Raw genomic sequence first — 140,926 nt, 5'->3', positions numbered from 1 at the left:
CTATTGTACCAGAAGGCATATCTTGGCAAGCAACTGAGCATGTGATGGTTAATCTTGATTGCTAATTTGTCAGGATCTAGAATCAACCAAGATATAAGCATCTGGGTAGATCTGTGCAAGTATTTTTAGAAAGCATTAACTTAAATGAGAAGACCTCCCCCATCCTTTAACAGGTGACCAAGATACCAAGAGATCCCAAGAAAAAGCAGTGTTGTCCCATTGTTCTATTGTTATGAAGAGACACCAAAACACAGCAACTCTTATAAAGGAAAACATTTAACTGGGGCTTACATACAGTTTCAGAAGTTTGGTCCATTATCATCATGGTGAGGAGCATGGCGGTATGCAGGCAGACATGGTGCTGGAGAAAGAGTCAGGAGTTCTACATCTGGATCCACAGGCAGCAGGAAGAGAGAGACACTGGAAGTAGCTTGGGCTTTTGAAACCCCAAAGTCCACCCCTCAGTGACACTTCCTCCAATAAGGCCAACCTACTCCAACAAGGCCACACCTCCTAATCCTTCTCAAATAGTGTCATTCACTTCCTGATGACCAAGCATTCAAATATATGAGCCTATGGGGCCATTTTTATTCAAACTACCATACCCTGCTTTGTTTCCTGCTGGTGAATGTGTCTAGTATTAATAATTGCTGCTGCTATGGCCATCTTCTTCAGCTGACATCAGAGTGTCTAATGTTTTAGCTCAGATGTGTCTCCCAGCACACATCCCAGATAACTACAGGCAGACCTCTCTTTGTAATTTCAAAACACATTAAGCATTAATCACCCTGCTGGAGAGATGCACCTGTGGATGGATGTCAAGTGGTTGATAAGACCACCAGAGTTCTTAGGCAGTACAGTGGTAAAGTTCATAGCTGGCTCTAGAGTAGAGGCTGATCCACTGTCAACCCCAGGCTCAAGGCTATCCAACTCTAGAGTCACTCTCCACTGATGAAGTCTGTTCCCAGGCAATAAGGATGAGGCTCCCTTTCTTATGTTCACTGCCTTGGCTGAGCTTCCTGCTGTCTACACATCTTAGCTTGCCAGAATCTGGCTCTCCCACTTCCCATAACTGTCTTTCCAGAGCTTTCTCTTACCCAGAGGCTGTAGCAGGTTGAATTCAGGCAACTTAGCTTGTAACTGTTTTCTGTTCTGAGGTCCTTATGGTAACTTGGTTTTATACAATGGGTTCACTCTCCAGACAGCACCAAGCCACAGCCCTCTGAGTCAGAGAACATAACAAAGTGGGATTCCTCTGAACTGTTGACCCATTCCCTGGAGGATTCACTCTCTCCAAAACCTGCAACTGAATCTGAGGCATGTGGGAGCCGGTGGTTTGTCCTTGTGCAGTACTGCTAGCTTCTTTTCACCAGACACTTCTTGGTTTACTTTTAGATGAGGTGTCTGCAGCCTCTTCCTTGTCAGGGATCTGTGTGTCTGTTATGTTCAGATCGGCTTACTTCTTTTCACCATGTTTCTGTTTTTGTTTCTCTGGACTTCTCAGTAGTCCTATCCCTCCTTTCTGAGTCTTACTATGCTTGGGATTGAATTTACTGCTTCTTCTTGCTCATACTTTCAATAAGTATGTTCAATCTAGAACACACTGACCTTATTTTCCATTTTGACTTCATTATCTAATTAGTGCTGGGGATTGAACTTAGAATCTGTCACATGTGAGGTCAGTGCCCTATCATTCAATTGCATTCCTATTCTTCAATTTTTTGTTATTGTTATATATTACAGGAACAGCATCTAATCCACCATCATACTTAGAAGTCCCTAATGTTGATGTTTTAATAGCTTTTTAACAAATTAAAAACATAAAAATAATGTAATGAATTTTATTTATTAATAATTGACTTTAAAATTATCAATATATACTCAAGCTCTTCTCATCTATATGCCCTCAACTCACCTCCTCATTAGTTATGTTGAAGCAAGTCTTGGAAATTAGATAATTTAGTTAACTAATTATATTGGAGGATTGACTCTTGAACCTGTGATATGCCAGTCAAGTGCTTTACCATTGAATTACATCCCCAGTCTTTGGTATTATTATCATTGTTTTTTAGATATAGAATGTCAATATGTAGCTCAGACTGACCCTCGCAATAATGCTGTCTCTGACTCTTGAGTGTATGCCACTATGTTCAGTTAAAATTTTTCTTTTTAAATGAACCCATAACAGCATTATCATCACATGCAAACCAGATTACAATTCATTAATACTATCATACAAATGGTTATTTTGACCTGCTTGCTTGTCAAAACTTTTAACAACTTGTTGAAGTCCAAATAATATCCATAGTTTGCCATTGGACCAGAGCTCAATGTTTACCCTCCATCAGATTTCAAATGATATGATACTTCTCTGTTGTCTTTCAGATGTAACCAGATAGCTTATTTTAAGTATGATTTTAAAAATATGATTTTAAAATACACTTTAAAGACTTCAATCCACTGAAGGTGTGCTGCCATTGGAGCTCAGGTTCCCTATATCAACCAAGTGTAGCTCATGTATGTTGGCTTCTGAGCACATTTCACACAGCCCTGAGATGGTCTTGTCTTTAATTGCTTTATTTATTCTTTAGTAGCAGGTGTTACAGTATGTCTTTGACACTCTTTGCCAGAATTGATTATTTTTCCAGAGAGCTTTAAGAAGAAAATATTTAAGGATAAAATATGGACACTGGAGGAACACACTGATTCTGGACTGGCTGTTTATTCTATGTCTTTTCAGTGGTTACAGTTAGGGAATGCTGTGTTATGGTTTGGATCTTAAATGTCCCCCAAAGGCTTCACTTTAAAGTCTCATGTAGCTGGAGTTTTTCTGGTCCTGCCTGGTTCACAGTCAGGACAAATCTCTCTCACCTGCCAGTCCCACAGCTGCTTAGACCCAACCAAGTAAACACACAGAGACTTATATTACTTACAAACTGTATGGCCGTGGCAGGCTTCTTGTTATCTCCTTCTTCTATCTTAAATTAACCTATTTCTATTAATCTATACTTTGCCATGTGGTTTGTGGCTTACTGGTACCTTACATCTCCCTTGTCATGGCAATGGCTGGCAGCGTCTCTCTGCCTCAGCCTTCCACTTCCCAGAATTCTCCTCTCTGCTTGTCCTCCCTATACTTCCTGCCTGGCTACTGGCCAATCAGTGTTTTATTTACTAACCAATCAGAGCAACACATTTAACATACAGAACATTCCACAGCAGGCTTATTCTCTAAATTATGATGCTCTTTGAAGGAAGTTAAATTTGTAGGAAACCCAGTGGAAGAAAGCTGTCATTGAAGGCATACCTCCTCTGCATTTGCTTCCAGTCACTCTGAGATGAAAAATCTCCTCCATCGCATGCTTCCCATCATGGAACTTCCTTACCACAGGCCTCTCAAACAATTGGTGAAGCAACCACTATCTGAGCTATGAGCTCAGACTAAAATTTCCTCTCATTAAATTGTTTATCTCCGGTATTTTGTTGCAGCATTGGAAAGCTGAAAGAAACAGGAAAGTGGGATCATTGTGACCCCACCTGATAATGTGGTTCAGAGTGGCAGGATTTGAAAAAAAATATGGAGATGTAGATTAGAAAAGCCCTAGCGTGTGGTAAATGGAGAAAGCTGGGAATTCTGGTAGTGACTTAGGAGACCAGACTGCTGCCAGGAACAGGGCCAGTAATCAATGTTCTTGAAGATTCAGAAATGAGAATTCAGCTGACAACTGGATTAGAGGCCATCCATTTATGTTACGTTCTGGCTAATGATTATGAGTCTTTTGTGGGAAGATGAGTTTAAAGGTGGTGGGTAGGATTATGTGGCTGAGGAACTCTCAATGAAGCAGAGTTTTCAGGCAGTGGCATCTTTAACCAGATTTACAGAGAGAATCAGGATTGAAAAGTAAAACAAAAAACTAGCAATTTGTGCTTGAAAGGAATACATTTAAAGTTTAGCTATGACCAGGAAGCTATGACTGCTGAAGAGATTGGAGCCATTAAAAAATAATTGAAGTACCTCTGTACTGGGACAAAAGTAAAGATGCCTTGAGAACATATAGTAGTTGGTGAGGCCTCTCACATACTGAAGGCTCAAGGGTGCAAGAGTCTAAGCTGTTTTAGACTTTGTTTTTGAAAGTCCACAGTGTGCCCTGACCTCAAAAAACCACCTAGAGACTGTTTCCCTAGGATCTAGATCATTCTGTGTTCTGACTAAGCACTCAGGGGCTACTGCGGACATGGTTCCTGTAGCTGACTCCTGTTCCCACTGGTGGTATACCCTGACATTTTCTATATGAATGAACCTCTCTCTCTCCATCCATCCATCCATCCATCCATCCATCCATCCATCCATCCATCCATCCGTCTATCTATCTATCTATCTATCTATCTATCTATCTATCTATCTATCTATCTATCTATCATCTTTCTTTCTATCTATCTATCTATCATCTATCTATCTATCTATCTATCTATCTATCTATCATCTTTCTATCTATCTATCTATCTATCTATCTATCTATCTATCTATCTATATCTATCATCTTTCTATCTTTTTCAGTACCAGGGTTGAATCTATGGACTTGCTCTTACTAGGCAAGTACTCTATAGCACTCTATGACTAAGTCACATTCCCAGTCTTTTCTTCATTTTTTGTTTTAAGACAAGTTAGCTAGGCTGGTCTTAGAGTCAGTCTGAAGTTCAGAAGGACCTTGCACTTTTCTCACTTCAGCCTCCAGCAGCTATAATCACAGGCTTGTGTCGTCAGATCTGTCATTGTCACTATTTATAGACATGCTGACTGACTGCATGAGTTGTGGTGTGATGGAGGCATCAAACAAGATCTCAAGTGAAAACATGGGAGGCCACATAAGCATGGGGTGCTACATAACATCAACAATGTGAGGCTCTTGTAGGCATCCCCCAGAAGGCGATACATGAAGCTAGAAGAGAGAAACATTGGCTAAGACAAGCAGAAGAAGCCAAGAGGAATAGTGAACTAGTGGTAACAGAGTAATCAACTGAGGAATAATAAAGCAGAATTAAGCAGTGATACAAGCATGCTACACCTGAGTTTTGTTGAAAAGGCAGTGCAAAATACAGCTGGAGTAAATCATCCCAAAGCCAAGAGGCACAACCGAGGGCTTACCACCCCGTTTCTGACAGGAAATTCAACACGCATTGACCAAGTAAAATGCTGACTTGATTCAAACTATCAGAGCAACTCTGGGGGAAAATGACAGGCTAGGTGCGGAACGGGAGTTTCTGAGATAAGAAGTCCAAGAATGTATAGTAATTAATGTCCCTCAGGATGATTCCAATGTTGAACTGTGATTGAAAGCCACTAGCACATAATGAGAATATAAGAAGAATCTATCTCAGTGCATATAAACAGAGTCTCGGGTCTCCTGTGTTCCAGCATGCTGGTCAACATTCCCGAACTCCCTTGTGTGCCACTGTTGGCTATGTTGTAACAAAACAAAACAAAACAGTGGTTCTGAATCATGATCTTGGGTCATCTGTGCCAAATGAAACCTCTCTTTGTTTGAGTCTCTGAAGACTGCATTCATCAATCAGAGTTGAGCTAACTGACATCCTGGCTGTGTAGATTGCCTTCTGTTTGAGAATGCTTCTGGGTTCTTGATGTTTGGCAGTCTCTCCAGCACATCCTAAATTAAATAAAAGAGTTACTTCTCCTAGTAGTGCATTGGAATGAGTCCAGCTAAGAATCGTTCCAGCAACAAACAACTTAATTTATGTTGGTATAAAAAGCCCTGGCCTCCAAGTGTCTGTAATTAGGAAGACTCCAGTGGAGACTGAGGTGTGCTAGATGCATGTTCCTCTTTCCCTCTATGCCCACGGCACACCCACCCACCTGTTCTTTTCATAGACTGTCACAGCCAGAATATTCAGTAAGAAATTATTTGGTCTATCACCTGGGCTTTTGGACTTCTTGAGTGAATAACTACCAGAAACTGTGATAATCTTAATGGATGAAGATGCTCTCAATGGTCCCTGCAAAGTTGGTGAAACTTAAGCAGAGTTCTTTATTCAGAATGCTCACAAGCTTCCACATTTTAAACTGTAAAGTGGACTCTGTGATGGGGGAGGGTGCTGCTGTCTGCCTTCTCTTGCCTTTGCTTGGCCCCTTTTCTGAATGAGTCAGGGTTAGTTTTGACTACAAATGACAAAAAACCCCTATGTACTAATGATTAAAACAACCTAGACATTGATTTCTCAGAAAGATAGTCCAGAAGAAGTGAGCAGCCAGTGGTTGCCATGATGAAGCCACTGTTATCCTGTGGCCTTGCCATGGTGAAAATGTGAGCATTCTCACATGGTCCCTGTAGACACCAAAGTCTGTAACCTGGCCATCAAGAAGACCAGGGGGAAGAAAGGCAGTTTCCCCCTTAACTAACCATTAGTCAGAAGTAAGCCATACTTGATTGTCATGAACGTTTTCATTGTAAGAAGCCATAGGATTAGCTAAAATCTGGGATCTCATAAAAGGGTTATTGGAGACTAACTAACGCACTTGGGGAATCGTGTTGTTTCGTTTTCTTTTCTTTTCCTTTTTTTTTTTTGGTTTTTCAAGACAAGGTTTCTGTGTGTAGCTTTGCGCCTTTCCTGGAACTCACTTGGTAGACCAGGCTGGCCTTGAATTCACAGAGACCCACTTGGCTCTGCCTCCCAAGTGCTGGGATTAAAGGTGTGCTCCACCACCGCCCAGCCTCATGTTGTTTCTTTTTTTACTTTCTTTTTATTTATTCTTTGTGTTTGTCACATCATGACTCTCCATACCATTCATTTCCCCATCCCTTCATATCTGCCCTCTACCCTTGCAACACTCTCTGCCCAATAAAATAGAGCAAAATAAAAATTAAGAGGAAAAAAAGAAGAAAAAAACAAAAAGGAAAAATCAATCTCCTCATGGAAGCTGTAGTGTGACATGGTGAGCCTTTTATCCACATATCTTTACTTGCAAATGTCCCCTGCAAAGAGTCATTGGTCTGGTTTGAGGCCTGTGGTTTCTGCTATATTACTGATACTGGGCCCTCACTGGGACTCCTCTTGGATATCCTGTTGTTGCCCTGTGTCATAGAGATCCTGGAGCTTTGGGTCTTCAGAACTGGTCCCTTCATGTGCTCCAGCAGATAACAGATGGGGCGGTCCAACTCATAAGCCTGGTTCTGTGCCTGGGTAATTGCAGGGTTGGTCAGCTTGCCTGCTCTCCCTTGTCCTTACCAACAGGGTGAGCTCTCTTGCATTGCCTTGGGCTAGTTCACCCTTTGCATCCATGAACAATGGGCCAGGCCAATTCTCCCACACCTACACCTTCAGAGCCAGCTCTATTGTGCTACCTAGGCATCATCTACTGGGGATCCCTATTTTGAACTCACTTCCTTATAAGTTACCATTGTTACATGTTAGGGTTTTTGTGTTGCTGTTGTTTGTTGTTGTTAGGGTTAGCCTTTAAGAGACATCCTATATGAATTCTATATTATCTGCATGTGCACACACACTTCCTTCTTCTAGATGTTATTTATTGCTTTCTTTTTTTTCCTGCATGAAATATATTCAGAGATCATTCCAGAACTGTCAGTATAGGTTTATCATATCTTTCAACAAAATTTCCCACTAGATATTCATAACTAAAGTCCTACTAGTTAAATTTAATTATGCTTTGATGTTTTGTGTTATAAATAAGCCACAATAGCTACCATTCCAAATCTGCACAATGTGTAAACAAACATGTAGGATATTTTTCTAGAAGAGATTTCTAAACCTAAACTTTGGTAATGATTATCAAATTGCTTCCAAAGTGTTCCACATCATACCTCTTCTACCTTCTATGATGGAGTCTGTTCTCTAACATTCTCATCTTCCAGTGTGCTATAAATAACCACATATTTTGCTTTTCTTGTAGGTGAAACAAATTCCTTCCACCCCACTTTACATACAGTCAACTCACTCTCTGTGAAGAAGCTCCTTGTGTTTCTTCTCTGTGAACTGTTAGTGTTCTTTATCTTTCCAATGAGATGTACATTTGCTCCCTAATTTGATATCTTTATATGTAGAAAATTATTTCTGTTTGTCATATATGCTATAAGCATTTTTCCATGTTTGTCACTTAAGTTATTATGGGATATTTTTCCATGCTCAGATATAGAATTTGTAAGTCTAAAATAGCTCAGTGATCTCTTTAACATCTTCTGAGTCTGTTTCTTTTGCTTAGAAAGGGTTTGCCAGGTTGGGGATTCAGTCAATGTTAGAGCGCTTGCTTAGCAAGTGCAAGGCCCTGGGTTCGGTCCTCAGCTCCAGAAAAAAACAAAACAAACAAACAAACAAAAACTAACCAGTACAGAAAGAGTTTGCTTACTCTGATATTAAATAAGAAAATACCTGTATTTTCTTTTAGTTGATTTGTGTGCTCATTTTTAAAAATTTGTTTACCCTTATTTTATGTACATTAGTGTTTTGCCTGCATGAATGATTGTGTAAGGGTGTAAGATCTTGAAGTTACAGACAGTTGTTAGCTGCTGTATGGGTGCTGAGAATTGAACCTGGATCCTCTGGAGCAGCAATCGGTGCTCTTAACCACGGAGCCACCTCTCTAGCCCCCTGTGTGCTCAGTTTTTTGGTTCAATTCTTTTATCTGTTTGGAATTCATCTTGTTATTAGAACTGAAGAAGGATTCCAGTTTTACTTTTCTGTCATACGGCTAATCACTTTTACCACCATTGTTTATTGAGTGGTCCATCTTTTCTACTCTGAATTAAAATGCCACCTCTATCATATTCTAAATTCCCATATGTGTCTTTGTCTATTTCTAGACTCCTCATCCTGTGCCATTCATCTGTCTTTTCATGAAACTCTACCAGATTCTGTTAATCAGAGACATATTTGAATACATACCCATATACTGCATATACATCACTTATCCTTATTATTAATCATATTTTCATTTAATTAACTAGAATTATTGACTTAGAAAATTTCTAAGAATTCTCTCAGCTATTCTGGCTGGCTCATCTTTCAAAACAAGCAAACAAACTAACGACTCAGAATCTATTTGTTTAGGGAAAAACATGGTTCTGGTGCCATAAATGAGGAACTTCATAGAAATACTATCTTTACTGGGTGATGGTGGCACACACCTTTAGTCCTAGCACTTGGGAGGCAGAGGCAGGTGGATCTCTGTAAGTTCAAGGCCAGCCTGGTCTACACAGTGAGTTCCTGAACAACCAGGGATACACAGAGAAACCCTGTCTTGAAAAAAAAACAAACAAAATAAAACGAAAGCTGTCTTTATGATATTAAATATTTAATTTCAAGTAGTAGAAAGTTTTTTTCACATAAATTCTATCTAATTTATTACTGGGTGACCACTTTACTGTTGAAGTTCAGTGTTGTTACACAGTACAGGGAAAAGGAGTTTTCATCTATTTTGTTAATTTTTCTTATTGTTTTTTATAAGTTGTCCAGTGCATATTCCAGAGTTCTCCAGTTATATAATCAAATCTGCTTCAAATATTAATAGTTCAGACTTGCCCTAATTTTTATCCCTCTTATTTTATTTAGTGTATAGTTACACTGATAGATATCCCAAATACGGTAAGAAGAAAAATATTCCTCTTTTGAATACACCCAGTCTTGAAGCTAAATCTCTACAAGAGATAACAGCAAAGCACTTACTTGCAGTGAGCACACAGGCTGGACACAGTCAGGCTGGGCATGGTCAGTGTTCACTGTCAACTTGACCGAGTCTAGAATCAGCTGGAGGCAGGACTCTTGACCAGGCCTATAGAGGACTCTCTTGATTACTTTAACTGAGGTGGTTAGGTTAGACCTGCCCACTGTGGGTGGCGTCATTCCCTGGGTGGCACCCTGATTGTGTAAATGGAGAGAGGTAACTGAGCATTAGTGCAATTCATCACTCTGTGTTTCTGGACTGTGAGTGCAGTGTGAGCAGCTACTTCAAGATCCCGAGTCCTTCATTTCGTGATGGACTGCATTCTTGAACTGTTAGTCGGAATAAACACTTCTTCCCTTAAGTTGTTGTCTTAGTTTGGGTTTTATTACTGTGAAGAGACACATGACCATGGCAACTCTTATAAAGGGAAACATTTAATTGGGGCTGGATTACAGTTTAAGAGGTTTATTCCATTATCATCGTGGTTGGAAGAATGATGGCATGCAAGCAGATGTGGTACTGGAGAAGTAGCTGAGCGTTCTACATCTGGAACAGCAGGCAGCAGGAAGTGACTGTCACAGTAGGCCTGGCTTGAGCATTTGAGACCTTAATTCCGGCCCCATAGTAACCACTTCCTCCAACAAAGTCACACCTATTCCAACAAGGGCACACATCCTAATAGTGCCACTCCCTATGAGCCTGTGGGGTCATTTTTATTCAAACCACCACAGTTGTGTTAGAGTAGTTTATCACAACAGAAGGAGAAACTAAAACAAGTACCCCTGGGCATCTGCTTACTGTCTCCCTTCTCACCCATCACACTAACTCCCAGGTGAATGTGAATAGGGGTTTATGATTAGGGTTTGGAAACCCCTCACTGTTCTTTCCTAACATTTCATTTTACTGGTGAGGTATCAGACTAAGAGGGGATAAATAAAATAAATAAAATGGTTTGCCCAAAGTAAGCACACAAACATCAGAAGCACCATGTTTTAGGTAAGAACACTGAACTACAAGAAATAAATAAACTCAGTCTATATTTCTTCTTACTTCTTAATTAACTAAATGCTAAGAATATAATACCATGCATAAATTTACAGACTAGAAGTACTAGGGCAGAGGCCAGTAAACCAGGTTATTGTCTAAAGCTTAGCCAATACCCTATTTTTATATGACCTGTGAACTACAAGAATATCTCCTTTATTTTTAAATGTTTGAAAACCATTGAAAGAATACTATTCATGACTCAAGGAAATCAATAGAAATTCAAATTTCAATATCCATTGAGTTTTGTTGGGTTATGTCCATGCTCATTCATGTATTCCCTGTGTCTGAGTTTGTGCTAACAGCAGTTTGAGTATAGAAACAGAGTCCATAAGCACAGAGTCTAAACTACTGGCGTCCATGGTCTAGGACAGTGGTTCTTGGAGTTGTAAAACATTAGGATGGCCTAGGAATCTTTATTTTGAATTAACACTTCTTATCCATTCTTTTGTCCATTGAGTCAGGAAATCTGGAAAATGGACAAGAGCCATATGAGGCATTGAAGATCTCAACAACTGTAGATGAGCAGTAGGATGAGGGAAAAGTGCACTCAGAGCTATCTGGTGTCTGGCAGGTGGGAGGGCAGGAAGTCATCATCTTTCGTGTGACACTGCAGGAGGAGCAAGCAGAATTACTGAAGACAGTCAGAGACAGCCCAGCATGGTCAGAGAACCGAGGGGGTACCATTCCCAGGAAACCACTTAAGACAGTACTGAAGAATGCCGACTCTGCTTCTTCTCTGTCACTCACTGTCTGAAGGACCCAAAGGAAGTGACTCAATGTCCTGGTGACTCCGTTTCTTTCTTTATTTACAACGGGGTCTAATAACTATCTCTTTGCCTGAAAAATGGGTTGTTATGAGGTCAATGAAAATTAAACCTTGATATGAATTAGATGTCTCAGGGATCTAAACCCAAGACAACAGCATCATTTCATATCAAGAATTTAAGGTCCTTAAATTAAACCTTGAAAGCTATACAACTTGTTTGAAAGGCAGAGTACCAGGAATTGTCAGTGTGTTGCTGTGGTTTGGAGCAGCTGTTTGTGTACAGGAACAGAACAAAGTGGTGACGTTGACTTATGTACGGAGTATGAAAACCGAATGTCTCTCCTCCAATCCTAATTCCCTGAGGTAACTGCTATCATGGGTAGGCATTGTCCCACCTGGGCACTCTTACAAGGAAAGCCTGATACAAGACTTTGGCTGCTTTATGTGCAGATAGGCAACAAGGAACGTCATAGGGAGCAGACAGAGGCAGACAGGAAAAAATGAGGTGCCTGTATATGGTCATGTAGTCAAGATTCGGAGGTTCCCTTCCACCAAGACCCAGAAGAAAGATGCAGTTTGGTATTCCTCAGAACATTAAGCTTTGAGTTATTGTATGAGCCAGCATTTTCACTGCTAAATATGTGTCCTCAATAACTGAATGTTCTTAGGAACACACATGTGAGCAGACACTTGTATATCAGTGCTCACGGTGGTTCATTCACAACACCCAAAAGCTAGAAACAGCATTAATGTCCATCAACTGATGATCTGTCCATCAACTGATGATCGTATGAAGAAAAGGTGGTTTATCCTACAATGGAATTTACGGAAGACTTAAAAATAACAAAATGCTGACATGAGCTGCAACATGAATGAACTTCAAGAGGCTGTGCTTGGCAAATTCAGAATGTCAGCAGCTCTCTACTGCTATAAAAATGCATGAGACGTCAACTCAAAAGGAGACTGCTTTGGGGCCCGCAGGAGGGCAGCGCAGTACGGTGGGAGTCCGTTACAGATGAAGATGCTCAGCATATGAAAGCCAGGAAGCAAAAAAGACAGATGACCAGATGAGTGTCTCAAGTCCCCTTCAAGATGATGTTCTCAGTGACATAACTCCTCCCAACTAGGCCTCACTGCCTCAGGATGCTACTGATTTCCAGTTGCTGCATGCTAAGGACTAAGCCATCAACACAAGGGATCGGGGGGGGGGGGGCATTCCAGACACAAATTATGTCATTCCACCTTAAGCCAGAGTAAATAGGGCAAAGAATGAACAATTGCACTTTTCTAACGTTGTTTTGTTCTAGACAGGGACTTGCAAAGTAGCTTAGGCTAGCTTATAAGTCACCGTTCTTCCCACCTCAACCTCCCAGATGCTGGGATACACTACCACACCTGGCTTTATTATACAGAATAATTGCCTTTACAAGGACAGAAAGTATAATAAAGGTTGGCAGGGACCAAGGATAAGGAGAATGCAGAACTACTGGCTTGTGGGTACCAATTTTAACACAAATTTTATATTGGGGATGATATGAAAGTTCTGGAAATAGATACTGGTGATGATTATAGAAGATCACGGATATATTTAATGCTATTGAATTTTACGTTGAAAATGGTTAAAATGGTAAGCTTGTTTACTGAACATTTTATAATAGTTAATAAAAGGAATAGCTCCTGAACCTGTCTGTTTAAAAGCTGCTGGAGTATGCTAGCAAATTTACCCATTAGTCCCTATGTCTACCAGCAGCTAGGTGCTGTTTCTAACAGTAATCCCTACCTTGTCCTACCTGGCTCTTGTGTGCAAGGCTAAGTAGGCTCCTTGGGAAGACCATGATGTGAAGTGTGAAGAAACCATGGGCAGCTCTTCTGGTGCTGTGTCAGCAGCATGAGCCAGAGCTTGTGTGGAACCATCTACCACACCTCTACCTGAAATCAGAGATAGGTTGAGTGGATGAGACTTGGGATCCCAAATATTTCTTGTATTCACTTTAGACACTTACAGATACACAACAAGGCTGTCTAGAGATACATGCATTTCTGTACACTAATAATTTAACTTATGCAAATATGAAATCATGTTGTTTGGCAACTAGCTTGTAGTTCTCATGACGTAGTTTGAATCTTGTGACACCTTAATCTCTTTAAGGTCTGTAGGATAGTTAAGTGTTTGGAGGTGCCAGAAAGACTTTTTTTTTTATCCACTGAAGTTATACTTCTGTATTCATGATAACAAAATGACACTTGTCAAAGTCACCAATGATTTTCATGTCTCCACATCTAATGATGTATGTATGGGGGGAGGGTGTGAGTGTGTGTGTGTGTGTGTGTGTGTGTGTGTGTGTGTGTGTTACACTCACATGTATGTGGTATGTATGTGTTTGTGGTGTGTGTGTTTAGTGCATGTACATGAGTATATGGATACATACTCCCATGCACATGCCAGAAAAAGATATTGGATGGCTTCTCCTGTGGTTCTTTGTCTTGAGACAGGGACTATCCCTAAACTGGAGGCTCACTGTTTCATCTAGGATGGCTCACTAGTTAACCCCTGGGACCTACCTGTCTTTCTATGTGGATGCTGAAAATTTGAACTCAGGTCCTCAGGTTTGCATAGCAAGTGCTATTACTCACAGAGCCAGATCCCCATCCCCTAGTGAATTCCTTCTCAGGAGTATCTAATGAAGATGTCTCCCGCCATCATCTTCCTGGATGTGTGTTCTTTCTTGTTTCTATGAGTGGTGTGTTCTTTGTTTCAAATCACATAACTTTAAAAGGATGAACAAAGTAAAATCGTGATTATAAGACAGAATAGGACTCTTTTTTAAAAATGTTTTTCAAGCTGCCTGCCCTTGAATTTTCTGTAAGCAGGGGGAAAAAAAAGCTAAAAAAAAAATGTTTAACTTGATGTTTGAAGAAGATATCTACTAATTATAGTTTGCAGGCATGTGCAACAAAATAACACACATGTGGATTACAGCACTCTGCATTCTTTGCTCACACTGAGTGAAATAGGCTATTATTAGTTGAGAATTATGTGGGCAGGACACAAATGAAGGACTGTAACGATGAAGTGAAAAGACATCATTTTCTTCTTTTCATGTCAGTACATCTTAATGCCTCTTAACAGCCAATCTCACTTAATTGAAATCATTTCAGGAGACTTAGGAGTACTTGCGCTGAGCTTTTATTAACCTGTATAATTTGAGCTGACGATTGGGACCAAGACTAGGAAGTATAATGTTTTTGTTGGTAGGAATACAAAAAGCACATAGAAGAATGGAATCTGGGCATCTTGGCTTCTGGCTGCCATAACAAAATACTGTAGAGCAAGTGGCTTGACTGGATTTTTCACATCTCATCTAGAGGAGGGGACATATAAGGTCAAGGTGTCAGCAGACTCAGTGTCTATAACTGTAATTAATGAGGCAATCCCACATAATTTATCTGGTAATCAAGTGAGGTTTATTTCTGGGGTAACTTACAGCAATAGGGGTTGGTTACAGGATCCAGGAGAGCTGAGGTACCATCCAGCAGAGAACTCTGGCTTGGTCTCCCATCCAGCTTCCAGGATCATGAGGTATCCAGAAGGGGCCAGCATGTATGCACCTCGAGTCTTAAGAGGTTCCCCCTCAGCCAAGCCCCAGGGGCAGGTCATAGGCAGGTGTGACAGTTACCTGCTATCACTCTAGGGGCAGTGTTTCAAGGTCAAAGCTAGAACAGCTACCCACTACAAGTGTCTGCTGTGGCTTCTCTTCTTGTCTTACAGACAGTGGCTTCGCACAGTATCTTCACATGGGAAACAAAGGGCACTCTGTTGACTCTGCTTGTAATGGTCTTAATCCCATTGTAGGGACGCTAGCTACCCTCATGACTTCATCTAAAACATGAATCACCACACCTACTCTATGTATGCTAGGGATCCAAGCCAGAACCTCATGCATGCTCAACCAGCACTAACTGAGCCCAGTCTTTGTCATGGATGTCTCATATTAACATAAAGACAATATAAATTACACACAAAATACTAAGTAAGATGTAAAACCAATAAAACTTAAATTAATAGCATTAACATGACAGGAGATGATATTTTTCTCACAATAAATTGCTCAGATTATCTGGAAAAACACCAAAAGGTATCCATTAGAAATTGGTATAGATAATCAGGGTCCATAGCAATTAAGGGTTAATGTAAATGTAATGTTCACAATGTTCTTAATAACTTTGAGTCAGTGAAATTGTTCAGATGCCAATTTTAACAAAGCATTATAAATGAATTATCTTACTTGAAGATGAGGTCACCATCCTACCTTTCCCCCATTGAATTCCACATTAATTATTAGCTAGTTATATTACTACCAGAAAGTAAAACTGAAAATTTACCAGGTTAGTTGTATCTTAACTACCATCCAAAATTATTTCTTATCTGTTCTGAACAGTTGCTGATGTAGCCTGAAATCAGGTTCTCATGGGCTGTTGCTCTGCTCTATGGTGCTTCAATTTCCACTTGCTTTTCTTTTTGAAAAGTCATGTTCACTATTCAAAGACAGTGTTAGCTGCTGTAACAGCCGACCCCTACATTTTCAATGGCAGAACCCACCAAAGCTCATGTATGGTGATATTTTATTTGTGCTGAAATGTGATTTTATTTGTATGTTAATAAATAAAAGTGCCTGGGTGTCAAAGCTAATAGCAAGCCATTTAGCAGAAGTCAGGCAGTGGTAGCACAAGCCCTTAATCCCGATCACAAGACAGGCAGATCTCTGTGTTCAAGGATACAGCCAGCATGGAGACACATGCCTTTAATCTCAATACCAACCATAGAGACCTGGAGGTCTGTATAGACAGGCAGTGACGAGGAGGTCATGTGGTTGGGTTTACAACCAATGAGAAGGCAGAATAGAAAGTCAATTAAAAAGATAGACACACAGGAAATAGGCCTCTTTCTGAGGGGAAGGATGGCAGCAACAGCGAGGGGTAAGAGGACGGTCTTGGACTCAGCTCTTGGCTGCTGCTCTGACCTTTTGGGCTTTTAACTCTGCATTTGGCTCTGTTTCTTATTTAATAAAATTGTTCAGAATTACATCTACACTCATGTCTCGCTTCTGCCACATTCTGGTTAGAAGCATTTTGTTTGTCTGCTAAGGGTCTGCTGTGCCTCTATGCTGTGACACTAACAGCCTTTACTCTTCGGGGCCCATCTGCTCAGCCAGCAAAACAAAACAGATGAAGGGTTGTGGTGGGGTAGAATTTGGGATGCAGTTGCTACCAGTGGTTGGAGTATGGGCTGGGTGTTTCCAAGGTTTTGGCCTCTTGTTGGGCAGTCTATATAGACAACAAAGTATCAAAGAAACTTTACTTCAAAGGGAAACAGCAGTTCAGGTTAAAAAGTACTTGTCAAGAGGCCAATGGGCCACATGAGTAAAAGGAAGAGCCCTGATTATTGCTTCGGATTTCAAGAGGAGGAGTTTGGTTACTAGGGACATAGTTTAGGTGGTTTTCTATTTTGATTGATAGGCTTTGATTACGTAAAAATCCTTGCTTACTGCACATGTCCCTTCCCATAATGCATTTGATTTTAATTATATGCATACCCAATTATGCATAAGTATGATAATACATAGAGGATTCTACCTGAAAGTTCACATTGAGGACGTGGTTCCCCTTATTACAAATGCACCCCAAAAGAGTCTAGAAAAGATTGGCCCATTGCCCATTATGGATTGTGATACAGGATACATCTGAATAGAAATGAGATATTGCCAGAGGCCTGCTAAGGGGAGTAATTTACTTCCATTGTTCAAAGCAGGTATAAATGCATCTCTATGCAGGAATGTGTGTGTGTGGGGGTCCTGGGTTGCTAACAGGTTGCTAGGTGCATAGCCAAGTAAATGGAATCCCAGGTTTCTAAGCAATTTCCTAAGCTTGCCTGTTTCATAGTAGATGTATGATTCAGTTCTAGAAATGGTGTGATTTCAATATGGCTTACTAAGTTTGTGTGTTGGGAATTTAATTCCCAAAGCAACAATGTTGTGAGGTAGGATCCTGAAATGTTCTGAGGTTCTGAGGGCTCTGCAGCTATGCTGTCATAAACAGAATAAGGTTATTATCTAGGAAATAGATCTACTGACCATGTAGCTAATGCATCTGTTATAATGGCAGGCCAGTTTCTTCTTCAGTTTTTCTTTCTAGTCTCTCTCTCTCTCTCTTTCTCTCTGTGTGTGCATGTGCATGTGCGTGTGCGTGTGCGTGTGCGTGTGCGTGTGCGTGTGTGTGTGTGTGTTTCTATCTCTGTCTCCATCTCGGTCTCTCTCTCCCTGTTTCCTTCTTTAAAAAGTGCTCTCGTGATGCAGGTCCCATGTTCCAGAACTGTAAGACATCCTCCTAGTCTTTCTAAACCACTCAGTCACAGATATTCTGCTATAACCGCACGGGCTAAAAGGACACACATAGCTACTACTTGTATTCTGTCATGCAGGAATCAGTCATCTGCCATACCCAAATGCATAGGAGCTTAATACCTACAGTCTAGGTATGCACTAAAAGGGAAAGGAAACAATAGATAAACCCCAAATAATCTTCATTTTATAGCATATATTTATATATATATATATATATATAAAATGTATATATAAATCATATAGTTAATATATAAGGATTTATATATTAAGTAATTTATATATAACCAGAATTTCTTACACAAACCAGATCATAAACACAAATACTCAAGTATGTCCTCTTGTCATGTGACACATTGAAATTTAGATGGTCATTACTTCACAAATGCTTTATATTAGTGATACCACTAAATGAAAACTTTTTCTTTGAAAACGGCAGGAATTTGAAGAAAACTTCCCTTTCTTGAGCCTTAGTTTTAGTAAGCATTTTTCTAACCAAATCTCCACCATACTCAAGTTGAAATGTTCCTCCATATCTCCATAGCCCCATGGCCTTGGATGTTGTTTTCAAAAATTAACTGCCTCGACTGTGTGCCTTTCTTTTAAAAAACTGAGATAAGTTGCTGATTATGTAGCCAATGGTGCTGTCTTCTACGATGTTGATTTTATTTTCAACTCCATTTGTCTTATATAGAACCAGAAATATGTCTATATCATCATTAGTTTATGATTAAGTGATTGTTTATGAAGTGGATTATAAACCAGAGTCTAGAAATTTTGTACTCCAGAAAGGCAGGCAAGTAGACAGGCAGGTGGTTAGGGATTTTAAAAAAGATTAAACTAAGTCAGCCTTAAAATATTTTTCTTTTCTTTTTTGTTATTTTGTCTTTTTTTTCCCCTCAGTGTTGAGGACTGAACCCAGGGTCTTGTGCTTGCTAGGCAAGCGCTCTACCACTGAGCTAAATCCTCAACCCCTCTTTTCTGTTATTTAATTAATGTTAAGATGATCTTTATAAAATAATGACTTGATCATCAGAAGTCATATTGTTAACTACCAAAAATTCCTATAATACACATTACATGGTATATAAGCATATATATATTATTTAAATGAAAATTTCCCATTTGGACTGACAATACTCCCTCCAAGAGTCATAGATAATCTAACAAAACCCCTCAACAGTAGGCATGAAAATCTCTCTTTTGAGTTGCTGGTCAGGGTTGTCCAAGAGAGTCCCAAAACATTATAGACTATTGCTACTGCACTTGGTTGCCCCCTTGCAGAGGTGGGAGGGTAAGTCGCTATTGCTGAAGACACCATACACTTTAGCAACAGGGTCCAGAGATCTGAAACTGACCTCAAAGGCTCCCCTCTGAGGACTAGCTTTCACCAAGGCGCCATGCAAGATTCCAAAGGAGGGAAACCACTAGCAGTCATACTTAGCTATGACGCCTATGAACCACAACATCAACCAATATGCCACAATAATCCTGCAGTAAGGGCACACTTACCTGGGAGGAAACCAATAGCTCTGTAATTGGACTTCAGATCTGTTCACCAAGAAGGAAATCTTGTCTGGTACTGAAAACCTAGCCAACTCTGAAGGGCTGGTGAATCATGGATCTTGGAGGAGAACCATTACTGATTTATCTCCAACACGACCCAGGGATCATTGTGGAAAAAAAAAAAGACAGAAAGATTGCAACAATCAGAGGAACAGAGAGTTTGTTATGAGATTGTGTCTCCTAGAAATGTCAGAAGCTACACTAATGAAGTCTCTCCCAAGTAGCTGCCTACGCATGACTTGAAAGAGGACAATAGATATGAAAAAGAGGGAAAGACCATTAGGCCTGAACCCTACACAAAGAGCTGCAGGGGACTAAAGAAGGCAGAGCGCAGGTGAAGTAGTCCTCCCTGGGGAAGAGCACACCAGTGGTGCTGGGAGACACCATGGAAACAGTGCCTTACAGACACAACAGGACTGATGGACACCTATGAACTCACAGAGACTGTGGCAGCATGCGCAAGGCCTCCGCAGGTCTAAGCTAGATGGGGTCCCAGTGCTGAGAAGCCGGAGTGGATAAGAGCTCCCATGCCTAACCCAGAATCTGTCTTCAATACAAATCACACTAATGGGCAGGCACCATGCCAAGCAGTAGATGGCCAACACAAAATGAACTCAATCATTCTTTTGGAGATGTTTTATGTTTTGTCTCATAATACTTTGGGATTTTTTATTTTTATTTTTATTTTTTATTTTTATTTATTTATTTATTTTTACCTTATGGGCCTTTTGCTGGGCATTGCATTTTTCAATCATGTGTTTTTAAGGTTTGTATACTTGTGTTTCTTGTGCTTTTTCCTTTTTTTTTTCCCACCCTATTTGTTTGTTTGGTTTTATTCTGGTATGATTGTTTTTGGTTTTGCCAGTTTGATTTCTAAAGAGTGAGAGAAAGAAAGTGCGGAGTTGGATGTGGGGTGTGGAAGGGTCTAAGAGGACATGAAGAGGGGAACCATGATCAGAATATATCATATGGGATAATAGCACACACAATTAAAAATAAAAGAGTCCATGAATTTGAAAGAGAACAAGAAGGGCATATGTGAGGGTCAGAGGGAGGAAACAGAAGGGGGAAGTGATAAAATCATATCATAATCTCAAAACATGAAAAACAAAAAAGCCGATCTGAACTGGGGAAAAAAAGATGAGGAATGCAGCATAGTTGCTCCAGTCCCTACAGAACCCAGAGAAGAAACTGAGCTTGAAGAAGTGAGATGCTGCTGGGAAGGGAGACTCAAGCTTCAACAGGGTCACCCTGTTCTCAGCGAGGAAGTCACCCCCGGAGATTATAGGAGAAGATAAGGGCTCTGTTTGTGTTTGTCTTCTGTAAAATTGAGAAATGTTTTCCAAACACGGTCAAAACAATGACCCACGGTGAACAACGCCTCAGGGAACTACAAGGGAAGCTCCAGGAAGAAAAGGCAGAGGCCTTTACCTCAGGTGAATTTTGTTCCCTGGATTGGTCTCGGTGATTTCATGACTCCTTGCAACAAACATCTACATTCAATTTATAAGACATGTCTATTCCTGTTGGATGTCAGAACATAGCTCTAGAACCCATCTGGTCAGTGTGCCCTGAATCTGGATATGGCCTCTGCCTTGCTTTCAAGCTTTCCCAGATATAATCTGTAGTACATGCCAGTCAATTGTGTTTAAATTGGTCTGTCCCGAGAAAGTTCTGGGAAAGGGCTGCTCTCTTAGTATTTACTATGTATTTACTGGCATTTATTTACATGTTTTTCTGAACTCAAATAGCCTTCCTTGGATCATTGCTTTCCTTGTGTGTGATAGTACACCGAAACTGAAGGAAGGTTGTTTACAGCATTAGACTGTAGTCCACCCCATTCTTTCAGGTCTTCAGACAGATCGCCCAGGTCAGTGAAAGCTGACACACTGAACCTCTCTTTCAATTCACTGACTGAAAATGTATCCCATCCTTGAATGTGGTGATTGTTGGCTAAGTGGTGGCGCTTGTAGTTGGCTGCTACCCCTGGCTGCCATGCCAACAGAAGAGAGTGCTGGATATGTCCGTCACAGAAGAGTCACGAGCCAAGGTTACCTTTCTAGAGCTTTATTGGGAGAGAAAGGGGGAGAGAGAGAGAGAGAGAGAGAGAGAGAGAGAGAGAGAGAGAGAGAGATATTGAGAGAAAGACCATGTGGAGAGGGAGAACACGGAAGGAGAGAGTGTGGAAAGAGAGGACACAGAGAGAGCACGCCCACTTTTTAGGCTGGGAGGCTGTCGCAGGCTGGTGATGTAATTAAGGACATAGTCCTCACAGTGATGTTGCCTGCAATTCTCCCTTCTGAGAGGAGGAGGCAGGAGGACCGCTGCAAGTTTGAATCCAGTCTGGTGTGCCAAATGTCAAAAACTCCAGGCCAATCTGAGCTACAGTCTGAGACCATGCTTCACTGTCAAAGAGACAAGCAAACAAGCAAACAAGAATACCATGGGCTAAGAAACAATGTAACCATTGTGGCACAGACAACGGGCCATCCACTAGGGTGTACCACTGAGTGGCACTGAGGGTTACTTCCCTTGGTGGGTAGATAGCTGGGTCTGTGGACACACAAAAAGCAGGGGGAAAGACCATTGTGGGGCATGGGTCCACACCTGTAATCCCACCCTTGGGAGGCTGAGGTAGAAGGATTATACATTAAAGGACAATTTAGGCTACCTGGGAAGGCCTACTCCACAACACAATGAGATCAAGGGAAGTGTTCGCTAGTGTCAATAATTGAGACCAGAATCTTTGGAGTCTTTTCACTAAACAAAACAATGCTTGAGCAAGTGAATTCCTATCCTGAGAGGACAGGAAGTCAGCTTGGTTCTTTCTTTAGAACCACTAAGTACTTGATAACCTAGGAAAACATCTGTACACACACTGTAAAGACTCCCCCCTCATTCTTCCTCGGGCTGTTATCAAGACAACTGAGCATCATAAAGTCACCCCACAAACAGAGCTTCCATCACAATACTGACAACTCCAACCCAACTCTCAGGAGCTGAAGAAGTTTCTCATATATGGAAGAAAAATGAAACTTTAGGACATTCATAGACAAGTCAAACAATGCACAGATTTTTAAGTAACATTTTCTCCCTAAATATGTTAAAGCAGTATAAGTACGTGGGGGAAAAAATGAACGATGTGTGAGTTCTATTAGTCACAAGAACACAAATGACCATGGAAACACTGTGCTCATCAACTGGGTTTGTTTTTGTTTTTTGTTTTTTGTTTGTTTGTTGTTGTTTTTAGTACTAACAGTTGTGGATCTTGTAGAAACAGGTGCTCTGGTTTGCTGATGGGAGCATACTTCCTGTGTCTTTTCTTATTGTCACTTTTATCATTGTGTGACCAAGGGTCATTGGATCTCCCTCTCCTCTTCACACTTCAGGATCACACGATTCACAGACTGCATTTGCTACAGCTGAGTGTACCTTGGGCCCAGACCACTAGTCTTTCACCAGACATGTATTTAATACTTACAGAAGGTTCATTTAATTTTTATTAACAGATATTTTAAGAAGTAAGCATAGTCTTTAATGTCTCATTAGGTTTCCAGGAATCTACATGAAAGATATGAGTTTATATACCCAGGATTTTATATAAAGATGTTTATCTTGTGGTGGAGTTACAGACTCAACAGGAAAAAATGTTGGATGAAATAAAAAATAGATAGCAATAAGGGAGTGTGTTTCTAAATTTTGGCACATTCAGAGTAACAGCTGAAGAGATGGCTCAGCATTTAAGAGCATTGGCTACTCTTCCAGAGAACCCAGGTTTAGTTCCAGCACCCACATGGTGGTTCACAGCCATCTATAACTCCAGTTCCAGGAAATCCAGTGCCATCTGATGGCCTCCTCAGGCACCAGACATACATGTTTCACACACATACATGCATTCAAACACCCATACACATTAAAAATCGTTTTAAAAAGATAATTGAAAAAATTAGTAATATTGAAAGTTGTTTATAATATATACTGTCAAATCAAACTAGATTCTGTTTAAAAACATGGAAGGGTAAATGTGTAGGAAAGTACAGTGAGAATACACAGCAAAATGTGAACAGTCTTATGTCACTCGAATGGCAAGATAGCTCATTCATAGCTATCATTCACTTCACATGAATTACTGTTCTTTTATTTCCTTTGGGAGAAAATATTGTGGAGATGTCACAGCAAGGCTGGCCTTGAATTCCCTTTGAAGCCGAGGATGACCTTCAACGTCTAAACTTCCTGCCCCCACCCAGTGGGTGCTGAGATTACAGGAGTGCTGCACCAACTTGTTTTAATAACTGGTTTTTTCTAAATAATGAGAATGGAAAGAAATGTCCTCTTGTTTAAGTGAATGATTTGAAAAGAGGATGTCATCCAGTTGCTCCTCATCAAATGTCTCTTATTTTGGTAAATAACAATGGTGTGATAAAGATAATACACTTTCTCAACCAAACTAAGCATAAAGCATCAATTAGTCAATTTTTTTTTGTGTGTGTGAGAGATTGTAGGCCATTTTCACGGTGATATCTGCAGAAAAGATCCAAGGTTTAAAATATTATAAAGATTATAAAAAGAATCACCTTTCTGTATAAATTATGAAACTGGATCTTTCACATCTGGCCTGGTTGGCTGTTCTATTTTAAAGTGGAGCTTTCACCCAGTGAATATCAGCAAGAACAGCAACACCACGATAAGGTAGCTCTTCTCCTGCCCCCACCTCAGGGCTAGTTAAATGTTCTTGTAAGCATACTTATCAATAGGATGTAGGAGTCATATCACTAATTAGAAGAAATAGAAATCCTTTTATCAAAGATATGTAGCTTGTTTTTAACTCTAAGCAAAATGACATTTATCATGTAACTGGATGCTATTCAAAGCTGATTAGAAGCAGTGGGGTCTTATGTTGTCTTCCTTGGCCAATCCATGATGCTGTGGGTGACTCACCATGGTATGTTTACCACCACCCACTTGACACATGGGATCTATCATCTTCAGCATGTTTTGTAAGGTCCACCATGTCCAACAGAAACTTCCAGAGAACTCTGTGTACTTGGGAGAAGTTACTCATCTGTTTTTCTCTTACCAAGCCTTGCTCCCATCTTCTGACCCTGAGCACTTGACCTCAACATTGCATCATTCAGAAACTGGAAGATACCACAGAAGCTACAGCCTGACCTGTATCTGCACTAGTCAACTTCTTTCTTCTCTGTGATTAGTTCCTTTTTTTTCTTTCACTTTTCTTTATTAAGAAATTTTCTACTTATTCCACATGCTATCCACAGACACCCCCTCTTCCTACCTCTAGCCCCCCTTCCCAAGCCACCCCACATCCCCACATCCCCGAAATCAAGGTCTCCCATAGGGAGTCAGCAGAGCCCAGCACACTGAGCCTAGGTAGGTTCAAGTCCCTTCCCACTGTACCAAGGCTGTGCAAGGTGTCACACCACAGGCACCAGGTTCCAGAAGCCTGCCCATAGACCAGGGACAGATCCCGATCCCCCTGCCTGGGTGCCCCCCAAACAGTTCGAGTCAAACAACTCTCTTCCACATCCAGACTAATGGAAGCCCATGAACCGTGGACTGGTGGCTGTGGAGCCCCCATGGGACTGGACTAGGCCCTCTGGATACGGAAGATGGTTGTTTGGCATCATTAGTTTCTTTACTTGGCTCTGGCTCTCATCTTGACCTGTGTCTTCAGGAACTATTCTTCATCACTTACTTACCTTTATCTCAGCTTCTTGCTTCAACAGTGGGGATTTCCATATCTTCTTGAATAACATCAATGAAATGGCAGTCTCCAATTACTAAGCATTATGTCCATATTGAACATGGGACTGGTGGCTTTTAAATACGTGATATTATTTTTCCTAATCCCCTTTTTGGGATGTCTTCTGTTCTTTACATAGGAGGAAACTAAATTTCAGAATGGTTAAGCACCATCCAGGATTATGCCATGTGTAAGCAGAATAGCACACATTCAAAACAAACTGTGGTTGGGAGATTATATCTTAATCAGGGGTAATCTCTGAAAAATTCCTCTTTGAACTTGAGCAATATCCATTTACCTCATCATGGATAGACTTCCTGGAGACTTGTGCATACTTGCTAGCTCCTCCTCCCTTCGAAGGCCTCAACCCACAGTGTCTTGGCATGTGCCCCACAGCACCAAAACTGCTCTGGGCAACATCACCAATTACCTTCCTGTTTCTTGACATTTTAGTTTTGAGCCTAGCCTTTTAAGACTAGGCCAGTTCTCCTGTCATGTTTCTAAGGCCAAAGAATCTTGTGTCCTCCATCTTACCTTGACTTGTAGCATCCTTGACATTGCTGACAATCCTGGCTTTGAAGCAGTCTTTCCATGGGTTCATAAGAGACCCACCTTGTTTTCCTGCTACTGATCTCTGGGATTGCAGATTTCCTGTGTCCAGCCCTCTGTTCTGGAACTGCTGTGACAGCACATCTGATATGTCTGTTACCTGGAGCAATTTGGGACTGAGATTGGGAACATGTGGCAAACCCGTGACAGCCAAGAAAATCACATATACACACATACCAGAGAGAGAGAGAGAGAGAGAGAGAGAGAGAGAGAGAGAGAGAGAGAGAGAGCACAAGAGCCACTTCCTTCAACTAGGCCCCATCTCCTACAGTGTTTACTGCCTTCCAGTAGTCAATTCAAGTATATATATACATCTGTGAATAATATACTAATGAGATCAGAGCCCCCCATATCTGAACATTGTTACATTGGGATCAAGCTTTCAACATAAGAGTGTTTGAGGGGGCACTCTAGGTCCAAACTATAACCATCTTTTATGGGTTAGTCAAATTAGGTCAGGGCTGTCATTTCTTCACTGTGAACACTGTCCCGGAGAGCTCATTTCCTCCCAGGGCTTCATTTTCACTGCTGATAAAGCCCACATCTGTCTCTGGGGCCTGACTCTATCCTGACCTTTAGATTTGAATGTTTGCTGCTTGTGGGACTTTGGACTTTACATGGCTCTTAGGTATGGAGAACCTTATTTCTCTGAGCATGCCTCTTTCTGGGCCCTCATTTTTCTCAAGTATAAAATGGAGAACATATTCACTAGTATCTGAGAGGGGCATCCTAAGTGTTAAATAAAAAGATATTTGGAAGCTGCTTATGACAGTGCCTGTCCTATGGAAATCTCTTAACCTACTGGGAGAGACTTTATGAATGGACACTAAAACATGTCATGGAACACATTTTGTGGGTCAGCTCCATGCTTTGCCTTCCTCTTGTGTTTACTCAGGGATCTCCTATTTTATTGTCTTTAAAAAAAGTACACGTATCCATATATCCATAAATGCTTAGGGACACACACACACACCCTGACAGAAGCAAATTCGCTTGTACAGTAGGTCCCTTGATCCATAAACAATACATCCCAAACCCTACAGTGGTGGTTGATTCAATAGCTTGGACTGATTCTTAAACAAGCTGTTCTGTCCTACATACCTATACCTGCTAATGTGATTAAATCACTAGCAACCCAATGGAATCAGCTTAATGAGCAAAGGAATTTATTTGGGGGTTAACTCACAATCACAGGAGATTTATCGTTGGGTCCACGAAAGCTGGGCTATGTCCCATGCTTAATGGCTTGATCCAAGATCTCAGCATCCAAACCACCAGGTAGCCAAGAGAGCTGCATACATGAATGCCAGGTCTTAAGGTCTCCAAACAGCCATGCCCTAGGGGCATGTACCTCAAGGTCTTAGACAGGTGTAACTGTTACTAGGGGTGATGCTTCAGGGCATGGCTCAAACAGCCACCCACTACCTGCTATTTAAGCTTATCAGTTAGTTTGGCACCAAAAATATTAGCAAGACTAAATAATCATCAAATAGACAAATTGCAACAATACATCTTAGTGAAAGTTATGTGAATGTACTCCCCATCTCAAGGTATCTTACTGTATTTTCACTTCTAAGGAATTATCTCCAGCTTCTTATTGGCTTATTGGAACTGCCAGAATTGTTGCTCTTTTGCTTTGGGGACTTTATGAAGTAAAATAACGGTGTTTGAACCCAAGCAGCATAACTTGATGAGAGAGAGAGAGAGAAAGAGAGAGAGAGGAGAGGGGGGCTCTTAAATGACTAAAGGCTATGTAGTAAATACAGTTGTGAACACACAGGACCTGAGTGACTTATATCCCTGGATAAAATGGGTTTCATACTATTGAGAAAGACACATCAGTAAAATTTTATTATTTATTTATGGATTTTCCATTTTATATATTTTCAAAGTAGAGTTGACCATGGGTAACAGAAACCATGGAAATCCAGACTGCCAATAAGGGAACATGACTGCCCAGCCTTGTAGTCCTTTTTAAAATTTAGTTTTTATTTCGTCCTTGATGTCAATGCCTTCATCATTCTGTTAAGCATCTCTTTGATGCTGGAGGTTGAACCCGATGTCATGCATGGTGAACACACACTCTAGCAGTGACCTATACCTCCAACCACGTGGGTTTAAGATGACTTAGCCTTTCTGCCATCTCCCATTCTCATAGGGACCACCTTCCTACAAGCTTTATTCACCTGCACAAAAGGAGGCCTCTTTCTACCTCTCTTCCTCTCAAACAGCAGGGAGAGGCATGCAGCTTCATATTTGGGGAGATATCTATGATCTGCTAAAATCCCTGTACAACTCTTTAACTCTAGAATTTATTTTCTGATTCCGATCATGTGTGAATCTGTGACATCATTTTTTACTTCAAGATGTCTCCTCAGATGTTATCAAAACACTACTTAGAGACTTTTTAGGAGCTCTCCGCTCTTCTTTTTTCCCTTCCCTCAAGCCAGCTAGCTTTTTTATTTCTTCCAGAGCTGTTTTCTCCTTTTGTTTTTCTGTGTGTCATAGTTAAGTAGACCTCACACCCTTTCTAAATAAGAACAAGGAGAAAGCAACAAGCAATTGTCTTGTGCTCAAATGACTCTGATTAGGCTGAATAGCGCCCGGGACAGTGCAATGCCCACGAGGCTAGATCGAAAAATCTCAAGTCATGCTAATGTTAGATGCATAGAACATCTGTGATACAGCATGCCACAGTTACCGAGGGAAGGAAGCAAGGGCAAGATTTACCAGGACGTGCTCAAATGCCAACATTCAGCCATGGGGTTGGGCGTGAGAATGTTCCTGCAGGCTGTGGTGGGAGAATTCACCAATGCCCTCTAATTCTTTTCTTTTTGTCAGTTATTTGCAGAGTCAAGAGCTACTGACAGCAATATTAAGGAAGAGTAAAATGTCAAATGGCAGAATAGGTTGGGTTTTTTTTTTTGTGTGTGTGTGTGTGTGTGAGACATCACATTTTATAAAATATAAGACTCTGTGAATTGTAAATGTACCATTATTTTCCTGCTTCTATAAAATGCTGCTGATCAGGTTTTACTTGAAATGGCAGTGATGATAAAATGTGAATGTATGTGGAATTCAGTGTCTGCTGTGTTTGTCTTGATTGTGGAGAGACTGCTCACAGCATGTAGGAAAAGGCCTTTAGCTTTGGAAAATGTGTTGAAGCGTCTTAGTGGAAAATCCTGTACGGAGCTGCTGTGAACAAGGCACTGCCTGATGGCTGGAATTTGACCCCTGATATCCACGGTGGAAGCACAGAACTGAGTAAGTTGCCTTCTGACCTCCACACGTAGCCTTGTCATGGGTGTGTGTATACAACAAAACACCAATAGTAATTTTTTTTAAAAAAATGAGGAGCTGTTTTGGGAGCATTCAAGGAAATAAGCATGTGGAAATTGCCTGGCACCAAGTGCAGGCTCAATACATGTTCCTTTCTTCATTTTTTTTTCTAACATGATGCTGCAAATTACCTCTGCCCCTAAGACAGGGCAGTAATACCTACCACACAGATGTCAGAAGGCTCCATGAGCCTCAGCGGTGATCATTTGAATGAATGCATCCATATATCCATGTTTATTTTCACATACATGTTTGTATTTTCTCTTTAAGAAAAACCTGCTTTTATACAAATACAAGCGTCACTGTTACGAGCGGTGATGTCAGAGCCTAGGCCCTGCCAGCCCTAACAAACAAGTGTCAGCCGACCATCCTCAGCAGGCTAACTAAAAAGACATATTCATGGGAAAAAGCAGAAAAAAGCATTGTATCCAATGTGGCTGCATTAAAAAGAGGAATTAGGGGGCCCTGTGAACCCCCACATCCATCTCCAACTGCTAACATGGAGTTAGGTTTAAATGAAAGCCAGGCACTGGGAAGAACTAAGCAGTAGTGCTCTGCTCTCGTCAACCCTCCATGATGCCTGACTAGCTATCAGCACTGGGTGATGTCTCTTTTGAGGAGACAAGTCCCCACTGGCTGGCACTAGGTCTCATTGCTTTCCTTCTCTTAGGATTAGATTCCTAGGGAAATTTCAGTTTTCGGACCCCTTGTATTAATAGTATGACAGGCAAATGGAGGGGTACCTGAGCCTCTTGTGCAATACGCCGTTCCTGCCAGGAGGGCTACACTGAGAACTGAGTTCATCTGTAGCACTGTTACTGAGGGAACCAGCTCTTCCATCAGATGGGCCTGTGCTGTTACATACTATTGTATTTTGGTGCCCTGGTACCTTATTTATTATAGACCCAAAACTAAAAAGAAGAAAACTGGGCCCAGTGATGCACATCTGTGATCCTGACTCAGGAGGCAGAGACAGGAGGGTGGTATGGGTATGTTCAAGACTAGTTTGGGCTACATAGTGAATTCAGGACAGTCTGTACATAGTAAGACTGTAGTCAGTTTTGTTTTTATTTTTATTTTTTTAAATTCTTGGGCTCTTTTGGGAGTCTGCCACCCAGCTCCCAAATAAATACACACATTCCTTGTTATGAATGCCCAGCCTTAGCTTGGTTTGTTTCTTGCCAGCTTTTCTTAAATTACCCATCTACCTTTTGCTTCTGGGCTTTTACCTTTCTCTATTTCTGTATATTTTTTTCTTTCCCTTTTATTCCATATCTGACTGTGTGGCTAGGTGGCTGGCCCCTTCTTTTTTCACTCCTTGATCTTTCCTCCCAGATTTTTCCTATTTATTCTCTCTGTCTGCTAGCCCTGCCTAGCCCTCTCCTGCCTAGCTCTTGGCCATTCAGCTCTTTATTAGACTAATCAGGTGTTTGAGGCAGGCAAAGTAGTACAGCTTCACAGAGTTAAACAAATGCAACATAAAAGAATGAAACACATCTTTACATCATTAAACAAATGTTCCACAGCATAAACAGATGTAGCACATCTTAAAATAATATTCTATAACAGAAGACTGTCAAAAAACATGAAGGGGTAGAAGAAGGAGGAAGAGAAGAGAGAGGAAGAGGAGAGAGTACAGAAAACTACTGGGCCAAAAGCAGTAAAGAAAAGAAATTCTGATTATCATAGAAATTACATAAATTACTACTTACTAACACGTTGCATCTTCTCAGTAAACAAGGATGCTGTCTATACTGTGACACTTGCTACATGGAATGAGTACTTGGAATAGGGTAGAAATTCTTTCCTTTTTCAAATAAGTATTTGAGTGACATTGAGTTGAAACGAGGTTTTTTTGTTTTTTCATTTAATTTAGCTAATGAGAAAATAGTTTTTTTTTTCCCCAGAAATGAACAAATCAGAAGGAATAAAAACAGAACCAAAAGGAAGTCTTCCTGAGGAAGATTGCCAATATACCTAAGGTTTCAGTTCTTCTCTCCCTTAGGCAAATTCTTGGAAACACTACATGTTCAGCACACTGCTGTTGTGAGGGAGAGATGAACTCTGAGACCTGGCACTATCGGCTCCACGGTCACCGTCAGCTGATTTCCCAGCACTGACTTGTTCTGAGAGACACAAGATGGGTTCCCTGGCTCATTTTTATGAACCTGCTTATCTTTTACATTTGGCCTCTGTTCTAGTCCTTATCTGTGGGAGATGATAAGCCATTTACTAGGGGACTTTGAATCCTCCTGCAATCCTGCCAACTCCTCTGCCTGGTGGTTTCATTTGAGCTCCAGGTTTCATCGTTTATGGCTTTGGTCATCTGTTACCCACATCCCCAGAGAAAATGGAGCACTGATAAGCAGGAAATGATCTTACATCAGATTGGCATGAACACAAATGATAAAGAAATAAACAGATTAAATGTAATTTTGTGCCTGCTTCTGGGCCCATTAGGACCACATTACCTCTGACAAATTTATGAAGCTATCTGTACTTCTTAATGGATGGAAAGGGGTGAATAAGGCTATTTACATTCTGTGTTCTGTCCCGCGCTTACCTGGCTTCCTAACAAGTGGCTCAGACACTGCAGTGGGCAAAGTGGTGGTGGCCAGAATCTCTTGCCATTTTTTCCTGAAAAATCTTGATACTCATTGACAATTACTTTGCTACTTTAATAGCAATAATGATACCAGTTTTAAAACAACTGTTATTATTTTTGAGCGCCTCCCACCTACTTAGGCATTTTGTCTTCATTACCTTCACAGCTGTAACAGAAGCCAGATAGTATTATTCATTTTCCAATGTTGTTATATAATGTGTGGTAATATAATTAGTATGGTTTAATTACTTTTCTTAATATTTTGACAGCTCCTTGAAGGAGTTCTTTACCAGTTTTCTCTCTCTGTGTGTGTATTTATAATTATTTTTTATTGAAAATATTTTTCATGCAATATATTTTGATCATGATTTCCCTTTCCTCAGCCCCTCCCAAATCCCACCCCCCCCAACCTCTGCATCTACCCAATTCCATGCTGCCTTTCTCTCTCAGAATATTTTAAAAATCAGGGTCTCACCACATAGTCCTAGCTGGCCTGGAACTCACTATGTAGACCAGTCTGAACTCATAGAGATCTGCCTGAGTCTGCCTCCTGAGTGCTGGGATTAAATTAAATTAAATTAAAAACGTGTGCACCACTATATCCAGCCATAAGAGTGTTCTCATATAAACTTCACACTGTCTACCATATCACAAAGCAATTTGATCACAGTGAACCATAGTTGGGTATATTCCTTACCAGTTTCCAAGCCAGCTTTAACTTTTCATTGCAGCCCTATGGTACTGGATGGCCCACAATATCTTCATATAGGCAGGAGTTAAGCCTGATGCACATTTACAGCCTACACCCCCAGCTTCTTTTCAGATCTTGATACAGGGTGTTAAAACAAAACAATGAAAAGTCAATGCAATCAAACCTATTTAAATATGCCTCAGAGACTGGCTAGAGTCTCACTTTGGTTTCCTTTTAGTATGTCTGAAATATACCATTACCTGGCAATGAGAAATGGGGGAAAATTGCTCCAAATGCTTCCTGAGAAAATTATTCTTGCTTTCAACTGAGCAAGTCTTGAGTGAAGCAGAGAATAATGAGGTAGAGCTGGGAACTGCAGTGACTGTGTATGGCTCCCCCTGGCCAATGGTATGTGTTACACCGTGATCCCTCAGACCTCCAGGAAGATTGGCATCCTGCTAGTTCCAGACCAAGTCAGAACATGTTAGTGTTGAATCATACATATGAGTCATTGAGAAAAAAATATTGGAGGAGTCCTACACAGCTCACACTGTCTGGGGCAGTATATTCTCCACATGGCATATGATGGCCTGTCTCATATAGATGTGGTCACATTAGAGCCCCGGACTATCCAAGAGAACTCAAAATGCTCCTTTATCTCACAATTCATTCTAGAGATGCCTCAAACTTTTGGGTATTTGGTTGATCATGAGGAATGAAATGCCCCTAGAGACTCCCTCTCTGCTAGTAAAATCTGTATGATGAACCAAATGTTGGTCAGAGGATTTCCTAGTATGTAAGAAAGCCAGGCAAGTGGGTGAGGGGGGCAGAACAGAAAGAACAGATGTTTACTGGCAAAGGTTACACCAGACTGGGGTCAGGCCTCTCATTTGTCTACAAGAAGGGATAGGGTGAATTTCTAAGCTAGAACATTTCTCCTCTAAAAATTTCCTGTTCTGTTGACATAACTAGGTTGCATAAACACTGAAGTACTTCCCCTAGCGTCTACACACCCATTACACCACCACCACCGCCAGCGCCAGCGCCAGCGCCAGCGCCAGCGCCACAGTACACTGAACAGACACTGAAGAACAAACATATCCCAGAGTCATGAAATGCCTTTATTCTCACTTAGCATTCCCAGTAGGAAGTGATCATCTTTCTGAAATATGATGCCAAGTGACTTTCCCTTATTCATTGTGAAGAAATAGAGGTGATGTTAAGGTAAGCCACAGATAAAGGGAAGAAAAAGGTATGGGAGGGGAGGAGAGTTCCCAGCAGACAGGCTTCGATGTCATTTCATGCCTTATTTGTATGAAAAAGAGCTTATTTATTTATTTTTGAGACAGGCTCCTGCTATATAGTCCAGGCTGACCTTGTACTTGTAATCTTCCTGCCTCTGCCTCCAAGTGCTGGGATTACAAGTGTATCCCACCACAGTGGGCTGGCTGAGAAGTTTTTTTTGTTTCTGTGTTTCTTACAACATAGATACTGTCAGCAAGGCTAAGCCCATCTAATACTTACAACTTAGTTCACTTAAGTGAATTGGTTTTTTTTAATTTTATTTTATTTTATTTTTTTAGTGAGACCTAATACTTGATTTACTGAAGCTGATCATGAGAATGTTTCATAAGAAGCCTGTACAACTGGTTAGAGACAGAGGCACACTGAGCTCGCTCTCCTTAACTCTGCTTCTGAGTCTCCCTGCAGATGATGCTTCTATCATCTTGTTGACATTTGTTGACATTTACTGAATAATAAGAAAGTGCTCTGGCTTGGAAGAGAGGGGGCCAAGAGGACCTGTGTTGAGACTGAGATATCAGTAGGTACAAATGAACCCACATGGAACCCCAAGGGACAACATTGCAAATCCCCATGTCTGCAACCGTCATAGATTCGGCTTGCAGCTTCCAAGCTGGCCTTGTTTTGGTTTGCTGTTTCAATCATGTTGACTTTAAATACTTTGTTTTAGCATCTTTAGTACATGAGAGAAAAACAGGATGGAAAAGAAGGCTGGGAGACTCTGGTTAACATACACCTTTGGGAAATTAGTGATTTCACTTTATATTTATGGAACTGCAAATGAGATATACAGTATGTCTAGCACAGAGGACTCAGAGATGAATAACATGGTCTGTGCTTTCAAGAACACATAGTCCAATAGAGGAGGTTTTAATCACACAGTCACAGTACTGAATACTCTAGTGCATGACACAACTATGTTTAAATGCAGTGATGAAGTAGAAAGGGGATACTAATCTTACTGGACTAGCAAGAAAGTTTTCACAGAAAAGATGTTTTATGAGCTAGAAGAATCAGACAGTATGAGTATAAAGAAAAAGAAAGTGCAGAAGGGGCTGGAGAGACAGCTCAGCAGTTCAGAGTGCTTGCTGCTCTTACAGAGGACATAAGTTTGGTTCTCAGCACCCAAATTGGGCAGCTCACCATTGCTCATAACTATAAGCCAGAGGCCCCCACACCTGTCTTACCTCTGGAAGCATCTGTGTGCACATGTGCTTACGTACATATGCATTTTAAAAAACTGATGGAAGGGCCAGTTGGCGGTGGAGCATGTCTTTAATCCCAGCACTCAAGAGGCAGAGCCAGGCAGATCTCTGTGAGTTCAAGGCCAGCCTGGTCTACACACCAAGATCCAGGACAGGCGCCAAAACTACACAGAGAAACCCTGTCTCAAAACAAGCAAGCAAGCAAGCAAACAAACAAACAAACAAAATAAAGACGCATAGGCTGTTGCTACAGACAGCCTCATCTAGATGAGCATTTAAAAAAAAAATCATCTCCTTACATTGATTCCCATCGTGATATTCATGAATTTCCATGTATTCATCCAGAGATGTATTCCCAGTACTATGTGCTGCTCTGAGTGGGTAAAAGGTTAGTTAGAGCATATGCTTATCTGGAGGCAGTCACAGCATAATGCAGCTACTCCCAAACTGAGTGGCAGGCAACTCAGAATCATCTGGAGAACTAAAAGGTGACCGTGCTAGACACCAAATCACAAAACCATTCTGCCCAGGAAATGCTGGGGCTGATAAGAGAGATTAAAAACTACTTATATAGTGAAACAAGAATATGTTGGCAGATGCTTAGGGATGGCCTTGTTTGACAGATGTCACTGAAGTGCCTTGGAAATAACAAGGCAGGACCCAGGAGCATGAGGAAGGTTCTCAAGTGAAGTGCATTGTTGTGTGAGTTGAGTGGTGAAGGTTAACTACAGAGCCTTAGCTAGACAGATAATATGGGGTTTAGAAATAGTGCAGTCTTTTATCTGAAAGAGGCCGGGCAAACAGACTTCTGATACTTCTGCCCGCGCTCCCCCTCACCTCCTACTCTATTCACAAGCATCCCCTTAGTACTCACAAACCCCGACTCTCGGCGTCACCATGCTGATCTTACTGTTCCCACCCAGTCACTCGGAGTTTATAGGTGTCTTCCCTATAACAAAACATACTTGTCCTTGGAGGTTTATCTCTAGTCTCATCCTTTGAGGCAAATGTCGGAGAACTCTATGTCTGTAAGCCAATTCTGGCCACCACATATTTAAAAATCAAGTCTTACTGGAACATGGCCATCCTCGCTCGTTTAAGTATGGCCCATGGTTGCATTCAGAGCCAAGATGAGTAGTTTCAGAGATGCCGGTGGCCTCCAAAGCTGTGAGTACCTGAGATAGTGGTATTTAACCCTATGTGCTCCAGTTTTCTCAGCAGTCACATGGTAATCATTTGCAGCCTGTCCTAAAATGACTGAGAAAGTCCATTGTGTTTGGAAGATGCTGTAGTGTGCCAGCCTGATTATTCTTATTTCCCTAGTCAAAACATAATGCGTATCTGTCAGTCATCTGCCATGTCAGAAGAGAGTGTCACTGAAATTCATGATTTCTCCTGTGTTGTCCCACTAATGACTGAGTACCCTGGGGGTGTGTAAAGGTTTGGCTCCCTAGCCCTCAATACAGATCGCTGCTGAAGAGCCGTCTTCAGCATCTTGGCATCCTATGGTTACGGCAACCCAGGCTTTCCCTGAATCTCTCCTGCCTCTTCCTCACCCTCACCTCCAACAAGAGTAAATTCCAAAAACACTCAATAATAAGCATCCTGGACACCAAGCTCCTTCTCAGGGACACGCCCAGTAATCCTACTTGTGACAACAGGCACCAGGCTTACTCTGTGAGTGCAGACACTGAGTAGCACCTCAGAACTAATAGGTGGACCAGGGCTCGCCCAGGCAGCTGTACACCTGTGTTGATCTGGATGCATGTCCATGGAAGGAAATCAGCAGGTCAGACATTTGAGAAAAGGTTGCTATACAAATCACAGGGACAGTGAAACATGCTAGCTGCTCTTCTGTTCCATAGATGCCCTGGGAAAGTGTGAAGAGCTCTCTACTCTATAACACATCAGTTTCCCAACCACCAAGTCAAGAAGTGGCAGTTAAATAATAAAAATAACTTCCGAAAATATACTGGGACTGGTAAAAGAAGAAGAAGTCTATCCCCTCTTGTGCTGTTTCCAGACTAGGTAATGGGGACTATGCCTAGGGGTGGATTCCAAGGGAACCAACCAAGGTGAGTGAAAGATAAATTTGGATAAGAGAATGCCAACATGAGAGTACTCTCCCATGACACAGGATACAATAATGCCCTGACAGTAACTTGAAAGAGGTCTGAGCATGCTCTTATAAGCATGGAAAGATGTCTGAGCATGCTCTTATAAGCATGGAAAGAGGTGTGCCCACACTAAGTGAGGTGCAAATAATGGGTAGTTGGCAGGTAGCACTGTGCAATAGACACAGGGAAGAATATGTTTGCCTTTTCCCATTTTGACAGTGACTGGCAAGTGTGGCATTCTTAGCCTGCACTTGCTGTTGTATCACTCTGAAGATTTCCAAGCCAGTCAAGTGGAAACTGCTGCAGAATCCAAAAACACAGAGAGGTTCCAAGCCCGCTGAGGGTGTCCTGGTGTTCTGGACCCTCAGTAGTAACAGTTCTTAGTTACCTCATCTTTCACTACCCCAACTCCAACAGCAACAATATCCCTGTACCTGACTGAGGTGTCCTGAGCTTGCCTTCACTTCTGAGCCCTGGTAATGCTGAGTGAGGTCTGTACCTGACCAGGCAACCAGGCCCTTCGTCAGCAAGAACAAAGGGCATGCAGCAGGGCAAATAGGAGGCAAATGAGTGTCTCATGCTGATCATCGACTCCAGGAGAACTATGTCTCTCTGATAACAAGAAGCAGTTTTTGCCTAGCAAGCAATCAGGGAGCTTCCTGTTGCCGGCCCGGTCTGTATTATGTATTGATTTATAGGTTCCAACACTGCAACTACACCACTGCACAAATTCCCATTCCAAAGATCAGGAGAACGATCCTGGCACGATGTGGACTTTTCTTATCTGTGTGAACTACTGCTTGGGATTATCTGAAAATGCTTGTTCTTAAACTGAGTGACCTCAGGCCATGGAACAATTATCCTCCAATTGTTTGCTCATTTAAACTCCCAAGTAGTCCTTCATCCCGATTTCTCCCTGGCAGAATAGATGTTCACTGTAGTTATGGCAGAAGGAGAACCAGGAAAAAACCCTCATCACACTAATTGGCTTCCTATCAATATTGTAAAGAATGCTAGAGATTCCACATTAATAAAACAGGGCTGTAACTATGTGAATGGGTCCAAAGTAGTTGCTTTGTCAATGTGGTGCTGCTTTACTGCAAGGTTCAGGGTGTGTATGCCAGGGCCTGCTGTCAGGACTGAGGTGACTTTACAATCCTGTTCTAAGAGGATTTGTGCCCTCACAGGAGTGTGTGAACATCAGATTTCAATGTTCAGTAATCATTCATAACAGGCTAGGTACCATGGCTGACCCTGTTGGCAGTTGTTAGACTTAAATGTATAATTCTGAAGACTCTCAAGAAATGCCCTTGGCTGTTGCTATGTTAGTGTAGGTACATACACTTCTTCTAGAGCACTGGTTCTCAACCTTCCTAATGCTGTGACCCTTTAATACAGTTCCAGATGTTGGGGTGACTCCCAGCCATAAAATTATTTTTGTTACTACTTCATAACTATAATTTTGCTACTGTTATGAGTCGTAATGTAAATTTTTTGGAGAGAGAAGTTTGCCAAAGGGGTTGAGACCAACAGTTGAGATCCGCTGCTCTAGAGCATCATGGAGGAGAGACTGTACGGAGCAAAGCTGCTCACTTCATAGAAATTGAAAAGGGGGAGGGAGAGGGGAGAGAAGGAAAGAGAGAAGGGAGGGAGGAAGAGAGAGAAGGAGAAAGAGAGAGATTTTCCTCAAAGACATTACCCCAGTGACTCCCAGTCAGCTATGATCGGACTAGCCTCCCTCATTGAACACCCTCATGATCCAATAATATCTCATTAGCCTCACCAACTGGGACCAAGCCTTCAGCAAACCAGTCTTTTGGCTGGATATTTCACATCTGTTCCATGGCATCTGGAACCACTCAAACTCACCTTATATTCCACAAGTCACTCACATCCAAACTGGTACAAATTTGAACACAGTTTTGAAATGCAACTTTTAGCTCAGTGTAAGATACAAAACTAACAAATTAAATGGCCATCACCTAATGAACAGAGTTCTCTGCCCTGGAAAACTGATAGCAGACCATTTTCCAAGAATATGCTAGAAAGAATCACAATAGTTGAGGGATGGAGTCTAATTTAATATCCTTTACAACTTGTTGATCATTTTCAACTCCATCATTCTGTAAGATGGCATGGTACTTCTCATAGCTCAAAGATCATTAAGCCATTCCTAGCCAGCAGCTGAGCATCATCTCCTTGACAAAGCTTTCTCAGTGTTAACAAATGGACAACTACTCCTGGCAGGGCTGTCCGTCACCTCAGAGCATTCTTAGCAGCATCACTGGCCTCTGTCCACCAGATGCTAATCACAATTCCCACTTGTGACAATCAAAAGTATTTCCAGACCCTGCCAAGTGTCCTCTGGGGAGCAGATTCACTCTCAGTTGGAGCCACTGCTTCAGATCTATCTCTGTCTGTGCAACCACTCTCCTAGGATAAAACTCAATAAGGAATTTATTAAATATTTATATTGTAAGCATTACAAACTCATCATAGTACTTGGCAGTGGGAGGAGGTTGTTTTAAAAACATCTATTGCATATCTACAGCATGCCAAGCACTGCATTAAGTTCTGTGGTCAAAGGAGAAAAGGCCACACAACTGTGGTGGGTACCAGGACGGGGGTGAGGGATGGCAGAGGGGATGGATCAAATCTCGCACAGTTCCTCTTAGCTCCCCATGTGCTGTCCATTTTCAGCATTGTGTTGGGAGCCTTTGAAGAGTGAAAGCCATGACTTTTTTTTATTCCCAATGCCTAGCAGAATGCCCAGAATACAGAAAAGTGTTCGCTGATGGAATCTATGAGAAGGTAAATGATTGAGAAACAATGGCAAGTGGAATAATACACAACAACAACAACAATGAATTGACGATGTTTAGTTGACTGAGGGAAAAACTGAATCTACATAATGACATTTTCCTTTCATCTTGCTCTACCTTCCTATGAATTTCACAGTCTATGGCTTCTATACGCATGCTCTCTCATGCTGACACACCTAAGCATATCTAGACCTGCTATTCTTCCATGAAGCCCTTTACCTTATGGTTATCAGGGAAAAATTCCATGATCAGAAATGATCAAAGTAGAGGATTTTGATGTGGCTCATTCAAATCAAGCATTTTGGTGTAAATACTCAATTAAATACAGATTTACTGGATTTTATATGTAGTTTGAGTTTGAATATAGTGAGAAAAAAGAGGTAAAGATTGTAGATAAATGTAAATTGACACTTTTCTATTATATGTTTCAGGGCATTGAATATTCCTCTACAGACATATAACACTAGGGAATAATTCTGTTTCCAGAAGACATGGGTTATAAAATCTCAGGGCTGGGCACATGTTCCTCCCTATGAGTTATTAGTCAGAGATGTCCCAGAGGCACCCAAAACAATATGGGCTGCTGTATTTGCTTTTGGTTGTCTGTAATAATTAGATGGTAAGACACTGTTACTGAAGACATCACACACTTTGATTGCAGGACACAGAGAAATCAATCTAGAATCTGCCAGAAAACTCTGTCCCCTCTGGCTAGCTTTCATAGTGCTGAAAGGTGCTACTCAGGCTGCTGGGGGAGAAAATACAGTAATCCAGGGATGGACCCTGCATGCTATAAAACCAATATTGCAGGCACGATGTGCCCACTGGCACAATAGCGCAAATCTTAGCCATTCACTTGATTGGATGAGGCGAAAATTTGTGCCTGGTATTCTACACACCGTCAAAACCTAAAAAAGTCATGAGCCCTAGGGGAAAAACCATTGATGTTCCTTTTATAGATGGTCATGCTATCAAACTGCCTGAAATGTTAGTGTTTATATCTGTGAACTCGTGCTGTTCCCAATCTTGGTTAGAGAAGTCTCTAATTGCAGAGACTCATGACTGTCCAAAGCACTGAGAATAAACCGGACTCGGAGTGATTGCCATAGATGGGTCATCTACACCACCTTTTACCCTGAGGAACACCGTGAAAGATGGGGTGGAAAGGATATAAAAGCCAGAGGAGGGGAGGAAGGCTATGAAATGCCATCCACCAAATGTGACATGACTGTTGCACACACAAATCCACAGCAATTGTGCTTACCTGGACAATAGCAAACTAGTTACGCATTCCAGAAAAGGAAAACAAAGCTGTGAGAGAGATGAGAAAGGAGATCATAGGAGGATTTGGAGGAAGGGTGTGGGGATGGCTATGATCAAGGAAATACATGTATGAAATTTTCAAAGAATGAATAAAAAGATAACGAAAACAACAGTAACAGAACAAAGCAAAATGGAGAAGGAAATAATCTCATTACAATTTCTGTACACAGATAGTACTTTAACTCACCAAAAGGAAGCCCATGGCAAAATGAAGGAAAAGTTCCTCACAACACGGAAATGTCAGGTCTACATCTAAGCCACTGTGAATAACCCTCTTATCCAAATCCCCATATTCATGCCTGAGATACAAAGGCAGGCAAGTGTCTAAAGGATCTTTAGGAGTCATTACACTCAGTACTTTTGACTCTTCTGCGGGGACTCCCTCATAATCAGTTTTTATGTTTTACACAAAAACGTAGCACATTGCATTATACTTTGTAGACAGAAAAATTGATTTGTTGAGGGATAAAAAGCAAGTCTTGTAATTATTTTGTATACTTCAAGTGTTCTATTAGACTTTATCAATATTTATGCTCATTTGACTTATAATTGTGTACGGTTAGTTAAGCCAACAATCCTGAGCAAAGACACCTGCACTCATCATACCCTAGTAAATATTTGCTGGTTTTGGCACCCAGCATCTGCTCACTTTCAGAATATAGTATCCTTGTTTGTCTGGGGTAACACTCCCTTCTTGCTTTCAGCTCCTATCCTTCAGCCCCTGGCACCCCAACTGCAAATGAGAACTGAGACACATAATCAGGCCACAGTTTCACCATTCACATTGCCCTGCTGATAGAAGATTATTTTATTATTTTAGACTGAGTATGCAGTTCAATTGATGTGATGGCTAAAATAAAGACACAAGCAGAAACATACATACACATATATACTCACATATACATATGTACACATACGCACATAAACACACATACACATGCAAATATGCACACACACAAATATACATAAACACATACGCAGTACCTTAAAACTTTCAGAAGTCAATTGTTTTATTTTATTTTTTTCCTTTAACTTTAATTGGACAGGACATAAAGTCTGGTGCTGAGGCTGCCATTTTGAATTTATGAGGAAAAAAGTGGTCTGGAAAGGGTAATGTTGTGGAGGAGAAATGGGAAGAGATGGATCAAGAAAAGAGAAGCAAAGGAAGAGGCGCATGGATAGAGAGAGGGGTGGGAGTGGGGGTGACAAGGACAGAGAGACAGACAGGGACAGAGTGAAAGACAGATGCAGAGCTGCAGATATGGATCAGAGCTGCACCAGAATGGGGTGGCCAGCGTGAAGTGTGACCGTGCGTGCTTTGGCTGTAAGCCAGCATATTCCCATCTCCAAGTGGCCTACAGAGTTTGGGCTCATTTTCTGAGACTTTCAGTTTATACATGCCCTCAGTCACAATGACACATTCCTACTTCCCCAGAGTATTTCCCAGGAGTATTATGTGCACTGTGGCTATTTAAATGTTCCAGAGGGAAAATGAACCCCCTGATTTGGAGTTTCAGTGTAGCTAAAATCACGTTACTTTACCTACAATTTACCGAGTCTTTCCCCTATTATGCCTCACTCCACATTTCTGAAAACACACACTGAAATTTGAAAAGGCAACAGCTAAAAATTCCTTTCAGAAATGTTTTCTCCTTTCCATTAAGGTTAGATCAATATAATTAGTGACTTTTACCTATCATGTGAAAGAGTCATCTATAAATGACATTAAAAATCAAACCTGGGGCTGGGAATTTAGCTCAGTGGTAGAGCACTTGTCTAGCAAGTACAAGGCCCTGGGTTTGATCCTCAGCTCAAAAAAAAAAAAAAAAAAAAAAAAAAGCAAAAAACAAACCTGTAAAATATATCCCAAGAAATCTTGAAATTCACTTATAATCATCCAAGTTAGTTTAATTTAATTTTTAAAAAAGTAATAGTGTGACAATTACTCAGATTTTCTTTAACAAAACTGTTATGTGATTGATTGGTCTTTATAGTTTTTTTTTTGTTGTTGTTGTTAATTTCCTACCTTCCTATGCCTAGGGGGTACTGAATCACAGCTTCTATTGTGACAGCAGTGTGTGGCTTTCTGCTAGGCTGGAGGCCAAATTCAGCGTGGTTTCTATGAATGTGGAGTTCAGATGCGTACAGGAAGCAACTAAGCATGTAGTCCATCCCGGCTTGTTAGCTGGCTGAGCTATCCAAGTCATCTTCCACTTCTGAATGACTCTTGTCTTGAACTCATTGACGTATGTGCTTGAGCTGGTTAATGAAGTCTAGCTGACTTCTCTCCCCTGTCTCAAAACTTAGCACCATCTTGGAGAGTTTATTTGTCAATGTGACACAGTGGAAGTGGATGCATTTTTCTATTTTAAGGCAGGAAGATTCACAACTAGTCTCCCAGAATGTGAGAAGCCAGGCTAGTGTCTTCCCTAACCTACTTCAGTGTTTATGGAACGAATGTCCAGAATGCTGAGGAGGTTTATCACATAGATTCAGATGTTCCCTAAGATGATTCTAACATTTCGCATGATTTTGATAAAATCTTCCAACCAGAGGTAGATTGCAAAAGTCAAATAAGATATTGGCTCTGCTTTTCATCTGAATTGATCACATGAACTCAACATGATACTGGGCAGTTTATGCCAGCTGGGAGCTCCGACTTGAAGAAAGCACTTACTTAACCCATGTGTTGAATGTCTGTTTTATCTATTTTATATTACCTTCTTTGATAGACAACATGCTCTTGAAATGTAATGTCTGAGCCAGAAAAAGGAGAATGAGGGTCCCAGGGATGGAAGAAGTATGTGGAGCCAGTGGCAATGTGTGACTTCTGGTCTTCTAAGTACAGACTCCACCCTCCTAGCACATGGAATGGCTTACCCAAGTAGCACTGGCCAGTTGGAATGGGGACCTGAAGGTACTGTTTATTGTTTGTCCCTTGGCAGTAGAAACATCTCCTTATTGGAGCACAAACATGCACAAGGTGACCCAGAGCCACATTTACCCCAAGCTTGCTGTCACACTGGGAAAGGCAAAAGCAGAGATTTGCCGAGCTGTCTCCTGAGCCTCACCAACAACAAGTTGGTTAGGAGACCTCTGTTTATTGAGTCCCTCCAGCCCTCCAGCCTGGAAAAGTCCCCTCTACTTGGGGCGAAATAAGTTTGAATCACAACTCAACACTGTTATTGAGAAATTTCCTGTCCTTCATTAAAATTCGGGCAAATGTAGCCATTTCTATAATTTCATTGCCCTTCTCCAAACTAGAGGTGGCTTTTCCTCTAGTCTAATTTCCTCTGTCATGAACTTAAACTGTGTTATTATCTTTTCTGAGAAAGGGATGTGGGTGCTAACGCAGATGGGACATCTGGGTAGTGAGATGGTGGCTGTTGTCTTTTATGCTCAACTCTTAAAAAAAATACACACACTCCAATTTGACGCAAGTGACGAAGTGACTCCTTAAACAGCAGATTTCTTTAAAATGGTAAAAGAGCACATGTCTACATTGTCATCAGTATGCCCCTTCAGCACTGCCCTAAGTGCCTGTTATTATGTTCACGTCATGTAGAATCTGGCACGGAGGCATTTTGGATATTGCGCCATCCTCCAGTTGTGCTAGAGAGATGCTATGGTGACGTGAAAAAAGTCATTCATTTTCCTTGTGGAGACGGCACAGAGAAGGAAGGCTAGTGGATATTCCGCATGGACAGGACAATATCGGGGCCACACAGGTTGTAGCCATAGTACTGAGCAGCACTTGGGGTAGGGGCGGCCCATAAAGGCTCCCTGGACAACATATTTAAGTATCTGTACCATTGTCTCACAAAAATCAGCAAGGTAAATATTGGACCACCCCTCTACTAGCAGTAACCAAGCAAGTGAGACACAGGCACATCCACTGTCAGATAACGCAGTGGGGGAAGGGCTCAGGATAGGTAAACCGGTGCTTTCACTTCAAAACTGGAAAATCAAAAGCATTATGATTCGCTCCTCATCAAAGCTTCCCACTCAGAAGAATACAGTTTTAAAAGGAATCCATTTATCCCACCTCAAATTTTTCGGTGTATCTTTTTTTTTCTCCCTTAAAGCATAATGAGCTTGTCAGAGTTTCCATGGTGACCACAGGGTGCTATGGAAACTGATAGATTTAGCTACACTAAAAGAATAAATAAAATAGGCAGGCATTTACTTGACCGTGATGGCAACTCTCCTAGATAGGAGAAGAGATGCAGCTAACATTGACCTGCTTGCTCTTCTCAATCTGCACCTCATAAAAACATGAATTCTTCTTCCTGGATGCTCCTACTGATCTGTGCTGACTGTGGTGCTGTGCTCCTCAAACCTAACTGTTCACACGTTGGTCTCCCTTCCACCTAGCTAGCTGTGTGTCACCAGTAGCTGGTAGAAATGCAATACAGTGTGAACCCTGGAGATGGTACAACACACAACAGTGACCAAGGGAACTTCAGCCAAGCTTAATGTGCAACCCCACAGCTGACCACAGCAAGTCTGTGGGGGAAACCTGGGAGTCGTCTACCTAGGTCCATTCTGTGCTAACTGCATAGGGACCCTAAGGTTCCTCTGTAACATGTTCAAACATAACTGTCTTGATGCTTCACAGGGTTGTTGTGAGACCAAAATGGGGTAGTAGAAGGCAAGCCTTTCTGAACAGTCAGGCTGTGGCTCCCAGGAGGGAGCTGCAGAGATAACCACACAGCCAGATGTCACAATCGTCGATTATGCTTCAATCTAGTACTTTGCCTTGACGATTTTAAGGTTTAGAACACACTTAAACCAATTTTGAGGACTTGAGGGGAACATCTGACTCCATGTGAATTAAGGAGAATTATGATCTTGAGAAATGATGCATTTCAGTTGATGTGTTTGAAATTTTTTATTATGAAACTCTAAAAAAAATAGAATAAATGAAATCCAGGTGTGTCTTAAGTGGTAGCCCTGGTGAGTTGCTCACCATTAGCCTGAACTCATTGCTTTGCCTGTTAACGTTTAGTCACCAATCATGGGCAGCAGAACCTTCTTCAGACATTCACGTGCTTAACCTTCTGAGCATTGATCAGGCACCATCTAAAGGAGATCAATGGAAAGAAAGGAAGGGAAGAGATATGGTCCTTGCTTTCTGAAGATAGTGAGGAAAAGAAAAACAACATCCCAAAGGGACCACTTACCATCTGAGAGATCAGAGGTGTAGATGCCCTGGATGAGAAGGGTGGGGTGCTTAACTCAGCTGAAGCATTTAGAGGTGGGGAGTCATGAGCCGTGATGTCAGCTGGGAAAGGGGTACCAAAAGGCAGGGGGGATATGAGCAGGGCAGATCCATGATCTGTGGGAAAGGGAAGGGAAATGATTCTAAAAATGTCACCAGTGGCTACTTCAGGAATGTTCCCTGCCAATGCAGAGGTCTTTTTCTTTTCCTTTTCTTTCTTTCCTTTTTTTTTTTTATGAAAGGAAGTGAAATGTGGGACTATTTTAGTTAGGTTTCTATTGCTATGATAAAACACCATGACAAAAAGCAATTTGGGGAGTAAAGTGTTTATTTCAGTTTATGGTTCCACATCATAGTTTGTTATCAAAGTCAGGGCAGGAGCCTGAAATCAGGAACTAAAGTTATGGAGGGACACTGTTTACTGGCTTGCTCTTCATGGATTGCTCAGTTTGCTTTCTTATACATCCCGAGTGTCCAGGGACGCATCACCCATAGTGGGCTGGGCCTTCCTATGTCTATCTTTTATGGGGAAAAAAAAAAGCCAAATAGACTTTCCCACAAGCCAATTTGGTGAGGGCATTTCTCTCAACTGAGGTTCCTGCTTTCCAAATGACTCTAGCCTGCATCAAATTAACATAAAAGCAGCTGTCACAGGGGCTTGGACCCCAGAGATACAAAGACTATGTTCTGAAGGCAAGTAGAATATTTTTGTTCTCCTTTCTTCCTCCAAACCTCAGTATCCTGGAGACACCAGGATGAGATCCAAAGTCTGAGGGAGCCCCAAGTCTGATGGTGGAGAGTCAAAAATGAGTGGGAAGATCATGACTTTTGGGCTGGCTCTTGGGTTTCTGCATCCTGAGTCTGTATGCCAACAACATGCCTGAGAATAGAATGGAACCATGCATTGCTCAAGGAGCTAGCACTTAACTCATCTTGTAGAATGCTAACTCATGTTACCCAGGGACCCAGGCCATTCCTCGGTGCAAGATTCACTGTATATAAAGGCACCCAATGTCTATTTATCCTATAAAGCACATGACAATGGCATGATAAGCATCAAAACAAAATGCTATATTGATTCCATTATCTCAGCAGAATATTTTCCATTGTTCTGATGTTACTCTCTAATTCTACATGCTCAGAGACTTTCATGACTTGAATTACAGCACAGATAGCATTTTATAAACTTAGCATGGTATTACACTTCACATGTGGTTATATATTTACCTGTTATATTAACAACTGTATAATACATTGTATTTAGGCTGGTCTTGAGCTGAGGAGTTCAAAGGATCCTCCTTTCTTGGCATCCCAGTAGCTGGGATTGCAGGCTTGTGTCCTTGTGCCCAGCTACAGTGTATATTGCATGATAAGCCACAAATATAGTTTTAACTGTTGGAAATGAGAATTCTTTCACTGAAAAACTGATTAACTGTATCTGTTTTAGGGAACCAGTGTGTGTGTTGGAAACATCAAACAAACCCTCTTTCAAACTAAATACAGACATTTTCTGCATCTTTCCTGCTCACATTTGTGTTTGCATCAGCTTAGGGGAAGGGAGTGTTTCCAGTGTACTAGATTTTGGGACACAAGGAGGTCTGGTGGCTTGCAGGGTGAAGAGAAAGTAAGGGTAACATAGCTGGAGTCCCCAAGAAGTAGGTATAAGGAGTGTGGCCGGAGGGTTCTGAATTCTGAGACTGCTGAAGTCCAGCTTCAGAAGGGTCTGGTTTAGGTTCTGAAGAGGCAGTGTGGAGGCAGAGGAGGAAGAAGTGGATGGACGCACAGCTGAGAGTCCCGCAGCTCTTGCTCCCAACCAGAGACACTCTTTGTTTAGATAGCATATTCACTGCATAAGTCATTTTGGCAAGCATCACATGTTTCATCTATGATTCCAAGAAAGGGAGGTTTCATCTAACATAGCCCTGGATCCCCTTTTCACTTCCTCATTAAATATCCAGGGTGAAAAAGTAAAGTACAGAACAGTCTTACCCAAAACATCTTCGGACAGCATCTGCCAACTCAGAAGTTGCAAGTTTCTTAAAGCATAGACCTACTTTTACAGCCAGTGTTCAAATGGTTACAATGTGTTAGACAGTCTGAAACTTTTTTTTAACCTTAACCAAGTTACTTGTAGAATCATTTAATGTCTTCTAAAATGCAAGTCTTACAATATGTCTTATACTAAGCATTTAACTAGCTGATTATAACATTCTCTGTTCCTTAGTTCCACAATAGGGGCCTGCTTTTTTCAGATGCTCCCAGAAAGGAAGATCCTGGTACTGATTCTTTTTCCATCAACCTACACCATTCTTATTTCCTCTATATAGGGTCTAGTATAGGGCAATAGTGCATTCAAATCAGGAAGATGAGCAACTGAGTTTTTCCCTCTGGGAGGAATCCATAACCTGCCATCCATCTTACATGATTCATACCCTAGGTAAAGGAGTTTTATAGTGGGAACAGGTTTATGGGAGCCCAACCAGCCCTTGGTAACGTTCTGACCCAACTATCCTTGTCAGCTTCACAGAAGAGGGTATAGTTGTAACATCTTGTATCCAGAAATGAACATGAAATTTCTCAGAATCCACCTGATCACAGTCCTTGGGGCGTAAGGAAGACTCTTCTGTGACTTTTCTTTTAGGCCACAACCCTGTCTTCGAAGTTTCCCCCATGGGCTGCATAAACACAAAACTCCCCATTATGCAAACAACTTCTCCTAAAAATGAAAGCAAAAGACTTTCACTTTTAGAGCAGTTGCAAACAAGGGCTCCTAAAAGTGAAAGTGTGCAGGCGATTGAGTTTCAGTAAAGTTTCGCTGGAATTTTGTCAAGCAACGTCCTCTGCCTCATGACTCGAGCGGGTCCCTTGTGCCACGGCCTGCACCTCGAGTCATTGGCAGGTGACCAACCATCTCCAAGTGCCTGGAACTGAGCGTTTTCTCAAATCTTAAGACTTTAGGGGCTGAAACTAGGAAAGTTCAGTGTAAGTGGGGATGAATTTGTAACTGTTACCTTGTGGAGAGGAAGTGAAGGGACTGAGTAAATAAATGAATAATTTATATGAAAGCCAGCATCATGTCATGAAAAGCTCACTTCAGTGAGAATCAGCTCAGGTGCTGCAGGGAGGGCTCACCCTTTCTATGGGAGTCAAAGTAGATATGTATCTTCATTGGTGTTCTGCTTACAGGAAGAGAAAAGTACACCCATTCATTTAATAAATATGCAAGGAACACCAGCCATCATTCAAGCATTGGACAGTCCCTTTGTTCTTCTGGTATTTCTGTTATGTGCACCAGTACATACACATGTGGATAGTAGAAATGGAAATAAATTACCAGGCATGATAAACCTCTTTTCAAGTTGTTGTTCAGGGAGTCCAGGAGACCTCATAAAAGCCAGAACAAGTTAGGCTATTGCATTGTTCCTGGCTGCCTCCCAGATCTGAAGTTAAGTCCCTGTTGCTAAAGACACGACACTGTTTGGAGCTGGAAGGATAACGCTGGCTTGACCTGGAAGCCTTCTCTTTGAGGATTGCCTCTCATAGTACCAAAAGGTGCTGTGCCAACTGAGGAACAGTCCTATCGAGCTGTGGTGCCCACCAACTACAACAATGACCAGCATGACAGGATATACCCAACGGTGCAAAAGTGGCACTTATATTTTGAAGATAACCAACAGCTGTCTGATAACACTTAAGGCCCACTCAATAGGAGGTAATTCAGCTTTGAACCTGTAAACCTGGCCAAATACTGATCACTGGGGAGGCCATGTGCCCTAGAGGAGAACCTACTATTGCCTCTTTACTAAACCAGTAAAAATTTTAACTACATCCTAAATACTTATCCTTATATCCACAGATAAGCATAACTCTCACCTTTCATCAAGGAGGCTGCTTCTTGCAGCAGACACCATTACAGAAATCCACAACTGACCATAATGCAGAGAACAATTGTGGGGTGCCCAGCCCCAACTGGTATATCCACAACACAACTCTTGTATCAATGTTTCAGGGAACGTGAGAAAAAGGGGATGGGAAGATTTTTAAGAGCCAGAGGAGCGAGATGTCTGTTTCAAGATCATGACTTCTATATTGTAGGAAAGTTGCACCCATGAGATTTCAGCAATTATAGTAGCCTACATGAGACCTGAACATCAGCTGAGAAGCAAGCTTGGATGGGGAACATATCAGAAGGCCTCTCCTCTAGATGAAGAGCTACAGGCAATTAATGGGAGCTGAGAAGGAGAGTCAGTCTTGCCCAGGGATGAGTCTGTAATTAGTTATCTAGTACCAAGTAGTCACTCCTAAAAACATACACATATGAGCAAAAGTAAATGGACTCATAAGGCAGAGGGCACTGCTTTATACACATGTAGTCACATAGCAATAATATTAAAGAGAGAAGGGAAAAAGAGAGGCTGTGGAGTTAAGAGGAAGAACGGGGTAGTGGGTAGATATGATCGGAGTACATTGCATGATATTCTCAAAGAATACTGTATTAACATTAAAAAGAGATGGTAACAAGCAAAAGGAAAAACATGAAGTTCCCGAGGATGGATATGAAGACGGAAGTAGCAGGAAAACCTTCCGGGTAGGCGGCAGCTATCTCTCGGGCAGGGACAGTCACTTCATGGAGCTGTCACTTGAGGCAAAGCTGTGACAAGAGAGCTCCCCTTCAGGTTCACAGGAAGCCCATTGCTGTGGGGAGCAGCAGCGAGAACCTCGTATCCACACCCTCCAGGCAACCAAATATCCTGAGCCTACAACCGAACTCCAAGAGCCTGAGGAGGGAACCGGGACAGGCTTTGCAGTCACTTGTCCAAAGTCCTGTTTTCACGAAAGAGAGTTGAGGACCTCAGGCTCACAGCCTTGCAGATGCTCTCTAGATTCCTATCCACGTACTTCGGCTCACAGCTGCTGTTTAGCCTGGGAGCCTTGTTTTCTCCTCTTGTACAACTGAATAAAGCAAATGAGTCATCTACCTTAGACAAGAAAAAGTCGGCCTTGATATTGTATGTGGGTGGGCGCAAGGACTAAAATATTGACCCCAGTTGAAGAGAGGGACTTTGAGATCCAGATTAACTCTTGGTGGTAGGGTTCTGTAAGACAAGCGTCCAGAACCCCAGCAAAGAATGAACACATTCTGCAGCCTGCACACTCAGAAAAGGAAACTGGCCACAAGGTGGACCGCTTCAATCGACCTTTCACTCATCACCGCGTTTGTGCAAGTTCAGAACCTGGTGCTCAAGTTGAGGCTGTGAATGGTCCTACGAGTGTAGGAGGCTCAGTGATGACTCTTAGGTGTGCCATGAAAGCGAGGTAGAGCAGCTTGATTTCGATAACTCAAGGAGTTAACACATCCAAAACCAACGCAGGGGTGGGGAGGAAAACCACACCCCACGGGAGCCGGAGCCAACTCACAGGAGAAAAATCCTATTGGCATCGAGGAGGCAGAGAGCCAGCCCCTGGGCGCGGCCTGCAGGGGGCAGGCGATCGCCTGGGGAAGCGGGGGCAGGACGAGGGCCCGAGCCTCAGCAGCTCCCGCTCGCTCCGCAGCCGCAGGGACTGCTCTGCGCCCGCCCGGTGCGCTCTCCTTGGCCTGAGGACTCGCGCTGCCCCGCCGCTGCCATGTGTGCGGCTCGGACGCCGCCGCTGGCGCACATCTTCCGAGGGACTTTCGTCCACTCCACCTGGACCTGCCCCATGGAGGTGCTTCGCGATCACCTCCTCGGCGTGAGCGACAGCGGCAAAGTGAGTGGACGCGGGGTCCTGCGCACCGCGGACAGGTGGAGGGACCCTGGCGCGATGCTGCGCATTCTGGGTTCTTCGCTCCGGCACAGAGTGACCACCGTGGCTCTGGAGTTGAACTTGAGAGTTTGGCTCCTAGGGAATGTAGACAGCCTGGTCACTAGGTTCGTAGCCTGGCTTGGGTGGAATGACACCCAGGAAGCTAAGAGCGGTAGAGTACTCGCACCAAACTGTAGGAACCCTTAGAAAATGTGGTTGGATTTCTTGCCACAAAGCTGACGGAGTGGGGGTGGGAGGTATCATTGGATTAGTGTTGTTTACTGAATTCAGCAGGTAGAATAAGCAAAAACACCTGGCTTCATTCACAGGATCGTTTATCAAACAATGCATTAATGCTACAGGCTACACACATTTAATGCTGGAGAGAATAGAACTGGAAAATTCTTTCTCTCTCTCTCTCTCTCTCTCTCTCTCTCTCTCACACACACACACACACACACACACACACACACACACACACACAGCCATATGCATCAAAACAATCGGTTTCATTTTAAAGTTCAAAATGCCTTCTATGATTATAGGTTTTATACCCCCCACCCAATTAGATTTCCACAAGTGTTATATGATGTCTGATGCCTACTTCCTTGTTCATACAGATGGTAACTACGTACATTAGCAATGTGCTGGACAGTTTGGTACATGAAGTCATTTCGTTTTGGGGAAGAACGGGATATGTTAACTATTTCTCAGAGTATACCTGTTTGTGGTCTGCCAGACTGAAGGCTATAGGTGCCACTGACAGTATGGAATTACAACTTGTACTTGGGAATAATAAGATCTAAACTTGTTAACGTGTGTGTGTGTGTGTGTGTGTGTGTGTGTGTGTGTGTGTGTGTATGTGCCAAGTAGAATGTGTGGTCAGAGAACAACTTGTGGGGATTGGCTGTCTCTTTCCTCCATGTGGATTCCAGGGACTGAACTCAGGTTCTCAGGCTTGGTGGCACACACCTTTACCTGCTAAGCCACCACACAGGCTCCCTAAACCTTGTTTTCTCATGGTACTTGACTTTGTTGTTGCTGTTTGTGTACATTGGGAAGCATAATGTTGTGTTTCCAATGTGATGAAAGTCCCAGAGCTCACCTAATGGAGATGCTGATAAACCTGGGGACCTGCACATCCGCTCCACGTATAGGGGCATGACCCTCAATTTCAGTGAACTCCTACATGGTATAAGAAACCAAACACGGGCACTGGGAGACTGTGACAGAGAGGAGATGCGACTTTGACCACAAGAGCTTTTCGGTTAGCTTTCGTTTTTGCAATTCACCTCCTATTTCCTCCGCTCTAATAGATGTGTAACTGAAGTGACGTAGGTTTGGGGACGTGATGGAAATAAGAAGGAAAAGGGAGTAAGTTATCAGAAAATTAACCTTTCCTTAAGTTTATACAGAAGAATAAGTGTGTCCTGAACATGCAATTAGTGGCTGAGTCAGAGAATGTGTTTCTCTTGGAGCATGCTGAGGCTCTCAGTTTGCTTGGTGTGCCATTCACATGAGACAAAATGAACTGGGAATCAGCCACAGAGGCAAGCCAGTCAAGATTTCAGCTGAAACTCTCTTGCTGGTGGATTGTTAACTGTTGGTCTCTCTCCTGGGTGCAAGACAGTTACTTATCCCTTCCCTAACCTTAAAGGGCAAGGATGTGGTATCTAGTTTGGTATTTGATTTCCCTCATGTTGAAGTAGCGAACGCCTCACATTTAAGGCTGCTAAGATAAACTGCTTACTTATGTACTTACTATTTAAGCATTCCAAGGTATATTAAAAATGAGTATGTCCTTGAAGTGAGTAAGTTAACATTTGGAATCATCAGGCTCAGGCACCTCTGAGCTGTCCTGAGCTCTAACAGCTAATGTCAGAGATGGACTGGGAGTCTCTAGATGCCTTGTGAGAACACTGGCTGCCACACAGCATCCTCAGAGAACCCAAATGCATAGGCCTCGAGTTGGATTCGTACAGGCATCTCTGGAGACTTGGGTAAGGCAGTGGGTGAATTAAATCCTGGGTGATCCTGGTGGACCTATTGTGTGAAATGTCCAAAACTCATCTTACTCCAGACCTAAGTCTGGGGCAACATCGTAGAGAAGGGACAGTTTTCCTTGTCTTCTTTTTCCTAGATCTAACCCAACAACAGTGACTGTGTTTAATTCATTCAAGTACAACACATTAAAAAATGAGTTAATTTTTTAAAAGGCAAAACAAAAAAAGCCCTCTGTTAGCCAATATTTTGGTATTATTTAGAATTCAGGGTTAATTTTTACACTTAAGCAGCATGCAGCTTTTTAAAAATAAAGATTCCAAAATGTATAATTCATTTTCAAATGTTTCATTAATCTTGAAACACAGTGTGCTCAAATATTACTATTACCTAGTTTTCCCCACATATGTCAGGGTCAAGTTGACTTTAAAGAATCATCAAGGTTGGAATGTTCAATGTCACTTACAGAGAAACCAGAGTGAGGAAGTGTGCCCGTATGGAGGTAGTGCCCTGGGTGTTAGAAGCAAATTCTCTGTAGAGATGAAGCCCTGGGTTCACCTGCTTTGAGACCATGAATGAGACATCAAATCTCTCCCAAGCCTTGGCTCTCTCCTTTGAAGAATCAGGTTTGAATCAGATATAGAATGAGCTGATGTGTGACAATGTCTGCACTTAATTGATGCTGCTCTCAAACTGTGGTCATTTTGGCCCCTTCCTTTCCTCTGCCCCTGGTAAGCCCCAAGCCTCTTGCTCAGTGTGGCCATTTCGCACCTTTCCCTGTGGTGGCACCTGTGCAGCTAAGTGGCAGAGAAGAAAGCTGCGGCCTGGGGCAAGCCTTGTGGAAAGAGGCACTGTTGCTGGACCTCAGTGGTGCATTTTTGTGATTGTGTCAGCCATTATGCATCGTGACTCAGAGCTGTCCCTGGGAAAGCTCCCAGGATCCTTAGCTGCTAGGTCACTAGGCCACATTGGCAACGTTATTTCCAGTACAGTGAAGAAGCCAGTTGGAGAAATTGCACATCTGAGGATGTGGTAGTTTAACCAGATTTTGAAATACAGACCAAAGACCATGTTCTATTTCCCCCAACAGTCTACTTCCCTAAGGAACAACCCTTGAACTTAAAGCTGACACTTTAGAGGGATGGCTCAGTGGTTAAAAGCCTGGCTGCTCTTCTAGAGAACTCAGATTCAATTCTCAACACCCACATGGCTGGTCCCAACTATCTGTTTCTCTAGTTTTAGGGGAACTGATGCCCTCTTCTGGCCTTCAAGGGCACCTACACCCATTGCACACATGCACATAAAACACACACAGACAGACACACATATTACATATAATTTTAGCCAAGGCACCAAACTTGGTTTTGAATGAGTTTTGAATCAAAAACTGGCCTCATCACTGAAGATAAATGAATGAATAAAGTATGAAAACAGCCTTAGTGAGGTCAGTAATTTAGTGAGACATAGCAGACCTGCTGTGACTTGTCAGAATGGTTTGCGTATAGAGGGAAGGTTTTCTCCAGCTGAACACATTGTGATATTTAAACAATGATCTGCAGGGTGAGTGAAAATCCATAGGCAGGTTGGATTTGGAGAAGATCAGAACCTTTTACATAGAGGAATGGCTGTGGAAAAATTCCTTGGGTTAGAAAGGATGAAAGGCAAAGATAATTAGAAATCCAAAGTGGAGGAGAAGGATATAACACAATGTAAGACATGGCAGGGTGATAGAGGCCATGTAGAGTTGGACAAGGATCCTTCAAGATAAAGAATGCACTGGGGCAGGGATGTGGACATGCCAGGGAGTGAGGTTAGAGATAGCTAGAGTGGTTTAGCAGTAGCAGAATGTTTCATGAACTCCTAAGGCTGCCTCTGTAACACACTCCTATGTGAATCTGGTCAACTCAACATTTCAACTCCTAGGTTTTCTTATATACAAAAGAATTCCAATCATTACCTCATTAGGTAGTGGGAAGTATTAAAATATTTTATAAGTGTAAACTATGTGGAATAACGCATGACAGAGTGGTTATCCAGGGCCAGTATACACTAACAGTTGCCGTCCATGGAGGAGGAGGATGTGGACAGAATGGGGAGCTATTCAGGTCTAGTCAACTGGATGATGGCTTGTGCATATAGTCTTATTTCTAACTTCTGGAGCCCAGAGTGGTGTCTATAAATGCATGTGGACCTCACATACCAGGTTACCAAGCATATACACATATGTGTATGTAAACCAGGAGGCAGCATCTACCCAGTGATGGAAGGAATTGTTGAGCTGGACCTGAAAGAAAAGAGGATTTAAACATGCAGAGAAAGGGTCTGGCAAAGGTTTCTTCAGTTCCCCAAATTGATGGGATGAGGAAATCCTCCTCCACCTGAGATTGCTTTGCCATCTTGCTTTGATAGAGTTCTTGGTCTGAATTACAAATCCCTGGCTCTGAGTCATCCATTCTTCCTGCTTGGGAGGGTGAAGATCCACCTTCCTGTCAAGCTCACAAACTCAGAATATTGTCTTAGTCTTGAAGAGAGAAATTGGACTTAACCACCCCTTATGAGGCTGCTGGAGTAGGAGTATGGGTTTCATAAAATGGTGCATTCATGCCCAAGCATCAAAGGATTATCCTCTGATTTCTGTAGTCTTGGAAGCCATTTTCTTCATCTACAATATTCATAGCAGGGCTTGTTTGCCCAAGTTCAAATCCACAGCACCTACATTAAAATGTGGGCATGGCTGCACACAGCAGCATTGGGGGTGAGTGGGGGTAGAGACAGGTAGATCCTAGGAGCTTGCTGACCAACCACACTAACCCAGAGTGAACTTCCAGTTCAATGAGAGGCCTTGCCTCAAACAATGCAATGGAAAGAGATCAAGAAAAATACAACCTCTTCTATAGAGCATGTCCATAGCATTCTCCCACATACTTGGCCTGCAACATTTATATACACACATGGGTATGTACACACACACACACACACACACACACACACACACACACACACACACACACACATTCACAAACAAAAAGTATTTGTGGCAAAAATTCAAGAACCATGACTACTTCTTAACTAACACCTCCTGAATTTGATCAGCCTCTAATGTACTTGGCTTGTAGACAGACCATGGTAGTAGCCAGCAAGGGAAAGTCTGTTACCCTGGAATCATGGTCCCCTTTTATGGATTCTTGGTCTCACTGATTAAAAAAAAAATTTAAAATGGGTTCTGAAGGGAGTTCAAGGACCATTTTATTAGAGTTTGAGAGGAATGGAGTATTAGTCAAGCTGTAAATCTCAGCAGCTGCTGGGTGGTGGGGAAGGAGGGATAATGGTACCTTTTGAGTTGGGGTCCAAGAAAGCTGCAGACCCAGTAATGGAGATGAGAGAGCAACTGTTTTGGAGGAGGGTGGGCTGAGTGTCTCCAGTCAAACTGTGAGAACATCCTGTGTGTCAGGGCAAGTGTGCTTAGGATCTTGGCCTGTATCAAAGGGGATGGAAGGAGCAAGGGACAGGTTCTGCCTTTTGGTTAGAACCCAGAAAGTAGGCAAGGGGATGATCTATAAGCAGTAGCTTGGAGGGATGGGTTCTTGAAATGTATAAGTACATTATCTGGTCAATTATTTCTCTACTTTCTTTAGTAGGTTGTTTGGCTCTTAAGGAAGTACATTATGTGCATGCCTTGGAAACTGGTTTGAGCCAATTTCCTTGACCCTATGGGCCTGTCCCACTACAGTAGGTCTTCAGGGTGTGCCAACTTTTGTCAATGTCTCCTATGGAGTTCATTGTCAGATTCAGTTGGGTTAATCTCTTAGAGGAGGAGATAGTCAAATACGATATTCTAAATTTGGGGCTAGTTTAGAATGTCAAGTCTCTACCCAGAGCCAGAGGTAGAATTCAGTTCTCCTTCTTTTGACCAATAGATAACAACTGTCTCTTAATTGGCCTTAGGAAATCCCTGATACCTCCTCTCTCTCGTATAGTATTTTAAGTCTTAAAGAGGAGCCATTAGGATGCTTCTCTTAAAATTGATATTACCCAGAAAAAGGGGCAATGAAGTCCAAAGCTGACTATGGGCCAAGTGTCCATCTTTACTGGCCTCTAAGCCTGCTGATACCCATGTAGCTACCTAACAATCCTATTTCCAGTTATCGGGTCCTTATTTTCCTGGCTTTCTTGGTAGCTAAGGATGGCTGATGATGACATCCTGGTACATAGGAAGTGGACCCAGAAGTTTCCAGGATGTGGTAAGAGAAGCCCATACTTTCTTTAGATGTTTTCATGTGAGGAAGGATACCTGGAGATGTTGCTGCCACCATCTGGGACTATGACTGCACTAGACTGTTTAATCACTGTGAGAAAATATCAGAGAAAGCTAGCTTAAGGGAAGATATATTTGGTTTATGGTTTCAGAGGTTCAGTCCATGGTTGGCTAACTTCATTGTTATTAGGTCCATGGTGAAGTATATTATGGTGATAGGGGTATGAGTTAGTGAAGGCCAGAAGGCTAATCACCTAATGATGGCAGTGAAGCAGAGAGAGAGAGAGAGAGAGAGAGAGAGAGAGAGAGAGAGAGAGAGAGAGAGAGAGAAAGCGCTTCCCCCATGGCTAAATCTCCACAAATTCCCTCACAGACACACTCAGAAGGCTCTGCCATCTTTGAAGAGTTTAACTACCCTGAAACTCCCTGCTTTCCACTTCCTTTGTGAACTAGTGAAGTGTCTTCATTATGTTAACCTCTGGACACTTCACTCCTCAAAGAGTCATATTATTATCACAGGCAAAGGTCCAGACTGTCTTGGGAGGCAAGTGTTGGAAGGAAGGCAATATAAAGAAGCTAGAGGGTAGTTACTTTCTCAAAGCTCTGTCTTCCTGGGCTTAGGGACCACAAAGCCCTTTACTGGGATGTGGGGGAAAGGAGGTCCAACAAGGCTTGGGGAGGAACTAGTCAGCTGGACTATGTGCCTTCTCCCAAACATCTTAAGCGACATCTATCTCCTGGGGTTAGTTCCCAAATCTGCTTCTCGGACAGCTAGACACAAGTTCTTTGTTTTGGAGAATGAAACAGCAAGTGATTTTTGTCAGAGAGAGAAAGAAACAAAGAACTAAAGAATGGAGAAATATTGGGCCTTTGAGATGGCTAAGTAGGTGATGGCATCTGCTGCCAAGGCTCACAACCTGATTCCACTTCCTGGGACCCACACACTAGAAGGAGAGATTAGAATCCCCTACATTGCCCTCTAACCTCCACATGTACAGTGTCATATGTGTGCATGGGTATACAGATACACACATGACAAGTAACTAAAAATGTATCTTTTTAAATGGAAAGACATTTCAGGGCTCACTGGATGTTCTTAAGGTTAGAGAGAAGTCATTCAGTAATTAAGATCTATCCAGATGTAGCCTCTCTGTAGGTTTAGAATGACAAACAAAGAGAGGAGATGGTAAAGATTAACTTGAGGATGAAGTCTAAAGTATCCACTTCTAGAAAGTTCACATCTCTGTTATTTATAATTCCAGTTACACTGGGGGCTGTTAAGTAATCCTGCTAAGGATGCCTTCCTGAACAGGTGGCTCTATTACATTATTTTCAAAGGATTAATAGCTGCTTTCCCCACTATCTTCTTCTGACTGGCCCAACATCCATGTCTGTTCAGGCATTCATACCCAGCCATGCCCAGCTATGTGTTTCCAGGACTGTCCATTCATATTCATTTCAAATACTGTTCTCCCAACTCTTCTTTGTCTCTTGACTAAAACATCAGAGTATCTTGTTTTTCTCTCTATTCTAGGGTTTCCTCCATATGACTGCTATTTTCTTGGATCATGGGTAGTTCTTCTGCAGCCATCTGTGGCTTACTATTTATTGATTGTAAGGTCCAAATGTCTTTGGAGGAATTCTAGACATGGAATTCTTTCTAATATTTTTCCAGTGTCATCTCTCTGTAAAATGGAATAGAATGAGTATGACTTGCTCACACCATGATGCATCCCTGAGCTGGAGATGATTAGATAAATTTCCCATGGTTCCCTAGCACACCATGTCCTTTCATGTCTCCATGTTTGAGGCATTGGTCTCTCAGTCTAGAATAACCCTCCTTTTTTACATCCCATTTTCCCTCAACCTGTGTCTAATTGAAATCATATTCTTTTTTTTAAGATTTATTTATTATATATACAGTATTCTGCCTACATGTGTACCTGCAGGCCAGAAGAGAGCACCAGATCTCATTACAGGTGGTTGTGAGCCACCATGTGGTTGCCGGAACTTGAACTCAGGACTTTTGGAAGAGCAGTTGGTGCTCTAAACCACTGAGCCATCTCTCCAGCCCATTGAAATCATATTCTTTTAAAGCTCAGCCTTGGTTTCTCCAAAGTTTCTCTGGCCATCACTTCCCAATGGATAAAAGTTTCTTCCTCAGCCCATACATTATTGCATACACTTTAAATAGGTTATTTTCTTAGTAATTAAGAGATGCCTTCTAAATTCAACTCTCAGCTCCTTCATTTACCTGGAACAAATTCCCTTATACACCTGAGCCTCTATAACCAAGGGTTCATGTTTTGAAGTTTAATTCCCATTGTGAGATACTGAGAGGGCAGACACTTGATTTGAAGATGATGTTTAGAAGGTGGGGTCCTTGGTATGTGAATCAGAGTACAGTTCTCATTACAAAACTGGTGTCTTTATACATAAGAGACAACACACCACACACACACACACACACACACACACACACACACACACACACACAGTCTCACTCTGTGGTGCTCTGCACTACCTCAGGACTCTGTCAAGTCTGTTTTATTAATAGCTTATGCATTCATGGTGATGCAGAACCAGCAGTAGAAATGGACTAAGCTCAAAGATATGTCGGCTCCGAGCTAAGCTGTTTGTCTCCCTTCTGCTTGTGCTCAAGGTTCAACTCAGATACTATCACAAAGCTTTTCATCATTTTTAAATTACTTCTTCCTCTGTTTGACGTCCTTTATTGTCTTTATTTATTATTTCTGATAGAGAATTCATGTGCATTTGCTGTGTCTGATTTGTGTACGTTCTAGTTCAAAATGTAAGTTTATGCTCATGTTGCATCTGTAAAAAGCACAAAGTATCTAATACTTTCCAGCAAACGCAGGCTTTTTCAAATAGTATAGGTGCTCAGTAAATATTTATTCGGTGTTCTGAAAAATTGTAGCAGCCGTTACACAATTTGTCCTTCCTCTTGTGCCTTAATAAGAACACATCTGATGTAATTTAGTATGGTCTCAGAAGTGATTTTTATTGAACAAAATACAAATGTTCGGAAGCTGCGATGATGATTAAATCCATTCTGCTTTGGAAATGATGTTGTTTCTAAGAGGATTTTGTTTTATGGTGAAACATAAGAATTGAAGATTACTTTCCTTAATTCCACTACCTATAAATATATTAGACTTTTAACAATTTATTCTCCAGATAGTGAGTGCCTGCTGTATGCTACATGGTTGGGATACTAAATAACTGGGTTCTATGACTAATGCCTCAGAAGCAGCACTTTCCAACTTCAGTGCAGTACAGATTTTCCACGACAGCTCTTTCCTTTGATGAAAGTTAGACTTCAAGTTCAGTGCCATCGTTGGTTACCGCTGCAAGTACCATGAAGTCCAAAGAAATGCTGTGGCTTTCCCAGTGGGATACAGAACGAGGCTGTTTGAATCCAAATCCATTTCCTCTTCAGCATTCAGATCTCTCAGGGTCTGATTAAAAGACCCCCTTTAGGGCTAGGGGATGGCTTCACAGTTTGAGAATGTGCCTCTTAAGCCTGATGACCTGAGTTTGGATCCCCAGAAACCAGGAGAAACATGAAGAAGTCACAAAAGCATCTGTAATCCCAGCAAGTCCCTACCTAGATATGGCAAGTCCCCACCAAGAGAATGGACAGGGGCTTGCTTCTCTACTGTAAGCAGCAGAAAAACAAGAGAGCCTGTTCTCAAACAAGGCTGAAGACAAGGATAACTCAGGTCACCTGACCTCTACAACCCCTCCCTGTATCACGACCTGTGTGTACACACTCACTCATAAACATGAACACACACACACTACCCTAGGTATATTTCAACCACTGAAACATTAACCTTCTCTTTTAGCTCTGTCTCCTTGGTCCCATCCCTTTGAACTCCTGACAAAGAGATCCATCCTTTATTCTGCAGTGGTGTCTGAGACCTCTGACCTGTCATTTCCCTTCTAGTTTCTTCTCCTTGCAACTGCAATCCCTCTTTTTTGGTCTTTTCCTTCAGTATTGTTTTCTTTTGTTGTCAGTAAAGATACTCCTATCCATCATTTCACAGAATCCATCAAATCTAAGTAACATCTGGATATATCAAAAACATCCACAGCCTTCTCATGATCTTAGCCTCTGTAAGCCATACAGAAATGGTGGTCTTAGACTAATCTAACTGTGGCAGTCTTTATCATCAACTTGTCTCTATTGGAAATCACCCAAGAGGTACACTTGGAAGCATGGCCATGAGGGGGTTCCAGAGAAGTTTAACTGAGTACAGAAGACCTTTCCAGGATGTAGGTAGCAATATCCCTGGGCTGGGGCCTTGGACTGAGTGAAAGAGAAGACAAGAAGTGTGTTCACTTCTCTCCTCTGCTTGACTGTGGGTACAGTGTGACAGTTCTGTGCCACTCTCGCCACTGTGCTTTTCCGTGTCCTCTATTCTTTCATTTCCACTCTTGTGATGAAATACTGTGACACAAAGCAACTTAGGAAAGAAAGGGGTTATTTCACAATTTGAGGTTACGGTCCATCGCTGTGGAAAGCCAGAGCAGGAACTCGAAGCAGCTAGTCACTTCCACAGTCAAGAGGAGAGAAGGTATGCATGTATACATGCCACCACTCAGCTCACCTTCCCTGCTTTACAGTCCAGGACCCAAACCTAGGAAACGATACTGCCTACAGTGGGCTGGGTCTTCCCATATCAATGAACTGTAATCCAGACAGTCTCCCACACACACGCGCACAGGCCAACCTGACAATCTCTCACGGATACCTTTCTCAGTTGATTCTAGATTGTGTTAAGATGACAATTAAAACTAACCACCAAATCCTCAAACACATCCTTAAGTTCATTTCATCAGTTTGTTATAGCAACAAGTAAGTAACTAAAGCACTAACCACAATGCATGATTGGTTGAGACAATGTGTGTGTGTGTGTGTGTGTGTGTGTGTGTGTGTGTGTGTGTGTGTGTTCTTTATGGAAAAGTTGATAAGAGAGTTCTTAAACAGATGAATTGAGCTAGATTCAAAGTGAGTCAAAAGGGAGACTCAGTCTTCTTGCTTTCAAAACCCATTCATCTCTATTTCTCCTTTGTCTCTGCTCCTGCCCCCATAATTATTCCATTGTCCATAGGTGTGTTTTTCCATAAAATGAATATTTTCATCAACTCTTCAAAGAATAGCATAAAATGACCATAATTTCTAGACTAATGCTGAACCCCATGTAAAGCTCCTGCATCTGTGTCCTGCCCCTGGCTCTGTCTGGCCTCTATTTCAGTGCTTTGGTATTTGATATACATCATCGTTAGCTTCAGCTGCCAACTTGACAAACCTAGATCACCTGGAAAGAAAGAACTTCAACTGAATAATCACTCAGATTGGCCTGTGGGCACATCTTAATGGCATTTTCTTGTTTGCTGGTTGATGTGGGAGGGCCCAGACCACTGTGGACAGTGCTACCCTGGGCAAGTAGGCCTCTAAGAAAGGTAGCTAAGATAAGGGAAGCAAGCTGGTGTAAGCAGGGTTCCTCCATGGTCTCTGCTTCATTTCTGTCTCCAGGTTCCTGCTTGAGTTCCTGCCCTGCCTTCTCTTGGTGGACTGTGACCTGTAAGCCAAATAAGCCCGCCCTTCAACTTGCCTTTGGTCATGTTCTCACAGCAACAGAAAGCAAACTGGAATGATTCACTGACGTGTACTGCTAAACCTGAGTACTAATACTTCCACTTTTTAAACATTCCCCCAGTGTTTAAGAGAATCAATTTGAGTTCCTACCCAATTGCAATTATTGGACAATGCATGTCACTTGCTTTGGAACCTTGCTTTCTTTTCTTTCCATGTGACAAAGATTTCTGGGGAATTTTATAATCCAATTATTCACTTAGTCCTAGGAAGTGACTGACTCTCCATGTCTAGGGTGCTGCTCTTGTTTTAAGGCTGCAGCTGTGAACAGGATAGAGCTGCTACTGCCAGAGAGCTTTTCTTCACGTTTGAACAAAGATCTTTCAGTCATTTGGTTCTTAAATGAGGACAGCCCCTTTCTTCCAAGTTCATGGTGGTCACTGCTGCCATTGTTCCTCATGGTCATACACATTCTGTGGCCTCAGCATATCCCCATATATGGTCATATTATCTTAATATCTAGCTTCCCTTCTAGAAAGTAGAGTGATATTTCATCCTTTCCTGGTACACTTAAGACATTAAAAACAATAATGCAAGGTAAATTCTCACTTGATGATTGACCACAATGGAAACTTTTATATTTAAGATAAGATTTAAGAAACAGATCAATTATAATATTAGTAGCACATCTCTTATCTTGGGTAATTGTGCATTAAGTCACATGGTCAAAAGACAATACATTTCGTGCACACATCAGCTTCAAATTTTGCATATAGTTTCTTGCTCATGACACTGGATGACAACTCACAGGTACAAACCAAACAGATGATGTTAGCAGCAATAACATGTGCATGTTACCAAACACACATATTCTGGACTAGTGCTGAATGTTTTCCATGTGTATCTTAGGAGTCCCCATGACCACTGTTTGGGGACGAATTGACGTTTTTCATCTTCTATTAAAAAAGAAAAGACACAAGCTTAGAGTATTGACTTTACTTTTGTGATAACTGTCCAGTAATAATAATTTGACTGACTTTTCTTTTGTCTTGATATGGCCAAGTAATAGACTGACCTATGCTTGCTATACTTAATTCCAAACATAGATCCATCTATTCTGATATACTTTCTAAAATTGAACAATATGTGTGAACACCTCTCAAAAGAGCTTTCTTCCTGTGGCTTTGACCTTATGTCTTACCTTCCAAAGACCTTTCCCTTTCCCCTTTTCTTCAGTGGAAGCATTATTTATTTACCTTAATCACATTCACTTACTAATGTGAGAGGAGAAATTACATTAACTTTAACTTTTAATTACTATGTTTTCTGAAGCCTTTTTGATTGTTGAAGTCTCTGTTTGTGAAGTGTTACCTTACTCTGGAGAAATAGTTCCTCATGCATTATGATCGAACCTCCTCCATCAACATCTCTAGTGCCATCTTCTCTATCTCCCACTGGCATCGCTGTAGAACCTGAAGCTGAGGCCATACTGTCCTTTCTCTTCTCTGCCTGTTACTGGGTTTTAAAAATATTTTGATAAACCTTCATCATCAAACTCCACACAGATGCCCCAAGTATATCAATCTCAGTTTACTGGTAAGATAATTCTCATGTAAAGTGAGTTCTTTAAGGCTTATGTATAGTGAGATATACATTTTTTAAGACCCAAAGTTCCCCAACAGCTTCTATGGAAAGAAAAGGTGTATTTGACCATACACTCATGCCACCCCCATTATTATATTTCATATATTCATATGTGTGTGTATATATGAAGAGTGTGTGTGTGTGTGTGTGTGTATGTGTGTGTGTGTGTGTGTGTGTGTGTGTGTGTGAAACTTCTGGAAAGAAATATTAAAACTAAACCCGAATAACACTTTCTTTTGCAGTGAGGACTGCAAAGTTGGCTACATGGAGAGTAATTTTAAGTCTTTGTGTTGTCAGACTGTTTTATTTATTTACTTTTTGAATGCTTGTGTTTTTACTTTAATCTTTGTATTCTCTTGTTTTTTTTTTTAATTGTAGTAGAATATATGCAACGTATATTTCATAGTTTAAAGAATGTGATTCAGTTTTGATTCCTGTATTCAGAGCATTGGACATTTGTCACTATCATCACCAGTATTTAGTTCTGGAATTGTTCACTCCCCCAGGGAAACTCATGACCCATTGAGCAGCTGCACCAAACTAACTTCCCTCGTTCCTTTAGAGTCACTAACTTGCTTCCTTTATAAGTGTATTTGTATATGTCAGATTTTGTTAACAAATGAGCATAAATAATTAATAATCTTTTGTATACAGCTTTATTCACTTAGCACAGTTTCAAAGCTTATTGTGTCATGGCATGTGTCAAAACTCATTCCTTTTTATAGCTCAATACCATTTCATTGATTGGTTATGCCACATTAAAAAAGATCTGTTCTTCAGCTGAAGAACATTTAGGTTGTTTACATCCTTTGGCTACTATCAACAGTGTTTCTATGAACATTTTATCCACAAGTTCTGAAAATCAACTCATAGAATATTATAAGGTGTGTTACATTTATTTATGCTGTGGAACATTATTTTAATGATGCAAAGATGTGTTGCATTCTTTTGTTGCATTTGTTTAACTCTCTGAATCTGTGTCACTTTGCCTGTCTAAAACACCTGATGGTTTAATAAAGAACTGAATGGCCAATAGTGAGGCAGGAGAAAGAATAGGTGGGGCTGGCAGACAGAATATATAGAAGGAGAAATCTGGGAGAAAGAAGAAAGAGGAGAGAACAAGGAGAGGAGGACATCAAGGGCCAGCCACCCAGCTGCACAGCAAGCCACGGAGAAAGAAGTAAGGAAAGCTATACAGAAATAGAGGAAGATAAAATCCCAGAGGCAAAAGACAGATGAGATAATTTAAAGTTAAGAAAAGCTGGCTAGAAACAAGCCAAGCTAAGGCTGGGCATTTATAATTAATAATAACCTCCATGTGTGACTTATTTAGGAGCTGGGTGGTGGGCCCTCCAAAAGAGCAAAAACAGACAACCACATCAACCTGTTCTAGAAAACACTATGTCATGGCTCTCAGTTGCCTCACCATGGGTTACACCTGGCCTTAGTAATTTCCCAGCCTTCCATATGCTATGCCTTTGTGTCCTTGTCCATATCCCTTTACCTTCTGCCTAGTGTAAGAATGCATCTTTAAGGGGTCATCTTGAGCTGAGCCTTGTTATATCAACCTGTAATCCCAGCAATCAGGACTCGGAGGCAGGAGGCTCAGGAAGAGTTATAAGCCAGCCTCAATCTCAACTGCATGGGTTCGAGACTAGCCTGGTCTCCATGGGACCCTGTTGCAAACAAAACAAACAACATCCACTAACTTAAGTGTCACTTCTGTCCTGAAGCCCCTACTGACACTTCTGTCAGAACTACTGACAGTGAAATGAAGTGCTCCTGCCCTTCAGCTCACGGCAAGCTGACCCCTGGCTTCTTTGTCTCCCCTGTTTCTGCTCAGAATCTCTTATGGCCTTTCTTTGACCTCAGGAATCTCCCCTATAGCCTTATCTCGAAGACAGGTCCTTAGCTTCGTCACTTTTGTGTAGACAGTACTTGAATCTGGTAGGCATTTAGATGAGTATATGTTAGGTAAATGATGGTTGGTTAGATTTTTTTTTTTTTTTTTGCCATGGGCTAACCAGATTAAAAAAGTTGACTTGAGACATCAGTCAAATGTACAATGGCAAAAATATCTTCCAAATGATTTGAATGAGAATTCTTGGATTTTGTATTCAATAATGGTGTATTTAGCAAGGAGAGCTCTTGCTAGTCTCATGTCCTGTTACATAATTACGACCCCTAGTAGAGTAGAGTTTAATTAATCCCTGAAACCTCACAGTTCTCAATGCTTTTGACCTGAGTAAAAGGCACAATGTAAGTCACAAAGGCCCGCTTACTCCTTTAGTTTCACATTGTTGTGGAGGCTTTGATTCTCCATGAAAGGGCAATTTACTTGGAGTGCTGTTTGCAAATTGCTACTTAACAATTTATGGTCCTGGAACATGGTACACCCTCTACAAATAGGAGCTCTTATTAGCCATCTCCTGTTCCTCACAGTATTTGACAGTGCTTTTGCAAAAAAACAAAACCAAAAACTGGCATCCAATGAGTGCTTTGGAATGAAAGAATGGATAGAATGGCCTGCAATTCTGAGTACAGAGTATATGAGGAATAGTTACTAGTCTTGATTGGTTGTGATTGGCGTGCTTACCCTCAGGGAGTAGCATAGTTAGTGCCTTCTGCACAGCAAGGCAGATATTTTTGCCCTGTATGATTTAACCCAGCAATTGTTTTCTTTCTGCATGTGGGGAGTAGGTGCATGTGAGGAGTGGATGCTTGAGAGTCTGGACTCCCCCCTTTAAAAAAAACATGGAAGTTATTTTGAGTCCCTAGCTCAGTAGATCCATTTATACTTTTTGTTTCTGCAAAGCCTGTGGAGCCATTATGCTCTGACTTCTTGAGGGCTGACAAGAGCTGATGAAAAGCCAGGAGATTAGGATGATAGGGGAAAATGACAAGCAAGAGACACAGTACTCTTCTTTTTTTTCTTTTTCTTTCTTTGTTCCTTCATTCCTTCCTTTGTTCCTCTCTCTCTCTCTCTCTCTCTCTCTCTCTCTCTCTCTCTCTCTTTCTCTCACCTCAGAATCAATGGTTGTGGTGGGTAGTGGTTTGAAGAAGAATTGATTGCCTCCATAGGCTATTAAATGATTAATTTGATTAATTACCAGGGATTGGCACTCTTTGAGAAAGGTTAGAAGGTATGGCCTCATTGGAGGAGGTGTGTCACTGGAGGGTGAGCTTTGAGGGTTCAAAAGTCACACCAGGCAGAGGTCCTCCCTCTGCCCTCAGATCAGGATGTAGCTCTCAGCTACTGCTCAGTGCCTGCCTGCATGTCTCCATGCTCCCTGCCATGGTGGTAATGTACTAAACCTCTGAAACTATAATCAAGCCCCCAATTAAATGCTTTCTTTTATAACAGTTGCTGTGGTTGTGGTGTCTCTTCATAGCAATAGAACATTTACTAAGACAATAGTCAAATGCATGTAGGTCAGTATATAATATCTATCAATGGAAAAAGTACTGAATATTGTGTAAATTTAAGATTAGAGGACTTGGCTTCTTTTGAGGTGCTTCAAGGATGCATTGCTGATGAAGGTATATTTAAGCTTTGCTTGAAGGTTATATAGATATTAATTTGGAAAAGAGAGATGAGAAAGTCCCAGGCAAAGACCCAGAGGGAAGAGGAACCAGGAACTTCTAATAAATGATAAGAAACAGAAAGGCTAGAAATAAATGGGGCAGAAGAGATAAGCCAAGCTACATCAGTGTGCCAGTGCTTATCAAAGGACTTTTATGCAAATGTTAGGGCCGACACCATTCTGGGGTCACAGTACTTACCTTCCTGCCCTGGAAACCTCAAACACTCTGCTAATGTTTTATGAATCTGTTCATTTCAAGTGACATACATGTTCAAACCACTGATTATAAGTTCCCTTGACAAAGTCCTAGTTTACACAATGTGTCCCAGCCTTCCTGTGCTGTGTAGGGAAATTTCTGTCCAAGGACACTTTAGAAATTAAGATGCTGCTTTTGGTACTAATTTGACTCCATGGAATATATATGTATATATAAAATAATTTTAAAAAGAGGGCCTGAAGTTGGGAGGGAGTCCTGGTGGAGGGCCTTGGAGGGACAGTGGGTAGGGATATGATCAAATTACGTTGTGTGCTTGTTTGAAATTCTCAAAGAATAGATAAAATATGTTTAAAAATGCTACTTTCCCCCATTTACAAATATTTAACTTGAATGGATGCCATAGCATTGACAAACTTAAGTGTCAGAGTTCAGAACTAGTTGAAGCCTTATTAGAAATTAAATGATGGGGCTAGAGAGATGGCTCAGCAATTAAGAGCACTTACTGCTCTTGCAGGGGACCCAGGTTTGGTTCCTGGTACCCATACAGAGCCTGATAGTGAACCACCATCTGTAATTCCAGTTCCTGTGGACCCACCACTGCCTTCTGCCCTCCACAGGTCCTCCGTGAATGTGGTGGAAGGACATACATTCAGACAAAACACTTATAAACATAAAATTAAAAAAAATCTTACTACTGTATCTCATAAATAGACTTTAGTATCTCTATGTCACCCAAATTCTAGATACAGTCTGTTTCTTTGTTTAAAAAAAAACAAAAACAGAATGTCAGTAGGGATGCTTTACTTCTTAGGGTCAAATTGACATGCTTTTTTTCTATAGAAATGGGATTTTTAAAAGAATGAAATAAACAAATAAAACTAACTAAGATGATAGAGTTAGATGTTTTCATTACTCAGAATTGCAGAGCTGGGGGGCTGTGGCTTGGGGCCAGAGGACTTGCCTAGCATGTGCCAAGCCCTATGTTCAGTCCTTAGCACTGAACAAATACCGCATCAAAACAAAAACCTTTGGTTCCAGGGAAGCGTTTGAAAATGAGAACAGCCTCCGAGCCTCTCCTACTTCCCTCTCAAGTGATGACTGTACATGGAAAATGATTTAACCCAGTTGAGCAAAACAACATGTCAATGACTCACATTAAGAAGGAAATCACCACCTTTGGCTGCATGAATGGAGGCTTCTACAATCGTTCTTACCTCCCCCCACCCGCCCCCATCTGTCCAAACAGTCGGTGGGAAGGAAGAGGAACACAAGTTTTGGGCTAGCTTTATGGCAGTTGAAATGAGAATAAGAAAAACTCTCTTGCAATCTAGACAGGATTGGGAGCTTTGGAAGGGGCATGTGGTTAGGCAGAGGGAGAGAGAGGACAAGAGGTAGAGGGACATAATGGGACATGCCAGGCAAGGCAAACACTGTTGTACCAACTTACTTTTTTTTTTTTCATATCTTTACACTTCCCATAGTTTGCTCCACACCCTCTGTCAGCTTTTGCCAACCTATGTGGATCTTTTTGCTGGACCTGGGATGGGAGGACCTGAAAGAATGGGGCGGGCTAAGGCTGTAGATAAACTTCCTTCAGTTTTGGTGTGCTATTACACATGAATGAAACTTCCATCCAAGGAAGGTTATTTGAGTTCAGAAAAACAGATCAGAAAAACATGTAATTTATTTATGCCAGCAAGCACACACTAGATATGAAGAGAGCAGCCCTCTCCCAGAACTTTCTCAGGAAGTTCAAACACAATTGTCTGGCACATGGTACACTTTATATCTGGGAATGCTTGAAAATGAGGCGGAAGGCCATATCCAGATTCAGGGTACAGAGGACAGCGTTCAACCCAGCCTTTCACCAGATTGGGTTTTAGAGCTGTGTTCTGACATCCAACAGCCTGCTTGCTTCGGCAGCACACATACTGACATCCAACAGGAATAGATATGTCTTATAAACTGAATGTAAATGTTTGTTGCAGGAGGCATGAAGTCACATCCAAGACCAATCCAGGGAGCAAAATTCACCTGAGGTAAAGGCCTCTGCCTTTTCTTCCTGGAGCCTCCCTCGCAGTTCCCTGATCACCATGGGGCATCGTTTTGACCATGTTCTGACAACTCTCAGTGTTCTCTCTCATCCCTCTCTATACTCACCTCACTCATCATCTCCTGAACACCCCACTGTCCGTTCTCAGAGCTCTCACATCTCACTCAATCCACCACGCCAATCTGATGCACACAAAAGCACCACCAAGTGTTAGCCTCAATTTCAAATATTCATGAGAATTTCATTTCCACAACCAGAGAGCCAACCTTCAAGATGATTTCTTGGACATTTGCTTGAACTTTTAGCAGTTTGATGGGCATATGATGTAACTTAAATAATACCCAATTCCTTGATGTGCTGCCTTTCTGGGCAAAGCAAAAACTGATCTAAGAGCATGTGAATCCTCCATCTGTCTAGTCTTGGCATTGCTGCTCCCAGGCTCTCGATGTGATGATTTTGTGTCACCCTGTCACACACAAACAACCTCAAAGACAATCTACATTTCTGTTTGGCTGTGTGTGCTGGTCAATGTCCCATCCTTAGCTGTCTAGTTGAAGTGTCTTTGTGTGACATCTCACCCTGGCATATATGTGGTAACTCTCAAGAGGGTATTGAAAGGGCCAGAAAGATGATGGCTCAGTGAATCAGACCACTTGCTGCCAAACATTAGGCCAAGCTCAGGGAATCCTGAAGAGAGGGAAGAAGCATTGTAGGAGTCAGAGGGGTCAAGGACATCACAGGAAAACTCACAGAAGCAACTAGCCTGGCTCAGAAGAGCTCAGAGTCTGAACCAACAACCAGGAAGCCTGCATGGGAGTGACCTAGGCCCTCCAGCTATATGTGACATTTGTGTACCTTGATTTCCTTGTGGGATTACTAACAGTGGGAGCAGGGACTGTCCCTAAAGCTTTAGTTGGCTCTTGGGAACAGGTTCCTCCTACTGGGTAGCCTTGGCTACCAGGGTGGTGCTAAGTCTTCCTGCAACTTGATTGCCATGCTTTGTTGACAGCCATGGGAGGCCTTATCCTTTCTGAACAGACACAGAGGAGGAGTGGATGGGAAGAGGTGGAGGGGAGGGGAGGGGAAGGGAAGGAATAGAAGAGGAGGGAGAGAAACTTCGGTTGGGATGAAAAAGAAATAAATGAATAAAAATTTTAAAAACCACAACTTTATAAGAATAAAACAAAACAAAACTTGCTGCTTTTCCAAAGGACTGGAGTTCAGGTCACAGTACCTACATCAGGCACTCACTACTAACCCAGCTCTAAGGGATTAGATGCACTCTCTGGCTTCTGAGGGCATCTGCACGCACACACGCACACACACACACACATGCACGCACACTAAAGCTTAGTAAAAGCAGTTGAAAAACCACCAAAGCTTAGCATTTTAATGAAACATAATATTTTTGGAGACAATTTGTGACTAAGAAAGACGTACTCTTTTTGAAGTAGTTTATTTTCATAGGTGTTGGTACTGCTGTGGACTATGGATTCTGTGAGTATACGTTGATCACACCATGTTCTACAACTGGGTCGTGTAATTTGGGATGTAGAATGTGCTCTGTAAATATTTGTGGAATGGGTTAGAAAATGATTTTTCTAGTAACGGCAAATCATTGTGCGACCCTCTGTCCCTCAGAGACTGGATGGTACTGAATGGTAATGGGAGCTTTAGGAAAGGTCTAGCGGGGGGGAAAAACCTCAGGTCATGCTTGAAGGAGAGCTTGTTACCCCTGTCCTTTCATCCTTTCTTCTCTTTCTCTTTGCTTCCTCGTCACTATGAAGACAGAATGGCTTCTCTCCCACACATTTAGACCCACAATGCACTGCACCTTCCTTATAAGCCGATTATCCTGGGTATTTTGTCACAGTAATGGAAGGCTCATGAATACAGTTACTGTATGCCAGGCACTAGTTCAAAATTTAATTTATTATCTCATTGACGGGTCCTGGTAAGCTAAATATTATTTATATCCATTTTTTTTTAGATGAAGAAACAGTCACTGATAGTTTGAGTTCCTTATTAAAGGTACTTTCATTCTAGTAGCCTGATTCTATAGGCTATTTATAGCTGTTCTGATTTGGGAAAAATTGAACATTGTACTGGTATTTAAATGTTTGGAGGTCCATGATAGTCTTAGGATATAGTCACCAGTCTTTGTGTACTTGCATTGTCTTTTGGCTTATTATCTTGCCATGGCAAACTTCTGAGACATTATGTCAATATGTCAGTGAACTTTCTGAAGAATTATGGGACCCTTCCAAGGACATTAATTTTCTGAAAAAAAAAAAAATCAAATTTCTAATTATTTGCAATGACACTGTTCATGTTGTTACATGTTAGAGCCATCTGCCATCATATATCTATTTATTTTGTCTTTGTAGTGGTGCTGAGGGACAAACCCAGGATCTCATACCTGCTAGATATCAACTCTAGTCACACACTGAGCCCCCATTATAACATTAGAGTTAGTTGAGATGGGCTCAAGATTTCAGAAGTGCAGGAGAGTCAACTGGAAGTTGTATATGGCCAGGACTTACACATAGTGGGAGAATTTGCAAGGCCAGGATCTGGGCATGTTCTGAGTTTCTTTTCTTAGATGCAGAAGTTACACAAAGGAGATCATTTAATAAAGCCTACAAAGTTTGGATCTTGTGACATCCAGCACCAAGCCTAGTTTAGAACCATCATGAAGAGAACATAAACAAGGAGACAGTATCATGGTCCGTGAAATATTTCTTATTGGAATACATTGGTCAGAAAAAAAGTGATTAAAAAAAAGTTTGTATTCCAGATCTGAGGACAGGCAATGGTCTCTGTTATATTGTTTTTAAAACATTAAAAATAAAACAAAATCTATTCTTGGGCCTGGAGAGATGTTTTTAATTTCTAGCACCCACATGGCAGTTCACAACCATCTCTAAAGCCAGTCCCAGGGCTTTGGTGCCCTCTTCTGGCCTCCTGAGAGTACTACATGCAATATGATGCACAGCTACACAGGCAGGCAAGACATTCCACATAAAATTCTAAAAATCTGTTCTTTTAGAAGTGGAGTCATAATTTTACTTAATTTGGCTATTCTGAGGATGAGCTACCCAGATAGCCAGCACCATATCTTTTTACGTTGCTGTCGACTTCATAAGCAGGATCCATAAATCAAATCGGAATGAGTTTTTTCATGCGACTTAGATAAAGACTGTCTGCAAATCACAGGCACAAAGCCTTTGGAGTTCTGCTGAGTAGAAACAAACGGGACCACATTTGGCTTTTCTGCTATCTCTTAACTCCTCAGATGTATTTGCCAGGTGAAAATAAGCTAGCATAGAATGTTTTATTTTTTCCAGAGGAACTGGGAATGGCTTTGTGATTCATGTGACAGGTACCCACAGATTCAAGGCTTGGCTGCAACCGGTGGCACTGTTGGGAGTTGGCGGAACCTTTTGGACGTTGGGCCTAGTGTAGAAAGCTAGGTCACTGAGGGTTGACTCTTGAAGAGGACACTGGAACTCTGCCACACCGTAGCTTCCCCAGCCAGCATTCCTAACTGTCCTAGTGAGGGTTACTCTTAGTGTGAAGACACACGATGGCCAAAGAACTCGGGAAGGAAAGGGTTTATTCAGCTTACACTTACACATCACAGTTCATCATCAAAGGAAGTCAGGACTGTAGTAGAATATTATTTGAAGGTGTGTTTCTTTTGTTCATGTTGCATTTGTTTACCTCTGTGATGCTGTGTTACTGTGCCTGTCTAAAACATCTGATGGTCTAATAAAGAACTGGCCAACAGCAAGGCAGAAGGAAGGATAGGTGGGGCTGGCAGGCAGGTGAGAGGATATATAGAAGGAGAAAACTGTGAGGAGGGATCTGAGATCTAGAAGTAGCCAGAGAAGAAAGAGGACTCTAGGGGGCCAGCCATCCAGCTACACAGCCAGCCATGGAGTAAGAGTAAGATTTACAGAAGCAAGAAAATGGGAAAATGCCCAGAGGCAAAAGGTAGATGGGATAAGTTACAGAAAGCTGGCTAGAAACTAAGCCAAGCTAAGGCCGGGCAATCATAAGTAAGAATAAGACCCCATGTGTGATTTATTTGGGACCTGGGTGCAGGGCCCCAAAAAAAAGAGTTAAAAAAAAAACAAAAACCAACAACACAGGACAGGAACCCAAACAGGGCAGAACTGACGCAGAGGCTATGGAGGAGTGCTGCTTACTGGCTTACTCTTCATGGCTTGCTCAGCATGCTTTCTTATAGGATCCAGGACCACCAGCCCAAGGATGACACCACCCATAGACTGAACTCCCCCCATCAATCACTAATCAAGAAAATGCCCTATAGGCCTGCCTATAGCCAGATCTTATGAAGACATTTTCTCATCTCTGTCATGACTCTAGGCTGTGTCAAGTTGACATAAAACTAGCCAGCACACTGGCCGAGATGGAAAACCTTGCCATGATCCCAAAAGTTAAAGAGATAGTGACTCCAGGAACTCCACAGACAGGAAGGACCCTTGCACCAGAACTCTGCACAGCTTTGCCCAGTGACCAAGCAGGTTGAAAAGAAAAAAATGACTAACAGGTGGGACAATAAGATGTATTTTCATTTTAAGATTGAGGAATAGACATCAAACATCATTTTTTGGTATCTGCAAGAAAAATGTATTGGGTAGGACTAGTGAATGCTGTTGTGTGTGAACATGCATGTACTAAGGGCTGAGCTCCTGATTAGCTTGGAGATCTTGGGATGGGATGTTTATACACAGTGGCTTTAGAGGTGGAGTGCTGGTTGGTGGAGGGGACCCTCCAGAGGATGCAGGTGGAACCTGGAGAAATAAAGATGCACGTGAAACATCAGAACAGCCGAGCTTAGCTGCTGCCTTTACACCAAAACAGGTTTTCTCAATACCCAATAACGTTTTTTCAAGTTGTTTAAAAGGAGAGTTTATAAGCGAAATAATACAGGAAAGCCTCTCAGCTTACAAGTTGGGATAGCTGGGCGCTAGAAGGGATTCTGTTTCTCAGAGGATTATGTGAGCATGACTTGGCAACATCTTACACATTGGTGAAATGGGCACCAGAACAGCCATTTCAGCTAGGCCTCGGTTTATCCCTTTGTTTGAGTTTTAGAAGACATTTTCTATTGAGAGCACGTCAGCAAGAGCTTCAAATCCGTAATTATGTATTGAGTGTTTACTGTGTGCAGGACTGTGATGGGTGATAGGGTCACAAAGATGAAGACATGCTGCCTCCCCTCCTGTGAGTTCCTGTGAATTGCACATGGCTGATGGTGACATAGATTATCTGTGATAGACACTTCAATGGTGAGGTAAGACAGCATGTATGAAACTGTTCTGCCCACCTCAAACATTTTAATTAAAAATTATTTAAGAATGCTGTTGATTAGGGGACTGGGGACCACACTTTTTAAACAAATTTAAAAATACAATGGAATGAGGCTATAATTAAACCTTCATAATGCCCTCCTTAAAATGATATAGGTATAATTGGGAGATATTGTGTATATACAAATATGTAATTTATATTATTCATACTTTATACAAAATTTTAAAACTCATGCTGATAATTTTTTGAGTTTGAAAGAATATTTATTTTGTATTATGTTTCAACCTATAAATTATAATGATGAATATAATCATCTTGGGTCTTATTTTTAATTTTGATCCTTAGAGCAATTTAAATATTTATGGATTACTGGAAGTATAAAGGGCCCCAAATTATCTCATGCCTACCTGCTTATTGTCTTTAACAGACAGAGGTGGCCCACTAAGAACAAAGGAGCTACCAGGAAGTATGGAATGGAGGAAACTAGTCCTGATGGGCTTTTTAAAAATAGAATTGCACAGATGAGGTGCCATCTGAGTGAGGACTTGTAGCTGCCTAAAGTTAGGCAGGAAATGGCATTCTGAGGCAGTGAGCAAACCAGCAGAGAGCTGAGGCAATGTGGTCCATGCTTGGGAGGTCAGGTGGTCAGACACAGAAGAGAAGGCCAGAGCCTGTGAAAAGCCTACAAATGTGGCCAAGCCTTGTTACTCTTCTGTCTGCTCCATTTATGAAATTGTCTTCAGCCTAATCTAGTGTTTCCTGATTCATTAACATTGTAGATGATAATATTCATAATATTCATGCCTCAAACTTTGAGCTTATCAGTTTTGATTCTCCAAGCATTCTACTGTTCTTTTCATAATGTCTGACTTTGTGGAAACAGTTTGAAATCCACCTTCTAGAATTCCCTTAATGTGTAGGCTTGCTGCGCTCAGCAATTCCTTTAGGATCTGGGTCTTGGTATCTAGTTCAAGCTGGCTGGAAACTCACTGTGTAGCCCCAAACAGCCTTGCATTTGTGATCCTCCTGCTGGTGTCTCCCAAGTGCTGAAGTGGCAGGCACTTGCCTCTCTCCAACCTCAGATCTGTCGCCTCCCTTGGCTTTTAAAGTCTAACAACGTCCCTGAAAAGTAGTTCTGCTGAATGCAGCATCTCAGACAGAAATTGTCCTCTGAGCATTTGGAAAGCTGTTGTCGGCTGGGCTGTCCCTGGACTTCTATTATTGCTTCTGAGATGACATGCCTGTCCTTTGCCTTCCTTTCTACAGTTCATTCTGCTCGGTAGAATGAAGCATGTGTGTTCTCCTTTCTGTGGTCTTGGGTCTCAGCCATTTTTTCTCCTGATCCTGCCTCCCTCATACCCTCTCCTTTTTTCAGGGGGGAGGGGGGCTTAGGTTAGATAAGGGTAGGTGCTGAGGGCCATGGCAGTATCCAGCAGGTGACAACTAGTGTTTGACAGGTAAACCCACCATATGTGTGTGTCCCTAATGGGGAATCCTACCTGGCACAACTGTGGGGTCACTGGCTATGGAAACTGGTTGTTTTCTGTCTGTAACTTTCTCGGGTACCACCATTATACTTCCCTATAAGAACAGCTGTGGGGTGTTCTCCACAGCCCTTGGGTAGTGTGTTTTCCATCTCTGGGCACACATTTAGCTGTGGATTTCTCTTTAAGCTGTATGATTCTGATGAACAGAAATATTACCAGGATAGTCTTCTTTATTGACACAGGAAAATAACAGTATTCTCTGTCTCAAAAACAGCCTTTTACACATTTTCCAAAGACCTTAGAACAAGTCCCAAACAGACTGAGCTGCCCCTACAGAAAATACACAAAGACTAATTCCCAGTGTTGTTTATTGCTAAATCAAGGCCGGGCTGTTTACATCAAGACATAGTCCTTGAAGTAGCTCTCTTCCTATGCTTCTCCTGACCACTCAAGGTTCAGCTAATTGTTTAATGTCTGGGACTCCTCACCAACTTAGAGCTATGTGCATGGGTCAATGTGTTAGTACTAGCCTAAGAGAAACTATGTGACTTATCTTGTGCTTTGAGAATGAGTAGGAACCTGAAAATGTAACTTAGAATTGTCCAGGGTTTGGCTGAGTGAGCAGCAGTGGCGTTGTGGAGAGAGATGGTTGTGGAGAGCTATGTGAGGGCTGCTGGAGAATGTGAGTGAAGTGTGTGTGTGTGTGTGTGTGTGTGTGTGTGTGTGTGTGTGTGTGTGTGCGCTGAGTGAGAGATGAAGAAGCATAAGAGAATTGTGAGTGAGTGAGTGGATAAAAGAGTAAGTAAATAGTGAGTGAATAATGTAGAAGAAAGATGTGTAGACATGTGAAAATAGATGTAGCTGTGTATAGAGATGTGTGGCATATGTATGTAAAGAAAGACATATAGCTATATGTACAGACAATGTGGAGATATGTAGCTGTGTGGAGACAGAGTCATGTAGCAGGAATCTTAAAAGTTCTTATTAATAAAAATCAAACCTGAGGCCAGTTATTGGGGTGAATGCTGGAAGATCAGAGAAGTAGAACAAGCCACAGTTACCTCACCTTGCCAGTTCCTCAGCTGATCCTGTTTCCTCAGGCTGGAAGCCTCTGAGTCCTCATCCAAATGGATCTCAGCTGAACTGCTGCTCCAAAGCCTGAAAGCTTAACCAGCTAAAAGCTTCTAGTTTGTGGTCCTCACACCTTATATACCTTTCTGCTTTCTGCTATCATTCCCTGGCATTAAAGGCTCACTTTCTGGGATTAAAGGCGTGAGTCACCATGCTTGGCTGTATCCTTGAACACACAGAGATCCAGGTAGATCTCTGTCTCTGGAATGCTAGGATTAAAGGTGTGAGGTACCACTTGCCTATCTTCTATGTTTAATATTGTGGCTGTCCTGTTCTCTGACCCCAGATAAGTTTATTAACGTGCACATTATTTCAGGGAACACAGTATCACCACACAGTCAGAGACTGTTCTTTATTTTATCTATCTATCTATCTATCTATCTATCTATCTATCTATCTATCTATTTTGGTTTTTCCAGACAGGGTTTCTCTGTGTAGCTTTGCACCTTTCCTGGAGCTCACTTGGTAGCCCAGGCTGGCCTCGAACTCACAGAGATCACCTGGCTCTACCTCCCAAGTCCTGGGATTAAAGGCGTGGGCCACTTATTTTATTTTTTTAGCCAAAGGACATACTTTATTAATGCCTGAGTTCTAGTTCTCCTAATCCTGTACAGTTTCGTTCCATGTAGTTGCCCAATCCAAAGGGCAGCAATGATACCACGTTGCACCTAGCAGGGGCATCTCTTTGGATAGTGGAAGGTTTGCCAAGGTGCTGGGGGCTACTGCCTCCAAGGGATGCTAAACAGGATTCATGGGCACACCCTGGACACGTGGCCAGCAGTTCCTCTTGACATTGTACTTGTGGTGGGCATGGCCAACTTTTAAGGTAGGGTTGTCAATTCTGCCCCCACGGCCACAACACCAACAACAGCTCTGTTGGCGGAGGAAATGACCTTCTTGGACCCTAAAGGCAACTTTACTAGCATCTTCTTGGTCTCCAGGTTGTGGGAGATGACTGTGGCATAGTTCCTGGAAGTTTGTGCCACCTTGCCCCTATCCCCCGGCTTCTCCTCCAGACAAGACACGATAGTACCCTCAGGCATGGTGCCCATGGGTAAAACATTGCTGATGTTCAGCTGGGCCTTCTTGCTGCAGTACACAAACTGCTCAGTGTGGATTCCCTTTGCTGTGATGAACAGCTCTGTCTGCTTCTTAAATCGGTAGGATCACGAAAGACCACTTTTGTGAGGGGAGAGGAGCGCTGTGACCAGGATCATAAATGATATCCTTTACCACCCTTAATTTAGCCATACTGCTCAGGGAAGTCCACAGCATGCATGAGGAAATTGAGACCGTTCTTAAGAGGATGTAAAAGAGAAAGTTAACATCAGAAAGCATGTGTGTTTCCTTATTTCACTAGTCATAGATTAAGACTTACTCCTAATTACCCTAGATAGAAATAATGCCACCTTTGTGGATTTTCTTGCATTACCCTGGAGGTGGCCTTGGAGCAGGCTCTCTATAGGCCCCTGATAGGTAGAGCGGGTGACTCTGACTGAACCTTTTTCATTTCTTTCCAGCACCCTGCGCTCTTCTAACCTGTAAATCGGAAGTGTTATGTTGGCCTTTCTGTAGATGTACTGCCTCTTGTTATAGCTCATGTTCACCTTTGCGCAGGTGACTCCTGTCTCCAGATCTGGCTGTTCTGGGAGCTGCAGGCTGTGTTCACGTGTGCTGTTGCCTAGCTCTGCTCCACATGCCATCGTTCTGATCATCCCAAAGCCCACTTGCTTTTCCTCCCTTAGCGCTGACCTTTGGTCTTTGTTTTCATTCAAAGGTTTTTTGTTGTTGTTTTGTTTTGTTCTTGTTTTTGTTCTTTGAGACAGAGTTTCTCTGTGTAGCTTTGCGCCTTTCCTGGAACTCACTCTGTAGTCCAGGCTGGCCTTGAACTCACAGAGATCTGCCTGCCTCTGCCTCCCGAGTGCTGGGATTACAGGCATGCGCCACCACCGCCCAGCAGCCATTCAAAGATTTTGACATCTCTTTCTTCCCTCTCTATTCGTTTTCTGGGTGCTGACTTTGCATCTGACCATTCACACAATCAACAAAGGGCTGTCCCTAAGCTTCCCACTTAACCTACCTATCATTCCTTTCCATATGTGACTCTGTTTGAAACTATCTAGGAAGTGTGTCCATCTTTTCGGCACTATCAGTATTGTCATCTACAAAGTTCAGTCTTGAGAATTGTGCAACCAAGTCACAAAAAAAAAAAAACTCTTGAAAAACAACTCATAACCTAATAGTAAGTTTAAGATTTTGTGTTCAAGGTGGAAAACTGGCTCATCAGGTAAGAGTCCTGGCTGCTCTTCCAGAGGATGAGAGTTCAATTCCCAGCAACAACATGGCAGCTCACAACTGTCTGTAACTCTAGTTCCAAAGAATCCAACAACCGCCAGGCAGTGGTGGCACACGCCTGTAATCCCAGCATTCGGGAGGCAGAGGCAGTTGGATCTCTATGAGTTCGAGGCCAGCCTGGTCTCCAAAGCGAGTTCCAGAAAAGGCACAAAGCTACACAGAGAAACCCTGTCTTGGGGGGGGGGGGGGGGGGGAAGCATCCAACAACCTCTTCTGGTCTCTGTAAGCACTGCATGTATGTGATAAAACATTCATACACAATACAAAAATTACAAAGTAAACATCTATAAAATGATTTTGTGTTAGATTATATCCAAAGCTATCCTGAAATGCATGTGGCTATAGGCAACAGGTTAGTTAACACTAAGTAGAGAATACATTCTAAGCACTTTAGTGTTATATTTCAAAATCTGCCAGAGCCAAAGCTTTTCACAGTTCATTTCTCACCTGTTGATACTGCATCAGGCCCAGGGGGTGTGACATCAGCATTTCATACTTATAAAATGTTTCACCCAATGGAACAGACAGATATGAATAAAATATTTATGAAACTGTGAAATAATGAAATTGAATACATTTAAAAAAAGAAAGTTCTGAGTTATCATCATATATGAACACTGTCCTAAGAACTTTACATGTGCTGTCTCATTTCATTCTCATATGTTCACAAGTATTATTTCCGGTTTCTGGATAAGAAGACAGGCATCGATGGACTGGCAAGGTGACTCAGTCCATATGAACAATTGCTCTACAAAACTTGACTTCTTGAAGTTGAATCCATAGCACCTAAAAAATTAGGTATGGTTGTGTAACTCTAACATCATGGGAGGAGACAGGAGGATTCCTATGGTTCGCTGGCCAACTGGCCTTGCCAAAAATGTCATCTTCTAGCTCAGGGAGAGAATCTGTCCCAAGACAGTAAGGCTGAAGGTGATAGAAGAACACACTAACCATGTTGCTCTGGCGTTGAGTGTACCCATGTGAATCCACCCTCACACTTGTATGCATGCACCACACACAAACAGACACTGAGAAGTGTTGGGTGCTATGAGGACCTTTAGTGGGGAGTGGGTGTGAATGAAGGTGAGGTGTAGTATTAAGTGATATTGCATGGCAGAGAGAGTGACGTGTGAGATTAGGCAAATCTAGGCTAGAGAGGAAGGTAAGAGACAAGCCAATTCCAGCCTGTAAACCATGTCTTGGACATTTTTTTTTAAAATCCTAAATGCAGTGAAAAGCCATTGAAAGTTTATGCTGGGAATAAGAGATGACTGTGTCATAGGTCTCTGGATGGCACCCTGAGTGGACCATGGTTTTGTTCTTTGGACCAGGAGTTCTGGAAATAGGTCAACTTTAGGAAGAAAATCATGGTCCTGGCTTTAGACACACTGACTTGGATCTCACATGAATCCCTTTCCTGTGACAAATATACCTGACAGAAACAAGGGAAGAAAGATTTATTTTGGGTCAGGGTTTCAGAGAGTTTAGTCTATGGTTCTTGAGCAGAACATCATGGAAGTGATGATGTTCTAGTTTGTCTTCCTGGTAGATTAAGAAGCAGAGAAGGGTCATAGAGAAAAAGGCCAGGGAAAGACAGACACCTACTTCCTCTATCAAGGCCCCACATCTTACCTTTCACCGGGTCTCAACAATATCATCATATGAACCCAACAAGGGATTAATCATTGATCAGGTCAGAGACCTCATTATCTGAATATCTCTAGAAATACCCTCACAGATGCACAGATGTGTGCTTCATTAATCTATTAGGTACTCCTTAATCCAATCAATTTCACAATTGAAGTTGGGCCTCATAGGACCCTTGGGAGAAAGGAAACTACATAAGATATCAAGCAAATGTCAAATATATGGACATAAAGTCCATGGGGGAAGGCTGGGCAGGATTTATGCATGTATGTGTGAGTGCATGACTCATGTGTGTGGGTGCCCACAGAGGCCAGAAGAGGGTATTGAATCTCCTTGGAGCTGGAATTGCAGGAGGCTGTGAACCACCTGACAGGGATTCTGGGAACTGAGCTTGGGTCTTCTGGAAGAGCAGCAAGTGCTTGCTGAGAACTGCTAAGACATCTCTTTAAACCCCTAGCCTGTGGTGGACTTCTAAGTCTGAGTTGGGTAGATGGTACACAATTGAACAAAATAGGACTTGAACATGTAGTGGAAAGGAGCCCAGCCCTTGTTTCAGTGACTTTTGACAATTGGAAGACAAACTTGTTGAAGATGTCTCTGCTGCTGGAAGGAATTTTAGATCCTGTTTGTGAGGTGTGCTTTAATCTTTCGTAGAAGATTTGAATGCAGGGTGAAGGCAGAGTGGGAGGAATTAATTATAGATTCCTCTACAGAACACCACTGGATAATCATTGGTCTTTTATCAATAGGAGCTAGTTCTGGAAATCGTGGTTTGAATCTATTAAATGGAGGGGGAGGGCAGACAGAGAGACACACACAGGTAGACACACACAGACACACACACAAACACATTTTTATTTCAAACTGAAGTGCAAAAATGTTAAACTAGTATTCATTTGGTACACTATAACTCGAAACATTGGAAGCATAGAAAATTTATTTTTATTTGTAGAAACAAACCACAAGTTCCACGAATAGCTTGAACAGTGCTCACTACCACTGTCTTGCTGTGTAACTTACAGAGCGAGCATCTTTTCATTGCCTTAGCAAATTGTCATCTTGCTTTAGAAATCTGGATGGCTTTCCCACATGATATCCTGTGATTTTCAGTATTTCTTGAGATATTTCTGAGATAGCTATAAAATATCTCCCAAATAATTATCTGGGAATTCCTTTAATGTGGTGTGTGTGTGTGTGTATGTGTGTGTGTGTGTGTGTGTGTGTGTGTGTGTTCATGTGTATGCATGCTTGTAGAGGCCAGAAAAGAATCATTGTATGTATTGTTCTTAAGTACCACCATCTTCTTGTGTTTTTTTTTTTTTTTTTTTTTAAGGCAGGACTCCCCTCTGGCTGTAGGCTATGTTGTCTGGCCAGAGTCCCACAGATCTGTCTCCTTTAGTCTCCCCAGTGATGGAATTACAAGTTCGTGCAAACACTCCTGGCTTTGGGGGATTGAATTCAGGTCTTACAGACACTTTACTAACTGAGCCGTCATTACAGTCCCAAGGTCGAGGTCCTCACTCTTAGCAAGTTTCCTACATCATTATCCTGTACACCTGCATTTTATAAAATGTCCAAGTAGGATTTTATTTACATCTATTAAGTGCCCTCATATTAGACTTAGCTTCTAGCTGTCTTAAAGGCAAGATTGTGCTAGTTATGGAACTGCAACTCCTTTTATATTGAAGCTAGTGTCAAGAACATGGTGTGGTATATGTTCTTAGAGCCCTGCAAGAGTCTGTGACCATACTTTTCTTGCCTCATCCGATGGTCCTTTGAGTAGGAAGTGACAGTGTTTGTAGTTGGAGGTGGTAGATTATTATCACATTTTAATGAATAGTAAACAGAAAGTTTAAGGGATTGCTTGTGTTAACAGAGCCAGTAAAACAGAGAGCCTCGATTCTCATGTAAATTCAGTATGATTTTGCCTCCTCAAACTCTCAAATGAGACCCCTACAGGGAAGAAAAAAGGAATGTCCGCAGTATCTATCCTTTGCCGGCTTATTCGACTAGGCCAGTAATAGAACTTACCTTTTCCTGTAGGGTCTGCACTAGTTTCAAGGCAGCTGTGACAAAGTACCACACATGGAGTGGCTTAAATAACAAGAAGCTGTTGTTGTCTAGGAAGTCCAAGCAAGACAAAGGAGTCAGCAGCTGGACTTGTTTCTTCTGAGGACATACAGAAAAGGATGTGCTCTGAGCTTCCTCCTTGCTTGGAGAACTCTGGCTTCTCTCTGTGTCCTTCACATCATCTTGCCTCCACATGTCTCTGGATCCAAAAGGACACCAGTCATATTAGAACAAAGTTCACCCCAATGACCTTAGTTTGACTTGATTAGCATTACAAATACTTTATTGTTAAACAAGGTCACATTCCTTTCTGGGGGTTTAGGACTTCCACATAAGATTTGGGAAGAGGGCACATAATTCAACCTATGACAGAGCTGTAAGGCAAATTTCATCTCTTAAAAACATGACCATAAGAGCAGTTATATAAGGGGACCTTTTATTCAAGCCCCAATTTCCTACCAAGATCATTGTGGTGGTGTGGTCTACAGTGTGGTCATTTCATGTAACCATTTAGTTTTTAGATGACAGACTCAGTGCTTTTCCTAACTCACTCTCAGCTGCAACTTGCTGAATATAGTCTCTGAAGATCTTTTTTTGGGGGGGAGGCAGCTGCTGGATTTATTCACTTGTTTAATGATTTCTGGATTCAAATGCATCGTTTAACTTTGTGTCTGACATGTGTGGTGAATTTGCTCAATGCTTGGTGCTAATTTGATACGATCTGAGCAGTTTCCTTCTTCCATAGTTGGTTAAGGCATCAAGGGATTCCAAATGTAGGAAACAAAAACTAGAGTGTAATATTTTGTATGTCAAAGTGATTTGCAGTATGTGAAGTGCATCTGAGTGTTTAGTGGAGTCCCACGTGCTTTGAAAGCCAAGGGGCAGAACATGAGCTAATTGAAGATGGCTGGAGCCAGAACGCCATAAATGTTAGTGCTTATCTATCACTCTACTACCTCATTGTGTATACCCTTCCTGTGGTTTTCTCTTTCTGGTCATGTGGGTGTATGAGTATTCCATAGATGGATCTATGCTCATATATTTATAATATTGGTAAATTTATTTGATTTTTCTTTCTTGTTTGTTTTTTGTTCTTCAAGACAAGGATTCTCTCTATAGCTTTGGTTGTCCTGGAACTTGTTCTATAGACTAGGCTGGGCCTTGAACTCAGAGAGATCCACCTGCCTCTGATTTCCCAGTGCTGGAATTAAAGGTGTGTGCCACCACTGCCTGGCTTATTTGATTTTTTTAAAAGTGGTTATTCTTTTCACTTAATTCATTTAATAGAAGAAAGAACACTTTCTGTTTGTATTAGGTACAAATACTAAAGATGGAAGCAGCTTTCCATCATCTGAGACACTCCCAATGTACCCTCCCATCTCTGTTGTCCTAACCACGAATATATTTTCAGCTCTCCATCATCTGAGATACTCCCAACGTACCTTGTAGTTAGAGTTTTCCTGCCTGGCCCAGTCAGGACAAATCTCTCTTACCCGCCAGTCCCACAGTCGCTCAGACCCAACCAAGAAAGCACACAGAAACTTACATTGTTTACAAACTGTATGGCCGTGGCAGGCTGCTTGTTATCTACCTTTTCTATCTTAAATTAACCCATTTCTGTTAGTCTATACTTTGTCACATGGCTTGTGGCTTACCAGTGTCTTTACATGTTGCTTTTCATGGCGGCGGCTGGCGGTGTCTCCCCCAGTCTTTTACTTCCCAGAATTCTCTTCTCTCTTGTCCCGCCTATACTTCCTGCCTGGCCACTGGCCAATCAGAACTTTATTTACACAGAGCGATATCCACAGCAGTACCCTCCCATCTCTGTTGTCCTAACCACTCATATATTTTTTTCTGTAATGCTATTAGTCATCTTTATAAATTCACTTTATAGATTTATGTTTCTATGTAACATATTATTTAGTTTTAAAGTAAAAAAATCTTAAACTACTGAAAATTTATAAAAAGTTGTAAGAATAGTACAAATAGCTCTCATGTGTTTTCGTAGGGTTAACATTTTGCCAACTTTATATATTTCCCCTGTCTCTAGACCAATAGTTCTCAATCTTCCTAATGATGGGATCTTTTAATATAGTTCTTCATGTTGTGGTGACCCACGAGCATAAAGTCATTGCTACTTCATAACTGTAATTTTTCTACTGTTATAAATCATACTGTAAATATCTGCTATGCACGTCTAAGGGGTTTGTAACCCCCCAGGTTGAGAACCACAATTCTAGAGAGATGTACATACCCACATATGCTATGTTTCTCTGAGCTAAATGTAAGTTATAGATAGACATCCATTTGTGATGATTAGAAGATCTCTGCCCAAACTGAGGGCTGGACTTCTGATGGCCTGAATGGAATCTGGACCAGCAGGGGTTTGCTGCCCAAGTTTGGGACTGGTGTTTGACAATGTATGTGGCCTCTCATCTGGCTGGGGGTCCTCTGGGGTTCAGGATGCTGGCCTGGCTTCTGATGGGGTAGAAGCTTCCACAGAGGTGTGGGCTGGGATATGATGGCAAGGAGAAGAGAAGTGGTTGGGATTATGCTGGGCAGGTGCATACAGGGTGGGGAGGGGCAGTCTTATCTTGGATTCAGGAAGCTAGCCTGGTATCTGGGGAAGGAGGCTTCCACCAGAGATGTGTGGGGGAAATTTCTATCACCTCTGGTTTATATTATTAGAAAAGCAAGTCAACTGCCGGGAAAAACCTCTAGGTAGGTGGATTATACAGCAAGTACTCCGGTTTGCTCTGCACCTGGGATGGTCACACAGCCTGATCTGTTCTCTTATTCACAAAAAGAATATGTTATCAGAAAACCTAAGCCCTTCATGGTGTTCTTTGGTGCCTTTTTGCTAATTTTCACCTCACTCCTCCTTGATAGGCTGGCTTTTGTTTTTCAAACCTATATCATTTTTTCTTTAACCAGTTTGACATGACTTGTGCTAACCTACAAATATGTCTTTGCCAGGGGCCTCAGAAATCTCTGAAGTGAATACTTTTTGTCTGGTCTTATATCCCATCATAGCGACTGAGTAGGCTTGCATGATGAGTATAGACAGAAGACCCCCTTCTGCTGTATAGCTGAGCTATTGCACAGTTGTCCGGAAGTTTACTCCATGGCAACAAGTGTTTTGCCCAAATTTTCCATCTGGTGTTTGAAGCCTGTATCTTGCAGAGACGTTTGTCATACACTGATAGTCATTATCCATCTGCCTTTGGCTTTAGTATTTCTGAAATGATCATTATTGCTCATCCTAATCAGCCCTCGTTTCACGTGAGAGGCACTGGGACTTGTTTGCTTAGCAGAAGGAACTTCAGTTACTCATCTGGAAACCCAAGGGATTGGCTGAGAAAGGCCCCTGCCAGCTGGAACTCTCTACGGTTTTAGGATTTGTGTATGTGATTGACAGCTTGCCTAGACAGAGACCATGGCCTGTAAGGAGGAAGGCCTGAGGACCATGCCAGGCACTTGAATGAACAAGCAAGTGAATGGCATCATGAACCCAGACTGTCTAGGGGTGAGGAGGCCATTTAAGAGATTTCCCAAAAATCAATCTGAACATGACTTACAAACTCCTGATTGTTTCTGGTCTGGAGTATTCTTTCCTCTCTTTTCTAGTGCTGGGTCTCCACTGGTATGTTTGGTGTTTCTGAACATACCAAACACATCCTGTGTTGATCTTTTGATGCTTTCAGGATATTCTAGTTGTTCACCCCAGCCTTCCCAAACAAATCAATGCTTCAGTAGCATCTCTCTGAGAGACCATCACACACAACCTTTAGTCCATTCATCATTCATTTTCTATTACAACATCCCTACCAGATGTTGTATATGTCATGTTCACTATGAGTCAATTGCTCCCAGTCCCTGTGGTGATGCTGTTTAACAAGAGGTCCACAGACAGTGCTGGATGAACAAATATGCAAATAAGAGCAAGAAAAAAAATGAAGCACTTGGATTGTGAGTTCAGGTTCTCCAACCTGATGCTCCAATACCATCGACAGCAGGCTCTTTCTCTGTGGTGCCTCTGGTGGCTTTTGCTTCCTCACCTCGGTTCCTGTTATGGCCCCTCTCATTCCTTTTCATCTACCTGGGATATTTATCAAGTACCAATTCCTTTCTCTCACTGTCGGATTCTGACATTTCTTCGAGACCTTGTCTGCCCACACCACTGTTTCTCCCCCTGATGTAGTCAGGGGAGCCCTCAGCAGGCTCCTCCTCTCCATGATCATCTTATTGGTCACCTAGCTGGTGTATTTTAACTCCCCAGCCACAGGCTCTGCATGTGGAGATTAGACTTTAGTGGTAGGGATTTATATTTTATATTTTTCTATGCGTTGTAAGTAGAATTAGCTTTAGGGTAAGAAGAAGAAAGTAAAATCACCATCAACTTTTTTCTATAAAGAGACAACTACTATTGATACATATACAATCCCTTCAACATAAATGTTCATGTGTGCACCCATACTATACCCATTACCATATTATTATAAAAATGTCATTAATCATGCAGTATATCTAGTAACCTGGATTTTAAAAAAGGATACATTACATAAATGATATTTTCCATTCAGTAAATCTGTCTTCATTACTTTAATCATCATTCTGTTTAGTTGTCTCTAGACCTTTCTGACCTTGAGATTACAGCCTTCCGCTATGTGTGTGCACTTTGAGGATAGATGGAGTGAGAGTTTGGAGAGAAGGTAGATACAAAATCAGTGCTATGAATGCCTAAACTATGACTTGCCTGGAGAAATGCTCTTCACACTTAAAATAAAAACCTTCATTCCTTCCTAAAAGAATTTTGAAAACCAGTATAATTTTTCAAACCTTTAAAAGCTGGTGGTATATATGACTTGTTGAATGTAAATATGTACAGACCAATTATTTCTAGAAAATTTAAAATATGCACTCCTTCAAATTAAACCATGGTATTAATCTTTAAAATATTCTGGATGGAGGCAGGGGCAATATGATAACATGTGCCTTTGATCCCAGCACATGGAAGGCAGAGGCAGGCAAATCTCTACGAGTTCAAGGCCAGCCTAGTCAACATAGCAATTCTTGACCTGCCAGGGTGACATAGTGAGACCCAAATATGAACGTTATTCTTTTTAAGGGCCTGAAATGCTCTACAGTCCCCCTTTCCCTACTGAGTTATGGATTCTGATCTAATCCCTTACACAGTTTTAATCTAATGTAGTATATTTTCTTCTTGGAAGTCTTAATAAACATCTATTATTATATCATTTATGGGCATGAATTGAAACATTTAAAATTTCCCAGGAATGTGAGGAAGTTTTAAAATGTCTATTGTATGTATTGAAAGGTTATATGCAAATAAAAAGGTATTTCCTATAATTACATGATGGGTTGGTGAGTGTTACTGGTTGTAGGCATGAAACAGGGCAGCATAATTTTTCTTATTTTCTATTGTCATAGATATCAATGTTGAAAACAATTTCCAAATAAATAAAAGGCATGGGAATAGGAACAGTTTTATTATAGTAGTAATGACAAGTTCTTTGCACTTTAAAATTATTTGGTTAAAATGTGTATTAATTGTCAGTTATTTTTAATCGTTTATTAGGTGATAAGCAATTAGTTCATCTGCCATGCAGTTGGTTCTGTTGACAGCAAAGGCCACAGTACTAGAGAAATATCACAAGGTGTCAGGTATAGGGGTTGTGTATTATGTAATGTATTATTTCATAAGGATTTACATCTGTGAAGCATGTGTTTATCATAGAAATCTGCTGTTGATCATGAGCTTCCCACAGGGGTAGCAAAATGGCCTCAGTTTCTCCATTTGGTTTACATCTCTCCAGAATAAACTTTCTTCATTTTTATTTTGCTCAACACACTTATTCCTAATGTAGTTCAAATATGTGGATAGAAGTGTTATATCATACCACCTATTTATGAAGTTTATAATAAATCACTTTTGAAAAAATTGATAAATTCTAATTTTATGACTTTTAAAATAATTATGTGTAGGCTCTGGTGAGTGTTAGTTGCTCCTTTTTAACATTTATTGATTCAAATATATTTATAATCATTGAATAATTTTAATTTAGTAATCACTTCTGGTTAATATCACAATTTTTAAGGTGTATTTCAATGAACCAAGAAGCCAGTGTTTTCTTTTCAGTTACACAATTATTTTTTTCCTGAGGTACATCACCTTAATTCTCACTTCACTAGGTAGACAACTTTTATTTTCTAAAGGCTTTTCAAAATGTAATTTTTAATGAAACATTTTTTTTCCTCGTATTACATCTTAAGTGAAAACAGGAAGCACTTTGGGATCTGGCTCAGTGGTAGAGCACTTGCCTATCATGCCAGGCCCTATCACAACAAAACAAAGCAAGCCGAGAAACCAGACAGAAGGGGCTGTTTCCTGCATCCTAACCTCATGACTTCCTCTCTTTTCTTGTTGAGCAATCTACTTATAAAGAAAGCAGCCACAGTGTGCAAAATAGCAATAGATACACTTGATCATTTACTGTATTCCAGGCATATCCTTGTTCCATCACCAGAATTATCATATTTAGTCTCCGCAGTAGCCTTGTAAAGCATGAGTTAGTATTTCCTGTAACAGGCTAACAACAATCTCTTATTAGGTGGAAGTTGGGTGTTTTTGCACAATACTGTTTTCTTTAATCACGTTAATGAAGCAGAAATGATACTCTTTGTTCCCATCAGTGTGAGTCTTCAGAAAAACACATTTGAAGACTTAAGTCTACATTTTTGTGGATAAGAAGTTGTATACACTTTACTTTTATGGATGACCAAATACAAACTATTGTCATTTATTTTTGCCTCCAAACTCAATCCCATTTGGTATCTTTTAAAATTCACACAGCATCACAAAGTCTCCTTTGAAAATATTTGTGTGTTTAGTGTCAACATCTATGATTTGGTCATATCTGATTCTTTTTCTTTTTCTTTCTCTTAAAGATAGTGTTTTTGGAAGAATCATCTCAACAAGAAAAACTGGCCAAAGAGTGGTGCTTCAAACCATGTGAGATCAGAGAGCTGAGCCACCAGTAAGTCTCTGCCAACATCTTCCCCTTTGCTGGGAGCCAGTACCAAGGGTCAAGTGACGAGAAATGTGCATTGAGAGAAGGAGGCTTTCTAATTAAGCACTTGGCCATCAGTGGGGAGGATGGGAAGAGGAAAGCAATCTGAAGGACAGAAACTTTGAGGACCAGAGGTTGCTATTATTACTTTGTTGACTATCTGTTGGGTATTTTGTGTGCAGTGTTAGGATCTTGACAAGTCTCTAGCCCCATATAAGTATGGGGGAGGGCAGGGACAAAACAGGGATGCCATCAAGGAACAGAGTCTGAGAAACAACTACTCAGATGGCATGCTTAGGGATGCACCTGTGTCCAGAGTACATTTGAGTTGACATTTTTATGGTCTTTACTATCCATATAAAATGTGGGCTGTCTTCACAGCCTGGTTGACTTCTTTTATACAAATGAGAACACTTATCTTAAGCTCAAGTATTTTTTATCTAGTTTCAGAAGGCTGTGTTTTCAAATCCAGTAACAGTGGCACCATCATTTTTATTCTGAAAACACTTTTAAAATTGGAAAGTGACTTTAGGGTAAAATAGTGAGAAGTTCATTTAACTAATGATGATTTTCAAACAGAGGGGGTTACAGGGGCTTTAGCCTGCACTCAACTGTTCTGATTGTGTGACTTCTTTCAGTGTTTGCCATTTCTTTAGAGCATGAGTGGAGGGTGGGAAATGCCAGCACATGCCTGTAATCCCAGCACTTGGAGGCTGAGGCAGGAGAATTGCAAATTCAAGGGTAGTCTGGGTTACCTATTGAGACCACACCTCAAAAAGAAAAGCAGGGGGTGGGTCATGAAACTGTAGATGTAGATTAGTGATAAAAGTCATGCTTATTATGTATGAAGTCCTTGGGTTTAATTCCCAGCAGTGTGAAAATCAAGTTAAATAAAAATAAAGAAATATGAAAGATGGGTAGGTGTTCTGATTACTATATATAGGGTTGTATACTATTCTTTTTCTTGACTTTTAAAAGGCTAAGCTACTATTTCAGGTTTCAATGTGAAGTTGATGTTCTAAGGGAATTATGCTGACTAACATGGGGTGGGAAAAGTTGAGAAGTGTTGGGAGGAGAGCTACTTCACCTACTTCTGCGGCAGCAGTAGACCACCTCTTTGCTCTGTCTGAAGCCAGCTCTTGAGAGTGACCACCCAGTTCCAAGTCATTTTCTGAATGGAGAACTGACTTCTAACCTTGGCCAGGGCACTGACCAGTTGCAAGTCTGTAACCAACCCTGAGCTACATCTTGCTCTCTGGAAAATGAAGTGGTGTACTTAAGGACTTTATTCCAACTGCTTCTCTCACATTCCACACTCTAGTGTCTTTATCTCAGCAAACTCAAGGGTGAGTATGCAGACTTCGCTAACGTCACATCCCAGTGCTTCCTGTGTTGGGTAAAAGCCACTTGGGCCACAGTGAGTCCTTCCTGGCCCACCTTCTGCTCTTGAAGCCTGCACCCTCAAACACCTCCTTCCCCCTTGCCTCTTTGCACCTGATAGCACACATATATTTCCCTTGCATTAAAAAAATAATGCAAGTCTCATGTACTCTTCCCATCCTGACTTTTGCTGTGCCCAGTTCTCTATCATGCACATCTAGAGCACATCATACCTCAGCACCCTGGACAGAACTAAAGCAGCCTGAGACTCAGGGAGTGAATTCCTGCATCACTGTGAATGACTGCATCAGAAGTCCTATAGTCTCTCTGAGGCTTCATGTATCTTGCTTTCAGATTTTTGTTCCTGGTCACTTCCATGCCTCCTTTGTTACCCTTTCTGATGTCTCTATGTCACAGGTCCCCTCTTTCTTTCTTTCTTTTTTTTTTTTTTTTGGTTTTTCGAGAGTTCTGCCAATGTCAATCATTGCCACCTTCTCTTCCTCTGTCCTTCTTAGGTGGATGCTGCTACTCAAGACTTAGATTTGTTTATTTCTACAGAAATTTCTGGCACTAGCAGCTTGTAGAGAAGGTTCTTAACACTGAATCCCATCTTTAACTCTTGCATGGCCAATTATCCCGCATCTTCAGTAACTTCTTAGACACCTAGAGGCCACAAGCTAGAGACTATATATGATTTTGAGTATGTCCTTCAAAGACTCATATGCTGGAAGTTGGACCCAGTGCAAAGATGTTGAGAAGTGGTGCAACTTTTGAGAGGTGGGACCTGGTTGAGATGATTGATTGTGATCTTGCATAGTGAAGGAGTTCTTCCAAGAGTGTATTGTATTAAAGTGAGTCTACCCCATACAGATGGCTTAATCTATATGCAGCTGGTTATTTCTATAGTTCTCTGTGTGTTGTCATGCATGCTCTTGCCTAGATCAGGCATATACATTTTTAGAAGTGTGAACTAAATAAACCTCTTTTAAAAAGTAAAGTATCTACACTTAGGTAGTTCGTTATAGAAACATGAACAGTCTACTGCATCATACTTTGATATTTGGCTTAAGCTGACATCATGAGACCCTGCACACTTGACTCTCCAACCAGGTTCTCTGCACTTTGTGTGTTCAGCCTTGTATGCTCAAACTATCTCTCTGACTCATCTCATTTGCCTCTAGGGACTGATGAATTATTAAATTCTTCCTCTCATATTTGTCATTTGGTTTTCTGTTCTCATTGCCTTGATCTTTATTCAGAAACTTTGTGCATATATATTGCAGGAGTCTCCTAATTGATGTTTGTCCCCTTTGGGTGTGTTTGTATAGGGATGTGTGCATGCGCATATGCATACATACATGCAGAAGCCAGAGTTTGCCATTACCCACCTTCTTAGTTGAGACAGGGCCCTTTAATTGAAATCCAGAGCTTATCAGTTCAGCTACTCAGCTAGCATGTTCTGGGGACCTCTTATTATTGTCTGCCCTGTGCTGGGATTAAAGGTGAGCCACCTTGCTCTCCTGAAATTTATGTGGGTGTTAGAGATCCAAACTCTGGTCCTTATGCTTGCCCAGGGAGCACTTTAATCACTGAGCCATCTCTCTGGCCCTCAACCTCATGTTTTGGTAGTGATTCATATTATTGTAAGAGTAGTTGCTTTTTGTTTTCCTGTTGAATAGTGTTCCATAGGGACATGGTTGGCTTATCTATATTTTCCAATAACAGTTATTTATATTGTGTCCAATTTGGGTTTATGTTATGGACAAAACTGCTGCAAAAATTCTTGCATGATCTGTTTTTTATAAACTTAAGTTTTATTTCTTCTGAGTAGACACTTAGGGATGAAATTATTTGCTAAGAGCCTCTGTGTGACATGATCTCTGTCTTTGTCTTTCTCTCTCCTCTTTCTGTTTCTATCTGTCTATCTGTCTCTCTGTTTCTCTCTGAAACACACATGCCCCTAATATCTTGAGCTATTATGAAGGCAGGAAGATGCCTTATTTCTCTGTAGACTCCTCACAAGTCTTAGCAGAATTTCCTAAACATGTTTGGGAAACATCATCTGATGAGCACTCAACTGCATGTGAACTCAATGCTGTCTCACTTTGTTGTGGTAGAGGAAAGAAGAGCCCCAAGGACAAAGGTACCCAGAGAGGACAATGAGAGGCACATTTCACACTGTAGACTCCCTTAACACTTCTTACAAACTCACAAGTTGTCACTGCTCTTGTCATACTCACAAGTCTGTCACATGGAGTATAGCAAACAAGAGTGCTGAGCCTAGGGAGGATCTGCCAAGGTCAAGGCTCCCCTCCAAAGCTCACAAGTTAATGGTTCACCTTTTCAAGCTGAGGACATCTCCAGCACCTACATTTATTTTTGTACAAGTGAGGACGCCACTTTCCTAATCAATATGATGAGAACATCACATTATCACCACCACTGGCATTTACTGATGCTTTCATTTGCTAGGCTCCAGTCTTGTGTGCAGTAAAAACTCAGTCCCCAGAATTTTATGGTATAACACTCTCCTCATTTTTCATATAGTGAAAACGAGAAGCAGAGAGACTAGATCACATGCCACATATCCCACTGCTGCTTAATGATGGGTCCACTTTCAGGCGGTCAGAATATCTACATGTAATTGCTATAACAAGCTGCCTACCACAGTGACACAGTGCTCAGAGGAAATTGTGTCCAGCTCTAGTGCACATGCACATCCAATTAGTTGTGTTAGCTGCTCTCACCACAGCCTCTTTTCCATTTCTGGTTCCCTTTTTAGAATGGAGCATTTGAAAGCTTCTCCTGGCTGCACCTTACATCTGCATGTATGGATGCCTAGCCTTTATTGGCTGAGAGTTTCTTTCTTGTGTCAAGTGGTTGAGTTCAAGTTCCTTGGGTTGTTCTAGGTGAAAGCAGTGGAGTAGATCTCATCTGCTAATAGATATGTGTTTGGATGAGTTGATACAATGAATACCCAAGGGAAGTGAACTAGCTTTTTAGATGAGCTTTGTGTGTCTACTAGCATTTGCCTTCCTCCGTTCTGTGGGTAGTGCTTCTGAAAACTTAAAAATATCTATCCAGAACTCGTTGGTATAAAAATAAATAGAAATGTGGCTGGGGAGGCTCAGCTGATCAGAAGCACAAATGGTAAGCTGGGCAGAGTGATGCATGCCTGCCATCTCAGCACTCAGAAGGTGGAATCAGGAGAAACATAAGTTCAGTGCCAGCCTGGGCTATACATCAAAATTATGTCTCAAAAAAGGAAAAAAAATGAAAGAGTTGAAGCAGGAATGGTGGTTACAGCACCACATCCCTCTCATTACTTCACCTTCAGACCAACAGCTTATTTCTACACTTTCCTGGCAAAGCTCAAGGATCTCAAACCAGCCAGGTGTGTTCTTGATGCTTCTGTTGAGAGCTTGGCCTTTGAACACATGGAGAAGGACAGGATTTCTTGCAGCCTCCTAAGAAGAAGTGGACCACTGAGCCTTAAGTCACTGTTTTTCACCTTTGTTCCCTCCCTGCGAGGTGTGTCCTTGTCCCTCAGCCTAGTTCTTGCGGCTTGAAGACCCTGTTCCCACCACTACTCTCTGTCCAGTTGTAAGAACAGAGTCAGAGGATGTGGCCATGGCTTCCCTCTCTTCTGCTGCAGCCTTTTGGCTTCCTTCATTCCCCTGTTTCTAACTAGAGTGGCACCCATTGTGACTTAGGCTCCCTCTTCTAGTAGAACTTTATTCTTATTTTCTGATCTCTTTGAAATAAGAAAACTTAGAGTTGTAAATGTGTAGAATAAATGAAAACCTTGTCTAAGGTGCTCTGAAATGATTTTCTTCTCCCTTACTTCCCAGTGAGTTCTTCATGCCAGGCCTTGTTGATACACACATCCATGCTCCTCAGTATGCCTTTTCTGGAAGCAACGTAGACCTGCCACTTTTGGAGTGGTTGACCAAGTACACATTTCCTACAGAACAAAAGTTCCAGAGCACTGAACTTGCTGAAGAAGTCTACACCAGAGTTGTCGTGAGTATTGTATGAGTGTAATGCCTGATCATCTATGCGAACATTCATTTCTAGGACCAAATTTCAGTTATCAAAATGTTAAGGTTGGGATGAAATGTGGCAACATTTTTAAGTCCTTTCATAATCCACTGAACATGCCATCCTCACAATGGCAAGGAGAGAATGTGTGTGTAATGACCCTAGTCTCAGTCTGGTGGATTCTACTATAGCACTCTCTTATCATCTTCTGGGTGTGCTCTCCCACTGCAGCTAATTCATAGTGCTGTTCTGGGGAACCATATGGAATATCTATGTGACCTTTAAAGGCTCTGTGACTCACTGTCCTCCATCTGTAAAACTCAGAGATAATGATAGAACCTACTTGATAGATTGTTATGATAATTCATGAAGTTAATATTTGGGAGGTCCTTTAAATAGTGCCTAGCACATGGTAAGAGCTGTGTTTTATTATTTTTTTTTAATGTTCAAGGAAAAATTAAATTTCAAATTACTTTTGGAAGGATATCACATCATTTTAGTTGGTTTGCAAGGAGGGACGATAGGATAGTCCCACATTGCAGAACAGGTGGGAATGTGGTGTCAGGACTGACAGTGTTAGTGTGAACTCTGGAGCCAAGTCAGTTCCCAATCAGTGGCTTCTGTGTATGCCCCCCCATATGTTGATTGCTGGCAAAATGGGCTACTTTCTGCTCTTTTATAAAAACTAGCTCTAGAATAAGATCACCCTCAGAAACTGGAAAACCATCTTCAGCCAAGAAGGTAGAGTGCAATTTCTCTTTACCTGGCTTCTGTCTCCTGCAGTGAACTCTTCAGACTGCGTTGTTCCTGGATTCTTGTAGGACTCACTGCTGGTTCTTCTGTGATACTGGCTATACACCTTCTGCACGAACTGGCCCAGCCACCATGCCAGCTCCTTGTCTTGTATCACCCTAGCCTTAAAGAGTAGCAGCAAGTGATTGCATTCATTCAGTGTCTTGCTTAATTATAATTGTGGGGCTTACATTTTAGCCTGCATCTGTGTGACACCAGAAAAGCAGAGAAGGGCTAAAAGCTGGTTGTGAATTGGCTAGCACACTGTGTTAATGAATTGTGTTAACCACACCAAATCTTGATCTTCAAAATGTATTTATGCCTCACATTGTTCTAAAAATGGTTTGAAATTGCTTAAAATTGCATAGTATGAAACAAAAGAAAATGAGTCATCAAATCACAGAAAAGGAAAAAGAGGAGAATGGAGAAATAAAACCCCAAAGTCAGTGCACACTCTTGGGAGAGTCTGTCACAAGTTTTTCTCTGGGTGTCTAGCACATGATGTAGACAGGGAAATCAGAAATGAAATTCACACTGTGTGTGTGAGATTTTGAGATCCACATTTGTCAGAATAAAAGCACATCTATTCTTTATACTGAAGTTAGAAAAATTAATTCTGACATTGCTTAATGTGGATGGATATTATACTGTCAAACTACATTTGTAAAGATGGTTAGGGGTAGGAAAGAAAGAAAGAGAGAGAGGGGAGAAAGGAAGGGGAAATTCTACTGTATCAGAGCTTTACACTTGAGATAATCAAAGAATATATATATATATATATATCCTTCAGGCAATGTCCATACATATTTCTTCATCAGAAATGTAGGTATTTAAAGTCAGTGAGCTCAAAACTGGTCTATTCCTGACAAGTATTTATTTGCCAGACATGTCCTTTGGTTGTGATTGTGAGCAGGCCTACACATGTTGACAGAGATTAGCATGGAGTTGACCTCTGCTTAGGAGAGTTGGCTTTCCTCCTTCATGCCCCTCCTCCTTTCCCTGCACTCCATCCCCCCCACCACTTTCCTCCCTGTGTTCTTCTGTCTGGTCACTAGACAATACTTTGACTAGATTTCTGAATTTTCTAATGATTTTAGTTCATTCCAATCAAATTTGAAACTATAACTTCTCACCCAGTTCAGGCTTTTCCTCATGAGAACCCAGGCTGGAGGGTTTTCCTCACACCCACGTCAGCACTGACTGACTGGTAAACCTCACCATAGGATGAATTTTGGAGTGAGCAAACAGGCCTCGGTGTCACTGTGAGAACACACCTTCTAGCCATTTATTTTCTCTAGGAATTCTTCAGCCTCTTCAGGAGCTGTGGGAGTGGCATACTTATTACTTGGTGTTCTGGTGAAAGGGACTGAGAACGCTAGACATCAGCTAGCTCTCCACTTAATCCCTTCCTCCATCTTGTTCTTGTGGAATTTGTGCCCTTTCCACACCTACCAGTCTCTACAGAGAGTGACTCCCTGCACAGGGAAGGAGCGGTGTGGTCGGGTGACTTTTACAGGAGGAGGAGGTAGCTGCATAGCCTCCAGCCAGCTTCCTGCCAGCACCCCATGTATCCACCCTCTTCTTAAGGGATCCAGGTTCTTCTCTGTGTCTCTTTTGCAGTTGTCTCATCTTGTATTTTTTGGGGGGGGGGGGGGCTTAATCCCTGTTGCTCCCACTTATTACTGTGCAAGTTAAAATCTCCTAAGGACAAAAGAGACATAACCATCAATTGTTCCACCAGGTGGAAGCAGAAGTCTGGCTGAATGAATTTATTTTGTCATATAGAGAAAATTCCCATTTGTACACTCACAGATAAATAAAATTAGAATATCCCCAAACAATCCTGAGGAAAAGGAGTTAATTGTCACCACATTCTATGACCTCTGAAACACATACCCAGGAAATTAGAAGTATCAATTTTTCCTTAAGCTCACACTTTTAGACTATAAATACTTCATCAAGATGGCATACCTTTAAATAAACACATTTTAAAATTAAAAAGCAGACTTCTATTTTCATCTATATATGCCATGTGACTTTTCCGAGCACATGCGATTCAGGATTTTTGTGATTTATTTTTAGAGGAGAACACTAAAGAATGGTACAACCACAGCTTGCTACTTTGGAACAATTCACACTGACTCATCCCTGCTCCTTGCGGAAATTACAGGTGAGCAGCTGAAGGCAGGATTTCTGGGCACATCAAGCAAAGACAACCAGACCATGCCTGGCAATAGTTGATACTCAGTAGGAAGTCGTGCCTTTGGATCTAGAATTTGAGCATTTGCACTTAGTAATTTTTGCAAGTAACTTTGTGTCTGGGAATATCCTTGACCCTTGAGTAGTTTTTATTGTTTAAAGCATTTAGTTATTTCTATATGGATTCTGGTCCCAGGATGATGTTTATAGATCTTAATTTTGTATATTGATTTGGAGCCATTTAGAGCACATTTATCAATGTAGCCATGGCAAGAGTTTATTACATTATAATTAACAGATAGGTCTTGGTGGTTAGCTAGATTCAGGGCATTGTGCTAGATGCTAGGAGCACAGTGTTAGTATAGTAACACCTGTAATTCTATTACTAGGTACAAAACAATATGCAAAATACTCTACTCTGAATAGCCTTCTGACATCTACTGATGCCCTCTTTGCACAGACAGGTTAACTAAAGCTCAAAGATGCTCACATATCCAAGACCTCAGAGCTGGGAAGTGAAATGGAGACTGGATTTAGGTCAATGATTCCACACATACCCTGTACAGTGCCTGGCATTTAGCAGACACTTGAAAAACTGTTGGCTGATGATGTATTTACCCTGCTGTTGGGTTCCATGGTATTTCATACCAAAGGCCCAATGGCTAACATTGAAAACAAAGATGCAAGTTCTCAGAAGAGGCAAAGGCAGCTGTCTGGAACGATTCCATGGAAGACAAAATGGGGGAGAGACTAAAATGAGGAAATGAGATGGACAGAGGAGTTGGGGGCAGAGATGTTGATGATGGAGGCAGGAAATAGCATGGCTTAAAGGAAGGGGAAATTGATTCATTGCATGGTCAGGATGGAGAGGAGGATGAGCAGGTTCAGACCACAGAAGGGCTTGAATACGCATCAGAAACTCTAAGGAAGGTTTCAGGTCAGGTGAGTGATACAATGAGAGTGACATGTTGAGGAATTAATCTGATGACTAGATATTAAAATAACTTCCAGAGAGAGAGTGGCAGAAAGCCCTTTGAAAGACTTACAACAGCAAGGAGACTTTGGAAAACAGCCCCACCTGCTTAGCTCACCTGAAGTAAGAGTTCCTCCAGCACATGTGATAAAGGTTCTTCATTGCCAGCAACTGCTAGGCATTCAGTCGATGATAACAGTATCTATGCTGCTACAGTCAAGAAGAACAGTAACACATCATTTGAGAACCATGAGCCTCAGGCATCATTCTTTGTGTATTTCTTACAATCCTGCACAGAGCAGAGGACTTTGGGACACTGGAGTCTAGATCTCAGATGATAGCTACCATCTTGGAATAATCACAGGGGTGAGGAATCAAATCCAAGGCCATCAACCAGTATCTGTGTTCTTAACATTTCATATGCTGTCTTTTATCCAGAAAAGGGACATGACATGCATGGGGAGGAACTTGGTCCAGTGATGGCAGGAGAGTAGCAGATGGGAGAGAAATGAATGGGGGAAAAATAGAAAAATTGGTATATCGAGAATATTAATGTATTTTCTAGGACCTGAGGTTATCCCCTCTTATACCATGAGAGAAGATGAGTGTCAAGATAGTTATGACATTAGTAGACATATAAACAAAGTACATAATCAAAAGGAAAAGGTAAATAAGAAGTATAAGATACCCAGTTATTTTCTGGCAGGCTGAGAGTGGGCTGGGGGCTGAGTGGAAGCTATTTACCAGTCATTGGATTTAGTAGCTTTGCTACTGTCACAGTGTAAGACAAAGAGAGATGATTCTTAATGTTCTCGTGTATCTTTTAGGATAATTTTAATTTAAAAGCGTTTTTAGACTCCTCAGAGAAAAGTTAAGTGTTGAAAAAGAAACACATCTTCAGATTCTTTCTCTGTGTGCTTCACAGATAAATTTGGACAGCGAGCATTTGTGGGCAAAGTATGCATGGACATGAACGACACTGTTCCAGAATACAAGGAGACCACTGAGGAATCAGTCAAGGAGACAGAGAGGTAGTGTGCCTGGGGCCTTTCACCTGTATTTTAGATGAGTCATCTGCTACGCCGATGGAGTTTGAAACAGAGAGAGGAAAGTGTACACCATCAGGACCCAGTTGGGATCTGAACACGGTGACAGACTATTCCAATTGTTGTATTATCTAGTTAGTCCACAGCACTCAAATATATGGCAGTGGTCAGTGGGTGACTTGCAGAGATTTCCTCTGTAGACCATTCTTGACCTTCATAGAAAGCTCCACAAAATGTTGTTTTTTTTATGTTAAGAAAACTGAGCCTGACATATCCTGGGTGACTTGCCCACAGCCAGTGGAGTAGTCCACTTACCATAACTCTAACGTAATATCAAAGATAACCATCATATAGAGAGATGGGATTATTCTTTGGGGTGACTGTTCTAGAGCTTCCATGATCTAGTGGCCACATGCCTCGAGGAGGCAGGAGTAAGTATAGGATACACTGCTCACCTCATGAGTCAGGAAGGACAATTAGAAAACTGGCCAGAATTCCAATATGCCTCTTGGGTGCACATGCCCAATGACCTAAAGATCCAGCAGGCCCTGCTTTGTAAGACACCCCACTTCCCAATAGCAACAACCTGGGGTCCAAACTTTGGTACATGGACCTTTGTGGGACACTCATCCAAACCATTTTATTAGTGTAGATTGAAGCATAAGAGCCAGGGTTTAGTAGAGTGAAAAATCTCAATGACTTAAAAATGTAGAGTTCTGGGTTAGGGATTTAGCTCAGTGGTAGAGCGCTTGCCTAGCAAGCATAAGGTCCTGGGTTTGATCCTCAGATCCACAAAAAAAAAAAAAAATGTAGAGTTCCTTATAGCATGATGACTTGAGCTTAGTGTGAAAAGAAGAGGCAGGAGGTATATACCAGCATTTGTTATTCCTGTCCATGCTCAAGAATAATAGTGGGAGGAGTCACTTACAGAAAACATACATAGGAGAGGTTATGGAGAAATGTTCCATTTATAGATGAGCGAAAGACATTTCAGTAAAGATGACTCAGCCAGGCCCAGTGATGTACAGCTGCAATCCAAATATGTGGGAGACTGAGAAGGAAGAATCATGAGTTCTAAGCCAGCCTTAGCCACATAATCAGACTCTCTCTTAAAAAACAAAACAAACGTTTTTTTTTTTTTTTTAAATTTTTTTTTAGTAACCAAAAATGTGCTGCTCTGGTAAAAAAGAAAAGAGAGGTATAGAGGTACATTATCACTGTGAGATTTTACCCTATATCCTTTCAGTGGGCTTTAAAAATTTTTTTATTGATTCTTTGTGGTTTTTACATTATGCACACAGATCTCATTCATCTCCCCATCCCATCACTGCCACCCTCTGCCCTTATAACATTCCCCCCAAACAAAACAAAATTTAAAAGTATACCCTAAAAACAAAACGAAAAAGAAGAGAGAGAATTTTGGCATGGAAGCTGCAGTGTGTCCTAGGGAGTCACACAGTATACTTCTTAGTCCATACATCTTTACTTGTGAGTGTTCTTTACAATGTATCAATGTGTTATAACCACCTAGCACTATCCTTTTATCTTGCCATAGAAAGAGATAAAAATCTATATGCATTCTGGAATGACCACAACATATGCAAACTCAGAATTAGAATATCTCCTCCCCAGAACTGTTGCACCAGGAGGTGAAACGCAGACACACAGCAGGAAGGCTGTATTCCTTATTCACCTTTATTTCACATCTGTGGACTTGTGGGAAATAGACCCTTTACAATAAAAGGTCTAGACACATTCAACAATGACACACAGGCAAGAGAAGCACTGAACAGTAGAGACCAAGGCCTATTCTAGAGCCACTAGGCGTAGAGTGAGTTTACCAGGGGATGTGAACAGCCTGTTTTAGGGTGATCTGTGCCTCAAAAGATAGAGCACCATGTGCAGTCAGAGATGTCAAAACATGGTGTGGATAGAGACTATGCAACAGGTCTACATGAAGACTCTAATGTGACTGATCCTCAAGCCACCACTCACAGATGCCAAATAGGAAGCAGGTGCCCTGGACACTCCAGTGTCAGTCTCAGGACAGGACTCCAAGAAATCTGCTTGCAAGAGTGTAGGGATACTTAGTGCTGACCTCCAAGTTCAACACAGCAGGACTGTCAGTGACTCACAGATAGGCAGCAGGGGAGGGTAGAAGCCTAGGACCCCAGGCAAGCTAGTTTGTAAGGCTTGTCAGAGCTGCCCAGGATGAGTGGAGTCTCATCTACATGCCCCAAATTGCACCACAGTGGGGAACCCTGAAAACACACTCCAGCTGAGGTTTTATTCCAGGTGGACACTTGGCTCACTGAATTAAAGAATTGTAGGACAGGGCTAGAGAGATAGCTCAACAGGGTTTGGCTTTGGTTCCCAGCACATACATGGCTGCTCACACACTGTGACTCCAGTCCCAGGAAATCCAGTGCCCTCTGATCTCCACAGGCACCACATACAGATGGTATACTCATGCATGCAGGCAAATACACACATATAACAAAAGAACCACAAGGTCTGTTCTGGGAGGAACCAGGATGAGCCCCGACTATGTGTCCCGTCCCTCTGATCTCCAGATGTCAGATTTACAGCCCTTCTTCAGTTACTCCCGGAGTCGCAAGAAAGAGAGAGGCAGAGGGTGTGTCACTGAGGCTTTTGGAGGACTTGTCCCACACCTAATGTGTCTACTGGATGGTGTGTGGATGCAGGAAATGTGCTATACAATAAAATTGATCAGCTAGGAGAGAAAACAAAGGCCTGACAACATGATGAACTTTAAAATTACTACTCTAAGAAAAACAAATCAAACACAAAAGGAACACATTATAAACTTTCAATTATATTGACTATATAGAAACTGTAAGTTCATGAGACAGAAAGTGGAGAAGTTTGCTGGTGCTGGAGGCAGGGGGAGGGGAGATGATACTGCCCATCTCCTGCCTATAGACCCAGGGGATCTCACTCTGGTGATGAGAATTCAAGGACTGTATTATTATGGTAACTCTACAACCCAGTGAATTGGCTACAGTTATTGAATAGAGCTCTTAAATGGGTGAACTTTATGATATGTAAATTATACTTCACCAAAAAACTACTTTGAAAAAATGGAAATATGTTCCAGTGCACAATCTCTTTAAGAGTTGAGTAGGAAAGGTTAGATTTTTAAGTGCCTATTTTTTGAAGGGTTGCTTTTAAATTCACAAGAAAGTGATTCTTGACAAAGACATTCAGAGAACAGACTCCCAGACGGCAGACTCTCTTGTGCACTGCGTTGCTTCTCGACTAGTCCAGCACCCATCCTCCCATTTTCGCCCCCTCACAACGGGAGCAATCTCTTTTAAAGTCCAAGAGTCTTCAGATGTATTGGCCTACTCTAGAGTCTTCTTAGGATGTAGAATTAGAGTTAAAAACCAATTACGTCCCTCTTCTAATATGCCAATATCACTAAGTGGATCTAGCTCATTTCATAAAATTGGTGTGCTTCTTTAAAAAAAAAATGTATATTTGTGCATGTTTGCACATGTGTGTGCACACAAGTGCATGTACTAGTGCACAGACCTGTGGAGCCCAGAAGAGGATGTTGGGTGTCCTGCTCTGCCATGCTCCACCTTACTCCCTTGAGTCAGGGTCTCTCACTGAACTGCAAGTTTTTAGCTGGGCTGGAGCTCCCAGCATTGACCTGGCTTTGACACAACACTGGGGTTACAGGCATATAAAGCTTTTTATGTCTTTTCTTTCTTTCTTTTTACACTGGTTCCAGGAATTCAAATTCAGATCTTCATGCTTACATAGCAAGTGTTCCTACCCACTCACTGCACCATCTCCTTGGCCCCACAAATGAAGAATTCTTTATTTTAAAAGATTACCCTCTGAGCTCACTGACTCTGGACTGGCAGCTCAGGAACCTATATGGGACCAAACTAGGCCCGCTGAATGTGGGTGACAGCTATGGGACTCAATAGTTTTGTGGGGTCCCTGGCCTCAGGACGAGGACTTATCCCAGATGCATGAACTGACTTTTTGGAGCCCATTCCCTGTGGTGGGATACCTTGCTCAGCCTTGATACAATGGGGAGGGGCTAGGCTCTCCTTCAACTTGGTATGCCAGACTTTGTTGACTACTATGGGAGGCCTTACCCACTCTGAGGAGTGGATGGGGGCAGAGTGGGAGGGAGGTGAGGAGGTGGGAGAAAGGGAGGGAGGGGGAACTAGGGTTGGCATGTAAAATGGGAAAATTTTTAATAAATAAACATATTTAATAAAAAAAACAAAGCAAACAAAAATTATTACCCTCTGAGTATCCTGTATTAGGCTAGGGCTTCTCCAGGAGACCCAATCTGTTAAATATGGTGCCCTGCTCATTAAATCACTTTTAAAACATTAATTGTACAGAGTAGTAGCTTTCATTGTGACATTTCTATACATGCATCTGAAATACTGAGATCATATCTACAACCTCAATAACTTTTGATTATGGTTATTTCATGAATTTTCATTATGTTCAATTTCATATAAAATTGAAGGAACTTATTGATCATTTAAGTACTTTTCTTACAATTATCTTTGATGGCTTTTTCATGGTCTCTTGAATATTTAACAAGGAATTTCACGGTATTGTATTACACATCAAGAGATACACAGAAGAAATTTCTTTAGATTTATTCTTTTTGGGTGTATTTATTGTTTGCTTCTATTTTCTGGATTCCCTCACTTCAAGTGTGTTTCCTCTGAAATGCCGAGGGGAGAGCCTCCTGCATGGTTGTGGGAAGAGGAACGCACCTCTCTCCTTCAGCACTGACCACCGATCAGCTCCTGCACAATCTACTGTTGTGCCACTTTACCTTAATTCACAATTTCTTTCCCTGGGGCTGAAGATGGAGCCCAGGGCTCTGCACCTTTATGCCTGAAAAGTTGTCTATCACAGAGCTACATCTCCAGGCTCTCAAATCACACTTTAGGACTGAAATAGTCTTTTCTGGCCAGGGCAGAAATAATCATGACATGGGACAGTTGTCACTGTTCAAGTAGGCAGGAGTTCACTGCTTGTCCCATTCCACACATACTTCAGAGACACCTCTGTCATTGTCCTCCACCTTCCTCCAGTATCTACCCCCTGCCAGACCCTGTCCTCAGAGACTGATGATGATATTGTGTGCATAAGTAGCTTCCACATAAGAAAATATCAGAAGAGCAGTGTCTCAAGGCCCCAAGGGCTTGTGTGTGCCTAAGAGTCCATGGCCTTGTCATCCGTGGAACACACTGGAGCCACTAGCACAGCCTGGGGGCTGTGTGGATGCTCGTTATGGCCCACAAGATGCCACAGGACAATATTCCCCATGATTTTCCTCTCCCTCTTTTGCTATTAAAGAAAAAGCTGAGCAATTACTGCTAGCTAATCTCTGATCAATGGTGGTGAAACCCACAGGGTTAGAAATGCTTGCAAGGAGATCAGGACATGTAAGGGTCCTGTTTCACCCCATTTGAAACGTTTTTTTAAAAAGATTCACTTTTCTAACTCTATATCTGTTGCTTCATTTCAGATTTGTGTCAGAGATGCTTCAGAGGAACGTAAGTGGATTTGTCCAGTTTTCACCAGAGGGCTGCTGTGTTAGCGGTGGCATCTGCCAAGTTGTTTGATAGATTAGTCTGTGTGCCTATGGCTTAGTCGATACATAAGAGGTATTCTCCTGGAACCTTCGATTGTTGACACAGTGTACCCAATGGCTCAGCTCAGAGAGGTCAGATATTTTAAAACTGAAAACATCTGACAAAGATTGTGAGTACCAAGGTGTGGAGTGTGATGGTTTGTGGCACATATGTGGTGTCAGATGGTAATCACAGTGAGATCCACTCACACGTGTCAAAAGAAGTAAAGTGGGTATCTTGGAGAGATGTCTGCACCCTACGTTTACTGCAGCTTTATTCAGCATAGCCTCAAATATAGAAACAACCTAGGAGTCTATGGATGAGTAGATAAAGAAAATTAATTTTATTCACTTGTACATTTTATATATTATACATTTATACAAGAAAACTATACATACATGTTTGTATATACATATATGAACACATGTGGGGTATGTATGCAATCTAAATATGTCTCCCATATCCCATGAGTATGTATGTATGTATACACATGTACATGTGTAATGGGATATTATTCATTCATAAAAAAGATCTTGCTATTTGAGACAGCATAAGTGAATCTGGAGTTTATTATTTTAAATTAAATAAATCCAATTCAGAAGAGAAATACTGCATGTTATCATTTTTATTTGCAATTTGAAAAGGTCGAGTTCATGGAAAATTCTGGTTTTTGCTTTCCAGTGAAGGCCTCTAGGACACTGTATTTAGACCTCTCTTGCTTTGCTTTGTTTTAGCACAGTTTTGTAGTCAGGAACAATGATCTGATTTTAGTGGATTCGATTTTCCACTATTAAAACATGCTGCACACTTTATGTTTACTGAACTTGTTTACACCTTCAGAGATATTGTGTGTACCTTTTTTTTTTTTTTTTTGGTTCCTGTACCCTTTGTCTATATGCAGCATGGAACCCAAGTTTAGTTAGATATGTGAATTCTATCCCAAGTTCTCTAAGCTTTTAGTTAGTCTAAGGTATGTTGATCAGCTGTCTGTCACAGTAACAAAATACCTGAGGTTAGCAGTTTATAAGAAAGGAAGGTCTGCTTTGACCCACAGTTTCAGACAGTTGTAATCTATGGTCATTTGGCCTGGTGGCTTTTAAGCCTATGGTTAGGCAGACCATGATGGCAGAAATTCCAGTCAGAGGGAAACTGCCTACCTCAGGGTCACCAGGACACCACAGTCAACTTCTTTCTAACTGGTTCTACCGTCCAAAGGTTCTGTCACCTCCCAATAGCACTATTAGCTGAGAACCTTCACCCATCATGAGTTGGGGGCGGGGGGACATTTAAAATACAAACCATCATTTAAGGTGTGACAGTCATCACTGTCCTCAAGAGTCACCCTCTGAACTCAGCCATTCTCATTGTATTTCCTCTTCAGGTCTGGGGCTTTTAATTTTATAACATTGGTCTCTGTCGAGGCAGTGCTCTGTGATCCAAGGAGATGGGGGACATGTGGACATTGAGGACCTGTTTGGTGCCTCTTCTTTCATTGGTTCTCTCCACTGCTGGTCTCCAGTGTGGACTGAGAAACACGCTAAGCTCAGACTCCATGCCCTGGCTACAGGGTGCCTTGCTCTGTAAACGTGTAGCACATGAAGTCCATACATAGTCAGCCAGGCATCTGCTTTGCTCTGGCATTGTGGGGCCCCTGAAAATGGTGCAATTTCTTGCCTCCAAGCACAGTGTGAACCTGGTTTCTGGCTCCAGGGGACAGACTGGTCAATAAGGTCAATAAGCATAGCCCTTCTCCCCATATGATTCTTCACTGTCACACTGGAAGCCATAGGAATGTTCAGAATTTCTTGCAATTGAACCCTGGGTGAGTTATGGATAATGCTTATAGACCCTCTTCCTCACTCCCAGCCAGCCACTGACGTATTACTAAAGAGTTCTGAGTGAGGATGCAGCAGCACACCTCCTCAAGATGTAGGCAGGGAAACAAGCCACCATCTCACATGTGGCATCCTCACCCCAGGTCTCATTTGAGGTCATAAGAAGGGAATACCAATCAACAGAAATAGAAGTTTCTTCTGTGAACTTGATCTTGAAGAAAGTGCTGTTCTCAGTCATGAATTGTTTTTTGGAACCTAGAACATCTGTCTATTTGAAATTGGAGATTTTTTTCCCTCAATATTGAAACTGTAAAATCACAAATGTGCTATGTGTTCCTAACCTCCATATTTTCCTCATGAGTTTCTTTTATTATTTCCAGTACTCAAGAGTGAAACCCATAGTGACTCCACGCTTTTCCCTTTCTTGCACGGAGACCCTGATGAGTAAACTTGGCAACATTGCCCAAACACATGATCTGCACATCCAGGTAGGCATTTTTCTTTGGTTTGTGCCTCTGTCTACACCTGCAAGATCTCTCAGGTCATCTCTAATAATCTGTGGTTTGTCTACTGAGATCTCCTAGAGTCAAAGAATTTCAGAGCAGGAGCTTCCCTGACTGATGTCACCAGGAGGCACCCTACCTTAAGTCACCTAATTCAGTTGGTCAGTTTTGCAGGTCAGGAGCCTAAAGTTGTTTTCATCCTCTGTATTCTCCGATCTGTCTTAGACAGGCCAAGACAGCTTTGTACAGGGTAGCAAAGTCAATGTCAGACTACCCATTCTTGTTAAATGCGTTTAATGCATTTCCTTCCTACTTTTGTTTGATGCTTTCCTGGTGTTCTAGACCTTCCTGTGCAGAGGAACCAATTATTATTTGAAAAGTTAAAAAGAACTTAATTTCCACCTTACAAAAGTGCACTTAAAATTCTTTTGTTCCGAGTTTCTTAATTTAAAACTGGGAACAAAAAGAGTATCTTCCTTTATCATTAAGTTGTTGCAATTTAGTAATAAAATGCTTTTAAAATCTCACAGCTGGGTTAAAATTAGGTGCTCCCCTCCCCCACTCAAGCTTAATTACACACTGCACTAAAATTTCCCCTTTTTCAGAGCTGATAGTCTTAGAGGGAAGAGAAAGTTGGGGTGAAGGCAACATATTGATTCCTTACTTTTATTTATTTAATTTTAAAATGCATGTTCATGGGCCCCATTAGCGTGTCTCCCCCATGATTATTGTTTGTGGCTTCTGATATTTGGACTTTGGATTCAGTTCCCCACAATTATACTCTGGTGATAAAATTCCAAATTTGGATAATATTTCCACTTCAGAAACAGTATGTTTTATTCTTTTTTTTTAAAAAAAAAGAAAAAGAAACGAAAAAGAAAAATGTAAATAATATTTAAAAACTACATGAAAATACAATGAAAAATACGTAAAAGTCGATCTTTGGGCTGGAGATGCAGTGCAGTGGACAGAGTGCTTGCCTAGCATGCACTAAACCCTGAGGTCGATTCCCAGCATCACCTGGGCCTGGGGGCACAGCACTCAGAAGGTAGAGGCAGAAGAATCAGAAGTGCAAGGTGTTCCTTGGCTAGAAATCTAGTTCATGGCCATTTTGGGAAACAGGAGACCAGTTCTGCTTAGAGGGATGGAAGATAAGCATTTATTTGTGTTATCCAAAATTCAATCACCCCTTGGTCTGAAATGTTTTTTTTCTAGAGATTTGGGTGGCTACTCCAGTGCAAGACACTGTGTCCCCTCAGATTTCAGGTGCCCCCGTGAAAGGTTGGTGTGGCTGCCTCCAACTCACTTGGCTTGTGTATGAATTCCCATGAGCTCCTTCCTGATGAAGGCAGGATTGTTCAGCTGTGTCATTTTCATATTCTTTTCTGCAAAACCATCATCAGAAGGCTGAGAAAAGAGGCTGAGGACAGGCCCTGAGCCCAATCTTCCTTCTACCCCTGACGCTCTAGGTTCTGTTAAATCTCACACCTGAAATATGACTAACACATCTGCATAAGAGATGGAAAATGACCCAACCAGCCCAGCACTTTTATTGAGCAATGAGAAATGGAAGCTTAAAGAGAGAACTGACTTGCTCTAAGACATCTAACTAGGCTTAGAATTCAGTTCTCTTTGTTCACATTTTAGTTTTTTTCTGAGTGAACTGTAGCTTCATCTCCAATGGCCATTGAATTCTTATAAGCAGGTTGCTACAAGCAAGGCACTGGGTGTTCTTTAAAGAGTACTACATTTGTTATTGTTATAGATTAGAGTTTCAGGAAATGATCTCTCTCTTTCTCTCTCTCTCTCTCTCTCTCTCTCTCACACACACACACACACACACACACACACACACACACACACACACACACACAGAGCCATGCTCAGGATATTCAGTTTCTTTGCCATGTATATTGTCATAGAAGATTCATATAATCATTTGAAATTAAACCCAAATACAGACTTTAATGTTTTCATCCATAGTCTCCTACATCAGCAAGTTTAGCAAGTAGAAACTAGCAATGGCATGTTTCGACAGGAGATATAATGTCAAATGTTTTACAGAAAGAAAAATGAAAACATTATTTCTTTGTTTGCAGAGCCATATAAGTGAAAATCGTGAAGAAGTTGAAGCTGTGAAAAACTTATACCCTGGTTACAAAAACTACACAGATGTCTATGATAAAAATAATCTTCTGACAAGCAAGGTAAGTTCAGTATCATGATTTAATCTATGTAAAGCAGGCTGCACCCTTTAAATTTCAAAATCCCAGAAGTAATCACTGTTCTGCAGCTCACATGCATTTTCCAAACTAGTGTAAACCTAATGTATGTGTGCACTTGTGTGTGTGTGTGTGTGTGTGTGTGTGTGTGTACACAGTATATGTGTGTCTATGTGTATGTGATTGTGTTTGTGTGTATATGTGTGTGTAGATATGTGTCTATATATATGTTTGTTTGTGTGTAGATATGTATGTGTGTCTATATGTGTGTGTGTTTGTATGCATGCAAGCATGTATGTGTGTGTAGATATATGTGTGTGTCTATATATGTGTGTGCATGTTATGTGTATATCTATTATCTATGTGTGTGTGTCTATATATTTGTGTGCATAGTATGTGTGTATCATATAGCTATCTCTGTGTGTGCACATGTGCTAATATGGACCTGACGTTTTACTACCATCCTTAAATCTTAGTCTTTGATTGGACAGTAAGAATGATCTTTTCCCAATGATGCTTTCACAGTTAGTACATCAGTGGGTTTTTCTTCAAGTCAGCAGAACCATTCCCAAGTATAACTGTTTAATGAGTATAAAAAGAAGTGTGCTGATAACACAGGAAAGTTTGAAAATAACCATCCCCAAGGAATTGGTTCAGTCATAGAATTTACATAATTAGAATTCCATCCAGCATTCACAAAGAGCAAAATATGCATGCTTCACAGAAGAACATTCAATAGAGTCGGATATGCATGTGCATATGTGTTGATGTGTTTTCACACTTAAAAACTGTCCAGAGATTCACAGAGAATGTTAAAAGTAATTTTTTTAACTCTGTGGTTTAGAAAATGAGTATGCATTACTTCTATAATTAAATAAAATTAAGTGAGTGGCAAGAGACCTCATTAAGGCAGTATGCCCTTTGGCCTTGGCCTTCCATGAAATGAACAACCATCTTGAGAGTGTACTACAGTAAGTAATTTCTTAGTGACAAAAGGATATATGAATGCAAGTGATTTGAAAGGTTAATACTTTGCATAAGTGATGTAAATTTTACATAGGAAGTTTCATCATCTTCTACATATATTACCATATGATTAATAAATTAACCTTAAATTTTTATGTTAATTTTATTTGCATGGAAGTTGAGAAATTTTTATTTTAATAATGATTTTCGCCCATTGACTATGCCTCCCAAAGCAATTGGATGTAGGTTTTATATTACAGTAACAAAAATTAGAGAATTAAATGTTACTTGAAAACCCACAAATCTTACCAAGACGAGAGTTTAGAGAGGTTTCAAACTTGTGGTACCTACTTTCTTAAATAAATTTAACATCCTTAACTGAAAGCTACTATGATATGACATATCTTGATTTTATCCCCATGTCAAGAACCATGGTATCTATATTGAAACTAGTAACAGAAATAAAGAACAGTTCTCTCATATATGGTGGCTTATGCCAAAAATCCCAGTATTCCAGAGGCTTAGGCAGGAAAATTATGAGCGTGAAGCCAGCTTGGGCTCTATAGTGAGTTCAAGGCCAGCCTTAGCTATATAGAGAGATCTTATCTCAAAAAAAAAAAACCATCTCCAAAAATTAACTCATAGTTCTTTGCAAAATCACATTTACAGCTTCCATGTACTTTTAGAAAGTTCTGATTGGAATAAAGACTAGTATCAGCCTACTGGAAGCATATCATATAGATTTAGAAAAGAAAGCAACTTGAAACTTTTCTGTAGTAGAGATGATAAAATCTGGCTGGATTTCCTATGCTGTGGATGAGCTGGTTGACCCTGTATTGCATCATAAATCAGCCAAAAGAATCAAAATCAAGAGCCAGGGCTAGGATGATGTTCAGTGGTAGAATACTGGGCTTGATTACCTGTACTACAACAAACAAACAAACAAACAACAAATAAACAATTAAAACATACAAATTTGTTGAGACTTTAAAAATATATATTTGGATGCAGGAATTTTTGTCCTTTCAAATAATAGCAACTGTCTTTGCAAAGACCACTGTAGCCAAGCTGTTGCTTCTGTATCTTTTTGTAATACCTAGCCATGAGTATTAGTACAAGCATTTTTAGTAGTAAACTCCATGCTGGCTATTATTCTCTCTAGACAGTCATGGCACATGGCTGCTACCTTTCTGAAGAAGAACTGAACGTCTTCAGTGAAAGAGGAGCATCCATTGCACATTGTCCCAACTCTAATTTATCGTAAGTAGACAATAATTGCTTGGTGGTGTTGATATGTAGTGTGGATAGGCATTTTCTGCTTTCTCAGTCAGTCCTTCTTCTAGAAACGTAGAGTTGTACAAGTAGTGTATTTGTGTGGGAGCTGATCTTAGAGAGTGCTGTTGGGGAGTTAAGAAATCAGTAGCATCGAACCAGTTAGTTACCACAGTGGGATCCTGGAGTCTAATTCTTCTGGACTCCAACAACTGTCAGTTGTCCATCTCAAGCAGTGATGGCACAGGGACAGGCACAAACACTCCACAGTGGCAGAAAGGCTGGAGTGACTGGAGGAGCAGCCCTTCTGACGTTCTCCCAGCAAGGACAGAACAGCCACCAGAAGTGGGTAGAGCACCTCAGAAAAGAGCTGGAGGTATTAGTAAGCTTAGGGACTTTGTGAATGACGTAGCTGTGCATCCATGGCAGCATAAGAAAGGCTCCTAGAGACACAGGACATTTTTCCAGTTGTTTGAAAGGTCTCAGTAGAATCTGAGTTTTCCAACAGTAAATGCACATGACTTGGTGACCTTAATTCCAACCTAGGAACAAAAATTTAACATTAAAATGAACAGTAAAATACCCTCTAAATTAAACCATGATCCAGCTTTTCAAATAAATTCTGATCTTCAAGAGTTGCAGGTTTTCCTTGTGCACATTGGGGCTTTGGAAATTATAGTTTAGTGCATCCTTGAGCAGAGCCATTTAGCCACTGTATCTTCTTGAACTTCTGATTACATGCTTCAGCTTTCCTTTGTCTTTTCCTTGATCAAATGGAATGACGATGATGAGGCTCAAAATTCAGACCAGGACCCCTCTCTCCTAGTTGCTACCCTAGGAAGCAACATTTGCACTATCAGACCCCCATTTCAATGGCTTCCTTCCTCTTGGTTGTATCATCTTTGGTCCTGAAAGCACAGGGAAAGAAAAATGTGAGGGAAGATTACCTTTCCTTATCCATCACAAGGTCATCACCAGCCTTCTAAATAAGACACATCAATGAGAGGAATGCCCAGCAAACGTGCATACTCAGAGTTTTATGTGCACAGGACCATGAGATAACAACCACGGGCACAGAGAGATCTCCCTATTTGCTTCAAGGTGATGGAGCATGGCAACTGCACAGACATGCAATTGGACAAAGAGGCTTTGATCCAATGCCAAGCTATGAAGTTGGGATCCTGAGGAAGGCATCTCCACATCTTCTTGGTCCTTGTGTCATACTGTTTTCCTTCTGTGAACAGGGCAGGACCTCTTCCAAAATAGATTCACATGATTATCTATCAAACAAAGTATGTCTGAGAACTCCTTCCTGGTCAGCATAAGACGTAAGGATGGAGGATTAGAACAATCTCTCTAGGGTTTGTGGCTTGCATAGGGAAAAGGGATAGAAATTTGAGTTGGTTTATTGTTGTTGTTGGGGACAAACTAGGGCCCTATGTATGCTAAACAAGCACTCTACCACTGAGTTAGACCACAGCCCTGAGAAATTTGGAGACTTGGGGGAGGAGGTCAGAGAGATACTCTGATTTTTGAGGCTGCTTCTAAGGCCCAAAGCATCATACAGTGGGCTATTATTTTTTGTCCTAATACAAAACTTCTCTTTGGGGTAATTGGTAAATTGTTCTGGATACAGAGGAATGTGATGCTTTATAATTTATATTTTTTATCATAGAAGGAGGAATTGACTAGAAAGTCTATAGCTCTATTAGATTTACAGACTAACTGTAAGAATTAATTCTTCAGTATTTTCCATGGAATCCCCCACACCACCCCCCAATTCCTTGCTGCTTTGCACCCTCCCAAGAGTGACCTCATGCCAGGAAGCAGGAAGTAGTTTTTTTTTTTTTTTTTTTTTTTTTTTTTTTATGGGCTTCTCTACTCCACCATTCTCCTGGCATTGTCTAACTGACTGTTGGCCTTAGGGCTAATAATCACAGTTTTTAGTGATATTGCCATCTTTGACAGTGTCCCTATGCTGTTAAATCACCTGGATCTCTTTGTTCTTCATCTTCTTTCTCTCTAGGCTGAGCAGTGGCTTACTGAATGTACTTGATGTCCTGAAGTATAAAGTCAAGATAGGCCTGGGGACAGGTAAGCAGCCTCCATCTGGAGTGGAATTGATGAATAACTGTTCTGATGCAGCTGATTTGTAGGTATTGCATCTGTGCTTAGGGCACGTGAGCTTTACTGGTTGCTAGGATAAATGTCTTAATAATAAACATCAACCAAATAGGGAGAAGTTTTGAACTCATTACCCCTACCCTCCAAAGCCATTTTCCCTGTTCATTGTTTAGAAACTGGACACCCATGTCTAACAGCTCACTACTGCCTATTCCAGCTGCAGGGGGCATAACATCTTCTTCCGGCCTACACAAGCACTTGCACTCACATGTACAAACTCACACAGAGACATATAATTTAAAAAACAAATTCTTAATAAAGGGATTAAAGCCAGGTGGTGGTGGTGCAAGCCTGTAATCCCAGCACTCGGGAGGCAAAGGCAGGTGGATCTCTGTGAGTTCCAGGCCAGCCCGGTCTACAAAGAGAGTTTCAGGACAGCATCCAAAGCTACAGAGAAACCCTGTCTTGAAAAACCAAAACCAAAAAAAAAAAAAAAAAGAAAAAGAAATAAAGAAAGGAAGGAAGGAAGGAAGGAAGGAAGGGAGGATGGGATTGAATTACTCTTGCTGAAAACTTTGTCAGCAATGCAGAGAACAAAACCAAGAGAGAACACATGAGTGTTCAGGATAGGGTGCAGTGCAGAAATTGAGGAAAGAGTATGAGAAAGGGCTAGAAGCGTAGGCCTGAGACAGATATTCCTGGCTCATGAGGAACTGGGATAGATACAGTAGGTCATAGTCAGAGCTGGAGAAAGAACAGTGTTGAGAGAACTCTTCCACCCCATATACTAAATCATAGCCGAACACACTGTGGCAAACTATTTTCATTTTAAGAAAAACATTGAATCTGGGAATAAAAGGTTACCAACAAAACAATTAAAAGCCAAACCCACAACCCTGAGATTAAGAGTCTCATGTGAGCCACCCAGGCCTTTGGAATTCACCCCACATGAGTGCCAGATATTGGTGAAATTATTAAGGCCACTCCACGTTGTTAAATTTTTAAATAAACCACGAGATTTATTTTGTGGGGTAACTTACAAATGAAGGGATAGGTTGCAGGGTCTGGGAAAGGTGTGATGCAGTCCAGTGGTGTTCTCTGGAGAACTCTGCTCAGTCTACCTCCAGCGTCCAGGGTCCTGGAACCAAGAGAGGCCTCTCCTCTTGATCCTGGGTCATCAAGCATCCTCTCTCAGCCCCGCCTTGTGGGCGTGACCATTACCGAAGCCTCAGTGGGGGCTGGAACTTCCAAGCCAAGGCTGGAATGGTTACCCACTACAATGGTAATCAAAAAGACTTCCTTTGGTGGAAACACATAGTATTGTTTTTGAAACCGAGCATTAGAGTCTTGAGTTTTGGTTCTGTATTCCTTGCATTATTTGTATATTTTTAACATGTCATAAAAATTGTAAGTGATGTATGCTGTGTAATAAAGAGTTATTTAGGGCAATGGACATAAGTCTTTCCCTAGAATTCATTTATGTTTCATGTAGCTCATACACATAGACTGGGGTAATTTTATAGTGTATTTTAAGCACACCTGTGTCACATGATATTAGATGTGAAATTTTCTAGTGTGTTGCCAACTGCATTTGAGATTTCAGAATTTTGGATCTGGAGTGATTATACTGTATAAAGAAAACTCCCTGAAGAATTATGAAAATGGGATTTCTCCACTATAAAATATGAAAAAGGGGCAAAACAAACAATGAATAAGCCTGAATGGAAAGTTTAATAGAACAAATACACATTGCATGGTGTACAAACTCATTAAACAGTCTATAGGGAGCCACTCTCTCGCTTGCTGGGACTGTCCCCCACCCTAACCTGACCATGCCCTCACTTCCTCGGCTGGTTAGCTTTTCTTCATTTGGTACAAGCTATAGTAACCTGAGACAAGGGAACTTCAACTGAGAAATTACATCCATGACACTGACTTGTAGAGAAGTCTCTGGGGCATTTTCTTGATTATTGATTCATGTGGGAGGGTTTCAGCCCCTGTGGGCTGTGCTACCCTGGGCAGATGGTCTAGGGTTGTGTAAGAAAGAAAACTGAGCAGGCCGTGGAGAATAAGCCAGAAAGCAACATTCCTTCGTTGTTCTGTGTTAGCTCCTGCCTCCAGGTTCCTGCCTTGAGGTCCTGCCTTGGCTTCCCTTGATTGTGGACTATGACCTGGGAGCCAAATAAATCCTATCCTTCACAAGGTGATCTTTCCATGGTCTTTATCACAGCAATGGAAACCTAAATAAAACAATTCCCGAGCAACAGCCTCCAATCTTCTTGTGGATTTCAGTCTAATAATGCCTTGTTTTCTCAGTCCTTCCTGCCTTCCTGACGCAGCCCTCTTGGATGCCAGCACATATCACAACATCTCTTCTTCCCTTTCATATGTCCTCATTTTCTATATGTTCACTTTGCAAAAGCCCAGCCCTAGATGACCTCAACAGTTCCCCTTTCTATGCCTACAGCTGGGTGTTTAGGAGTTGCTGGAGAGAACAGTGGATTTCAATGTTAAGTTTTGTGCTCAAATTCCAAGAAGCTCTTAACATTGGCAACAGAGATAATTATATTTCTCTAATAAGTATCTGTCTCCTTAATCTAAGACGGGCTTTTATCTCTCTTGTTTTTCCTAAAACTTTCTATTTGCAACTCAATCCCTCCTCATTCCCAGTTCATAGTCTCTTCTGATAGAGCATTACAAGGACAGAAAAATCAAAAAATCTTTCTTTCAGTTTCCCATCACCAAATTTGCATACATTCTGGTCCATCATTGGGTGCTATCTACTGAACCATTGCTACCAATACACAAGCATCTAAAATATCTCCTGACCCTTTTAGGTCATAATATGTAACTGTTCTCTTACCCAGATACTCCCATCTGCTTCTTGTCCCATGTTGCTGCCTTTCTTCACAGCAAAACAAGTGTGAGCATCTGTATGGCTCCTGGTCCTCCTCCCACCCACCCAGTCCTGACTCTTGACCAGCCAGCAAGGCAGCCATCTTGTTTTTCTTGCTGTGACTCTCTGACCATGATCTCTTTGCTGTCTGAAAAGATGTCATTCTCTTGTGACTCTGGATGCCTCTGTGGTCTGTGGTAGTTGACATTTCTCCTGCTCCCAATAACTTACATGGGAGTCAGCAAAATTGCATTTAAAATTTTTTTCTTCTTCCTCTGTTGCTGGCCATTCTTTCTTCTCTGAAGGCTTGCTCTCTTTTTCCTGGCTATTCTGAAAAGCTGTCTTCAAAGCTCAATAAGTCAATCTCTTTTTTATACTTCACTTCTTTCCTCCTTAGGGGTTTTTGTCCTCAACTCTGGCCTCACATACTTCTCAGTTTTTATATGCATCCCAACTGCTCTAACAAAAAGTCCCCAAGAAAATTTTGAGAAAAACTCATGTTTAAGAGCCTCTGTTAGCCGGGCAGTGGTGGCGCACACCTTTAATCCCAGCACTTGGAAGGCAGAGGCAGGTGGATCTCTGTGAGTTTGAAACCAGCATGGGCTACAGAGTGAGTTCCAGGAAAGGCGCAAAGCTACACAGAGAAACCCTGTCTTGAAAAACCAAAACCAAAAAAGAAAAAAAGAGCCTCTTTTGTTAGAAGCTGTATGAATTATCACATTACCACTAGCTGGTATGGCATGGTACCTTGGTTGAATAGTAAGTTACCTTGTCCATGGACCTTGATATTCATGTCTCTAAATGGAGCTGATAATAGCAGATACCCTACATATTTATGTTGAGGGTTGGTTAAGTCAATGTTCTTTTTTTTTTTTTTTTTTTTTGAGATAGGGTTTCTCTGTGTAGCTTTGCGCTTTTCCTGAAACTCACTCTGTATGTAGGCCAGGCTGGCCTTGAACTCACAGAGATCCACCTGCCTCTGCCTCCCAAGTGCTGGGATTAAAGGCGTGTGCCACCACCGCCCCTCGTCGTGTTGTTTTTGTAATGATTCTTGGTATGATATAGCACTGGTTTGTGACAATTAGCTATTCAGCATTGCTTTTTAATTTTATAATTAATTCACTTCTTTTTAATTAACATAAAAATTATACACAAAAAGTCTTAATGGGTGCTTGCTTATGGTGTGTGTGTGTGTGTGTGTGTGTGTGTGTGTGTGTGTGAATGTTAGTATACATGTATATGTTTATATATACATATAGGGACCAGAGGTCAATCTCAAGTATCATTCCTTAGGCGCTGTGATAGGGTCTTTGAATGGCACCTGGGGCTTGCCAATTAGGCTTCATGAGTGTCCAGAAAGCCCTGGGGATCTGTGTGTCTCTGCCTTCCCAGCATGCCAACACACCCATTTCTTTTCATAGGTTTTGGGGATCAAACTCAGGCCTTAATGCTTGCATGGCGAGTACTTTACTGACTGAGCTACCTCCCCAGCCCTAATTATTTCCTATTAATACAGACTAATAACTTAAGCAGCTGAGATAAAACTTTTCAGGGAACCAGATGATCCTCTAGCAAGACTGTTCTAGCTAAAGAAAAGTACTCTATTAAGAAAAAAAAAAAAAAAAACCTCCACACAAGTTTACCTAAGGACATACAAGACAGTTGAGCATAAAACTCAGCTGCAATCCAGAACTGCTACTAAATAACCAATTACTTTTGATAATTGCAATATTTATAGGCACTAATAATCATATAGCCCTCCCAGAAATGACAGGAACATTTAAAACTACAATGGATATTTGATTAGCTTTAAAAAAAAATATGTTCTCCAATAAAACATGCTATCTCACTTGATATTGAAGCAGCTAATTTCATAACACATATTTGTTCCTGCCAAAGGCAGCGTTTCAATGCATTATGACTTGGGGCTTGATCTGAGTCACTAAAACTCTCAGTTCTCATTCAGTGATGCCAACCAGTATGGAAAGCCATCCACATCAGCTTTGCTTATTTATTGTACTAAGTTTCCAAAACTTGTGTTCATTCTAAGCTTTCTGAAGAATTATTGTTTTAAAAAATAGCTTTTCAATTTTCTAAAGTTTTTGTCTAGATTGGAATAACACTCAGACATTTTCTTAAATGTATGCAATTGTGAGTTTACATTAAATCACATCATAAACTTTTCACGGCCATATTTAGAATAATTTCAGTGAATGTTCAAGAAATAGATATATAGCTCCTTATTAGCCATGTGGATGTTATAGTAGGTTGAGTTGTGGTCCCCAAAAGAAGTCTACTAGAACCTATAACTGTGGCCATATTAGCATTAAAGGTTTCTGTAGATAGAATCAAGGTAACGCTGGCAAGATGAACTCGTCCTGAAATGAGGTGGCTCCTCAGCTCAATGATCAATGCTTAGAAGAGACAGAAAGAGAAAGCCACCAAGACCCAAGAGAAGAAGGCAATGTGATCATGGCACAGAAAGGGAATTACCGTCACAAGCCAAGATCTCCAAGAGGTGTGAGAAGCTAGAAGGAACAAGTCAGGATTCTTCCTGGAGTGTCTGAAGGGTTGGGGTCCTGGCCAACACTTTCAATGGGGCTGGATTCTGAAGCCCTGGCCTTGTATGGTCTCAGCACACTCTGCCACTGATCTCTACTCCCCAGCTAGCCCTGCCAACACTTGGATTTTACACTTCTGTCCTCTAAAACTGTGAGAGTAGACATTCCAATTGTGTTAAGTCACAAGTCTTGTGATGTTTTGAGCAATCCCAGAAGCTAATTCTAGAATATATTTGATTTTAATGAAAGGTGGTTTTTAAAAATCAACATGCAAAGAAATGGGTTTGGTTGGAGCCTTTATATCAAAAGGCACTGCGCGTTGCCATTAACCGAGTTCTCATTTGTGCCCCTTCTCACGCTTCCTCCCTGTTTGTTTCTTTACTTCCCTAAATAGTGGCCCCTTCTGCTTTTAGGTGAATGACAAGTTTTGAGTTCATTTGAATATTGGCTTGTCGTTACATGTTTACAGATGAGAACTTTTTAGAAGTTTAAAAACAGAATGTTTGTCATTAAAACCAGAGGAAGAAAACAATATAGATACTTATTATTCCATCCATCTTCATAAAGCTACTGTTTGGGCTTTGTCTCTCCTGCTGTAGATGTGGCTGGTGGTTACTCCTATTCCATGCTTGATGCCATCAGAAGGGCAGTGATGGTTTCCAACATCCTCTTAATCAATAAGGTGAATGAGAAAAGCCTCACCCTCAAAGAAGTCTTCAGACTAGCTACTCTTGGAGGAAGCCAAGGTAATAACTGGTTTCTTCTTCTCTCGCACCAAATACAGTCATGCCTATCTATGTCTTTGGCTATAGTGTAAAGGTGCACCATAGTGAACTAAGGTAAATCCTGTATTAATGACTGATATATGTCATATAACATACCCATACCATGTGGTGGCACAACCATTCTTTCAATGAATTCACTCTTTGGTGGACAACTGTTTAATGCACTATTGCCATATAGAATATTTTAATGAGTATTTATACTAGGCATATGCATATGAGTCAAGATAATTAACCCTTCAATTGAGTCAAGTACTTTCTTTCTTTTCCTGAATGATAATGTTATCAATAAAAATTATTGCCAAGATAGTTGGAGTCTTTCCATGGAGCAGTATGGTGAATGCTCTGTATATATGCTGTCATTCAGTCCTCACAACCAATGTTGTTAATTTCATTTTATAGAAAAGGAACCTGAGTGGCACATAGCTGCCAAGGTGAAGTGCCATGTTTTGAATTCAGAAAACATAAATCCAGAGTGCAGAGTCTAACCTCCATTATACTGTCTTCCCATATAAACTCCTGCCTAGTCTAACCTCCATTATGCTGTCTTCCTGTATAAACCCCTGCCTAGTCTAACCTCCATTATGCTGTCTTCCTGTATAAACCCCTGCCTAGTCTAACCTCCATTATACTGTCTTCCCGTATAAAACCCTGCCTAGTCCATGCACTGACAACTTCAACCTCTTTAAATGAAGAAAGATATAATGGTGTAGTTGATGGATAGAAAAATATTGTTCATCATCTTTTCTTAGTTTTCATGTGTGACTACAATATAAATAATCACTTTAATTTGTTTTGCAAATATGGTATAATGAAAATAGCTTCATACCACTGGCTACTCCAGAACAATTAAAATACACATGAACATATCTATGTAGACTTATGATAGACACCCCAAATTATAAATGGAAGGCCAGGAATATCTTCTTTGCATGTTCCATAATATGCTGAACACCAAAAGAATATTTCAAGAAAGAGAAAATCATAGTCACATCCTTTGTGCTTTCCTAGGCCATCTATTTCATTTCTGAAATTCTTAACTGTGGCCTCTCCCCCACAGCACCATTACAAATGTTATATATTAGCTCCATGGTCTGCTACCCACCCACTGATAAAAACAACTTGAGCTGAAGGGATGTGTTTATTTGTTTGTTTTTTTATCCGAGGCTCTGTGTTTTGTTCCACTATGTTGTTTCTGATTAAACTGCTATGGGAACTTGTCCAATCATTCTACCTGGGAGAAGAGCTTTTAAATCAATGCTGTTGGGCCATGAGTTACTGTTTATGGAGTTTATGTCTGTAGTATAGCCCAAGTGAAATGGGTTGAAGAAATCCCTGTTTAAAGTGTAACACTCCAAAGCTCTGCCATACTTTACACTCACTCCCCATCACTCATCTTCACACAGATAGTATTCCAAAAGTAGCAAGTGCATTTCCCGAAGCCATTGGAGTTGCTGACCAATCTGGATAGGTCCATAGAAAGATTTACACACATTTGAATGCTCACTCAAAGGCCTCATCTGTTTCTTGGTTAGCTCATTTTTGAACTCTCCATGTTCTAAAGAATAGTTTAGATATGCCAGATTCAGACCCTCTGGGGCCCTCTCAACTATTCCAGCTTCTCTGGCCTACTAAGCAAACACAATTACATGTTGAATACAGTCATTAAAAGCTCATGGTATGGTGCTCCATTATAAAGAACAAGAAGTAGTGTGTAACCAGTACAGTAGAAAAGTGCCAGTGTTTTAGTTCATACCAGGCTCCCACCCCGCCTCCCCTATGAATTCATATAGCTGCTTTGAACAGTTAATATTTCCACACCACTCTCAGGCTGAGACTTACTTAGGTTAAAAAGCCTTTTCTTTTCTGAGAGTGAAAGAGTCGCTATTTAAGTAATGTATTAAGAGTGAGTATTATTTCTCATTTGGTGTTCTGATAATTACCAAGTTATCAGGATGCCTGTGCATAGAAATATCACAGGTCAGATACTGGGCTACACTAGAAAAGAAAAAGAAAAATCTATCCAATATTTCCACACCATAAAATACCTGGCAGTGACAGGATGCACCAGGCACAAGTAGACCTTGGAATAGACAGTACAGCAGTGACCTCAATGTCATTCTCAGAATACAGGCTTTAAGGAGATGCCACTCAAACAGCATCATTGGCAACAAAACCCGACACCTGCACATATGTTATAAAAATGAGACATGTTCTCCCTTGGCATCCATTGACCATGCACATGAGTTACAGCTGTAAGATGGTCTATGCTCTATTTTAGAAAACCATTCTTGGGCAACCAGAAAATCTTTGAAGTTACAGAGTGACTTTCTTTCAAAATCACTGGCACTCTTGAGTTACAGGATATCTGGATTTTGAAAAGGAATATATATATATATTCAAAGGATTTAACTAAAGAATTCATAATGGGTATGGCTGTATTAGAAAGTTCGCAAATATTTTTTTAATTTGAGTTTCAGTTCACTGCAATGAAAATAAATACCACCAACTATTTCACAGAAAAAAAGAGAAAGCTAGGAGTGTTGGGGAAGTGGGGAGAGGATGAGTAGATAGATTTGTATCAAAAGTTCAGTGGAGTACACTGGCAGGGCTGAAATTGAGACCTCATCAGAATTATGACAGAGCCATTTGCTTTCCTGTTCTTTACTTTCTCTACAGAGGTCATGTGACCTGGGGATGAGAGTACTTCTCTGCTTAACTACTAAGTTACTACTTTGTTGGGGGAGGGGTCTACATGTTGGCAGGACATCAGAATGATTCAATGGTAATTCTGACTGCTATTCACTTCCATTTGTAGCCCTTGGGCTAGATAGTGAGATTGGAAACTTTGAAGTTGGCAAGGAATTTGATGCTCTCTTGATCAATCCCAAAGCATCGGACTCTCCCATTGATCTGTTCTATGGGGATTTTGTTGGTGATATTTCTGAGGTAAGAAAAAAAAGTTAAATAAAATGTCATTTTGTTGGGTTTTTCTTATGGGGGGACTATTTTTAAAATTATCATTATCATGGTAAGATGTATTCATTTATTTATAAGAAATGTCCTATTTTTTAAATTATTTTGTTTTTCTATTATTAGAGTAAGTTTCTGAGAAGTAGGCTTCATCTCATTCATTTAGTCATTTTTCTTCTGTAATACACCTTTTGAAGTATTTGGATAATTTTTATATAGGTTTCTTTGATTTATGCAGTACTTTACATCTGACAATTCCAAAGTTGTTTGTCAAAACTATTCCAGTAGTAGTCAGGGAATGGTGGAGCATACCTTTAATAGCAGCACTAAAGAAGCAAATGGTGGCACACACCTTTAATCCCAGCACTCGGGAGGCAGAACCAGGTGGATCTCTGTGAGTTCAAGGCCAGCCTGGTCTAGAGAGCTAGTTCCAGGATAGGCACCAAAACTACACAGAGAAACCCTGTCTTGAAAAAAAAAAGAAGAAGAAGAAGAAGCAAGGGCAGGAATATGCCCTGGAGTTTGAGGCCAGCCTGGTCTACATAGTAAGTTCCAGGATTATGTAGAGACCCTGTCTCAAAAGTGAATAAATAATTTGCTAAATAAGGATAAACAATTGTTAATAGCTACTAGACTGTGACTTTTGTTTGTTACTTGCTTTGGCCTTAGATTTTCATTTATTCATTTGTTTTTGGAAAGACCATTTTTATTAAAGTGTAAATTTTGTCATTAAGAAATAAATTCAATTTCTGGACTTTGCCAATGGCATTTCCCTGTAAATTTCATTTCTAAGTGTACAAAGGACTATTTCTTACCACCTTTATTTTTCATTTTAGGCCGTTATCCAGAAGTTCCTCTACCTAGGTAGGTAGATATGTTTCTGGGATATAAATACTATCTTTTTCTTGGTCAAGACTCTCTGGCTTTGGTACATTACATTAAACTCTATGAATGTTAGATTGTGTTAATTCATTTTTTAAAACAGTTCTCAGCACTGAGCTTGCCCAATGGCACAATGCCTAACAATTCCCCAAGAATGTACTTAAGCCCTGAGCTAGGGCATAGAGGGGAAGAGAGCTTCATGCCAAGCTCTCTTATGCTCCTCTGTGCCCACAACCTTCCTATTCTGGGATAGAACTGAACTCACAGAGTTCTATTCCCTGAAATATAATTGGATCAGGAGAGTCTAGAGTAGACTCCCTTCTCATCGTGTGAGTTCAGTGCTGGGTGAAGTTGAGCTTTGAGAGGGCACATTCTGCAGACTGCTCATATCAATGAGCTGAGTGTGATTCTGAGAGCAAATATAGGCATGCCTTTCCACCTGGGACAGGAAATGCCAGCCAGCCCCTTCAGCAGAAAGTTCAGAGAAAGGGGTTTATTGAACATTGATTGATTTCCACCTCAGATACAGAATAGAGACCCCAATGTACAATGAGCTATGATGTTTCTTGATCAAGTTATTCCAAGGAGATTATAAATGATCTTGGGGAAATAAAGCTTCTACCTTTTTGCTTGTGTTTCTTCTTTTAAAGATGTTTTGCTTAAAATCTCTTTCAAAGGAAATTAAGGCAACCATAGACCCAAAAACACAGTACAAATGATTCTTTGGTTTTTCTTTTAGGAGATGACCGGAATATTGAGGAGGTTTATGTGGGTGGAAAGCAGGTGGTACCATTCTCCAGTTCAGTGTAAGACCCTTGGGCATCCATGATGTTCTCCTGGGATGACATGGTTCTGCATCTTCCTTGTGCCCAGATGCTGGTTAGAAAGTATATTTTGAAAAAAAGTACTGCGTTCTTTGGATGACTTCTGTTTCTTTATCTACTTCCAGTGCTCACTTGGCAAATTGCGCAAAGGAAGTGCACTGCTTCTCGACTCTGTTGGGAGCATTCATAATTTCATGACAGTGCCTCCTTCAGGGCTGCTTAGGTTTGTGTTAAGCTCATGCAGAAGGCAGTGTTAACAGCTGGCGCTATGCTTCTAATATTGAAGTAAAACCTTTCTGTATAGGGAAATACGGTGCAAAGAAATATCCCTATGTTAGACATTCTGAGCTAAGTGATAAGTAGGAAACATCGGGTGTACCATGGAGTAGATTTTTATGAGAAGGCACATTCTAGACTGTGAACAGATGTTGGAAAAACCAATGACTGTACTTGGAAATTAAGTCCTGAGAACACTCATGTAAAAAGAGAACTCACTGGATTTTAAAATGTGCTTCTAGGTTGACCTTATCTATGGAAATTCGCAATTCATGGAATTTGCATTTCAGAGATGTGTTATTGTTATAATTTGCCTTCTTTAGGGATGAATGTCAGAACCCGAATGGAATGCCACATGCTTTTCAAATACAGTTCTGTGCTTCAAAGTGTTTGACAGAAGTTGAGTATTAAAGATTTAAAGTCTCTTAGGGATAGTATTCATATAGCCACATGGCATAAATAGTTGTGTTTTTGTGTACTTCAAAGTCACCTTGATTTCTGGCTGTGTGGTGTTACAATTGCTTCCATTTTATTAGATGAGAAATAAGCCCCATGTACCGCTGCTGTGTAGACTGGGGTCTGCATCCCTCAGAACTGTTAACAGTAACAAGACAAGGTTCTTTGCAATGCTGAATCTACTCAACTTAATGTGTATAATGTGTCAATGTTGCTGTAAAGTTCACCCTCCTATCAATGTCCTAGAACTTAAAAGCCAAGTGTAAGTCCTTTAAAGAACTATGGATAAGGCTCTGTAAGGCCTCTAGACTGAAAGTACTCTTTCTTTCTAATTTATCAAATTATTGCTTGAATTCCTTAAGATTTTTCTGGCATTAAAATCTTAGGATAATGAAAAGGTTGTAGAAATCCCATTTAGTGTTCATATTAGTAGGACTTATTATACTAGACATGAAGGAATATTAAACAGAAGAGGGCATTTTAGCTTTCCTAACTAACATAGTGTCCCTTCTTATAATAATTAAAACCAGATTATAACCACATGGCAGATTCTTAGGAAGCAGTGATGTGAGCTCTACTTGAAATACAACATTTGTCTTAATTTATTCCATGCCCTATAAACAATGAAAAACAGGGAGCAGGTTTTGTTAACATATCCTTTCATTCCCAGGGTTTAGGTGAGTTTCCATATTATCTTACAACAGAAAAACCTTAGGCAATAGAGTTAATTCTGTGTATTCAAGTTTGAGAGCACACAGTTCCTCTACTGCCCTGTAAACTTCAGTTTCACATAGCATGCTAACTCAGCAGTAATTTCTCCAGATTTATTTTCCTGGTAGAAGTACTTTTAGATTTGGTTGCGTATACATTGCATCTAAAGATTTACAAGGCCAAATATACAAATATTTGGCCTTACTTAGTTTTATTTTAAAAAACAAAACAAAACAAAACAAAAGACAGTTTGTTTTGTGGGATAGAAGTGAAGGCATCCACCTTCTGGTCTTAGTCTGAATGTCCAGTGTATCTAGCACATCAGCCACATCAAAATGATCTACCAAATCCCCTGCTCCATTTCTCTCTGAGGTTGGCAAGTGTTTTTTGCTGTAGCTTTTGACTCTTGCCAAAGGCACTTAGTTGCAGGGCATCCAACCAGAGTGATGAGGCCTGAGTAGCTTAAGCACGTGTTGAATAAGAGCTGTGCTAGCCAGCAGCTACTTCCAGCCTCCACAGATCCCACACTCATCTTCCTTAAGGGTGTGCATTTTGATACTGAGCATCGGCTTTTGTTTAAACTTAAGATTCACACACAGTAATATAAATAAGTGTAATTCTGGAAGCAAGAATAACAGTCATTCAACACTATCCTGTTAAGCATCCAGATTAGTCCTGATAGTGTGCTAGGAGCTGAGTAACTTCTAATAAAAACAATGTGTTGAAGTGTTTACATGTACCTTGATCTCCCTGCATCCCTTATAACTTATGTGTTCTATTTTCCCAAGTGAAGTGTTCCTGAGTGTTATGTATGCTGTTTCAGTGCTCTACACATGGGGCCAGGTGTCCTGCACTTTGAAATGTTGCCTCTGCCTAATGCAGGCTGACTTTCTGAATTACAGACAGGCACTACTTCTAGCCTATCCCAGTTGTCACTTTTTGCTGGAATGGTTTGCTCTCTTTAGAAGAAAGGGAGAAAAAAAGAGAGAGGAGGGAGGGAGGGAGGGAGGGAAGAAGGAAGGAAGGAAGGAAGGAAGAAAGGAAGGAAGGAAGGAAGGAAGGAAGGAAGGAAGATAGGTTAAAAAACTATCCCTCCCTCCTACTCCATTCTGCTTATCTCATTTCTCTAGAATTTTTGGTGGACTTCATTGTGAAAGGTTAAAAAGCATTAAAAAGTATCATGTGTATTATATTTTCAAAATTTCTTGCAACCAAAACACATAAGTAGGCTAATCAAGTTGAATTTGATTTCGTGGGGAGCATTGAAAATAAGACATTAGGACCTGAAATGTTGTTCTAATCTTCTCAAAGAGACTGGACTCATCTGTTGTGTTATCTTAGCTGGCTCTTTACTTGAACTGTCAAAGACTTTAGAATCCAAAAGGATATCTACCTTCATGCCAGGAGGGGACCTCTCTAAATTAATTCTGTGAACAATGAATCTCTTTTCTTCTTCAGTGAGAAATTTCCAAGTTCAAGGAGAGGAAATGGTAGGAAACCCCTTCTTCACTGTCTAGCTGATTTTGAAGTGTGCCCTTGAATATCCCTGTTGGCAAATGCTCTGAAATTTTTTAGAGGAAACATAATGGCTGTGAGATCTAGCAATGTGTGGTGATTCTTCACTCCCTACCAGATTATTCCTATTTTTAAGCCTTTTCACTTCAGAAGACATATGGAAAGCCTTCAAGGCATGCTGGAAAGTTCATTGTATCAGTTCCACCTTATGTATACATATGTGGAAGAAGAACTGGATGCTGCTAGAATATTCAAATATTTTAAGAGAGTTACCTTAGCTATTTATAGATAGAATGAGAGCGTATCAAGGGCAATGCTTGAAATAATTTTTAAATCACGGGGACTCTATATGACTTTTTTTTTAAGGCCAAAAGGAGATGTTTGCAATTTCTAATCTACTAGCCACTGCAGGTATGATGTTGCACATGACACTTTATAATGTCTCCAGAGAAGGTATGAAAAAGTTTCTAAAGAACTAGGAAGAAGCAGACAGGTGAGAAGTCACTGCAGACAAAAATAAAAATAAAATAAAACAAACAAACAAAAACAAAACCTTGACACTCATTGACATTCATGTTTCCAAAGCTATCCCAACCTTCCTGCCCATCTCCAGCACTGAGTGTGAGATGGTGAGTTCAAGGGTTAGTTTGTAGATCTAGTCCAAATTTAGTGACATGTAAAAGCCAACCATGTCAACGATGAAATGGAATGTAAATCTTGAGCAGGCTTTCCCAGGTTACTTGAGATCATTATTAACCTTTGTTACATGGTGGTGACTTATCTGTCTATTTCTTACCCTAAAAGCCTATCAGAAAGCATTCCTGATATTATTGTTAACCTCTTGATGGCTGTTCTTAAGAATATATACATATATGTGAATGTAGTCAAGGGTACATCCTTCCCCCCAATATTTGTATGATTTGCTTATTGTTACTGTACTGAGTGAACTCCTTTGTGCATCAGAAAAAAAATAAATGAGATCTTGTGTTTACATCAGTGTTTGTTGTGTTTGCTTTTTGTTTTGTTGCAAGTTCTCAATATGATGAAGAGAGGATGAATCTGATAATACCTTTTTTCTTTTCTTATAATTGATTAAAAACAGACTAGAATATTTAGCTGTGGGTTAACATACATCTATCATATCACTACACCTGACTGTTTAAATTAAGCTCCTGTGATGGTTCTAGACTGGCAGCTTGTTTGGGTCGATTAGGGGATTAGTAAAAACATATTCCAGATGTGTCTTTGAGGAAGTGCAAGAGATGAATAGATCATGAAGGCTGTGACCTAATGAATAGTCTAATCTACTAATGGATTCGAAATTCAACTAGAGTGTTGGGAGGTGAGGCCTGGTTGGAGGAAGTAGATCACTACAGACATGTTATTTCTCTTACTGTTCCACTCAGCCATCTGCCATGATGTAAGTCATTCTACCATGTCCTCCTTGCCATGATGACTTGAAACCTCTGGTATGATGAGGAAAATAAGTGCATCCTCGATTAAATTGTTTATATCAGCTAACACTGCTATCATTCTCATCCTTTTAGAATCAGATCACTATGTTTTGGCTTTAGAATAGTTAGTTTTTCATATTATTTAGAATGTATGTGTTTTTAATTTAATGTAAGTGCCTGCTATGTGTACCATATGTGTGCAGGTGCTTGTAAAGGCCAGAAGAAAATGTCATATCTCCTGGAACTGGACTTACAAGTGGTTGTGAGGCTCCTGATGTGGGTGCTAGGAACTGAACTCACATCTTCTGCAAGAGCAGCAAGGTTTTTTAACTGTTGAGCCATCTCTCCAGCTCTGTTTGTCATGTTTTAAAAAGATATAACCCAGAATAAGAACCATACCTCACATCAATAATCAGTTTATTGGCATGTAGAAAAGGCAGATCTAAGAGGAAGCTATGAGTACCTACATTTTAAAAACCAAGGAGCTTCCAACATTACATCTTTGAGATGTAATGATACATCTCAAAGTCTTAGTAAATCAAGAATAAAATAAATCTAAGATCGTAGAAGGAAAAAAATAGTAAAAATGATAGTTGAAGCTAATGAACTAACAACTAAAAAAATTAATAAAGAGTCTCAATTAAAGAGTTGATTTTAAAAAAGGGGGGGCTGGAGAAATGGCTCAGAGGTTAAGAGCACCGACTGCTCTACCAGAGATCCTGAGTTCAATTCCCAGCACCCATATGGTGGTTCACAACCATCTACATCTATAATAAGATCTGGCACCCCCTTCTGTCTACTAAATAAATAAATATTTTTAAAAAAGGACAAACCCTTAGCCAACTAAAAGAAAAAGACATAAATTAATATGTTTAAATTGAGATATTTCAGCAGATACCACTGAAAACAGAGGATCATTAGGGATTATCTTGAAATTTTATATTCCCACAAACTGGAAAAATCTAGAAGAATTTTCTAAACACATATGCTTACCACTTGAGCAAAGAATATATACTCAGTCTAAACAGTTGCTAAAGATGAAATTGAACAAAAAGTCTCCCATCAGAGGAAAGCCCAGGACCAGACACATTCACAGGTGAATTTTACCAGGCATTTAAAGAACTATCAATAGTGTTCTTAAAAATATTCAGTAAAATAGAAATGGGAAAAACAAATACTCATTTTATGAAGGAAAATGCATTGATACAAAGGCCAGGTAACAACAACAACAACAATAAAAATCAATTTATTTGATTACAAAGATGCAAAAATAATCAACAAAATGCTGCAAATTTATTTCAATAACATATTACAACTATATCTAGGTTGGTCTCATTCTAGGGAAGAAAGAATGGTCCAACATCCATTAATCAATAAACATGTTAGAGTCCGTAGATAGAATCAAGAAGAAAAATTGTATGATAATCTCAATAGATATCGAAAAATATTTAGATGATTTTCAACACTGCTTCAGGGTCATGACTCTAAAGAAATTAGGAATGGAAAAATCATAATAAAGGCCACATTCATTAAACCTATAACCAATATTTTACTGAAGGGCAAACTGGAATTCATTGCCTTTGAAATCAACAAGTTCGGATTTCTAATCTTACCCCTCTTATTGTGGGGCATTTACCTACCAACCCCACAGCTCCCCAGAGTTTTCTTGAGTGTGAGCAGCAGGAAATATTAGATAGAAGGGTTTAGATTGTGGGATAAACAGATAGAAAATAAAGGATAGTCTTGAGAGGGCCTGGAACCTATTCCACGGACCCTGACTGTCTCTGCCCCAGGGTATTTATAGAGACAACAAAGGGTGAAGCAAAAGACCTCCCCCAAGCACAGCCAAGTGCAGACCATCTCAGACACCTGCGCTCAGGCCTTTGGTCCCAATCATCCTCTCTGTGCGGCCCTCCTTGGTAAAGCCACGAGGAACCTGAAAACGGGCTCCCACATCTTATTCAATATATAACTGGAAATCTTAGCTAAAGTAACAAGACAAGAGAAAGACATAAAAGAGATACAAATGGGAAAAAGAGAAGTCCATTTGTCCCTATTTGGAAGTGATATGATTGTATACTTAAAATACCTTAGCATCTACCAGAAGACTCTCAGATTTGATAAACGGTTCCAGCAAAGTAGCAGGACACAAAATCATTAGTTAAAAATTAAATACATAGAAAACAAAGTCACCAACCAAGAAATCAGGAAAACAATCCCATTCACAATGGCCAACAAGCAAACAACCAACCCACTAGGAGTAAACCTAGGCAAGAAGGTGAAAAACCTCTATGATAAAAACTTGAAAACATCGAGGAAAGCAAGTCCCTGAAGATGGAAGGATTTCCTATGTTTACAGATTAGCAACATTCTTAAAATTCTAGAAACGAGGGACTGGAGAGATGACTCAGCAGTCAATATCCCTTGAGGTTCTTGCAGAAGGCTTGGGATGGGATTCCAGCACCCACATGGTGGCTCACAACCATCCATAACTCCAGGTCCAGGGGAGCTGGTGCCTTCTTTTGGTTGTTGCAGCCCTCTGCCTACCACACACACAGTCATGCACATAAATAAAAATAAATATTTTTTAAAGATTCTAAAAATGACTATATCACTAGAAGAAGCCCACAGAGTCAACATACTTCTCATCAAAATTTTAATAACATGCCTTAAAGAGCTCAAATTCATATAGAAACAAAAAATACTGTTTTGAGCAGAAAAGTCAATGTGAGAGGTATCACAGTACCTGCTTTAAAACTGTGCTGCAGAACCACATTTAGAAGAACAGTATGATATTGTCACAAAAAGTATTGTCTTAGCCCGTGTTCTATTGCTGTGAAGAGACACCATGACCAGGGCAAGTCTTATAAAAAGATAACATTTCATGGGGACTTGCATACAGTTTCAGAAGTTGAGTTCATTATCATCATGGTGGGAAGGAAGCATGGTAGCACACAGGCAGATAAAGTGCTGGTGAAGTAACTGAGTGTTCTACATCAGAATCTTCAGGCCTCAGGAAGAGAGTGCCACAGGGCCTGGCTTGAACTATGGAAACCTCAAAGCCCAACCTCAGTGACACACTTCCTCCAATAAGGCAACACCTCCTAATCCTTCTCAAGTAGTGCAACTCCCTGATGACTAAGCATTCAAATATATGGGTCTATAGGGGCCATTCTTATTCAAACCACCACAGATATACAGACCAATGAGACAGAAGAGAGGACACAGAAATAAACTCATGTAGCTATAACCTTCTAAATTTTGACAAAGGTGGCAAAAACATGCATCAGAAGTGAAATAGCCACTGGGCTGGATAGACAGCTCAGTGGTTAAGAGCAATTGCTGCTTTTGTAAAGAGAACTGAAATTCAGTTTCCAGCATCCACATTGGGCGACCCACAACCTCCTGTAACCTCAGCTCCAGGGAATATGACACCCTTATGGCTTCTGAAGACACCCACATACATGTGTGCTCTCACAACAAGTAAATAAATATTCAAAATGAAGAAAGAAAGAATACAGACTCTTTAAGAGGCTGTGCCAGAAAAACTGGATATCCATGGGTGAAAAAACAAAATTAGATCACTACCTTTTACACTCTATGAAAATCAGTTCAGTGGCTCAAAGACCTTACTGTAAGAGCCCGAACTCTGAAACTACTAGAGGAAAAGGTAAGGTAAACATGTCCATACATAGACATAGGCAATGGCTTTCTTGAATAGGACTTCTGTAGCTCAGTGAATAACAGCAAGGACTGATGAATAGGATTGTATGGGATTTAAAGTGTTATGTACAGCAAAGGAAACAGCAGCCTGCAACGGAAGGATGTCCTAGCCAGCTATTCATGTAACAAAGGAGTAAACTCTCCAGATATACAGACATCCAGAAAAACAAACGTCAAAAGAGAGAAGCAATCCAAGCTAGAAGTGGGCAAATGTACTGAGACACTTTTCAAATGAAGAAATACAAATGGTCAGTAAACACAAGACTCAAAATGTGCAACATCTTTAGCCACAAGGGAAGTGTAAATTGAAACGGCATTAACAGTACATGTTCTCCTTGTCAGAATGACCGTCACCAGGAAAACAAGGACACATGCTAGAGAAGGAAAAGGCACACTAATAGGCAATTGGATAGATGGTAAACCAGTACAGCCATTTATGGGAATCAGTGTGGAGATATCTCAAAGACTAAAAATGTAACTACCACATGATCCAGCTGTCCCACTCCTGGATGTGTACCCAAAGTACTCCAAGTCAGCTTATAAAAGAGCCACCCACACAGCCGCTTTATTGTAGCACAATTCACAATAGCCAAGGTAAAGATATGTAGTCCCTGTGTGTAAACAAAACTTCAGTCATAAACAGAACAAAGTCATTCTGGTATGGCAGTGTGCACCTTTAATCCTAGCATTCAGGAGCCAGAGGTAGGAGGGTCTCTGTGATTTTGAAGCTAGACTTGTCTACAGAGCGAGTTCTAGATCAGCCAGGGACACATTGGTGAGACCCTGTCTTAAAACACCAAAAGAAGGAAAACAGAGGAGATGAAAATCATGTTGCCCATAGGTAAATACATGGAATTCGAGATCATGCTGGCAGGGAAAGGTAGCCAGACTCATGAAGACAACAGTTGCTTCTGTTTCCTCATATGTGGAATCAAGACAAAAGACCAAATGGCACAAAGGGAGAAGGGAGACTACTGGGAAAAAGAAGGGGTCAAGAGGAGAGGAGAAGAAGGAGGAGGGCAGGGGTGAGGATGTACAAAACACATCATGTACATGTAAGAAAATGTCAGACAAACTATTGTGTGCACAGGATGAAAGAAGCAGTTCACACATATAAATGGACATGAAAATTTAAAACACAATTTTGGGAAAGAATACTTTTATCTATGATGTCCTGGGCTGTTTTCAATACTATTACATTCTATTTTGTTTTCCAACTTTTATTCCATGTTTGTATTGCTCTGTAACCTTTAGGATGATGGTTTCTTGAGCACCTGATGAGGTGTCAGATCCATGACCGCTGTATCAGCACTGTGCCAATGTCTGAGTCTTGGCCACACCCTGCAGGAGGGAGGGGCGGAGCTAGGCAAATCGCTGTAAGTCTCCGCAGCTCTAGTATTTTGTTTTTGTTTTTTTTAGTTTTAGGATGACAACAGTGCCCATCCTTAGGTCATGAGGATTAAATAATGAGGTACTTAGATAAAGGGTAAGACAGCAGCCAGTCACCTGGGTGCCCACAGTTTAGTCGATAGAACCAGACAAATTGAATACACACTGAAGATGAATGAAACCATTAAAATAGTTATCAAGTTTTGAATATTAATTGAGTAATGTTAAGGTAAGGGTCTAAAATTTTCCACATGTAATTTCTCAGTACCATTCCGTGTTCATGTTTCTAGCTTGCAGCGTGAAGCCTAAAGTCAGTCATAGATTTGCTCTATAATACCCCTAGCCCCAGTGCCTGAGCAGCTCTCAGGACTGACAAGTCTGCATGGCTTCTCTCTCTTCCTCAGAGCAGCTGTAGGGTGCTGGAAGGGCAACATGTATGAGTATTGAGGAACTGCCTGGTTTTCTAAGACATCCAGTCCCTTGGATAGAAAGCCTGAGGACCTTCAGCTGAGGTACATGTCAAACAAATGCATTAAGACTCTGCCCACCCTGGGCAGCTTTCTTGAACAGTGGGGGACCTGCTCTTTGCAAAATCTCTGGCTGTACTGTTACCTACCACCCACCTTAATAACGTCCCTTCATTTGATTTACTGTATGGTTGTTTTGTCTTGCCTGGCTCTTGCATGTATTGCAGCCACAATAGACTGGGTACTCTGCTGGCTGGCTAGTTTTATGTCAACTTGACACAAACAAAGTAGAGTCATTTGGGAAGTGGGAGGCTCAATGGAGAAAATGTCCCCACCAGAGTGGGCAAGCCTGTGCTGCATTTTCTTGATTGATGATGGATATGGGAGGACCCCAGCTCACTGTGGGTGGTGTCACCTCTTGGCAGGTGGTTCTGGGTTGTATAAGAAAGCAGGTTGAGCAAGTCATGAGGAACAAAGCCAGAAAGCAATGTTCCTTCATGTCCTCTGCTTCAGTTCCTGCATCCAGGTAAATGCCTTAAGATCCTGCTCTGACGTCTCCAGGAGATGCGCTACATGCTATAAGATGAAATAAACCTTTTTCTCCAGACTGCTCTTTTTTTTTTTTTTTTTTTTTTTTTGGTCTCACAGGAATAGAGACCCTTATACAACTTTTTCGGAGAGTGTGGAGGCTTGAGACATTTTCATGTAGCCCAGGATGACCTGTGTAGCTGACACTCACCATGTACCTGAGAATGATCAGACCCTCTTTGCCCCCACTTTCCAAGTACTTCGATGACTTGAATAAAAAGACATACCCAACTCTGGCTTTGTTTTTGTTTTTGTTTTTTTCTTTTAAAGAGCAATTAAGGCAAAATATCCAGAAGAGAAACTTCATGCACATGAATTAGCAATAATAATAATGCCCAATTTAAGGGCACTGTGTTCTGTAATAGCAATTAATAGACACTTGCAAATTATGTTATGGTAATGAATTAAAGATTTGAATAAAATGAGGTTTACACATAAAAGAAATACAGAACTGTGATGAGGCACTTCAGGGATCCGTGAAGAAATTATTCAGTGGAACAGAACAGTAAGTTTTGTTACCAGCAAAAGCAGGTTTATTTTGTTTAAATCTTTTCAAGAATGGGAGTAGTAAATGGGGAGAATGGTGGGAGGCCAGGGTAAAGGAAAAAATGTGGGGACAAGGAACACCAAAGGTCTTTTGAAAAGCCATTTGGAAACTTACTGCTGTAGACGCTTCCTAAGATACATGTATGTATGTGTATGTATGTGTGTATGTATATATAAATCCTAAATATATATTTAATCATAAAGCACACATATGTATATGTATATGTATATGTACTCACCATATAATGGGAGAGAGAATGCCACAACTAGGTATGTTATACCACCAGGTAAAACATACAGTGCAAGGAACAGGTTACATCTTGTTAGTCATTGGCCAAAGGGTCCCATAGATGCCACTAAGCATCACAGGCTATTGCCAAGGCTATTGGTGAATCTCTATAACCTAAAGGCAAGGTCCTATTACTAAAGACACAATTTATTTATATCATCAGACATGGAAAAATCAAGTTGGTGTCCAACTAGAAGCTTCATGCCTACTGACTAGTGTCCATGGTACTAGGCATGCTACTGGAGGAGAAAAGTAGTCACCAACATAGTCATCAAGTAGCTACGAACCTCAGGGTCTATAACAGAAAGTTTCCTGCAAGATCTACTGGTGTCACTGTGACATAAACTATGACAGTAGCAAACCACTCTTTGGATTTAAGGCCCACTCCATAAGATGGGACCCAGACAAGACACTGCTGGAGTGGCCCAAAACCTGAGACTAGCTAGGTCATCGGCCCTAAGGAAAATATACCACCCTTATTCAACTACAGGAGCATAGCAATAAAATAACTCCTAATGATCTATGGCTATGCCCATAGATCAGAGCATTACTCAAGAGGCCCCTTCTTGCAGTAGACAGTAATTAAAACAGAAGCCCACCGATGGGCAATATCCAGAAAGGGAAAAACTCTGCATCACTCTGCTCTAAATGGGATGCCATTATCAAGCCCCTCTTCTCAATGCCCCGGGATCTATGCAGAAGAGGGGTGGCGGGGTAAAAAGACTGTAAGAGCCAGTGGTGGTGAATGACTCCAATTATGCAGTGTCACCCAGACATAACAGGACTGATACACATTATGAACTTACAGAGAGTGTGACAGCACACACAAGACCGGTACAGGTCCAAACCAGACAAAA

General features: G+C 41.1%; 1 protein-coding gene and 1 pseudogene across 1 annotated transcript; one reads left to right on the top strand and one right to left on the bottom strand.

The window, feature by feature from the left end:
• Positions 1-51,939: 51,939 nt before the first annotated feature.
• On the top strand, positions 51,940-131,113 carry Gda (guanine deaminase). Its single transcript, XM_036207463.1, has 14 exons — positions 51,940-52,208; positions 92,621-92,709; positions 97,974-98,145; positions 101,038-101,125; positions 103,053-103,158; positions 108,710-108,737; positions 111,031-111,138; positions 113,253-113,360; positions 115,504-115,601; positions 117,640-117,707; positions 123,794-123,940; positions 126,795-126,925; positions 127,786-127,813; positions 128,571-131,113. The coding sequence occupies exons 1-14, from the start codon at positions 52,086-52,088 to the stop codon at positions 128,639-128,641; spliced, it is 1,365 nt and encodes a 454-aa protein (XP_036063356.1). The 5' UTR covers positions 51,940-52,085; the 3' UTR covers positions 128,642-131,113.
• LOC118587382 lies at positions 80,128-81,282 on the bottom strand (annotated as a pseudogene).
• Positions 131,114-140,926: the final 9,813 nt, after the last annotated feature.

The sequence above is a fragment of the Onychomys torridus genome, chromosome 1 (genome assembly GCF_903995425.1).
Source record: "Onychomys torridus chromosome 1, mOncTor1.1, whole genome shotgun sequence".
NCBI lineage: Eukaryota > Metazoa > Chordata > Mammalia > Rodentia > Cricetidae > Onychomys > Onychomys torridus.
The sequence above is the reverse complement of the archived record's forward strand: the minus strand, read 5'-3'. Positions and strand labels throughout refer to the sequence as shown.

Coding starts and splice junctions, on each gene's coding strand:
- Gda (XM_036207463.1), top strand. CDS start 52,086: ATGTGTGCGGCTCGGACGCCGCCGCTGGCGCACATCTTCCGAGGGACT. Junction 101,126..103,052: donor GCTCCTTGCGGAAATTACAG/GTGAGCAGCTGA, acceptor TGTGCTTCACAG/ATAAATTTGGACAGCGAGCA. Junction 117,708..123,793: donor CAAGATAGGCCTGGGGACAG/GTAAGCAGCCTC, acceptor CTCCTGCTGTAG/ATGTGGCTGGTGGTTACTCC.